This window comes from Bos taurus, chromosome 6, assembly GCF_002263795.3.
Source record: "Bos taurus isolate L1 Dominette 01449 registration number 42190680 breed Hereford chromosome 6, ARS-UCD2.0, whole genome shotgun sequence".
Taxonomy (NCBI): domain Eukaryota; kingdom Metazoa; phylum Chordata; class Mammalia; order Artiodactyla; family Bovidae; genus Bos; species Bos taurus.
In genome coordinates, this window is record NC_037333.1 from 14,888,890 (window position 1) to 15,033,068 (window position 144,179).

At 38.7% G+C, this 144,179-nt stretch overlaps 2 protein-coding genes, 1 long non-coding RNA gene and 1 other non-coding gene across 4 annotated transcripts; 3 read left to right on the forward strand and 1 right to left on the reverse strand.

Annotated features, from left to right (window-relative positions):
• Positions 1-23,801: 23,801 nt before the first annotated feature.
• ENPEP (glutamyl aminopeptidase) lies at positions 23,802-103,046 on the reverse strand. Its single transcript, NM_001038027.1, is given in 20 exon segments — positions 23,802-24,564; positions 25,594-25,672; positions 32,530-32,670; positions 35,465-35,635; positions 35,723-35,827; positions 35,934-36,007; positions 37,164-37,314; positions 45,939-45,994; positions 46,122-46,255; positions 55,732-55,811; positions 65,109-65,260; positions 65,404-65,469; positions 68,178-68,243; positions 70,563-70,697; positions 73,375-73,488; positions 73,668-73,822; positions 75,126-75,246; positions 86,906-87,037; positions 90,047-90,188; positions 102,144-103,046. Coding segments are annotated over 20 exon segments (2,871 nt in total). The 5' UTR covers positions 102,794-103,046; the 3' UTR covers positions 23,802-24,417.
• Positions 65,216-114,827, forward strand: LOC101902994 (uncharacterized). The gene is made up of 7 exons (XR_009494821.1): positions 65,216-68,261; positions 70,573-70,666; positions 77,961-78,082; positions 84,550-84,630; positions 84,960-86,968; positions 113,621-113,767; positions 114,081-114,827. It is a non-coding gene; the product is annotated as an uncharacterized lncRNA (long non-coding RNA).
• On the forward strand, positions 78,439-79,239 carry LOC104972669 (cytochrome c oxidase assembly factor 6 homolog). Its single transcript, XM_059887706.1, has one exon. It carries the CDS (start codon positions 78,539-78,541, stop codon positions 78,776-78,778), a length of 240 nt encoding a protein of 79 aa, XP_059743689.1. The 5' UTR covers positions 78,439-78,538; the 3' UTR covers positions 78,779-79,239.
• Positions 80,314-80,385, forward strand: TRNAS-GGA (transfer RNA serine (anticodon GGA)). Its single transcript has one exon. It is a non-coding gene; the product is annotated as a tRNA-Ser (tRNA).
• Positions 114,828-144,179: the final 29,352 nt, after the last annotated feature.

The following is a 144,179-nucleotide window of genomic DNA, read 5'->3' on the forward strand; positions in this document are numbered from 1 at the left end:
CCATCCAACCATCTCATCCTCTGCCTCCCCCTTCTCCTCCTTCCCTCAGCCTCTCCCAGCCTCAGGGTCTTTTCAGTGAGTCAGCTCTTCACATCAGGTGGCCAAAGTATGGGAGCTTCAGCTTTAGCATCAGTCCTTCCAATGAATATTCAGGGATTGATTTCCTTTAGGATTGACTGATTTGATCACCTTGCTGACAGTTTTAGCAAACTAGTATAGAAGGAGCGGTCGGTTATTTTGGTTGTTAATGGTTGTTTAGGTAAGATGAGAAATGAAAACATGCCTATTGACTTAACAAGAATTGTTTCAGATGCAAAAATTGTAATGTGGATTGAGGAGAGAATAGTAGGTGACCAAGTATAAACTAGTCATAGGTTTTTGCTTTTTGTTTATTTTTGGTTGCACTGAGTTTTCATTGCTGCACAGACTTTTTCTAGTTGAGATGTGCAGGCTTCTCACTGTGGTGACTTCTTTTGTTACAAAGCATTGGATCTAGATGTGCGGGCTTCAGTAGTTGCAGCTCTTAGACTTACTCCGAGGCATGTGGAATCTTCCTGGAGCAGGTATCAAACCCATGTTCCCTGCGTAGGCAGGTGGATTCTTACCCACTGTACCACCAGGGAAGTCCCAGTTTTTGCTTTAAATAAAGTCAGTGATGCAAGAAAAGAAGGCAGTTTGTTGAATCTCTCACCACTTCAAACTTCCCATTTAATTGTACTTGATTCTCTTGCTACTTCTAATCACCTTAAAAAAATCAAATTAGTATTTCTCTTTATTTTCACTATGTTGTTTCTCCATTAAATTTTTTTTAGTGATTCTGTCATGACTTTGTTAAATTCATATTTGTTAAGGAGAGTGCAGAGTGCTGGATAGTGAGTCATGGTAAAACAGACCAGTAGAGAAATTGGAAGAAAGGAGTATATCACTTATGGGTTCTGAAGGAAACACACAGCATGTCTTGTGGGGCTGCATGGGGAAGTCAAAGCAGAGTGCAGACGGACAAAGTGAAAGTGAAGTCGTTCAGTCACATCCAACTCTTTGCGACCCCATGGACTGTAGCCCACCAGGCTCCTCCATCCATGGGATTTTCCAGGCAAGAGTACTGGAGTGGGTTGCCATTCCCTTCTCCAGAGGATCTTCCTGACCTAGGGATCGAACCCGGGTCTCCCGCATTGTGGACAGATGCTTTACCGTCTGAGCCATCAGGGAAGCCCCGAAGACAGACAAAGCAATAGAATCTGGGGAACATGCTTTCATTAGGGTCCATAGTGAAGTGTTTTGGGGTTCCCTGGGCTAAGGCCGTTCCATGGTGGGGGTGGGGGCGCTTGTCTAAGGAACACACAAGGAGAAAGCCCTGGGAGAAAGGGAGACTATTGACTATAAGGGCTGTAGGGGGAGCCATATCGGGGACTTTGTGACTTTGTGGGTTGTTGTCTAGGGTGTGTGCTTGCATGAAGGGCTGTGTCAGTTTAAGGTCCCTCTAGGCCATTTGACCAAACAAAATGATGCTGAGGCAGCAGTACTGTGGAGTAGTTTACCCAAACTCGTGACAGTTTTCTTACTTCCCTCTGGAATAAAGGCCTCAGGTTAACTTTCAAGACTTCACATATTCTGAATCCTACTACATCAGTTTTTTTTAAGTTAATTTGTTTTTAACTGAAGGATAATTGCTTTACAGAATTTTGTTGTTTTCTGTCAAACCTCAACACAACTCAGCCATAGGTATACATATATCCCCTCCCTCTTGAACCTCCCTCCCATCTCCCTCCCCATCCCACCCCTCTAGGTTGATAAAGAGCCCCTGTTTGAATTTCCTGAGCCATACAGCAAATTCCTGTTGGCTATCTATTTTACATTTGGTAATATAAGTTTCCATGTTATTCTTTCCATTCATCTCACCCTCTCCTCCCCTCTCCCCAGGTCCATAAGTCTATTCTCTATGTCTGTTTCTCCATTGCTGCCCTGTAAGTAAATTCTTCAGTACCATTTTTCTAGATTCCATATAGATGCGTTAGAATACGACATTTATCTTTCTCTTTCTGACTTCACTTTGTGTAGTAGGCCAGTTCTTTAAATTACTGTTTAAGGTTAACTTCGATTATTAAAATATCAGTTGAAAGCTAACAACTTATTTCTACTTACTAATTACATTTAAAGATATATCTTCAGAGGCAAAATAGTAGATAATTGGAAATATTTCTGAATAATGCTAGTCAGAGAATCCTACTTGTATCTAAAACCCTCATATTATATCAGTTAGCTGATGTGGTCGAGCAGATATAGTTTTGTACAACCTTGGGAAGGATTCCATGTTGGTCTTGAGTTTTAGTAATCAACAATTTATATGCCCCCTTCCTCCTAGCTGAATTCTCAGCCAACTGAGAGAGAAATAGGGAGTTGCTATAGATAAAGGCTAGGTTGGAGGACATAGCTTGCTGCTGCTGCTGCTAAGTTGCTTCAGTCGTGTCTGACTCTGTGTGACCTCATAGATGGCAGCCCACCAGGCTTCCCGGTCCCCGGGATTCTCCAGGCAAGAACACTGGAGTGGGTTGCCGTTTCCTTCTCCAATGCATGAAAGTGAAAAGTGAAAGTGAAGTCGCTCAGTCGTGTCCGACTCTTAGCGACCTCATGGACTGCAGCCTACCAGGCTCCTCCGTCCATGGGATTTTCCAGGCAAGAGTACTGGAGTGGGGTGCCATTGCCTTCTCTGGGAGGACATAGCTTAATGGGCAGTAAAAATGACAAATACAGACGGTTAGGTAGACTCACTACTTTGCCACAACTACCTGGGCAACTTCATGTCCATTTTCCCTACTCCCCCTCCCCCTACAGGGAGCCTTTATTGCTGAGTTTGCTTTATTTCTGAAAACATGTCAGAACATACACTCTCTGGACAGGTAGATTCCTAGAAGAGGAAAGAAGTCTGAATTGACCCAAATATGCCCAGGACATGAGGGGGAGAAGTGAATCAAGGGACAAAGAAGGGTCCTGCTCTGAAATATGTGGGATGGAGTACAGGGGCAGAGGAGGAATCATTACTTTTGCTCCACTGAAGGTACTTCTACACTGAAGGACACATTAGGTGTGGAAATACATTCATTCCTAACGTTTTCTGCCGCTGCTTATTCACTTCAGTCATGTCTGACTCTGTGTGAGCCTATGGACTGCAGCCACCAGGCTCCTCTGTCCATGGGATTTTCCAGGCAAGAATACTGAAGTGGATTGCCATTTCCTTCTCCGACTTAACATCTGCGGAGAAAGAAAAGAGATTTTTTTCCCAGAGAAGTTTCCTAGGAACTCAGCACTTGCACCAACAGTCTGAAAAATTTCAAGAAAGAATATTTCTCTTCTACCATCTCTGAAGTAATCCAAAGATCACCCAAATTCCTGAGTTTGCTTTGTGGATAGCTACACCCTTGACTTATAAATTTCCTGTTGTCTATTGACAGTGTTCTTTACAACATCAGACTTTACTACCATCACCAGTCACATCCACAACTGGGTGTTATTTTTGCATTGGCCCCATCTCTTCATTCTTTCTGGAGTTATTTCTCCATTGTTCTCCAGTAGTATATTGGGCACCTACTGACTGGGGAAGTTCATCTTTCAGTGTCCTATTTTTTGCCTTTTCATACTGTTCATGGGTTTCTCGAGGCAAGAATGCCGAAGTGGTTTGCCATTCCCTTCTCCAGTGGACCACGTTTGTCAGAACTCTCCACCATGACCCCTCCATTTTGGGTGGCCCTACACAGCATGGCTCATCGAGTTAGACAAGGCTGTGGTCCATGTGACTGGTTTGATTAGTTTTCTGTGATTGTGGTTTTCATTCATTTTATCCTACTTTCTAATGGATAAGGATAATTGGCTTATGGAAGCTTCCTGATGGGAGAGCACCAAAGAATTGATGCTTTTGAACTGTGGTGTTGGATAAAACTCTTGAGAGTCCCTTGGGCTGCAAGGAGATCCAACCAGTTCATCCTAAAGGAAATCAGTCCTGAATAATCTTCGGAAGGACTGATGCTGAAGCTGAAACTCCAATACTTTGGCCACCTGATGTGACAAACCGACTCATTGAAAAGACCCTGATGCTGGGAAAGATTGAAGGGGATGACAGAGGATGAGATAGTTGGATAGCATCACCAACTTGATGGACATGAGTTTGAGTAAGCTCCAGGAGTTGGTGATGGACAGGGAAGCCTGGCATGCTACAGTCCATGGGGTTGCAAAGAGCTGGACACGACTAAAAGACTGAACTGAACTGATGGGAGAGACTGACTGAGGGGGAAACTGGGTCATGTTCTGATGGGTGGGGCCATTCTCAGTAAATCTTTAATCCCATTTTCTGTTGATGGGCGGGGCTATGTTCCCTTCTTGTTGTTTGACCTCAGGCTAAAACTGTGGTGGAGTTATGAAGATAATGGTGATAAAGATATCTTCACCATTATGAAGATAATGGTGACCTTCTACAAAAAGTCCCATGCACGCACTGGAATGTTAGGTCCATGAATCAAGGTAAATTCAGTTCAGTTCAGTTCAGTTCAGTTCAGTCGCTCAGTCGTGTCCGACTCTTTGCGACCCCATGAATTGCAGCATGCCAGGCCTCCCTGTCCATCACCAACTCCCGGAGTTCACTCAGACTCACGTCCATCGAGTCAGTGATGCCATCCAGCCATCTCATCCTCTGTCGTCTCCTTCTCCTCCTGCCCCCAATCCCTCCCAGCATCAGAGTCTTTTCCAATGAGTCAACTCTTCGCATGAGGTGGCCAAAGTACTGGAGTTTCAGCTTTAGCATCATTCCTTCCAAAGAAATCCCAGGGCTGATCTCCTTTAGAATGGACTGGTTGGATCTCCTTGCAGTCCAAGGGAGTCTCAAGAGTCTTCTCCAACACCACAGTTCAAAAGCATCAATTCTTTGGTGCTCAGCCTTCTTCACCGTCCAACTCTCACATCCATACATGACCACAGGAAAAACCATAGCTTTGACTAGACAAACCTGTCTTGGCAAAGTAATGTCTCTGCTTTTGAATATGCTATCTAGGTTGGTCATAACTTTCCTTCCAAGGAGTAAGCGTCTTTTAATTTCATGGCTGCAGTCACCATCTGCAGTGATTTTGGAGCCCCAAAACATAAAATCTGACACTGTTTCCACTGTTTCCCCATTTATTTCCCATGAAATGATGGGACTGGATGCCATGATCGTCGTTTTCTGAATGTTGAAAGCCAACTTTTTCACTATCCACTTTCACTTTCATCAAGAGGTTTTTTAGTTCCTCTTCACTTTCTGCCATAAGGGTGGTGTCATCTGCATATCTGAGGTTAATGATATTTCTCCCAGCAATCTTGATTCCAGCTTGTGCTTCTTCCAAGGTAAATTGGAAGTGGTCAAATAGGAGATGGCAAGAGTGAACATCAAACATTTTAGGAATCAGTGAACTAAAATGGACTGGAATGGGTGAATTTAACTCAGATGACCATTATATTTACAACTGTGGGCAAGAATCCCTTAGAAGAAATGGAGTAGCCATCATAGTCAGCAAAAGAGTGGGATGCATTCTCAAAAACGACAGAATGATCTCTGTTCGTTTTCAAGGCAAACCATTCAATATCATGGTAATCCAAGTCTATGCCCCGACCAGTAATGCTGAAGAAGCTGAAGTTAAATGGTTCTGTCAGGCGAGTGTATGCTCCTCGGTTCTGTCTCATCACAACAAAGATTTGGAATGATGGACATTAAAGCCCTCGACACATCAAAGCTCTCAGGTCTTGGACAAACCGTGTTATAGCTCTTAGACAAATCAGTGTTACAGCTCTATTTTATTTAGAAGATAGCAAGAGAATCCATCCTTGAAGTGTGAGGGCATGCCAACCCAAAGACGCAAAGAGGAGAGTGGAGGAGTGTGCCAGCATGCGGGAGAGAGAGAGCCCTTTGGCTCTTCTTTTTATGTTTTTCCCTCCTCCTGGGCCTGCCCTATGTAAATTGGGCTAGCCAGGAGTACTGTTTCTTCTACCTGAAGTCCTCACTCTGGTCCTCGGACCTTCCTTTGGCCTTCCTTTGTTCTATTTTTGTGGGCTTTTCCCTTGTCTTTTAGCCACCGCCATTTTGGACTCCTTTTTCCTATTCTACCTACCTAACAGTTCTAAGAAGACCTGCAAGACCTTCTAGAACTAACACCCCCAAAAGATGCCCTTTTCAATATAGGGGACTGAAATGCAAGAGTGGGAAGTCAAGAGATACCTGGAGTAATAGGCAAAATTGGGCTTGAAGTACAAAATGAAGCAGGGCACAGGCTAATGGAGTTTTGCCAAGAGAGTGCACTGATCATAGTAAACACCCTCTTTCAACAACACAAGAGATGACTCTACACATGGGCATCACTAGATGGTCAGTACTGAAATCAGATTGATTATATTTTTTGCAGCCAAAGATGGAGAAGCTCTATATAGTCAGCAAAAACAAGACTGGGAGCTGACTGTGGCTCAGATCATGAACTCCTTATTGCCAAATTCAGATTGAAATTGAAGAAAGTAGGGAAAACCACTAGACCATTCAGCTTTGATCTAAATCAAATCCCTTATGATTATACAGTGGAAGTGGCAAGCAGATTCAAGGGACTAGATCTGATAGAGTGCCTGAAGAACTATGGACCGAGGTTCACGACATTGTACAGGAGGCAGTGATCAACACCATCCCCAAGAAAAAGAAATGCAAAAAGGCAAAATGGTTGTCTGAGGAGTCCTTACAGATAGCTGAGAAAAGAAGAGAAGTGAAAGGCAAAGCAGAAAAGGAAAGATATACCCATTTTAATGCAGAGTTCCAAAGAAGAGCAAGGAGAGATAAGAAAGCCTTCCTCAATGACCAATGCAAAGAAATAGAGGAAAACCATAGAATGGGAAAGACTAGAGCTCTCTTCAAGAAAATTGGAGATACCAACGGAACATTTCATGCAAAGATGGGCACAATAAAGGACAGAAAAGGTATGGACCTAACAGAAGCAGAAGATATTAAGAAGAGGTGGCAAGAATACACAGAAGTAAAGTGAAGTGAAGTTGCTCAGTCATGTCTCTTTGCAACCCCATGCACTGTGGCCTACAAGGCTCCTCTGTCCATGGAATTTTCCAGGCAAGAGCACTGGAGTGGATTCCCATTTCCTTCTCCAGGGGATCTTCCTGGCCCAGGGATTGAACCTGGGTCTCCCACATTGCAGGCAGACGCTTTACTATGTGAGCCACCAGGGAAGCCAGAAGAACTATATAAAAAAGATCTTCATTGCCTGGATAACCATGATGGTGTTATCACTCACCTTGAGCCAGACATCCTGGAATGCAAAGTCAAGCGGGCCTTAGGAAGCATCACTAGGAACAAAGCTAGTGGAGGTGATGGGATTCCAGTTGAGCTAATTCAAATCCTAAAAGATGATGCTGTAAAAGTGCTACACTCAATATGCCAGCAAATTTGGAAAACAGCAGTGGCCACAGGACTGGAAAAGGTCAGTTTTCATTCCAATCCCAAAGAAGGGCAATGCCAAAGAATGTTCAAATTACTGCACAACTGCACTCATCTCACATGCTAGCAAAGTAATGCTCAAAGTTCTCCATGCCAGGCTTCAACAGTACGTGAACCAAGAACTTCCAGATGTTTAAGCTGGATTTTAAAAAGGCAGAGGAGCCACAGATCAAATTGCCAACCTCTGCTGGGCCATCAGAAAAGCAAGAGAATTTGAGAAAAACATGTATTTCTGCTTTACTGACTATGCCAAGCCTTTGACTTTGTGGATCACAACAAACTGTGGAGAATTCTTAAAGATATGGCAATACAAGACCACCTTATCTGGCTCCTGAGAAATCTGTATACAGGTCAAGAAGCAACAGTTAGAACTGGACATGGAACAACAGACTGGTTCCAAATTGGGAAAGGAATACGTCAAGGCTGTATATTGTCACCCTGCTCATTTAACTTGTATGCAGAGTACATCATGCCAAATGCTAGGCTGGATGAAGCACAAGCTGGAGTCAAGCTTGCCAGGAGAAATATAAATAACCTCAGATATGTAGATGACACCACCCTTTTGGCAGAAAGTGAAGAGGAACTAAAGAGCCTCTTGATGAAAGTGAAAGAGGAGAATTGAAAAGTTGGCTTAAAACTCTACATTCAAAAAACTAAGATCATGGCATCCAGTCCCATCACTTCATGGCAAATAGATAGGGAAACAATGGAAATAGTGAGAGACTTTAATTTTGGGGGCTCTAAAATCACTGCAGATGGTGACTGCAGCCATTAAATTAAAAGATGCCTGCTCCTTGGGAAAAAAGCTATGACCAACCTAGACAGCATATTAAAAAGCAGACACATTACTTTACCAACAAAGGTCCATCTATTCAAAGCTGTGGTTTTTCCAGTAGTCATGAATGGATGTGAGAGCTGGACTATAAAGAAAGCTGAGCACTGAAGAATTGATGCTTTTGAACTGTGGTGTTGGAGAAGACTCTCCAAAGTCCCTTGAACTGCAAGCAGATAAAACCAGTCCATCCTAAAGGAAATCAGTCCTGAATATTCATTGGGAGGACTGATGCTGAAGCTGAAGCTCCAATACTTTGGCCACCTGATGCAAAGAACTGACTGACTGGAAAAGACCCTGATGCTGGAAAGATTGAAAGTGGGAGGAGAAGGGGATGACAGAGGCTGAGATGGTTGGATGTCATCATCGACTCGATGGACATGAGTTTGAGTAAGCTCCGGGAGTTGGTGATGGACAGAGAAGCCTGGCATGCTGCAGTCCATGGGGTCACAGAATCTGATACAACTGAGCAGCTGAACTTAACTGATTGACAGTGAATGGATGAAAAAGACTGCAAGTTAACAAATAATGCACAGCTAAAACTATGGCCATATCTGTAAGTTGCATATGAAATCAAGTGCCCACCTTGGGTCTTGTATACTTAAACCTTATTCCTTTTGTTTCAAAATAAAGACTCTCCTTTCCCATTATCAACAAGATATGTGAAAATAAAAACATCCACATGAGAAAATCTAAGCCTGGCAGGTAGAACCAGAATTTAGGATAGATTCTGAGGCAGTGTTACATGAAAATGAATTTGGTGAATGAATTTAGATTACATTCCAGTGATCTCTAGGACACTGTATAGCTGTTGTTCAGTTGCTAAGTCATGTCTGACTCTTTGAGACCCCGTGACTGCAGCACGCCAGGCTTCCCTGTCCTTCACTATCTCTCAGAGTCTACTCAAACTCACATCCATTGAGTCGATGATGCCATCCAACCACCTCCTCCCCTGTCATCCCCTTCTCCTCCTGCCTTCAATCTTTCCCAGCATCAGGGTCTTTTCCAATGAGTTGGCTCTTCACATCATGTGGCCAAAGTATTGGAGTGTCAGTATCAGTCCTTCTAAGGAATATTCAAGGTTGATTTCCTTTTGGACTGATTGGTTTGATCTTCTTGCTCTCCAAGGGACTCTCAAGAGTCTTCTCCAGCACCACAGTTCAAAAGCATCAATTCTTCAGTGCTCACCCTCTTTACTGTCCAGCTTTCACATCCATACATGACCTCTGGAAAAACCATAGCTTTGACTATATGGATCTTTGTCAGCAAAGTGATGTCTCTACTTTTTAACATTATGTCTAGGTTTGTCATAGCTTTTCTTCCAAGGAGCAAGTGTCTTTTAATTTCATTGGTGCAGTCACCATCCACTGACTTCTCTGAAAGTTGTAGATCCTGTGTTACTCTGTGCTATTCTCAAGTTATGACTGCACATTTACTTTAAATGTTTAAGCTAAACTTTCATAATTCATGGACAGTCATTGACTAATCATTGCTGGATCCAGAGTATAGCTTATTGCTTTATATTTAAAATTTTAAAAAAAGCACAGCCTTTTCAGATCAGATCAGATCAATCGCTGAGTCATGTCAGACTCTTTGCAACCCCATGAATTGCAGCATGCCAGGCCTCCCTGTCCATCACCAACTCCCGGAGTTCACTCAGACTCACGTCCATCGAGTCAGCGATGCCATCCAGCCATCTCATCCTCTGTCGTCCCCTTCTCCTCCTGCCCCCAATCCCTCCCAGCATCAGTCTTTTCCAATGAGTCAACTCTTCGCATGAGGTGGCCAAAGTTACTTACCCCAAATTATGCATGTGTTAGTTTACCTGGAATTTTGTCTAAAATTTTTTATAGCTTCCTTCTTGATAAAATTCAAATTTAGACTTTTCTGAAAAATCAGATCATTGAATCTCCTTGTCATCATATTGTGGATAAATCTTTAGGAATAGTATACATTTCTTTGATCATTTATTGATTCTTATACCTAGACTTTTAATTTCTTGGATAGGAATCATTTACATCACTCAGGGATAAGCATTGTTGTAAATTTGACATCAGTTCAATTCAGTCACTCAGTTGTGTCCGACTCTTTGTGACCCCATGAATTGCAGCACGCTAGGCCACTCACATCCATCTAGTTGCTGATGCCATCCAACCATTTCATTCTCTGTCGTCCCCTTCTCCTCCTGCCCCCAATCCCTCCCAGCATCAGAGTCTTTTCCATTGAGTCAGCTCTTCACATGAGGTGGCCAAAGTACTGGAGTTTCAGCTTTAGCATCATTTCTTCCAAAGAACACCCAGGACTGATCTCCTTCAGAATGGACTCGTTGGATCTCCTTACAGTCCAAGGGACTCTCAAGAGTCTTCTCCAACACCACAGTTCAAAAGCATCAATTCTTCGGTGCTCAGCCTTCTTCACAGTCCAACTCTCACATCCACACATGACTACTGGAAAAACCATAGCCTTGACTAGACGAACCTTTGTTGGCAAAGTAATGTCTCTGCTTTTGAATATGCTATCTAGGTTGGTCATAACTTTCCTTCCAAGGAGTAAGCGTCTTTTAATTTCATGGCTGCAGTCACCATCTGCAGTGATTTTGGAGCCCCCCCAAAATAAAATCTGACACTGTTTCCACTGTTTCCCCATGTATTTCCCATGAAGTGATAGGACCAGATGACATGATCTTCGTTTTCTGAATATTGAGCTTTAAGCCAACTTTTTCACTCTCCACTTTCACTTTCATCAAGAGGCTTTTTAGTTCCTCTTCACTTTCTGCCGTAAGGGTGGTGTCATCTGCATATCTGAGGTTATTGATATTTCTCCCAGCAATCTTGATTCCAGCTTGTGCTTCTTCCAGCCCAGCATTTCTCATGATGTACTCTGCATATAAGTTAAATAAACAGGGTGACAATATACAGCCTTGACGTACTCCTTTTCCTATTTGGAACCAGTTTGTTGTTCCATGTCCAGTTCTAACTGTTGCTTCCTGACCTGCATATAGATTTATCAAGAGGCAGGTCAGGTGGTCTGGTATTCCCATCTCTTTCAGAATTTTCCACAGTTTGTTGTGATCCACACAGTCAAATGTTTTGGCATGGTCAATAAAGCAGAAATAGATGTTTTTTTGGAACTCTCTTGCTTTTTCCATGATCCAGCAGAGTTGTTGGCAATTTGATCTCTGGTTCCTCTGCCTTTTCTAAAACCAGCTTGAACATCGGGAAGTTCACGGTTCATGTACTGCTGAAGCCTGGCTTGAAGAATTTTGAGCATCACTTTACTAGCGTGTGAGATGAGTGCAATTGTGCAGTAGTTTGAGCATTCTTTGGCATTGCCTTTCTTTGGGATTGGAATGAAAACTGACTGTTTCCAGTCCTGTGGCCACTGCTGAGTTTTCCAAATTTGCTGGCATATTGAGTGCAACATTTTCATAGCATCACCTTTCAGGATTTGAAATAGCTCAACTGGAATTCCATCACCTCCACTAACTTTGTAGTGATGCTTTCTAAGGCCCACTTGACTTCACATTCCAGGATATCTGGCTCTAGGTGAGTGATCACACCATCGTGATTATCTTGGTCATGAAGATCTTTTTGGTACAGTTCTTCTGTGTATTCTTGCCACCTCTTCTTAATATCTTCTGCTTCTGTTAGGTCCATGCCATTTCTGTCCTTTATTGAGCCCATCTTTGCATGAAATGTTCCCTTGGTATCTCCAATTTGCTTGAAGAGATCTCTAGTCTTTCCCATTCTGTTGTTTTCCTCTATTTCTTTGCACTGATCGCTGAGGAAGGCTTTCTTATCTCTTCTTGCTATTTCTTTGAACTCTGCATACAGATGCTTATATCTTTCCTTTTTTCCTTTGCTTTTCGCTTCTCTTCTTTTCTCAGCTATTTGTAAGGCCTCCCCAGACAGCCATTTTGCTTTTTTGCATTTCTTTTCCACGGGGATGGTCTTGATCCCTGTCTCCTCTACAATGTCACGAACCTCCGTCCGTAGTTCATCAGGCACTCTATCAGATCTAGTCCCTTAAATCTATTTCTCACTTCCACTGTATAATCATAAGGGATTTGATTTAGGTCATAGCTGAATGGTCTAGTGGTTTTCCCTACTTTCTTCAATTTAAGTCTGAATTTGGCAATAAGGAGTTCATGATCTGAGCCACAGTCAGTCAGCTCCTGGTCTTGTTTTTGCTGACTGTATAGAGCTTCTCCATTTTTGGCTGCAAAGAATACAAACAGTCTGATTTCAATGTTGACCATCTGGTGATGTCCATGTGTAAAGTCTTCTCTTGTGTTGTTGGAAGAGGATGTTTGCTATGACCAGTGTGTTCTCTTGGGAAAACTCTATTAGCCTTTGCCCTGCTTCATTCCATATTCCAAGGCCAAATTTGCCTGTTACTCCAGGTGTTTCTTGACTTCCTACTTTTGCATTCCAGTCCCCTATAATGAAAAGGACATCTTTTTTGGGTGTTAGTTCTAAAAGGTCTTGTAGGTCTTCATATAACCGTTCAGCTTCTTCAGCATTACTGGTTGGGGCGTAGACTTGGATTGCTTCATATTCTTATGAAGTTGAGATGCAGCTGTCTGAATACACTTACACTTCAAATGTAGAACAAAGGTAAGATTTCCCCAAATCAGTAATTTTGCAACTAGTTAACATACTGGCTAACTATTAAGGTACCAAAATTACTGGATGTAGAACATGGCTCCAATTGTTTTAGCCTGTAAAAGATGTAACGAGAGAATTGCTAAGCCCCCTCCTCAGCCATCTTCCAATGGGGGCGGGGGGGGTGGGGGGTGGGGAACCTCTTGATACAGAATTATAAAATCTATAACTTTAATTAATATAGCTTTGCAATCAACACTTCAAGATAAATTGAAGATGTATTTCAATTTGAAGGAAATTTGACATTTCCCTCAGTTCATTTGACTGTTCAAGTAGCAAGAGAGGAAATCTGTACTCCAACTCACTACTATTTTGATAAAACATCAAAACTTTGATAAAACATCAAAACATTGAAAGTAGTATTTTTGAGAGGTTATCTGAAGAGTATATAGTCCATTTCATTTGTCTAGAAGTCTTAAAGTTTAACTTTGGATTAAGTCATATCAGTTAGCTGTATATTTGGACACTATTATCTTGGCTTTTTGTAGAATTGTTTTGAGAATTGATTTTTGAATTTAGCAAGTCCTGACCTCAGGAAGCAGTTTATGAGGAATAGTGGGGATGAAAGCCCAGTTAGAATGGGCTCAAGGAAGAAATTTTAGATGAGCCTAGACAACTCTGTTTTGTTTTGTTTTTGTCTTTTATTCTTATAAAATCTTGAACATAAATGAATACCTCTTAAGTATTTATCTAAAAGGTATCCCTAATAGTGGAATTGCTAGGTCTGATGGCATACACATTTAAAATCGGATAGTTTCTGCTAAATTCTTTAAACAAGCATGGATTACTCTTATGAGAAGTTTCAGTGAGTAGAAGGAGAGATCAGGAAAGAAAAATAGGGTTAAGAGACTGGGGGGTGGAATATTTTAATTTTGGGGGAAATAATAGCATGGTTCTCTGCTGATGCAAAGAATGTAGTAGATAAGGAAACACTGATAGTGTAAGAGAGAGAACACAGATTTATTTACTAGTACCATGCTTTGAGAAGTTGAACAAAGATGAGACCTAACACACTGGCCCTAACTAGGAGCTTAGCCATAATGGAAGAGAAGGTAGAGCATATGGGAATGAATGCTGGTATCCTATTCTAGTCTAAGGGAGCATCATAATTTGTTTAACAATCTTAGAAACTGCCATAGGTTCTTCACTTTCAGAGCTCTGCAGTGAAAATCCTTTCATCCTGTATATCATGCAAGTATTTTTTTTTTCATGCAAGTATTTTTATACAGCGTCTAAAGGATAAACCTCTAGAAATTGTATTGCTGGCTCAAAGGAAAAGCATATTTAAAATTATAAAATATGTTACCAAATTCCCATTTAAAACACTGTTCCAATCCACACTGCTACCACCATTGGTGAGAGGTCTATTTTCGAACCATCCCTTCATCAACAGTGAATTTTCAGTCTCTTTAGTTTTGGTTGATCTGGTAGGCAAAAAAAAAAGTTTTGATTTTGTATATTTGGAGATATTCCTTCTCTTTTTTTCAATTTCTAGGTGACTTTTAAAAACATCTTATTGAAACATACACATACCATTAAATTCACCCATTTAAAGTGTACAGTTATGATTTTCAAGGTTCATATGTGTTATGTATTAGAAGCATTCCTCTTCTGTAATATTTCCTTACAGGTATATACCATCTTTTAAAAATTCATTCATAATTTGATTTGTTTCATTTGATTATTATGAATAATGTTACTATAAACATTTGCATACAACTTTTTGTGTGGATATTTGTTTTCATTTTTCTTGGGTATATATCTTGAAGTAAAATTGCTGGGTTTATAGTAACTCTAATATTTTGAAGAACTACCAAACTGTTTTCCAAAGCAGCTGCAGCATTTTAAATTCCTACTAGCAATGTATGAAGGTTCCAATTTCTTCATATCCTTGTCAACAGTTGTTATTGTCTATCTTTTTTATTATTGCCATCCTAGTGGGTGTGAGGTGGTATCTCACTGTGGTTTTAATGTGCATTTCACTAGTGGTTTATAATGTTGAGCATGTTTTCATGTACTTATTGGATATATGTCTATCTTTAGAGAAGTAGTTATGCAAATCTTTTGCCCATTTTTAATTGGGTAATCTTTTTATTGTGGAGTTGTAAGAGTTCTTTATATATTCTGCATTTTTGGTTTATTCATTCGTTAAATTGTGTTTGCCTGTTTGAGGCCCCATGAACTGCAGCATGCCAGGCTTCCCTGTCCTTCACTATCTCCCAGAGTTTGCTCAAACTCATGTCCGTTGAGTTGGTGAGGCCATCAACCATCTTATCCTCTGTTGCCCGCTTCCTCTCCTGCCCTCAATCTTTCTCAGCATCAGGGTCTTTTCCAAAGAGTCAGCTCTTTGCATCAGGTGGCCAAATTATTGGAGCATCAGTATCAGCATCAGCCATTCCAGTGAATATTCAGGGTGATTTCCTTTAGGATTGACTGGTTTGAGCTCCTTGCTGTCTGAGGGACAGCAAGTCTTCTCCAGCACCACAATGCAAAAGCATCAATTCTTTGGTGCTCAGCCTTTTTTATGGTCCAACTCTCATATCCGTACATGACTACTGGAAAAACCATAGCTTTGAGTATATGGACCTTTGTTGGCAAAGTGATGCCTCTGCTTTTTAGTATGTTGTTTAGGTTTGTCAAAGGAGCAAGTGTCTTTTAGTTTCATTGCTGCAATCACCAGTGCACAGTGATTTTGGAGACCAAGAAAATAAAATCTGTCACTGTTTCCATTGTTTCCCCATCTATTTGCCCCATCCAGTGATGGGACTGGATGCCATGATCTTAGTTTTTTGAATGTTGAGTTTTAAACCAGCTTTTTTACTCTCCTCTTTCACCATCATGAGGCTGTTTAGCTACTCTGTGCCATTAGGGTAGTGTCATCTGCATATCTGAGGTCATTGATATTTCTCCTGGCAATTTTGATTCCAGCTTATGAGCCATCCAGCCTGGCATTTCTCATTATGTACTCTACATGGAAGTAGAATAAGCAATGTGACAATATACAGCTTTGGTGTACGCCTTTCCCAATTTTGAACCAACCCATTGTTCTATGTCTGGTTGTCACTGTTGCTTCTTGACCTGCATATGGATTTCTGGGGACAGGTAAGTGGATCTGAAATTCCCATCTCTAAAAATTTTCCAGAGTTTGTTGTGATCTACACAGTCAAAGGCTTTAGTGTAGTCAATAAAACAGTAGTGGTTTTTTTTTTTTTTTTTTTTTTATTCCCTTGTTTTTTCTGTGATCCAGCAGATATTGGCAATTTGATCTCTGGTTCCTCTGCCTTTTCTAAATTCAGCTTGAACATCTGGAAGTTCTCAGTTGATGCTGCAGCCTAGCTTGAAGGATTTGAGCATAATCTTGCTAGCATGTGAAATGAGTGCAATTGTACAGTATTTTGAACATTCTTTGGTGTTGCCTTTCTTTGGGATTGGAATGAAAACTGACCTTTTCCAGTCCTGTGGCCACTGCTCAGTTTTCCAAATTTGTTGGTATATTGAATGCAACCCTTTAAAGCATCATCTTTTTTTTTTTAATTTAAATCCATTTATTTCAATTGGAGACTAATTACTTTACAATATTGTATTGGTTTTGCCATACATCAACATGCAGTTCTAATGAGGTGGATGCAACTGAAGCCTATTATACAGCATCATCTTTTAAGATTTGAAATAGCTAGGCTGGAATTCCACCACCTCCACTCATAGTAACGCTTCCTAAGGCCTGCTTGACTTCACACTCCAGGATGTTTGGCTCTAAGTCAGTGACCACACCATCATGGTTATCCAGATCATTAAGACCTTTTATGTGTAATTCTTTTGTGCATTCTCGCCACGTCTTAACCTCTTCTGCTTGTGTTAGGTCCTTGCTGTTTTGTCCTTTATTGTGCCCATCTTTGCATGAAATGTTCCCTTGGTATCTCCAATTTTCTTGAAGAGATCTCTGCTGCTGCTGCTCAATTGCTTCCGTCGTGTCCAACTCTGTGCGACCCCATAGACAGCAGCCCACCAGGCTCCCCCATTCCTGGAATTCTCCAGGCAAGAACACGGAGTGGGTTGCCATTTCCTTCTCCAGTGCATGAAAGTGGAAAGTGAAAGTGAAGTCGCTCAGTCGTGTCCGACTCTTCGCGACCCCATGGACTGTAGCCCACCAGGCTCCTCCGTCCATGGGATTTTCCAGGCAAGAGTACTGGAGTGGGGTGCCATTGCCTTCTCCGAAGAGATCTCTAGTTTTTCCCATTCTATTGTATCCCTCTATTTCTTTGCATTGTTCACTTAAGAAGGCTTTCTTATCTCTCCTTGCTATTCTCTGGAACTCTGCATTCAGTTGGATATCTTTCCCTTACTCCTTTGCCTTCTGCTTCTCTTTTCTCAGCTATTTGTAAGGCTTCCTCAGATAACCACTTTGTCTTCTTGCATTTCTTTTTCTTGGGGATGGTTTTGGTCACCACCTCCTATATAATTTACAAACCTCTGTCCATAATTCTTCAGGCAGTCTGCCTACCAGCTCTAATCCCTTAAATCTAATCATCTCCACTGTATAATCATAATGGATTTGATTTAGGTCATACCTGAATGGTCTAGTGGTTTTCCCTAATTTCTTCAATTTAAACCTGAATTTTGCAATAAGGAGCTGATGGTCTGAGCCACAGTCAGCTCCCGGTCTTGTTTTTGCTGACTGTATAGAGGTTCTCTATTTTCAGCTGCAAAGAATATAATCAATCTAACTTCAGTATAAACCACCTGGTGATGTCCATGTGTAGAGTTATTTCTTGTGTTGTTATAAGAGGGACTTTGCTGTGACCAGTATGTTCTCTTGGCAAAACTTGTTAGCCTTTGCCCTTTTCCATTTTGTACTCCAAGGCCAAACTTGCCTTTTACTCCAGGTATCTCTTGTCTTCCTACTTTTGCATTCCAATCCCCTATGATGAAAAGGACATCATTTTTTGGTGTTAGTTCTAGAATGTGTTGTAGATTTTCATAGAACTGTTCAATTTCAGCTTCTTTGGCGTTAGTGGTTGGGACATAGACTTAGGTTACTGTGACTTCCCTTGGAAATTAACTGAGATCATTCTGTCATTTGTGAGATTGAACCTAAGTACTGCATTTCAGACTCTCTTGTTGATTATGAGGGCTGCTCCGTTTCTTCTAAGTGATTCTCACCCACGGTAGTAGATGTAATGGTCTTCTGAATTAAATTCACCCATTCGCATTCATTTTAATTCACTGATTCCTAAAATGTTGATGTTCACTCTTGCCATCTGCTTGACCATGTCCAATTTACTTTGATTCCAGGACCTAACATTCCAGGTTCTTATGCAGTATTGTTTTTCATACCAGTCCCTAATTAGGATTTTTGATTTACAAATATTTTCTTTGGTACTGTGGTTTGTCTTATAACTCTCTTGACTGTATCATTTGCAGCAATAAAGTCTTTGATTTTGATATAGACTAATTTATCTATTGTTTTCTTTTCTTGTTTATGTTTTTGGTATCATGACTAAGAAATCATTGCCTAATCCAAGATCACAAAGATTTACTTGCATGTTTTTTGTTTTGTTTTGTTCTTTTGTAGTTTTAGCTTTTAGGTTTATGATGTATTTTGAGTTAATTTTTGTGTTTGATGTAAGAAAGCGTTCCAACTTCATTTTATTTGCGTGTGGATATCCAGTTATCCTAGCACCATTTATTGAAAAGAGTCTTTATACATTATTATTGTCTTGTGAAGAATCAAGTGACCATATATGTAAGTATTTATTTCTGGACTCTCAATTCTATTCCATTGACCTATATGTCTCTCCTTATGGCAGTATCATATTCTATTGATTATTGTAGTTGAGTAGTAAGTTTTAAATTTGAGATATGTGAGTTCTACAACCTGTTCTTACTTTGAAGATTCTTCTGTTTATTCTGTGTTCATTTCAATATGAATTTTATGATCAGGTTTTCAGTTTCTGCAAAAAAGCAAGGTGACATTTTTAGGGATTATGTTGAATCTGTAGATTTGGGGAGTATTGCCATTTTCACAATATTATGTCTTCCAATCTATGAACCTGAGATGTCCTTCCATGTATTTAGATCTTTAATTTTTTTAAACAATATTTCCTAGTTTTAAGTCTACAAGTCTTGGACTTCTTTTGTTAAATTTGTTGCTTAGTATTTTATCCTTTTAGATGGTCTTGGAATGTAACTAATTTTATTTTCTTATTTTTCATTGCTAGTGTATTGAAATGCAATTAATTTGTGTCCTGCAACTTTGCTGAATTCATTTAGGTAATCGTCTATGTGTGTGTGCATATATTCTTTAGGCTATTCTATGTGCAAGATCATGTCCTCTGATAATAAAGATCATTTTCTTTTTTCTAATTTGGATATCTTTTAGAAAATAATTTTAAAATTTTATTTATTTTTGGCTGTGCTGGGTCTTCATTGCTGTGTGGACTTTTCTTTAGTTGCAGTGAGCAGGGGCTACTCTCTAGTTGTGGCGAGCAGGCTTCTCATTGCCGTGGCTTCTCTTGGTGAGGAGCATGGGCTCTAGTGTTCACAGGCTTCAGTAGTTGTAGCTGCCAAGTTCTAGAGCACAGGCTCAGTAGTTGTGGCCTTCTGGCTTCGTTGCTCCATGGCATGTGAGATCTTCCTGAATCAGGGAGGGAACTCGTGATTCCTGCAGTGAGCTACCAGGGAAGCCCTGGATGTCTTTTATTTCCTTTCCTTTCCTAATTTCCTTTGCAAGAGTTCCACTCCAGTGTTAAGTTGCAAGCAAGCACATCCTTGTCTTGTTACTGATGTAGGGGCAAAGCATTCAGTCTTTCACCTGTATGTGTGATGTTAGCTGTTGGTGTTTCATAGATGCTGTTTTCAGGTTGAAGAAGTTCCCTTCTATTCCTAGCTTGTTGAAGGTTTTATCATGAAAGGGTTCTGGATTTTTTCAAATGTTTCTTCTGCACCATGGGATTGATCATGTGGGTTTTGTCCTTATTCCATCAATATAGTACATCACATTGATTGATTTTCGTATGTCAAAACAATCTTACATTCTTGGATAAATTCCACTTGGCACTTGTCCATGGTCTTTAGTCGTTTTTCTTTGTTGCCAGATTTGGTTTGTTAGTAAAAGTATTTTGTTGAGAGTCTTTGTGCATATATTAAAAAAGGATATTGATCTGTAGTTTGGGGGATTTTTTTCTTGTGATGTCTTTGCCTGGTTTTGGTATCATTGTGTTAATGACCTCGTAGAATTGAGAAGTGTTCCCTCCTTGTCTATTTTTTGCAAGTTTGTGAAGGATTGGTGCTAATTTTTCTTTAAATATTTGGTAAAATTCATGAAGGAAGCCATCTGGTCCTGGGCTTTTCTTTGTGGCAAGTTTTTGTTTTTAAGATTGTCTGTTTCTTCTTGAGTCAGTTTGATAGTTTGTGTTTTTCTAGGAATTTGTTCATTTAATCTAAGTTATCTGATTTGTTGGTGTATGGCTATGCATAGAGTTCTCTTTAATTCTTCTTATCTCTGTAAATTTGATAGTGATGCCTCCTCTTTCATTCCTAATTTCAGTAATTTAAGTTTTCTCACTTTGTTCTTGATTATACTAGCTAAAGGTTTGTCTGGGTTTTTTTTGTTCTTTTCAAAGAACTGATTTTTGGTTTTATTGTTTTCCTCCTGAAATTCGGGCAAACAGAACAGCCTCTATCTGGAACATTGCTGGATCTAGTGGCAGAAGAAAAATGGAGAATGTGGCAAACCATGTGCTGACTCTGCACATTTCAGCCTGAGATTGACACACATCAATTTCATCAATATTTGACCAACCAAAGTAAGTCACATACCTATGCTGAACTATCTCACAATGGGGTAAGATAATGGAATCTCTTCAGGGATTTCTACTTTAATATGTGGGTATGTATGTTGATTCTGGTGATAAACTAGGTTCAAGTCATGGCTCATGCCAGACACTAACTTTTTGGCCTTGGGCAAGTTGTGTGACTTCTCTGTCTGTTTCTCCATCTGTAAAATGGGGATATTAACAGTACCGACCTCATGGGTTTTTGTAAAGTTCAAATATAGAAATTGATGTATGTGGAGTACTTGTGTTTAGAATAGGGCTTGGTATTGGAAAGGAACTTGTTATTATTGTTACTGTCACTATTATTTAGCAGTTTTGGAAGTTTCATTGGTTATTCTACTCTTCTTCCTCTGTTCCCTGCTTATTCTCCCTTTGAGAATTACCATTTGAGATTTCTCTTCCCACCTTGTATTTATCTATTTTTGGAATAACACTTTATCTACATGAAGGGTAAACTGTAGGAGTAACATTGCCTTCAACCTAGCTGTATATCTCTGCTCCCCAGAACTTCCCTGCTTGCTACTTATATGTCCTAGTTTATTATATAAGCTCCTAGTTTACACTTGTGTGGGTGCACAGCAGTGATCTGCAATATAGGAATAAACTGCCTAGAAGGAGGCAATAATTATTACTGGCCCTGCTTCTTGCTACATGACTTTGCTGATCATTTCTTCCTGTTAATTCTTTAAAGTTGATGGTTTATTGTGGTTTAATTTTGGATACAACATACTAAAATTTTTCCCTGTAAAAATCATGACAAAATCAAAAAAGCACAGTAGCAAACTCTTCTTGGCATAGATCTATCTATTGGTTATCAGCCTTTAAAAACCAGACATTGTTTGTGAAGGGCCTGATTAACTGGAGTTATAACGAAGTGTGCACAGTTCTTTTTCATATGGGGTAAATAGAACTAAACAATTCATTCTCAGTTTTAATGCTTAGAGTGGAATGAGGCAGAATGACTTATAGGCAAGTTGGGAATCTGTTTCATGTACCATCTCCTTCAAATTTTTTAAAGAATTTATTGCATAAAGCAGAAGGATAAAACATCCCACTTCCTTATTTATCCACTTGGAACAATACATAGACTTCAAGTGCTGGTTTTGATTGTGGTCAATTTGAAGTTAGGGTGTTAATCCCCATGAGGATAGTGGGATTTTTTTTGTTGTTGTTCCTGATGATTTATGATGTTAATGTGGTTTTCTTCTGAAGTAATTTAAAACAATAATTTAAAAGTTTTAGCCTGAAAATATCATCTTTTTTTGTCTTCCCCCTCCTCCCCCCAGTCTACATTTGACTTTGACAGTTTAGCTATGTGGATTGAGAAGTAAAAATTAAGAGACAGCAATAGGAAAGTTTACAAAGTTTGACAGTCCTTGATTAGGGAATATTTTTTATGTAAAGTCAAAGCTAGGGTTTTGATTGTTTCCGTATGTTTCAATTATCATCAAACCAATCTTAAATTATACTTCTGAAGGTTCCAAATAAATTTAGATTTTCTAGATATAGCAGATTGGAACATACTAATTTACTACCTTTTCTGTCTATTGGACTTGTGTTGTGGATCTACTAGGCATCAAGTGCCATGTTAAACATGTTCTTGCCACCAGCTCCTACAAAATTGATGTCTTTAGTCAAATCACGAATATAAATTTGATCAGTGCTATTCTGTATGCTCAACATTCAGAAAACGAAGATCATGGCATCCGGTCCCACCATTTCATGGGAAATACATGGGGAAACAGTGGAAACAGTGTCAGACTTTATTTTTCTGGGCTCCAAAATCACTGCAGATGGTGACTGCAGCCATGAAATTAAAAGACACTTACTCCTTGGAAGGAAAGTTATGACCAACCTAGATAGCATATTCAAAAGCAGAGACATTATTTTGCCAACAAAGGTTCGTCTAGTCAAGGCTATGGTTTTTCCTGTGGTCATGTGAGAGTTGGACTGTGAAGAAGGCTGAGCACCGAAGAATTGATGCTTTTGAACTGTGATGTTGGAGAAGACTCTTGAGAGTCCCTTGGACTGCAAGGAGATCCAACCAGTCCATTCTGAAGGAGATCAGCCCTGGGATTTCTTTGGAAGGAATGATGCTAAAGCTGAAACTCCAGTACTTTGGCCACCTCATGAGAAGAGTTGACTCATTGGAAAAGACTCTGATGCTGGGAGGGACTGGGGGCAAGAGGAGAAGGGAACAACAGAGGATGAGATGGCTGGATGGCATCACTGACTTGATGGACGTGGGTCTGAGTGAACTCTGGGAGTTGGTGATGGACAGGAAGGCCTGGCGTGCTGCGATTCATGGGGTCACAGAGTCAGACACGACTGAGCGACTGATCTAATCTGATCTGATCTGATTCTGTATGAATTGGTGATGGACAAGGAGGCCTGGAGTGTTCCTGTCCATGGTGTCGCAAAGAGTCGGACACGACTGAGCGACTGAAGTGAACTGAACTGATTCTGTATGGATTAGGATATAAGGGTTTACACATTAAATTTATATCTAAGAAGATATATCCTCAGATATGCAGAGTCATGTTGGAAACATCCATGGGTTTCCTTATATTCACACTTAAGGATTGCTAGGTAAGATCAAAGCTAAGTTCTAATTCCATTTAGTTTTATGGAATGATCACCCTTCTCTGTTTCCTAATAAGTTTCCAATTATTTAGCCCTTTTCCTCTAAAATCCATGTAGGATTTAAGCAGTATCTTCCCCTTAATTTCATAGCTTATTTGAAGGAACTTTGTAGGGAATGGAGCAGGATGACAAAAAACTAAGCATGAAAAAGACTTGGTTCTTGAATCTTATAGCCTCCTGCTAAAGTATTTGACATGCTGAGATTCATGAGGTTGCAAAGAGCCGGACACGACTGAGCGACAGAACTGAACTGAAAGTATTTGGGGAGTGCTACAGTCATTATTCAAGAGTAAAGGAACACTGGAAAACAATGCATTTTTTCAAGGTAATCATTCAGATTTATTTTAAAAAGGAGAGGAAAATTCTTTTGTTGATTTTATAACCTTTGTTATGCAATCCTTGAGTAAAATTTAACCCCAGGTTACTTTGATAGGATTTAAAAGAGTAAAACATATGTGAATACAATGATGTTAGATCTGTGTAATTCTGAATAATAAAATAAAGATTAAGATGGTAATATTGGTCCCTCAGTACTGGTATTTAAACTTTAAAAATCATTCAAGACAGAAGATTAAGTGGTGCTTCTTTGGTACTAAAAATATAAAGCTAAGACCAAATTGTTCTATTTTCACAGATTTAGGATACAAAGAATGATATTTAAAGACCTTAAAATGGCTATTAAATTATCTTCAGTTTGTAAAGAATCTCCTATGAAGTATGCTTAGAAGAAATCCCTGAGTACATTAACTACTCCATTAGTATCTTCCTTCATAAACAAAATGGGACAATTTAAAAGCTTTGCAAGACATATAAACACAGTACTTGGTGAAAGCAGTATCTATATATAAAACTCCCTCCATAGTGCTTGTAAATTAGGCCACCAAATATTTAACAGAGAAACAATAGAGTCACAAAATTAAAATATGATATTTGGACACATTAACCATTCAAATCAAGAAACCAGTTTCTTATGGTGTCCCTGTTTTGTTTTAGCCACTCGATATTGTTTTTCACTGTTTCCAGTACTTGCTCCCTAGGTTTCTGTCCCGCTCCAGCTTCAGGATATCTTTCGAAAAAGCTCTTGATCTATAAAAGAGAAAGCAATAATTAAGAAAGTAATTTTAAGCCCACGTATTCTTCAGGGATTTTATTTACATTCTGGGTTTGTTTCCTTCTTTGCTGGAAATTCAGTATCACTGAACAACATTAAGATACATCTTCTGATGCATCATTCAGATTGAGCCCATCTCTCAGATTGGTAGTCATTACCCATGGCTTTGGATGCCTGGCAGCATGTGCCGCAAAAGAGGCCCTGCTGTACTGGGGAAGGAGAGCAGCACAGTGGTGGCTGGCATGCTCTCTTTGCTTTTGCAAGTTTCTCAGTTTTCTGCACGTTCTCCCAAGGTGTTTCCTGGGAAGTCTGTACTGTGGAATGATGGCTTTATTAGCCTTTTGTTCCAAGAGTCTGGAGTGTTTTATATACTTTCAGTTCACTCACTGAGGGCTCATCAAAAAATCTCTATTAAATTTGGTTTGTTTTCCCTCTTCCCTCCAAAACCCTCTCCCAAACTTAACCATAGTAGTATCTGCTATTTACAAAAATAAGAATTATTTTGTTTTACAGAAGGATGTAACATTCCAATATCTTAAACAGATACTGAAAATTCGTACAATCTCTGTCTAACGTTAATGAACATGCCCTTACCCCTCCACCCCACAGGAATTGAGGTATCCGAAATCTGAAAGATTTGGGCTTAGTTTTGAAATTCCAAAACTATGAGTTCTGAAAGGAATCAAATCTTGACCAGCTTATCCCAGGATTACACTTACCTGGAAAGGGGAGATGGACTGCTCATGGCTTGCTGAACTGTATGGTCTCAAGGACTATGAGCCTAAGCCTCCCCAGGCTTCACCTTTCTCAACTTTTAAACTTTATCTCTTGGTTATTTGAAATTTTTTTAGTTTAGAAAAAAATAGATGTACATTTAATTATATATAAGAATTATTACTTTTTCCCAGTCTTCTGGGATCTGAATAGAGAAAATATCATTTCTACTTGAAAAAAAATTAATTCTGTCCCTTCTCTGACAAGTATAGAGGAATTTATCTTCCTACCTGCCAGAGTTGTAGTTCAGTGTTGAATGGCTCTGCTATAGTGACAATCCGGCCAAGGTTTCTGTTATTGAGTGTATACCTGAAGAGAAATTTAGGGGAGGAAAAGGCTACATAAGTTCTCAGAACTTTAAATCTTTCCTCTAGATGCAGACATGTCCTTTTTATTTTGAGAGTTTTTTTTAAAGTAATTTTCAAAGTACAGTAAGTATAAAACAGTAAGTAAACTTATTTAATTTAAAATAATTCTATTCAGGAGAAATTCGCAGCAACTTCTTCACTTTTTTTTTTTTGTAGACAGATCCACACCACTTTCCCAGAAATGGTAGGCTGGTTGTTATATTCCCCAAATCTGTTCTCCTTTTTCCTACACACATGAGAACCGTAGTCAGATTACTTGTCTCAGCCTTCTTCCTAGCTAGGTGCAAACAGGTGATCCAGTTCTCATCAATGGAACATAAACAGAAGTGGTAGGTGCAACTTCCATCTTCTTGTTAGGGAAGTAAAGGAAGATTGCTTGCCTTCGATCTTCTTTTTTTCCTTCCCCTTCTTCCAGATTTCAACTACACAGCATAAGGCCTTAGGCTTCATGGAGCACAACCACCTTAACACCTTGGAATGCTCACTTCAGGAGACCGATCCAAATGAGAAATAATTTCTTATGTCTTTTAAGCTGCTGTATTTCTGTGTTTCTGTTACAGCAGAATAGCTCTGTCACCTTTATCTTAACTAATAATCGATGTGTCTTCCTACAGATACAGAAATTTGAATATAGGCTATTTATTCTGCTTCCATAAAGCTTTATTGGCTACTTGCATATTTGGCATTATGATCTGTATCAGCCTGCTAAGCAAAGACATTTGAAGCTAAGTGCAAAGATAGCACTTTAGCGATTATATTCTATTCCTATACCTTTTGCATTTTTCTCTCTTAAAAAGTAAGAATCACAAGTATCCTTACAAACCAAAATGCAAATGACAGTGATACAGGTAAAATTTCATCCCAGTTAATCACAGTGTAAAAAAACAATCACAAGAATTATCTATAAACCTTGAATGTTTGGAATGTTGGGAAAGGATACAGGCAATATATCAACATATAAAGAATTAAACAGGAGGAGAAATTTTACATTTAAAAAGTATCACACAAAAAGCAGAAATCATGAAGATAAAAACTAATAGTTTGTCACATACACATTAAAAAATTTATGTGAAAGGAAGCCTGCCATAAAATTAAAAGTAAAAATTTATTATTTTGTTGTTAAAAGAGCAAATATTTTGACTATATTAAAGAGCCCTTTCAGATTGGTGAAAGTCACTCAGTCGTGTCTGACTCTTTGTGACCCCATGGACTATACAGTCCATGGAATTCTCCAGGCCAGAATACTGGAGTGGGTAGTCATTCCCTTCTCCAGGGGCTCTTCCCAACCCAGGGATCAAACCCAGGTCTCCCTCATTGCAGCTGGATTCTTTACCAACTGAGGCACGAGGGAAGCCCTTTCAGATTGGTAATAGGGAGAAATATGCCAACATGAAATTAGCAAAGGAATGAATCATCAGTTTGCAAAAGAAATGTAAAGAGAAAATGTACCCAATGGAAATAGATGAAATGTTCTAATGATTATCCACAATTTTGGTATCCTAGGTCCAGTGATCACTCTTATCACAGACACCACTGAATTTAAATCCATTATGTCTTTTGTCTTTATTTTCTTAGAAGTCTAAGGCAAACAATTTCCCTTTACTTATGCTTTTGAACTGTGGTGTTGGAGAAGACTCTTGAGAGTCCCTTGGACTGCAAGGAGATCCAACCAGTCCATTCTGAAGGAGATCAGCCCTGGGATTTCTTTGGAAGGAATGATGCTAAAAGCTGAAACTCCAGTACTTTGGCCACCTTATGCGAAGAGTTGACTCATTGGAAAAGACTCTGATGCTGGGAGGGATTGGGGGCAGGAGGAGAAGGGGACGACAGAGGATGAGAAGGCTGGATGGCATCACTGACTCGATGGACTTGAGTCTGAGTGAACTCCAGGAGTTAGTGATGGACAGGGAGGCCTGGTGTGCTATGATTCATGGCGTTGCAAATAGTCGAACACGACTGAGTAACTGAACTGAACTGAATATCATGAGTCATTATCCAAAATGTAAGACTCAGGCATGACACTGCACCTGTCATATATGTACCTCCTTGCCCCTGACTTGGCCTTCTAGCGTCACCCAACCTCTCAAACCCTTCACCTAGCCCTTTGGAACTACCCCTTTACAGGGAATACCACTACTCATTTGGAGAATGTTTCTTTTCCTGTATCCTCCATAGCACCAGGTCAGAAAAGGAATTGGTGTGATCATGCTCCCTGTTATGGATTACAAACCATTATTCCTTCACTCTTTAAGACCCTCTGCTTCTTCAGGTTATTCCCCTTCATCTCATTTATGATACACTTTGGCATCTGACTCCTAGTTGTCTTTTCTACTCCAGGTTATGACTTCAAGGTCCACTTAGATGAAGATAAAACAGCTTACCTCCTTAGTTTCTTGACCTCCTGATTTCCAATGCTATTTTCTCCACTCAACTCCAGCCACCAATTTCCATCATCATACTTTGTGATCATCCATAAGTACTCTACCTCTAAAATCATTAATTTATGTATGCTCCATGACATAATTTACCCCCATTCTTTGACTTTATCTGGATTTCTGTTCCATTGAGCATCTCTATCCCTACTTTCTTCAGGATCATCAGCTTTTCCTTTGCTTTCACTTTTTTCCTAAAATAGTTTAAATTCCATGATATACCATTTTCAATAACATTTTCACCTAAGCCCTAAGCTTCCTTATAGTTCAGTAATGTGTGTATATATGTGTATATATATACACATACACACACACACACACATACCTGAACTCACTGTTCTTCTGAAAACTTTATCTTTTCTAGAAATCTAGACATTTTATTTTTGTCACCTCACTTGCCTCCCATTATTAATCTCAGTCAGTTCAGTGGATCAGTTGTGTCCAACTCTTTGCGACCTCATGGACTGCAGCATGCCAGGCTTCCCTGTCCATCACCAACTCCCGGAGCTTGCTCAAACTCATGTCCATCAAGTTGGTGATGCCATCCAACCATCTCATCCTCGGTTATCCCCTTTTCCTCCTGCCTTCAATCTTTCCCAGCATCAGGGTCTTTTCCAATGAGTCAGTTCTTCACATCAGGTGGCCAAAGTATTGGAGTTTCAGCTTCAACATCAGTCCTTCCAATGAATATTCAGGACTGATTTCCTTTAGGATTGACTGGTTTGATTGCCTTGAAATCCAAGGGACTCTCAAGAGTCTTCACCAATGCCACAGTTCAGGAGCATCAATTCTTCAGCACTCAGATTTCTTTATGGTCCAACTCTCACATCCATACATGACCACTGGAAAAACCATAGCTTTGACTAGACAGACCTTTGTCGGCAAAACAATGTCTCTGCTTTTTATTATGCTGTCTAGGTTGGTCATAGCTTTTCTTCTAAGGAGCAAGCATCTTTTAATTTCATGGCTGCAGACACCATCTGCAGTGATTTTGGAACTCAAGAAAATAAGGTCTCTTACTGTTTCCATTGTTTCCCCATCTGTTTGCCATGAAGTGATGGGACCAGATGCCATGATCTTAGTTTTCTGAATGTTGAGCTTTAAGCCAGAATTTTCACTCTCCTCTTTCACTTTCATCAAGAGACTCTTTAGTTCCTCTTTGCTTTCTGCCATAAGGGTGGTGTCATCTGCATATCTGAGGTTATTAATATTTCTCCCGGCAATCTTGATTCCAGACTGTGCTTCATCCAGCCCAGCATTTTGCATGATGTATTCTGCATATAAGTTGAATAAACTTTCTAACTTCTAATCTACCTTTCTAACTTTCTAACTTCTAATTCTAAAGGTTGTTCTTATCTTTTCATCTTTATCATTATATCCACAGTATAATCTACCAACCATCTTTTATTAGGATTACTCCAGTAGGTCTATAATTGCTTTCCTCATGTTTCCCATTTAGGCTTTACCACTAGAGCGTTCTTTTGAAAACAAAATTGATAATTTTTACTTTTTTACTTAAAACTCAGTAGTGACTTATCATTGCTGTTAGAACAAAAGTCCAAATCTTAATGTGATCCCCAAAAGCTTAGCCCTTAGCTTTCTTCTTTTCAGCCAGGAACGCTCACCTCCTGTTCATCTAATTTACTCCTGCCCATCTTTCAGAATTCAGCTCAGTCATCACTCCCTTAGGGAAGCCCTTAACCTCCAACTTCTCCTGACTTGGTCAGTTTCCCCATTACACTCTTTCAGTGTACCCAGAAACTTTTCTATCTGTAGTTATTACAGTTTTAATTATACATGTATTTATTTGATTCTTTGCTTACTATTAGGGGCTTCCCTGGTGGCTCAGATGGTAAAGGATCAGCCTGCAGTGCAGGAGACCTGGGTTTGATCCCTGGGTCGAGAAGATCCTTTGGAGAAGGGAATGGCTACCTGCTTCAGTATTCTTGCCTGGAGAATTCCATGGACAGAGGAACCTGGTGGGCTACAGTCCATGGGGTCACAAAGAGTCGAACACGACTGAATGACTAACACTTTCACTTTACTTAATATTGCTCTTCATCATTAGACTCTAAACTCCATGAAAACAGAGAACCAGATCTTTTTCTCCTTGTACACTATTGTACCTTTAGTGCCAAGCACGGAGCCTAGCACATAGTATATGCTCCATAATATTTATTGAATGAAAGAATTATTTAAAATGAGATACCAGTTTTCATGTACTCAATTAATAAGAATATTTTTAAATGATAGCACTGAGTATTGGCAAGGGTTGGAAAATAGGCCAAGTTAATAGTAAAGTTTGTTCTAGAAGACAGTTTTGCAATATTCATCAGAAAATCGAAAAATGAATCCATCCTTTAACTCAGCAGTATTGTTTCTATTATTATTTGTATCCTAAGGAAATTGTCAAGGACGTTCAAAGACAACAAATAAGTTCAGTTTCAAAGATGTTCATTAGTACATTATTTATACAGTGGAAAATTTCAAACAATTTTATTATCCAACAGATGGAGATTAGCTAAATAAACTAAGATGTATTTACATGTTGAAATATGACTGAGAATTTATATGGGTAGTTGCAGTTTTTATTCAATCTATTCATTACTAGTTTCTAAATATATTCTTTAATTTTTAGTCACAAAGAATAAAACAGAAGAGAAATGTTGTAGAAATTATAGAAAATCACTGGAAAAACCGTTAGCTGTAATAACAGACTTTCTTCAAATCTGTAAAATATCATTACAGGAACTTAATGTGATTTCCTTTTTTAAAATTTCAATTTTCTTATCATAAAATGGGTGTATATTATTTTGCAAAAAATACAGAGAAGTAAAAATAAGGATACAGAAATCACCCATAATCACACCACCTAAAAATAATCCCTTTTGTCACATAGCTGTTTTCCCTTGAGTCATTTTTCCATGGATGTTTGTTTATTTACAGAAATGGAGTGATATTAAACATATGTTTTTATAATCTGCTGTTTTTTACATTATCCTATATTGTGGATATCTTTTTATGTCTTTAAGTAGGCTTCTTTGATGTTATTTTTAATTCTCAGTCATATTTCAACATTTAATATAACTATGTTTATTCCAAGAAACTAATACCATATAGAATGTACCATTTAAGGGGAAATATGCTGTATATTTATCATATTGATTATTTTAAAAACTAAAAAAAGGATTTAATTATATCTTAAATATTTTGAAAAATAATTATATAAAAATAATATCTGATTTAATATTTGTTTAGTGGAATAAATAAAAGCAAATAATAATTTCTGAAGTGTTTTTGGAACTTTGTGGTTAAGTCTCAAACTGGAAAGGACGTTAGTGGTTGGTCATCAGCTGTCATAAAAATCATAAAGCAAAAGCTTTATAAAAAAGCAGACTATTTTAAGATGACTATAAATTATTTAGAAATAGAGGCAGTAAAACCACTCATTTTGAAGTCTGGAAAATGTTTAAGAGTTTGAAAATATTTGACTGAAGCTTATCTCATTTCTGTTTAATTTGTCTTATCCAATTTTAATGGGGAAATTATACTTTTTCAAATTAACCATAATTAATACTGGGCTTTTTTGTTTGTGTCTGACATATGGTTATTATATGATTTTATGTTTTAGGCTACTTGAAATAATATCACATGAGAATTAGATTATCAGACTATGAAGAAATATTAAAAGCCTTGGGAGAGGGTTTAGAACTAGCATTGGAAATAGTCATTAACTTATTTGTCCTGAAAAAATTAAACTTCATGTCTAATAGATTTAAGGTCAACTGTTTTTGACTTTTATGATAATACAAACCTGTTTTTTTCTATTTCTTAATTTTTTAAGAGGTATAACAATGAACTAACTTTTAAAATGAAATATGCATTATTTGAAATAAATCACATGTGTGTGCTTAGTTGCTCAGTCATGTCCAACTCTTTGCGAGTCAATGGACTGTAGCCCGCCAGGCTCCTCTGTCCATGGGATTCTCCAGGCAAGAACACTGGAGTGGGTTGCCATTCCCTTCTCCAGAGGACCTTCCCGACCCAGGGATCAAACCTGGGTCTTTTGAGCTACAGGGAAATTCCTTTAGGGGCTTCCCTGATGACTCAGATGCAATTTAGGCATGTTTGAAGATTTCAGAAATCTATTGATCAGTTGGAAACACTACTTTCCAAGAAAGGAATTATAAACTATAATAAACTAGCATATTGCTTTCCTAGAGGGAAAATACCATGATCCTTTACTTCTGATAATACGGCATTTCAGATATTGTATAGATGTCAGAGAAAGCACAAAAAAGAGAAAAAAGAACTTGCAGATGGTATCAGACAAAGAGAACAACAAATCATTATCTAATCACCTCACCTGTTGACTAGATATTCCCAGTTGAGTTGTATCCAATTCCAGGCCATAGTCTTCCCATAGCTGTTGTATGAGATGTACTGAATGACTGTAAACACATCCTGCGTTTTAATAAGGTTTGAGTCCTTGAGTAAATCCAAATACCTAAAAGAAGTCAAATGGAAAAGCAATTCAAAATGAACCTTCAGTGTTCACCCTTAACTAAATTCCAATAGAACTTAGCTTTCATTCCAGTAATTTAATTCTTGAGTCATCTACTGAAACAATTAAATAAGAAAAATAATAAAACACAATTTAATATTTTCTAAGATACTTAACTGTTTTTAATTTTGAGGACTAGTGAAGTGTAAACTGTATGAAAATTTCAGTTATTTTGGAAGTACTACAACAGTTAAAACCCACAATTTTAACTATTAATTTAAAAAATTAATTGTATTTATTTAATAGAAGCACTCCATCCATTTGCCTATTATTCCATGAAACTAAAAAAGGAACTAATAAATTAAATTACTGATATTCTTTCTTTTTCATAATTTTATAAATTATAAAATTTTGGCTGTGCTGAGTCTTCGTTGCTACACAGGTTTTTCTCTAGTAGTAGGGGCTACTCTCTACTTGCGGTGCGTGGGCTTCTCATTGTGGTGGCTTCTCTCGTTGTGGGGCACGGGCTCTAGGGCATGTGGGCTTCGGTACTTGTGGGGTGTGGGGTCAGTAATTGTGCCTCCAGGACGCTAGAGGACAGGCTCAGTAGCTGTGGTACATGAGCTTAGCTGCTCTGCAGCTTGTGAGGTCTTCCTGGATCAGGGATCAAATCCACATCTCCCACATTGGCAGGCAGATTCTTCACCCCTGCACCACCAGGAGATCCTTATATTCTTCTTTTATATGGGACCACAGTTAAGTCTTAATTGATGCTTTTGAACTGTGGTGTTGGAGAAGACTCTTGAGAGTCCCTTGGACTGCAAGGAGATCCAATCAGTCCATCCTAAAGGAAATCAGTCCTGGATATTCATTGGAAGGACTGATGTTGAAACTGAAACTCCAATACTTTGGCCACCTGATGTGAAGAACTGACTCATTTGAAAAGACCCTGATGCTGGGAAAGACTGAGGTGAGAGGAGAAGGGGACGACAGAGCAGATGGCTGGATGGCATCTCATGGCTGATGGCACCGACTCAACGGACATGAGTTTAAGTAAACTCTGGGAGTTGGTGATGGACAGGGAGGCCTGGTGTGCTTCAGTCCATGGGGTCGCAAAGAGTCAGACATGACTGAGCAATTGAACTGAAGATTGTAAAAAACAACTTTCTAATATAATCTCTATGGTTAGATTAGTTGGCTATAATTAGAGTATAAAACAAGATAAATTAAGTGATCAAATAGATTTTTATTCACTTTATTCCATGGCTATACCCAGAGGGAATATCTGAGCATGCTCTTATAAACTTCTGCACTGGAGTGGGGCACTCCTGAATTTTGTACAATTTATCTTTTATCCTCTAGTTCGTAAGAATCTTAGTAAGGCATCTAAGTGGAGCTTCCCAGGTGGCACGGTGGTAAAGAATCTGCCTGCCAGTGCAGGAGATCCAAGAGACGTGGTTTGATCCTTGGGTCAGGAAAATCCCCTGGAGTCGGAAGTGGCAACCCACCCCAGTATTCTTGCCTGGAAAATTCTGTGGACAGAGGAGCCTGGTGTGCTACAGTCCATGGGGTTGAAAAGAATTGGGCATAACTGGACACGCACACAAGGCATCTAAGTACTTGCTAATTTTCTCATCATATACAACAATTAGCACAATGACAACCAAGTAATGAGTCAATATGATGTTTTGTGGAATGTCAAGATGATCAAGTTCTGGGTAGATAGACTATCTTAGGCCAGAGAGAAGGAGACTTCACATATAGCCCTGAGGTGAGATAGTGAAAATATATTGTTGGCCCTGCTAAGTAAAAGCAAACTGTTTCTGGTAGCTCTTACAAATTCATTATTGCACTATAATTTACTATTTATATTCTGCCTCTCCCATGAACCTGTAAGTTTCTCAAGGATAGATATTATTCTTTTTCATTTTTATTCCCACAATCTACATACCTATACATAGAAGGGATATCTTAAGTGTTGGTTAAATGAATGAAGCAAGTAACTCAGAATCTATATAAGCAAAATATGAATAAGGCAGAAACTAGTTGATTTGGGACATAGGTGTGAAGCGGGAGAACATTCATAGATGGGCTTCAAGTGGTCTTTGTATCTTTTGAGTATAATATAAATAACTATTTGTGTGTTCATGCATGTTGTGGTGGACAGTCCTCTGCTGACAGAGACCAGTTTCATTCTGGGTTTGGATCAAGGTATCCTTGATTCTAGGGAAGGCAAATTGCTACCCCATCCTCAGAGTACCATGGTTGGCCCAAGTCAAAGGAACTCAAGTTCATCACAGTCAGCAAGTGATCAAGTGGTAAATCCAGAGAATCACCCAGAATGATCAAGGGTGACCTAGTGCTAGATAATGAGAGAAGTGGAGATAACTGACCTCTTATCATAAAAGACAGAGTCTTGTGAGGAGGAGCTCTTTTGCCCCTGTCTTTCTTCCATTGAACATATTTATGTGAAGACAAAATATATGGAGCTCTGGAAGTCATAAAACATCCAACATGTTGAAGATGGCAGAAAAGAAAGAGAAAGAGCCTAGGTCTTGGATAAAATGTTGAATCACTGTACATGACTGGAATTCTACCTCTAGAATTTTTTATATGAGATAATGAGTCTTTATTTTTTAAGCCACTCTTACATGGATATTATGTTTCTTGCCAGGAAAATAATTTTTTAATAGACTTTCTTGGAAATGTATCTTCCATTAATTAGCATTTTAAAGAGACCGTGACATGTAAACTATCGAGTACCATTCATGTAATTTTTTAAAAAGTTCCAGCTTACCTTGACAAAAGAGTAACATTCTTCACTGATGCTAATCCATACAGTAGCTTTTCTTTTTCTTGAGCTAATGAAGTTTTCTGGTATTGCTCGAGAGTGTAATTCCATGAAGTCTCATTGCCAGAGTTCTGCATACCATACCGATATACCAGAAGCCTGAGATTTACAGGAAGACTAGAAGAAGAAACAGTGTTTCAGAGATTTTAATTCCTCATTTCTCAGTTTACAGTCTTCTATATATGAAAACCTGGGAACAGTCACCTTACAGTCCCAGTTAGCCACTCCTGAAATAACTGGGAAGCGTTGTTCAAGGCATCGCTGTCTCCCATCTTGCACGCCAGTCCTAATACAGACGCACGGAGTAATCTAAGAAATCAAACACACAGAGCTGGGGCTTTGAGCATTTTTCAACTTATCTTAACACACACAAATATTAAACAAATATTAATTTTTAAAAAGGTAAAAAAATAACTTTGTGAGGTGGTCTCCAACATCATTCCATCCCAGAGAATCTGCAATGGGCTTCACTTGATCTCGGAAGTATTTCTGAAATAAAAGCACCATGTGCAGTGAGTAATAATTTACTATTTAGCAACAGTCTCCCATTTATTATTATCTACAGTTCCCAGTGGTAATCTTTTACCCTACTAGTTGAGAGAACTTTGGGCCTGTACTTCAGTTCAGAAAGGTATATATTCCAGTTATTATCACATAGCAATTTTACTTCAGTCCTGAACATAAGAACATTCTGGATCACTCTCTAATGTTTTATAGAACTTTGGGTCATCCCCTTTTAACCTCCACTTCTTAGCTGACATTTTAATAAATAGAATAACACCTGATAGACTTACCATACTAAAGATTGCTCATGTATTAATGAAATAGTAACTAACATTTGTATATTGCCTTAAGATCTACAAAGTATATTTATATTATATGATTCTTACTATCCCATTACCATGGGAAGTCAAGTACTAACTTCCTATTGTACAAAGAAAATAAAGAAATATGAAATCATTTGTCCAATTTCTTTCATAAAGAAAATGGAAGAGCTAGAAATTGGAATCCAGAATTTGTTTAAAATTACAAGTGTTCTTGTAATCAGAAAGTGCTACAGAAATCACAAAGCCAAGAAAAGTAGTCTGAATGACTGTCATAATAAAATCTCAATGTGGAAATAACAGCAGTAATAATAAGGAAAATGATGTTATATTTTAATAAGAATGAATTCATTTTAACATAGATAAATCCATTAAAAATAGGATCTAGTTTGTATCTATGGTTTAAAATGTTGTTTTAAATAAAATATTAACTATTATATTTCTTCTAACACTAAAATACACCTTTAAGTGGTATACTGAACCAGAAATACTGATACACTTCAAGCTGAAAGAAAATAGCATCTTTTTGATTTGATTAGTCAAGTCATTATAATTTCCTTTGATTTTACTTGGTAGTCAAGATATGCTTTTGTGTTTCCCAGGAGCTCCTTCTCTCAGAAATCTTCCTGTTCTACCAATGGGACTGCTGCTGCTGCTGCTAAGTTGCGTCAGTCGTGTCTGACTCTTAGGACCCCATGGACTATAGCCTACCAGGCTCCTCCATCCATGGGATTCTAGAGGCAGGAGTACTGGGTTGCCATTGCCTTCTCTGACCAATGGGACTAAACATCTACTTTCATGAAATACAGCATTAGCATTACCTCAATCACAGGGTATAGCTCTTTATCATCTTCAAACATGCTAATAATATAGGTTACAGCTGAAATGACTCTGTGCCATGGTAAATATTCCTTTTCTTCCTTGAGATACTTGGTCAAGTTCAGAGCCTCCTTATAATTTAGAAGCTGAGCTCTAAGAAAGAAAAAAAATTCCACAGTAAATTAAAACCAATAGATTGGTTTCCTTTGACTGAAAGTACTAACATGGGCATCATAGACTTCAACGTTAATGAGAATCCTTCAATTAAACAATTAAGAAAATGCATTACTATAAAGGTCCAATCAAAGAGGTTTGTTCACAATGATGTATTAGTGTTTTCATATGTTCAACAATAAAGGGGAGACAAAACATTAAGGTATGCATTGAAAAATTTCTGTGGCAGAATTTTAGATAAAACAAAAGTCATTTAGTTGTATGGTTAATATTGACAAATAGAAACTTTTAAACATTAAGTTCACTAGCTCATTATAATATACAAATGCACCATCATAAATATACCTTATTGAATTTTTTATATTTGATATGAATAAGAAATATAACAGTACTTGTGAATCATTAATGCTTAAAACATTTCAATTGAACTTATATTCCCCATAAAACATCTCCTTTTTAATACATTTCCCAGTAATATTTATAAATAAAAATGGATTTTGTTCCTCAAAACAATGTGAAATTACTATTGACACTTTAGTTTAAAGAGTCTGACTTATTCCTCCTTAGAAAAGATTTTGGAACCTTTCGAAATAATATTCTCAGAAATCTGTTATGCCTCAAATTTTAGCCTAGGTTTTGTAAAGACTCTTAGGTGGGAATCCTGTCTTTCTAAACTACATTTTGAAAGTTTAGGTTAAATAATAAACTTCTTGAGATCATTTTTTGTGAATGAGAAATAATGTAATCATACCTTGATTTCTCCCCTGAATTGATAAGAAGATAAATGGTATTGGAGATCTAGATAAGAATAAACACTTTCGGCATCATATGATTTATACTAATGTGATATGATATAGAGTTTGTTTTCAGTTCAGAGAGCCGATTTCTCCTATTTTCTCAGATTTTGATCTTATTTGTTGTTGTTCAGTCACTCAGTTGTGTCCACCTCTTTGTGACCCCGTGGACTGCAGCACGCCAGGCTTCCCTGTCCTTTACCGTCTCCCAGAACTTGTTCAAACTCATGTCCATTGAGTCGGTGATGCCATCCAACCATCTAATCCTCTGTCATCCCCTTTTCCTCCTGCCTTAAATCCTTCCCAGAATGAGGGTCTTTTTCAGTGGGTTGCTCTTTGCATCAGGTGGCCAAAATACTGGAGCTTCGGTTTCATCAGTCCTTCCAATGAATATTCAGGGTTGGTTTCCTGTAGGATTGACTGGTTTGATTTCCTTGCTGTCCAAGGGACTCTCAAGAGTCTTCTCCAACACCACAGTTCAAAAGCATCAATTCTTCAGTGCTCAGCTTTCTTTATGGTGCTCAACCTTCTTTATGATCTTTTTAAAAGGATTTATATTTTGGAACATTCAACTTGTCTTAATAGAAGTATAACTAATATTGAGAAATGGAGTACTTTATTGAGAATGTTTGTTGAGTAGAAAGTGATTGTAGAATTTTATGTTGCAATTTGAAACTTGAGAATTTTCTAATTTTAGTAATTCTCTAGTTTTCTAGGTGGATAGAGCAACAGCTTTGTCCCGTAAGTATTTTCTTAGAATAACTATGAATAGTTGTTGCTCTGAGGATCAAATTGGTGAAGGCTAATGAAAGTTTATGAATAATAGGTAATTCAGAAACCTGAATTGTGGGCTGCACATTTATAACAGGTGAAGTTTAGAGGCCCATTTTATAAATATATATAAATACTCATATATAATGTATATTTTATAAATATATATAAATACTATATATTTATCTTCCCTGGTGGCTCAGACAGTAAAAGCGTCTGCCTGCAATGTGGAAGACCTGGGTTCAATCCCTGGGTCAGGAAGATACCCTGGAGAAGGAAATGGCACCCCAATCCAGTATTGTTGCATGGAGAATCCCATGGACAGAGGAGCCTGATGGGTTACAGTCCATGGGGTCGCAAAGAGTCGGACACGACTGAGCGACTTCACTTTCACTTTCACTGTATATTTTATGTTGAAAAATCGATATCCTATCCTAGTGCCTTGTTTTTTCAACATATTTGATAGCTGTGCAATCACTGCACTAGTATCACTTGTTTTTTTAAGGCTGAGTCACTTGGTCAGAATGCTGGGCTGACAGTAAATTTTTTTTGTCAGTTATTATAGGGATAATGCTTCCCTGATGGCTCAGATGGTAAAGTGTCTGCCTGCAGTGCGGGAGACCAGGTTCAATCCCTGGGTTGGGAAGATGCCCTGGAGAAGGAAATGGCAATCCACTCCAGTACTCTTGCCTGGAAAATTCCATGGACTGAGGAGCCTGGTGGGCTACAGTCCATGGGGTCGCAAAGAGTTGGACATGACTGAGCGACTTCACTCTACTCTCTACTCTATAGGGATAATATTTGGAGAATTAAGTTGATGCCCTTTTCATTTCCCACACATCATTGCTATTTTGTGGTATTCGATACTTCCATGGAAGAGCGGTATCATTTAGGATCATGATTCTCAAGTTTGAGCGTGTTTCAGTTAGTCAGTTCAGTCACTCAGTCGTGTCCAACTCTTTGCAATCCCATGAATTGCAGCACGCCAGGCCTCCCTGTCCATCACCAACTCCTGGAGTTCACTCAGACTCACGTCCATCGAGTCAGTGATGCCATCCAGCCATCTCATCCTCTGTCGTCTCCTTCTCCTCCTGCCCCCAATCCCTCCCAACATCAGAGTCTTTTCCAATGAGTCAACTCTTCACATGAGGTGGCCAAAGTACTGGAGTTTCAGCTTTAGCATCATTCCTTCCAAAGAACACCCAGGACTGATCTCCTTTAGAATGGACTGGTTGGATCTCCTTGCAGTCCAAGGGACTCTCAAGAGTCTTCTCTAACACCACAGTTCAAAAGCATCAATTCTTTGGTGCTCAGCTTTCTTCACAGTCCAACTCTCACATCCATACATGACCACTGGAAAAACCATAGCCTTGACTAGACGAACCTTTGTTGGCAAAGTAATGTCTCTGCTTTTGAATATGCTATCTAGTTGGTCATAACTTTCCTTCCAAGGAGTAAGCATATTTTAATTTCATGGCTGCAGTCACCGTCTGCAGTGATTTTGGAGCCCAGAAAAATAAAGTCTGACACTGTTTCCACTGTTTCCCCATCTATTTCCCATGAAGTGATGGGCCCAGATGCCATGATCTTCGTTTTCTGAATGTTGAGCTTTAAGCCAACTTTTTCACTCTCTTCTTTCACTTTGATCAAGAGGCTTTTTAGTTCCTCTTCACTTTTTGCCATAAGGGTGGTGTCATCTGCATATCTGAGGTTACATATTTCTCCCAGCAATCTTGATTCCAGCTTGTGCTTCTTCCAGCCTGTATCAGAGCATGTATCAGCAACACCTGGAAGGTTTTTTTTTTAACACTTGGGCCACATCTCTAGAATTTCTGACTCAGTAGGTCTGGTGTAGGGCCTAAGAATTCTCATTTCTCACAAGTTGCCAGCAATGCTGATACTACTGGGACCATGTGTGAAGAATCAGTTTTTAATAAAGACATCTACAGTGCCCTTCCCTCCAAGGTCCCCTTACAGTGCTGTTTTGGCTCGTAGCTGCAGTTTTTCTTCAGAGAATAGCCCTTGACCAAATACACCCATCTTGCTTAAAAGGTTATGCGACCCCTCCCCCTGGTCATTGATTGTCTGATCCAGGAATGCAACAGGCCAGCCTGCTTCCCTCAAGCTGGGTCACTGTGTAGTACAACTCATGGATGGCTTCCTACTGGAATCTGGCAAAGCTAAACTCCAGCTAAGCTTTTCCCCTGCCCCACCCTGCTTCTCACACTCCCTACCTCATGAGAATCCTCTCTCAGTAAACCACGTGTTCACAAACCTCCATTTCAGACTCTGCTTTGAGGGAACTCAATGTAAGACAGCATTTTTACTCACTTTGAGCCTCCAACCCTATTTATTAAATCTGTAGACCAACAGCAGTTCTGAAAGCCAGATTTGGTTGAGAATTTTCCTTATTCAAAAATCTTCCATTTATAGTAAGAGTCCAGCCTGAGGAACTTTGAGCCTAGAATTGACCTACAGTCTATATTGTGGGGAGGATGGAGGCTATAATGTAAAGTTCCCACAAAATGCGATGAAGAAGAAAACAAAAAAGGTCTTTTGAGGAAATTCTTGCTCTCCTATCTTAGGCTGAAGTACTCAGAAGTTTGGGGAATCTTGGAACAAAAGGTTTGGTTTTGCTTTCCTGGGTGTGACCTGGAAAGACTGCATAGTCCTCAAAGAAGGTCAAGTTCAGCACAATGTCTTATCAAAGAATGGCTTTTGAATGGGACAGGAGAAATGGTTGAGAGAGGTGGTTAGGTAGAGAGATCTGATGCTATGGAAACTTTTGAAAACTTCCCATGTTAACTTTCGAATTAAATTCAGATTTCTGGCTTAAAACAGTCTCCTTGCAATCAACTAGATCCCTTTTGGAGTCTCCCCAGCAACTCACTTCTCCCTTCTTTAAAAGGCAGTCCTCAGTAGGGTGGGAGAAGTTACATATCTAGTTCTGTGCTGTGGTCTGGTCAGCTCTGTAAGCACCTATAAAGAGGTAATCTGGTGCGCCTAGAGGTCTGTAACTTTGGCATGGCCCATGGCCACTTTGTGGTCTTTATTATTTGCTAACCTGGCCCTCACCTTGGACATGGTTGGAGCCTCAGTACCTGGAAGTCTGGCAGAAGTCTGTTTACAGCATTAGTTTAGGTGGCCCTGGAAACTGCCTCCTCTGCCATCCTTTCCTCAGCTAGAAACTCCTCCTCCCTTCCATGTGCTTGCCAGCACTCTCTGCTTTCACTGGTGCTATTCCTGGCCCCTGTCCTGGCTTTGGCACACAGTGGGCTGCAAAGTGCCAAATAAGCTACTGAAAAGATAAAACTCTACTGCAACAGGTAGACAAAAAAGGATTCTTTCTGTCTCAGTTTTGGCAAGGCCCCCAAACCAAGCCCCTTGGCCTATACTCTAAAGTAAGATGTGGGCCCACCCAATCGGGATTGACATGGTCAGGAGGGTCAGCTTTTTGTGACCCTCAGCTGATAGCCCACTACAGCCTGTGAAAGAGATTGGAATGCCTAACAGAGAGACAGAGGCATTTTAGAAGAGGGCTTTTGGAGAAGGAAATGCCTACCCACTCCAGCATTCTTGCCTGGAGAATTCCATGGACAGAGGAGCCTGGCAGGCTACAGTCCATGGGGTTGCAAAGAGTTGGACACGACTGAGTGACTGACACACGGTTTTGGAGGATTCCATCAGTGTACTGCACGCGCTGTCCCTCACGGAGGACAGAGTGAAGGGTGCTTTCCCCTCATACCAGCCTAGAAAAGAGGTTTTAATGCAACCACTTGAAGAGTTTTATCTGTGTATCCTGGAACTCATGTGGACACAGTGGCCTGGTATCTGATCCCCAAGAAATCTAGAGGATGAGAGACTGTAGTTGACTACTGCTTTAACATCAGAGTGAAGAGATAGGACTGCATGAGGTGGCCCGTCTCTCCAGACTTTGTCAGGGGAAAGGATATATGAAAACTTGCTATAGACTAGTTGTGGTTTGGAAGTTTTCACTTCCTCACCTCAGGGAACTACAGAAGAAAAGACTGTTGGCCATGGAATGGGCCATAAGATAGCACATATTCCATGAAAGCACCAGACAAGGGAAAGCATCAGTGTTAAACATGTCCAGAGTTCAGAGAGGACCAGAAGTAGACAGCATGTCAGGATCTTCCTTCATCTGCCCTCTCTGTGCTCCTTGCAGTAGAGAATCAGAGGCGACATGGTGAGAAGTAGGAGCTCCTTGTAGCAAAATGGAGAGGAGATCAGGCACCTTGTTTTCATTGCAGGTGGCTGACCTGAAACTAGCCTGTGTGGGGGCTGGCGGAAACTTTAAATGAACTTAAAAACTTTGAGGGTGTAACTAGGCAGGGCATATGGTTGAGCTGAGCCTGTCGTGGGGACTCAAAGTGACTGGGTGAATTCTTACTCCTTGTCTTCAGCAAATGTGCCCAGCTGGAGAGCAGTAAGACTCCTGGCTCCTCACATTTGGGGGCAGGGAAATCAAGAATATATTTATTTTTAGATCTGTCCTTTTACTGATGAAACATAGTAGTTCATTTCTTTTTGAATATCAAAGTAGAGCTGTGTAAATTCTAATCCTCCCTCATGTACTTACCTATCTATGCAGTTCTATTTTTCTCTGAGTGATTTGGGACAGACTCTAACTAATACAAGTGGGGGTCTGTTTCTCTCTGAGTCCGTTTTTCCTCATGTGTTGCAGACAGAAATTGAGTGATAACTCAATTGTTCAGGCAATGTTTCAGATGACAGCTCAGGTGTTTTCTGGATTGGTTGCTGTGTGATTCTACATGCTTTTTGACTTTCAAATTTGTTTCACTTTCTTCCTTTCTGAAGCTCTTCAAAATTTGATGGGGCTATAGTCAAGCAGCTGAACAAATGCAGGAAGATTGTTCAATTGTGTGAGTTATCCACTTTGTATACCATTCCTCAGAGAAAGCTGGTCAAGAGGCTTTCACTTCTTAAAGCAAAACTGTCTGCATTGTGTTATGATGGAAATTACATGGTAAAGATATTATAATATCTTTATAATCTTTACAGACAAGATTCTAAGCTTTGGAAAAGATCACAGTGCATTCACAGGAGAGTTTTCCTGAAAAAAAATAATCTAATAGTCCTATTATGTTTAAAAAAGATTTTTTTTTTTTTTTTGGCCACACCATGCAGCTTTCAATTTCTTAATTCCCGGACCAGGGATTGAACCCATGCCCTCAGCAGTGAAAGTGCAGAGTTCTAACCAATGCACTGCCAGGGAATTCCCTAAAAGGTGGATCATTTTCTTTCACCATATCACCACTTAATTTCCCCAATCTACATAGTGCCAGGAACAGAGTAGGTGCTCAATAAATATTCATAAATGAGGGATTGACATACCATAACATAAATAATCTGTTACATAGCCAGGAGATTAAACCTGGAGGTTCACCAAAGAGAATCAAGTTCTATTACCTGCAATAGAGTCTATATTACAAATTTAGAAGAGCTTGTCTAAATGCTTCTTTTGTTTAGTTGCTAAATCATGTCCAACTCTGTGCAAAACCAGGGAATGTAGTCTGCCAGGCTTCTCTGTCCATGAGGTTTCTGAGGCAAGAATACTGGAGTGGGCTGTCATTTCCTTCTCCAGGGGATCTTCCTGACCCAGGGATCAAACCCATGTTTCCTGCATTGACAGGTGGATTCTTCACCACTGAGCTACCAAATGCTTCTTTGCTGCTGCTGATCAATGGTGCGTGCCTTTTTTGGTCAAGCACTATGATCTATTGAGCACTTCCTAAAGACTGGACAACGGTTGGGATCCTTTGTGCACATTCTCTCACTTATTCCTCACAAGAGTCTTGTAAGTTCATATCCATTTTACTAATAAGGAAACTAACTGAAGCAGAGACAAGTTAAGAAACTCTCTCAAGGTTATACAGAGCCAGGATTTTAATGTGGTTTGATAACTTGTTTTTAATTCCCTATAAATTCCTCCCTTAAAAATGTCACAAAGGGTTTCTAACTTGCTCTATCTAGGGAGTCCATGTAAAATAGTTCTCCCATGCCTTTAGCGCTGTTATACTATCCTTCCAGCCATATATTCAGTTCCTATTTAATGAGCGTCTACTAGGGGCCAGGCACAGTTAGGAGCTGGGGATAAAATGAAGAGGAACACGATCCAGGTGCCTACCTTCATGAAACTTATAATTTGATGGGTGAGATGGATAATTAATAACCAATGACAATTAATATTATTGGAAACACAGGGGCCCTAAAAGGGACACTCAGCTCAGACAAGGGGAACTAGCATCTCATTGTCAGTACATTGCTTGTGTCTAAATGAGGCTACAGCAAAACAAGCTGGGTGTGCCCCTAGCTCCTACAGAAGTGCCAGAGATTCAGAAAATACTGGTCAAATTACTAGTGTTAGCCTATCTGAAAAAAGAGTCTCAAAGATGCTATCGTTACTACTCCTACATTACCCCAATCTATGTTGATTATTTTTTTTTTCAAGGAATAGGTTGTTTTTTTCTAAGTATAACTACCCTTAGGCCATGAGAAAAAAGTCAAATTTCTGAAATGACACTTTAATTCTATCAATCCTAGAGCACCATGTCTCATTCTTCTTACCCCAGTGACCTGAATGATATTTGGAAACTCTAGCCATAAAATCTTACAATGGGTTTGGGCTCACAGAGATGAGTTCATGAAACACATTGTTTGTCTTTTTATTAAATCAAATTATAACGGTGCACTTTTGAGCATTTGTAAGTGTCGCTTCTAATTAGCTCAAGAACTCAGATTAGTCAAACCTCACTTAAAGTCAATGGGGTAGGTGAGGTTTTTGCGTCTGTTAAGGGCTTGATATCAGTATTTTGGCTATAAGGCTCATATTAGTTTTAAAGAAGAAAGTTATGCAAAATAATAATGTTGTAAATAGTGGTTTTGGATACTTTAAACTATAAATTAATACTCAAACTTTGTTGTAATTGATTTTAAAAGAAATTTATGACAAGATCCGTAGTATTTTAAATAATTGAATCTCATTCTGAAACCTACCGTGCCAAGGCAAAAGCATCATCAATAAAACTTGCACGATCAGCAGAAGAAAAGTCCTGGGAAGAGAAAGAAAAAAAGGTAGGAAACATGAATCTTAAAGCAAAATATATTGAAAAATTAATATCATTAAGGCGCTGTTCTTAGAACAAAAGTAAAACAATTCACAACCATTTCTACTCTTACCGTGTGGTTGACGGAAAGATTCGTAGCTATCCATTCCCAAGTTGACACTTCATAATTTACACGATAAAAGCCAATATGATCAGGGTTTATTTTGAGAAAAGCATTCCCACTAAGAGTAGATTCCAAAGTGATTCCTGTGGTAGTAAATAAACACTAATGAGAAACATGTTTGCACATATTGTAAACACATAGAAATTAGACCCAGCGGGCAAAAAGAAAAGAAATATTAGTTTGAGGAGTCAAGTTTGATTTGGATCCAAAGCCCCAAAGTCTAATTCTTATTATTCTTATTGCCTAACTTTAACATGTCATTGTAGTGTGTGAGCTGAAAAAGAAATAATTACAGGGCACTTATTTATATTAAGTGCCCTGTAATTTGTGACTCATTATTATTTCTTACTTTCAGAAGCTTGTCATATGGGTGAAATAATTTTGTGCTTGTCAATCCCTCAATAAAAATATTAAAAAAAAAACAATACTTAAAGACAGAGAAGTCCATGCCCTTTGGGGGTAATCCATATATTCTTAATTATGATGGATTAATTACACAAAGAATATTCACTGGGATAGCCTAGGAAGGATATAAAAATATAAACATTCAAGAGAATACTATGTTTATTTAAAATCAATATTCTAATTGATGGATATGGTAATTGCTAAGCAGAATAATGATTTGAGAGTCAGTAACAATTTTCAAATGTCAAGAAGGCTTGCAATAGGACTAAAATCCAAATACAGCATTTTTGATCTTGTAGTCCATTTTATACTTGTTCTCCCAACTTTATTTATTTTTGTAAAGCCTTCTACTTCCATATTTCAACTGATTATATCAATGTTTTTTCATCAATGGATTTACCAAATTAACTTTATTTCTAAAGTAGTATTTAAAATTTACATAAGGCTCTAGGATATAGATTTTGGAAGCTCAACATTGAAGGAACAAAGACTTACGTTTCAAGTAAAAACTACTCAAAATAAGGCAGGAAGAGAAGGGATCGACAGAGGATAAGATGGTTGGAGGGTATCACTAACTCAGTGGACATGAGTTTGAGCAAGCTCCAGGAGTTGGTGAAGAACAGGGAAGCCTGGCATACTGCAGTCCATGGGGTCCCAAAGAGTTGGACACTGAGCAATTGAACTGAACTGAACTCCAAAAGGAGATCCAACCAGTCCATTCTGAAGGAGATCAGCCCTGGGATTTCTTTGGAAGGAATGATGCTAAAGCTGAAACTCCAGTACTTTGGCCACCTCATGCAAAGAGTTGACTCATTGGAGAAGACTCTGATGCTGGGAGGGATTGGGGGCAAGAGGAGAAGGGGATGACAGAGGACGAGATGGCTGGATGGCATCACTGACTCAATGGACGTGAGTCTGAGTGAACTCCGGGAGTTGGTGATGGACAGGGAGGCCTGGTGTGCTGCGATTCATGGGGTCGCAAAGAGTTGGACATGACTGAGCGACTGATCTGATCTGATCTGAACTCCAAATAGTATTTATGCTCTGATATGACCAGTGTTTGTTTAGCATAGCTCATATACTTTTTAACTCCTATACTCCTGTCTGTATGGACAATATGCAACTTAAATAATGATGTGGGAATACTTAGTATATTTAAATAACTTCAGATAGTTTAATGTAATAATAACAATGGATATGATATTAGAAAATTGGATATGAGGCTGGAAGTAAAAGTGGGGCTTCAATGTGAAGAGCCACAGGCTGTATTAAGTCCATCTTCTGAGAGATGGCAAGAAAAGAGAAGATTTTTAGGTAGGTAAATAATACACTCAGGTCTGTTTCTAGAAAGATAATTTTGATGGTAGGATGGGAAGGAGATATTGGAAGGAGATTCTAGAGTCTACTATGTTAATCTAGGGCAAGAGAAAATGAGGGCTTACCTTAATGTGGAGATGATGAAAATAGATGATGTGTTCAAGAGACACATCACCAGTAAAATCAACACTATCTTTTCTGACTTGATGTGGACAGTTAGAGGGGAAAATGGCGTGCATGACTGAATGAATAATGGTGTTGCCATTACAGAAGGAATAGAGGAAGATGAGTCAGTTTGGGAGGAAAGGTGATTTACATTTTGGAAGTGCTCACAAGGTTTGGAAGATGTCCAACGACACAGTAGTTTTTCATAATACATGAGTAAACACTTCAACAAGACAATAAGTTTCTTTAGGAACATTCATAGTAGGTTCTTGACAAATTGTAAACCTTTACCTCACTCATGTAGTATTTATCTTTCTTTGTCATTCTCCCACGGACAGGTTGTTGAAAGGAAGCTAATCTTTTGGCAGCCATACACTTCGAATGTTTGCATCAGGAGGAGAGCCTCTTGCTAAGTACAGAGCCATATGTTACAGGAGAAAGAGCGTGAACTTTCGAATCTGACAGATCTAGGATACAGTCATTGCTCTCTGACTTACTAGCTGTGTGATCTTGGCCAAATCACTTGACCTCTCTGTGTCCCAGTTCACCATGAGGGAAATGGATAAAAATCCCTGACAGGGCTATTGTGAAGATTAAATAAGATAACATAGGCAAAGTGTTGGCTACATAGTTATGTGTCCAACAGGTGGTAGCTATCCCCATTATTATGAAAGGGGATATGCCGCCAGTTCTATAAATAGCAAAGCAAATATAAATAACATTGAGAAGTTCCTAGCAATCCATCTCAATACAGCAGTATTTTAGTGTGCTTTATATATACCTAGTTAAGCCTGTCTAGAGTTACTGTGATTTTTCTCACTTTATGGATGAGGAAGCTGAGGTCCAGGAAGTCAGTAGTTACTGGACTTTCCAAGTTCATGCTACTTCTGGAACAGCTGTCAACAACAAAATACTGTTGGGTTGTTTAGTTGCATAATGAAGTAAGTAGGATAAAATACTGATGCCTGTTCCAGGCAGTACATAGAAGTAAAGGGTGCATGATTCATTCTGTTTCTCCAGTTACTAATACGATTTTTCTGATTATAACAGTAGTATGTGTTCTTTATGGTTTCAAATATGTATTTGGAAAATAAAAAAAGAGTATAATGAAGAATACAAAGATTATCCACCACTGGTTGACATTACATTTTTATCTTGTGTGTATATGTATATGTGTATTTATCTTCCAAATATATGCACATGTGAAGACACAATACATATAGAGAAATTTATTGTGTTTTTGATTGTTAATCCTTTTCACTTGAAATTATATTGTAAACACTTTGCAATTTCATTTTATATATATGAAGATGTAGATTTAATGGCCACATAGTAATCATAGAATTTATAAATTGTTTTGTACCACTTCTTGCTAGTTTTATGCATAAGAGTGGTAAATGGATTCTTTCTGGGTAGGAACTCTTTCTAAATTTTTTTTTCCTGTTGTCTGTTAATTCAAAATTTCATCCAGAGGCTAATTTCAACTTAGATAGATTTCAATAGCAAAGCATGCATACTAGTTTTTAATATACTGTTTTGTGTAAATAATTATAACAAAATTCAGTCAACTAGACAGCTTGTGATAGCCTAGAAATTTCTCTAGAAATTTCTACAGAAAGAAACATTTTTCTTTGGTGACATAAATACTGTGTTCCATCAATCCTTTAAGCAAATTATCTTTCTGTGTAAAATTACAGTTCGTATCTATTTTATTAAGTTTGTGTATCTCTTAGTAGTAAAACAGCTGAAAGGTATAAGAATACTATTTTTTACTAATGACATACAAATTATATGTGGAGATCTAAAAATTTCAAGTAGGATGCACTACTTGGAATTTGGGGTAAGGAAGAAAAGTTTAATCTCTGAAACCAACACTAACATGATCCATTCATTGTAAAATGGATTGGTTATCCATTTGTGACAATGTTTTCAACAAATTACTTATTCAAAGAAATAATCATATAATTATTGTAATAGTAATAATTACAGAGTCCCATCTAAATCTAAGCAAGAAGCCTAGAGAACCTCCCTGAAAAGAAAGATATAGGATTAATACATAATACATAATAAGCAGGAATTCTGGAAAAATGCATTGTGACTGTCATGATGAAGAGTTATCATGGGCAGTGGTTTTGGTGACTGGGAAGAAATAACTGCAAAATAGAGTTGGATAGTGAAGGTCTGTTGATGTGTGCCTAGGGAAGCAGGTACCCAACTAAGCTGGTACATGTGTTCCAGATCATTTGACAGATCTGCTCTTACAGAAAACAGTGTATGTGGAGAAATCTGTTGGTTGTTTACCACACTGTTCCCTTTTCTTCTAGGTACACAGCTAGACTATATTTATTAGCCTCCCTTGCAGTTAGGTGGCAACATATGATTGACACTGGGGCATAAAGTGTGGGCAGAAATAATAGATGGACTTCTAGGTCTGGTCCCTCCATTATCTTCTTCTGTCCTCTGATCAGATGCAAAATATCCAGCACAGAAGTCTAATATTAGTTTGGAGAGAGAGAGGAAGTGGAGCCATAAGAAGGAAAAAGACAGGAATTCTAAGTCATTATCTGGGAGTGAGCTACCTAGGAGAGATGGCAGTCAGGAACATCTCCATTGGACTGTTGCATGAATAAGAAATTTTTATTGCATTGAACTACTACTGATAGCCAATATATGCAATAATTAGGCTTCCCTGGTTAATGCAGTATACAAAGCTGTCACAGCTTGATTGACATCTTTAAAGTAATTGATGTAACTTAGCTCTCCCTTTACCCTAATTAAGTAAACTTTCTTCCTGGAAGAGATACCTAATTAGCTGAAGTGAATATTCTAGTTGACGTTAGCCAATATGTTTTTATTTGTGTAAATTAACAAATTAGCATTCTTATATGTATGGTTCATGTGAATAAGCCTTTCAAGATTTTGTTAACCAGTGCTGAATTAAACAAACTGAGCTTCTGAATCTGCAAATCTGAATCCATAATGAATGATTATGGATTTCTTTTCTTTTTGTTTTCTTTCTCTCTCTCTCATTAAATTAGAAAAATATATGTCCATCATTATTTTGATATGAAATATTTAAATATAACTACCATAAAATTTTAGGAATATTTATATGATAGAATTTGGTTATCTAATAATACATAATCTGAAAGAGTTGTGAAAACAGTCATCACAAAGTCTATTCTACATCCTATGCCCTAAAACTGTCTTTTAGACCTTATATGCTCATGAATGCCTATTTTTAAATGTGTTTTAGCAAGATTGGTTGTCTGATATCATATGCTAATCTACAAGTCTTCTAAATGTTGGAAAGCAGCAGATTAAAAACAAAAAGGTGGTATAATACTAAATGTAGATGCGTTGACAGTAGACAGTATAGCAGCTGATGCTAAAGATAGAGGCATTCACTATACATAGGCACCCTCTAGAAGCACAGTAGTCTTCAGACAAACAAGCCTTAATTAAGAAAGGACTTGCTGAATTCTTAGTACATCTTAAGATGTACACAGTGCCTTGAGGGAATAGGGTGAACAGGAGACAGGGAGTATGATATGCAGTGTGTATCTTCAAAGAGCTTATAATTTACATAAAAAGAAAAGGCAGAGAATATGAACCTTAATAATGATGTTGCTTAAAATCTAAGGACTAATACTAAGGACTGATGAAACTAATAGCATAAAATATGCTCTCAACAATAAGAGGAGCGATTATTCAGGGTAGGTTAGAATTGCCAGAGAAGGCCCTGAGATGGAGATCTTCTTCTTTTGTTAAAAAGTACATGATTAACTGTTTTCATGTTTAAAATACTGTGCACAACACAAACGTGAATAAAAGACCTTAGGGGAAGCCCCACTATTGCCTGGGAAATTTCTAGCTGATGAATCACCAAAGAAACCAAGAAGGAGGAGGTGGGGCTGGTAACCTGAGCTGGTTGCCCATTCAGTACCCTCAGGACGTGCTGTCATCTGCACTCTGAGCTGGGAGTTGAAGATGTCCCTAAACAGGAAACAGGAACTTATTGCATAGCCTAAAAATGGAGCAGGCACTTTGAAGTAGGAAGAGATGTCTAATTTGCTTCTGGCTAAATGACCAGTCATGATTCTGAAATTGCAGATAAAGATAGATTTGTCATCAAAGCTCTGTGGACATTAGAGCCACTTCATTCATTCCTTCAATTAACAATTACTAGGTATCTGCTGGAGATATGGAACAACCACACAACAAAAAATAAGCTTCATTCTCAAGGAATATTCTACAGGGAGGGGAGGGACAGATAAAAGTCGGTAGTTACAGCAAAAGAAATGTCTCAAATCTAATGACAGAGGGATTGAGGTTGCCCTGCAAGCCCTTTGCTCTCTCCCTTTCATACTAACATTTTCTGTCCATAGCACTGTTTGAGTCTATACGCAGTCCTATTATCCACATAAACTCTACCTGTAGTCCCCCTAACCCTCAGACAGATGTCCCTTTCTTTACTAACTTTTCTCAACTTCCAGATCTCCACTTGTATTTCTCCTGTGAGCCCCTTTGGCTCTTACCACACCAGGCCCTTATGACATGGTGTTATATTTGCCTGCTGACTCGTCCACACCCTCCCTAGACAGTAAGTGCTGCTGCTGCTGCTAAGTCGTTTCAGTCGTGTCCAACTCTGTGCGACCCCATGGATGGCAGCCCACCAGGCTCCCCCATCCCTGGGATTCTCCGGGCAAGAACACTGGAGTGGATTGCCATTTCCTTCTCCAGTGCATGAAAGTGAAAAGTGAAAGTGAAGTCGCTCAGTCGTGTCTGACTCAGCGACCCCATAGACTGCAGCCCATCAGGTTCCTCCATCCATGGGATTTTCCAGGCAAGAGTACTGGAGTGGGGTGCCATTGCCTTCTCCGAGACAGTAAGTGCTACAAAGTAAGAATTGTGGGGATTTTTCCCTTGGCATTGTCTCTATACCTACCCCTGTGTCTGGCCCATTAGTTAATGTTCAGTAAATACTTGTTTGAAAGTTATTTCAAATTAATATTTTAATTAATTAAGGACTAAGTTCATTATTAAAATATTGTGTCTAATAAGGACATAATACATATAAGAAAAATATTTATTATTAACTCCTGAAATCTATTTTCTGGACCACTGGAATTTCCTGGACCACTGGAATAAACTTCAGTTACCTGGAAGTTTTTCTTTTATGAAAACCTCAGTTTATGAAAATTCTGGAAAGATAGTGTTAGTGAAAATATATTATCCATGCTTTTAAATTTGTAAACATCAAATCAAGAAGATTCCCAGATGTTCCTCCAATCTTCAGTTAACCAGTGGTGACCAATGGGGAAAATATGTAGTAATATTTCAGCCAAATCCACTGAAAATTTCCCAAGGGTATCCTAGCCTCGTTATGTTGTTTATTGGTGCTATCGAACATTTTTTTTTTTACTGTATTTTTTTCTGTCTCCATTTTCCTTTGGCTTACGTAAGAAAAAGGTCAGAAAAGATCTTGGTATGCAAACAAAATTATCCTATATAAAATACTCATCTGGGTATTCTAGAAGAATTTCGGAGAAATTGCTGACTACATCAATTAAAGTTAGTATAAATGACCAAGAGAAAGTTTTTGTCGTAAAGGCAACAGTAAAGGGTCTTACCTTGACAATAGCAAAGCTGGTAGAGCTTTCAGTACAAACTAAAAATCACAAAATAGGGCTTCCCTGGTGGCTCAGTGGTAAAGCATCTGCCTGCCAATGCAGGAAACACAGGCTGGATCCGTGATCCGGGGAAAATCCCACGTGCCGTGGAGTAACGAAGCCTGTGGGTCACAACTAGTGAGCCTGTGCTCTAGAGCTGGAGAGCCAAAACTATCGAAGCCATGAGCTGCAACTACAGAAGCCCGCGAGCCCTAGATCCCCTGCTTTGCAATAGGAGAAGCCACCACAGTGAGAAGCCCACACGCTGCAACCAGAGAGCAGCCCTGCTCAACGCAGCTGGAGAAAAGCCTTGCAGCAATGAAGACCCAGCTCAGCCAAACATACACAAATAAATAACATTATTTTTAAAATCACAAATAATTTATAATAAAAATAAAAAAAGAAACAAAGCTGAAAGAACCTTATGGGAGCCACATAGAAACTTGTACACAAATGTTTATAGAAATATTATTCACAATAGCCAAAAGACAGAAACAATCCATATGCTCATCAACTGATGAACAGATAAACAAAAGGTGGTATATCAATATGATATGACTATAACTTGGCAATAAAAAGGAATGAAGTACTGATACATGGTATGACATAGATGAATTTGAAAGCAAGCTAGGTGAAAGAAGCCACTCACAAAATGCTATAGATACCATTCCATTTATATGAAATGTCCAAAATAGCCAAAGCTATGAAGATAAAAAAATAGATTAGTTGGTGCTTAGGGCTGGGCGTATAGGAGATTAGAGGAGTTGATAGCTAAAGGGTGTGGGATTTCTTTTTGAGGTGACTGAAATGCTGTAAAATTGACTGTGGTGATAGTTACACGTATCTGTGAATGTAAGAAAAACTGGATTGCACACTTTAAATGGGGGGATTTTATAGTACATGAATTGTATCTCAATAAAGGTTTTTTTTTTTAACTTTTAATCTGTTGGAAATAGGGTAAAAATTTACTTGCCAGAGGAAATGAATTACTATTTTAGAATATTTTGCAGGAGCAAACAGGCATATGTAAATAGAGGGTAGATGATCTGCTTTTATTCTTGAGAAGCAATGGGTGAAAGTCCATGCCAAATGCTATTTGGAAACCAAGTCCTCATGGGATGGGGTGAAGAGTCTCATTTTGATTTAGATAAGAAGCGACTTTGAAACACAAAACAAGCACAATAGCAGAAGTATAGAAAGCAGGATTCTTCTTGGATAGTTGCTAAAACTTGCCTTTTTTTTATTATTTTTTCAGCGATCTGTAGTAGAAAACATGTGGTAAGGTCTTGTTTTCATATAACTCTAAAATTTTTCAAGAAAAGAAAATACAAGTGAATGGAGATAGAATACAGAAATATATTTCTAGTTGACTTAAGTGGGTGGAACAGTCACAGCTGAACTTTAACACAGGCCAGGGCCAATGCATTCACTTAGGGATGCGGATGGGTGGATGGGTAGATGAATGGATATAGATATAGATAGTCCCTTGAGCTACTGGTGACAACTTACAGCTTAGAAAAAATAATTCAGTGTCATTAAAAATTCTAGTGTCATGCTGGTTTGAGGAAAACATTAGGTCTGATTGAATGGCAGTATTTAAAAAGTCAGGCTTGTCACATAACATTTTAAGAAATTCAGTGACATTTGATATTTAAAAAAAGAAAGGAAGAGAGAAGGAAAAAAGAAGGAAAAAGAGGGAAGAGAGGAAAGGAAAGAAGAGAACTGATATACTGATCTTCTAGTGGTTGGGTGTATGACGCTTCTCTTTGAATGTAGGTATTTATTATTGTGTCAGTTATGGTAAATCGTTACAAAGAATTTCTTAAGGCAAAAAATTCTCATTATTATAGATAAGGATTTGGGCTCATCAGTTAATTAAGAGATTTCTTTTAGCTGAAATGTACATCATAAGTTCCAGTTTTATTGTTGTTTCTTTACACATACTTATTTAATGTAGTACATTAATTCAAGGAAGAAATAAATCAATTGACGATATTTACCTCCTGTTTCTGACCTATTGTATAATGTAATCCTTTGTTCATCATCTTCAGTCCATTTAATTGGAATATTCCATGTGTAACTAGTTTTTAAAAAGAAAAATTTAACTTTGATTACTAAAACATAAAAACATTTCCCAAGTAAAAATAGACAAGCATAAAAGGCAATAGACAAGCATATTTTCCTCATAAGCAATTATCTAGTGTATAGTATACAATTAACACAGTTAATACATTATACTCTTTTATGGTAGGGATAGGCTATGTAATTGCTTTCAATTTATATACATCTTTAAAATTTGGAAATCTGTTTCAGAAAATTAGCTAAGGTGAAGAAGATTATTTCAATAAAATGCCTTGAGACTTTGGGATAGAGGTATTGCATAAATATAAGAATTATATATATTATGTAAGAAAACTGAACATTCACATATATATTCGTATTCACTCTAATATGCTATAGTTCCCATCAAGGAACATAATACATTGTTAGAATTCAGAAGACAATCTTAAAATGCTGTAAAGGAAATAAAACATTTTAGAAATTACATTGAAATGACACTACCACCATCATCCCTTAAAATGTCTCATGCTCTTTAAATATCTCCTATTTAGAATCATGTGAACCAGTGTGCTGCAAAGAAAATCACTGGGCAAGCATGTTTCAGGGATTTTTAGTGTTTTCTTTAGCTCCTTAGTATTTTCTCATGGCGCCAAGGGAGGAGATGAGCTTTGTATTTTGATACAATATGTATACCTAATATTTACTCTTGAAATCTCTTAAGAGAGATCATAAGTATCTTTTTGGTTGTTCTCATTATCATACCTTACCAGTCGAAAAATACAGGAAATCTAGAGAAAAGATGAATCTGAGTTTGGGTTTAGGTTTCACCTCATAGTTGACCAATGATCTGTGGTCATTCAAGTCCCTAACAGAGAATGGGGGAATGATATTTCTCCCTTTCAAGATATAATAAAATTTATATAATTCAGAGAGATGTGTTTGTCATCTGCATGAAAGAAGTAATCCTTTGTTTTATAATTAGTGAAATGTTTTATAGATTGAGCTTTTACTAGCTTTCTTGAAGGATTTTTTTTGCATTTGAATATTTTCGGCTGTAAGTTTCACAGAACCAATACATGAACTGTTTCTTGGATCTTAGACATTGTCAGTGGTCCATCCTTATCCCCTTGAATCCCTTTGTCGTGTTTGTACTTCCAGTTGTAGATTCCAACGTGCTTTCCCTGCCAACAGCCAGCACCGGCTCTGTCTGTCCGAGGACTGCCCTCTGGCTGCCTGATCAAGGAAAGCCAGAAGTTCCTGAAAATGTACATCCTTGGGTGCAGTCTTTAGCCAATGATGGCTGGGCGTGAGAGTGTTCTTTGCCCCATCTTGGCAGGACCACGCTGAAGCACGGTCTAGAAGTTCCTTACAGGGTAGTTGCCTTGGACAGCACCTACCTGTTGTATTTTGCTGTTTGATAGCCCACCGCCCAATCCCCCACCAGCCTTTCCTAGATTTCCTTATGAGTCACTCTCACTTGAATGATCAGAGTCTGATTTTAGTGAACCTAAGAATGATACCTTATAACTTCTTGACAGATAGACAAAGAAACGTTTTTTAAAAGTCATATCCTACCTACAGATTTCACTCTCACTGCTCTGCTGATTTGGTGTTGCTATGTAGACTAACATTGCATTCTCCTCAGCTTTCCCCCTTGCCAACCCAACTGAAACAACTGATTCTGCAGTGTCTGGATACCCTATGTATACAGTTAGGATTTCACACTTCCACTGTCCCCTCTAAGACATGGTGTTTGGGACTAGGCTGTGCCTGAGAGTAAGCATAAGACATATTACTAAGGTCATATAAAAAAATATTACTCTGAGGTCTGTAAGAGCATCATAAGACAAAAAAGTTTAGAGGGTTGAGGCTATATAATTTTATAGTTTTGGAACCACTTGCAGGATCTAATCTGAGTAAAACAATAGATTTGAGAGTACAAAATATCAAGAAATAGAAATTACATAAATGAAATGATAGAGTTTCTTATATGTTATCTAAACTTCAAAAGTATATTTTTAAAGGTATAATTCACTTTTTAAAAGACTGGCTGATATGCTTAGTTCCATTGGCAATAACGTTTTTTTGTTGTTGTTGTTTGTTTGGAGAGGGATCCATAATGCAGGAGTAGTTTTAAAAAATCCAATTCCACAGGTTTAAAAACACCATTGGCTGCCTTTGACTTAACAAATCAGTGGATGTGAATGAGAGAAGGGAACAACTACTGTGAAACTTTCCCAATGGCAGTTTGTTTCTCAAGAAAGAAGTGTATTTAAAAAATTTTATATGTGCAAAGACTATTAAATAGCAGTATTAAAGATAGCCAATCTGATCTGCTAGAACATAAACAGTAACTGTAAAAAAAACAATTTATGGTTAATAAAATGATCACATAAATTATGTAGGTTTATATAATTGAACTGTCACCTGATAACAGATCAGGTCTAAGTATCAAATCATTCACGTATTATGAAGAGGAAAGGATGAAAAACAAAGTCTTCTCCATCATAATCTGTCCTCTCCAAAATAAAGCATATACAGACACTCCCTGACTGACTTCATTGGGCCTAAAAACTCAAATTTTCCTATATTTTGGCGTGAACTATTAATTTTCAGAACCTGCATTCCAGCAAGATATCCAGTTTCTCTGAATTTCATTTATGGTGGGAGAGCTGAGTGTCTGAGGCTTTCAGGGGGTTGTGGGGGTGGGGAGGCTGGTAACAGGTTTCAACAAGGTGACCACCACTGGCTTCTCCAGTTTAAGTGCCAATCAGTTTATTGGAAGTAGCTTATTTAATAATTCTGAGTGTTCTTCATCCTCCATGCCTTAGACAGAAAGTTTTTGGCAATTTGAATTTTTGGAAACACCTGAGGTGCTACTTATGTGACTTAATTCCCAAAGTCCTGAATTGGAAGCCAGGAAACAGATTCTGTTCCCTACTACATGGAATATGTATCATAAAGTGGGTCTATAAAGCTTTTTCAGTTCTCTAGAAATATGGCTATGACCCCTATAAACAAGATGAAAACAATTCTAAAAGGAGATTGTTCTTTGCAAATTCATCTGAATCGATTCCCTGTACACTGTTTATTCTTTAACTGGAAATTTTAGCTCAAGTCAATCTTTGGAACATCTGCCACATGCCCCCAGCCCTAGCCCCTCTCCTGGTGCAGGCCCCAGCAACTCCATCACCTCTCACAGGGGTCACCCACTATAATATGATCCTAACAGGTCTCCCTGAATCCACACTGGCCCCACGTGATCTGTCCTCCATAGGACACTAGAGGGGAACTTTGAAAAATGTAAACGTGATCCTGCCTGTTCTTGCCTTAACTTCCTTGAATTTGCACACTCTTTTGTTCAGAATCTTTAACGTGCTCTGCACGCCTGGCCCCCACCTTCCTCTCCAGCTTTATCCCACCCCCCCCCCCCGCCCCCCGCCAACTCTTCCCAGGGCCTCTTTGTCACCCAGTTCTTGGAGCCAGACTGCCTGCATTCATATTGAGGGCCCATCACTTGCACTCTGTGCAACCTTGAATAAGCTGTTTAATCATGTTCTGCCTAAATTTCTCCATCTGTTATAATAAAATACTCTAAAGGACTTAAAATTGTGGCAGCTACTTAGTAAACGCCCGATCAGTATTGCATATCATATGTATAATGCTCCTTTTCAACGTTAGAGACTTCATACGTGTTTTCTACTTTGACAACCCTGACAGTCACCCTCAACATCAATTTTTACTCAGTTTAAGAATCACTTCCTCAAGACAGAAAGTCTTCTGTAGCCTTCTCTACTCCACCACACCTCTTGCCTCAGGCTCAGTGTATCAGTGGACACATATGGCAGGAGAGAATAATTACTGTGAAACTTCCAAATGCAAGCTTGTTTTGCGAGAGAGAAATGTTTCTAAAATTTTAATATCCAGAGGCTCTAGCAGTATTAAAATGGGCCAATCTATTGATAATTTGCTGGAACATACAACTAACTATAAAAGAACCAGCTTACGGTTATTAAATTAAACACTTCCTGAGACACTTTCTTTGCACCCTGTAATTCTCCTTCCTCATATTATCCTAATTGCTATTGAATAACTGATCTTGTGATGCTTTACATATGTGACTGTAAGATAAGGTCAGTGAGACTATTTAAAATGAGAGGAAGAAGGTGAAGGGTTTTTACAATAGAAATCAGGCAGTGGCGATTAGAAGCCACCTAGAGTGTGGTGGGTACAAAATTGTCTCCACCCAAAGCAAGTGTTAAGCTAAACGACAATTAAAATCAGCATGGATGAAATTTGAATGGTGTCTAGGGGATTTAGTGTATGGCTTTGGAGAAGGAAATGGCAACCCACTCCAGTACTCTTGCCTGGAAAATCCCATGGACAGAGAAACCTGGTAGGCTACAGTCTATGGGTTGCAAAGAGTCGGACACGACTGAGCGACTTCACTTTCACTTTATTTAGCCAGAATCCTGTCTAGGAGGCACTTCAGTTGGGTAGGGGGTCAGTGGCTGGGAGATCCTACGGTTGTGGTTTTGTTCTCTTCATTGGGAGCAGTTGGTACTCCATTAATGTCTACAAAAATAACTAATTATACAGCAATGGCTATAGTATTAACTCTTTTGTAAAAGTTGTTGTCATACAAGGGTGATAAGTTTGGAAACCACTGGCTATGTGGCTCATATTTTGTCAGCTTTTACAATAGTTGAGATGTTTAAGAAATCTGGCAAATTAGAGGGAATGACATATTGGATTTGTAATTTTAACTGAAATTCTTAGAATATCTTAACTCAGTAGTCATGTTTAAATGTCTAGAAAAATCTGATTTTGCTGGGGTTTTTTTTGTTATTGTAATTCTATTGGACTGTAATTGACTTACAATGTCAGTTTCAGGTATATAGCATAATGATTCAGTAATATATATGCATATATCATTCTTTTTCAGATTCTTTTCCCATATAGGTTATTGTAGAATATTGAGTAGAGTTCCCTGTGCTATACAGTAGGCCCCTGTTGGCCATCTGTTTTATAGAGTGTGTGTAAGTTAATCCCAAGCCCCTAATTTATACTCCATCACCGTGTTTCCCCTTTAGTAACCCTAAGTGTATTTTTGAAACATGTGAGTCTGTTCCAAATATCATTCCATATATGTGTGATATCATATGATATTTGTCTTTCTCTGAATTCACTTCACTTCGTATGATAATCTCTAGGTCTGTCCACGTTGCTTCAAATGGCACTATTTTGTTCCTTTTATGGCTGAGTAGTATTCCATTGTATACACATACCACATGTTCTTTATCCATTCTTCTGTTGATGGACATTTAGATTGCTTCCGTGTCTTGGCTATTATAAACAGTGCTGATGAACACTGGGGTACATGTGTCTTTTCAAATTACAGTTTTCTCCAGATATATGCCCAGTAGTAGGATTGTTGGATCATCTGGTAGTTCTATGTTTGGTTTAAGAAAACTTCATACTGTTCTCCATAGTATTTGTACCAATTTATGTTCCCACCAAGAGCATAAGAGCATTCCCATTTCTCCATACCCTCTCCAGCATTTATTGTTTGTAGGGTTTTTGCTGCTTGTCATTCTGACCAGTGTGAAGTGATACCTCACTGTAGTTTTGACTTGCATTTCTCTGATATTTAGTAATGTTGAGCATCTCTTTATGTGCTAGAAGAGTCTCATTATGTAAAGTTAAAGGTTTGAGGATTCCCTGGTGGCTCAGACGGTAAAGTGTCTGCCCGCAATGTGGGAGACCCAGGTTCTATCCCCGGGTCGGGATGATCCCCTGGAGAAGGAAATGGCAACCCACTCCAGTATTCTTGCCTAGAAAATTCCATGAATGGAGGAGTCTGGTGGGCTATAGTCCATAGGGTTGCAAAGAGTCGGACATGACTGAGCAACTTTTCACTCACTCACTCTTTTTGTTGTTATTGTTTTTAAAGCTTAATGTGTTGAAAATGTCCAAGAAATTTGATATGCCATATTTATGAATTTTAATTTGTTATGTCCATAAAATGTATAGAAAAGTATTTTTAATTAGATTTATAAATCTGTGTCTTTAGGTGTTTATATTTGAAATTGTAAATGGAATTTAATAACATTTTCAGTAGTATTGGGGGCTTCTCTGATAGCACAATTGGTAAAGAGTCTGCCTGCAATGCAGGAGACCTGGGTTGGGAAGGTCCCCTGGAGAAGGGAAAGGCTACCCACTCCAGAATTCTGGCCTGAAGAATTCCATGGACTGTATTCTCCATGGGGTCGCAAAGAGCAGGACACAACTGAGGGACTCTCACTTTCACTTCACTAAGTAGTGTTGTTTAGAAGTTTCTTATAAATGAAATATACAAAATAATTTGATTGATTGAGTTTGTAATTGTTAAAATGTTCAGGAGAATTTCATTTATACATTGTAAATAAAGACATCCTCAATCAAAAACTAGGGAAACTGCTATTGAAAAGTCTCCTCTACTCTACCCACAGGCCAGCACCTCTCTCAGAAGCACCCCCTTCTAAATACTTCTGGTTTTGGTTCTTCGGATGTCTAATCCCGTAACTGTAAATACCTCTATATTTTTTAGGTAGTATTTATTAACTCACCCACGAAAGAGGGTGATTTAATTCACTTTCACTGCTTTCTTTTTCATTCTCCCTTTAACAGTCAAATTTTAATAAAGCAAAATTGTTATTGTTATTAGACTGTGTATAAGTTACAGTTGTTCCTTTAGATAATATACTCATACTGCCGTTTCTTGTTTTATAAATTTTAGAATTGCTACTCTCTCCTAACTATAGAATAAGGTTCTCTTGTGCAGTGCTGGTAAATGCTCAATAACTGGTTCTCAGGGTGGAGTGGAAGGTGGGATGTATTATTTGCTGATTTCTATTAACTCACATCATGACCAATTTCAGGCTACTGGAATGACATCTCTGAGTTGGGATTAAAACCAGCTTCAGTCCACCACTGAATCAGTATCCCAACATTCTTCTACCCTTTCTTCCTTTTCCACCTCCTTTCTTCTGTCAACTATTTTTTTTTCTTGTTACAGTGTTAAAACTGTACAATCTAACCTGCCACCAGAACAGAATTTTAACATGTTATCCATTGGTTGATTATAAAAACTAAAAGACAATAAATAACATATATGGAGTTAAGCTGTATACCTATTGTTGGCCAAGAAGTGTGTTGAGTTATATTTCCTTTTCTATGGTTTGATTTCATGGCCCTTGAGTCACTTAAGTAAAAATTTCCCCTAAGAGTAAAATAGACTCCTTGTTGGGTTTCCCTGGTAGCTCAGTGGTAAAGAATCCACCTGTCAGTGCAGGAGACTCCTTTTCCTTATACTTTATCAGTGGCATAAAATCATTCTACCTACTTCTTTTTTTTTTTTTGGATCACAATTTTTACATACGGCCTTGATTTTTTTTTTTCTAATTTTTCTTCTTTATGGTTGACCACACTGATAAGCCTTCACCAACTCCTCAATTTTGCCATCCTCCCAATCATACTGTCTTTTTTCCTGCAGATCACCTAACTCAGCTCCAGTCCTCCTGCTCTTAGGGCACTGTGAGCCCACTGGATGGGTGCTGGTCTGCATTTCCTTTCATGGATCTCCTAGGACAGATACACTGTTTCCTGGTTCCTGTGTCTTCCTCTTTTTTTATATATTCGTATTTTTTCTCTCCCTGCTCCAGTTCACCTGGAGTGTAGCCTTAGTAACTTTCTAAGTGCTGTGTGGAAAGCATTTTCTGGGGCTGCATGTCAGAAAATGTCTTCACTATGCTGTTACATTTGGTTTAGGGACTGGGTAGAGAATCGGAGGTTGAAAATATTTTTTGCATCTACATTTCAAATGTCTGCTTTATTTTCTTCTTGTGTTCAGAGTTGTTGTGAAGAATTCTAATGTCACAGTAACTCATGTACCCTTATTCTCTGAAATTTCATGAGGCTGTAGCTAAGAATGTTTTGGTTTTTATCATTTTGTACTATGGACTCAATGGGGCTTTTTAATCAGAATCCTTGTGTCTTTTATTATTTCTTTGATATAATATGCCCATTAAGTTTCTCTGTTTTCCTTTTTTGAGAGACTTCTATTAGTTGGTGCTAGGGTTTTTTCATATTTATCTTCTCTTTCACATTTGCCAGTTCTGTGTATGCTTGTCCTGTACTTTTAGAGAATTCTCCAAATTTATTTCGAATTGGCCTATTAATTTCTTTGACAACTGAAATTTTAATCTTTCATAGCTCTTTTATATTTTTAGTTTGTCCTTTCAAAAACAATCTGCTCTTAGTTAATGTGTATAAGAGCTTTGATCTCAATATATTTCATAAATTTTTTATTTCAATTATGTCTCTTATTGAGATGGGTTTATTGTTTATCCATGTGAGATTTTAACTTTTATGTTTTTTAGATTTTTTTCATGCATCTTGTTATCTTTGATTGTTCATTCATGTTTAAGAAAGAAGGACTAAATTGATTATTCTTGGTGTCTTGTATGTAACCCCTCTACTGTTGAGAAGAGAGGTGTATTTTTGAGACAGACTTTTCCGCTGAACAGGAAGTCTGACTAGAGGCTCTGTGTATGTATGAGTGGAGCTGGCAGCTCCAGCCCATTCATCCTACAAATGCCACAAGGAGGAAAGCTTTACTCTGAGTGTACCCACCAAATGGAAATTCTTAGCTTTCCTCCACTGTTTTAGTCAATTTGTTCAGGGGAAAAAAAAAGCCCTCTGGGTTTTGCTGGGTCATTGCCAGACTTTTGAGAGCTCTGTGCAGAGGAAAGAAGGGCAGTCAGTGAAGGGAAAGTGGAGGGAGAGGGGTCTGGCTAATGCAATGGTCCCGAGTGCAGACTTCAAGTTAACTTCCCTTCTTTCAACCTCGCTTTCACTCCTGCCGTCCACTCAGTGCTGACACTGAGCCCAGGCCCATCTAGGGTAGGGGAAGTCAGCTTCCACCTCTGCTCAAGCCTCTTTTCATCTGGCTGCACCTTCTCAGTTTGTTTTCTGTCTATATTCCTCCCTCTACTTTTCTTCATCTAGGAACTTCAGAGTTCCTCTCTGTTTTCTTTACTTCTCTATTTCTTTTAGTACTTCTATTTCCTTTTTCAGTCATTTCCGGGAAGAATAAGACTTGCATGCACATGCTCAGTCCACCATTTTGAACCAGAGATGACTGAGCTATTTCTAAATGTCTATTTCCATAAAGACACTGTGCTTATGAATCAGGTACCAAAGAACAAGTTCTAAATGAATTGCTGGTATTTCCATCAAATTTCTGCTTCCCCTGAAGTGCATTATAGAGTCTTACCCAAAAGCTGAATGTGGCTCAGAAGCATTAGCTCTCGGGTCCAATAGAAAGCGTTTCTGTGTGATGTTCTTCATATTGTCCACGTTAAGTACAGGGTAACCCATCTGATTGGTCCAGGTGTCCATTACTTCTTTCACTGGGAGATTACTTGCCTAAGATTAAAAAAAAAAAAAAAAAATAGAGAACAATCAATCCACAAATAAGGGGAAATAAAAGGATAGAATAATCAGATAAAGAAATGATTGATAAATCATTTGTTAATCAAAGAAATTTTTGAGGATATACTTCTCATTACCTCTTCAAGTGCTGCCCAGAAATCTGAAGTTTTGGCATTCTCAAATTTGTGTTTTTTCAAGTAATTCTGCATGTGAAAGATAAATATTTCAGAAGTCAGTGTTTGCTTTTTCCATACCTTCACAACATGAGTGAACCTTTCAACAATCTCATTCTAATGTATAATATAGCAAGTATACCTGGAATGAAAATCGAATGATATTCTGTATGTAAAACATTTCATAACCTATAAAAACACTGTACAAATAATGATTTATTTGTAAAGCATAAGAAATACTTTTATTATTAATGAGATAATTTTTTTTTTTAGTCTAATGGAATTGTGAACAGGAGAGGGAAAGTTTAATTTGTTCAGGATATACAATGCAAGGTACTCAGCAGACAGTCAGCAGACTGTAACATTTTTGATCTGCTAGGGAAAAAAGACTCATGATTCTGTGATGTTCACTTATTAGTGTTAAACTGTCCACTACCAGCTGTATCCCTTACCTTTATTTACACCAGTAGTGTTTTCTCATCTCAGACACTAGACGGCCCCATCACTCATGAGTGGTTTAAGTGATATGCAAAGATAAAAACTGGTAAGCTTGGCTGTAAGCCAGGGCTCTCAGCAAACTTCTTCCATAAAAAGCTGTAAAGATTTTAAGTGTTGTGAGCCATATAAGTCTCTGTCACAACTACTCAACTCTGCCTCCATAGCCCCAAAGCAGCCAAGATAATATGTAAGTGAGTAATCGTGGCTGTCTTCCAGTGAAGCATTTATGCACTGATATTTGAATTCCATGCAGTGTTCACATGTCATGAAATATGCTTCTTTTGATTTTTGCCAGTCATTTAAAAATGTAGAAATGATTTTCATTTGCAGACCTTACAAAAATGGGTGGTGGATTGGATTTGGCCCAGAAGCTGTATTAGTGGTTTGCAGATTTTTGTTCTAAAGAAATGAATATACAGTCTTTGGAATAATAATCATCATGATGATAATGGATAAATTGGGGAAATTACTCACTGTAAAGTGTAAGCCTTCATTTTTCAAATACTTTTACAATACAGATACAAAATATTTTTAACTAGAAGGTCCCCCTTTTGTCAGTTCTGGTCCCCAAAGCTCTCTGCATATGAGTTTTCAGGGATACTGTGATATCCCTAAAGAAAATTCCTAGTCTTCTAATCTCATAATTGGGCACTACTTGTGGTTCTCCAGGAAACCTTCCAAAATTCCTGCTGTAATTACTTCTGTTATGCTCTAGAATTGTCCTGTTTAAAATATGGATGTCTTTGATGGAAACAGAACCTTCTTAAGTGGTCTTTGAATCTTCAAAGAAAACAAACCAGTGGTTGACTTTGCACATAATCATTTTCACTCTAAGTTGCTCTAACTTTCAAGACGTGCTATTCCTAAGTCATGTTATCTTCTAAATTCCTTTTTTAGCCATGGAGAGATAATACAATATTACCAGGACTGCTCCAAGACACCTGGGAGAGGGTTGAAAACAGTTTGAAACGCTGCCTTCCTGTTTGTTCTTTTGGTTGGTTGCCTGCTCAGCACTGCCGCTGGAGGGCAGGCAAAGGAAGGGAGAGGAAATGAAAGGCACATCAGTTCAGTTCAGTCAGTTAAGTCGCTCAGTCATGTCCGACTCTTTGCGACCCCATGAATCGCAGCACACCAGGCCTCCCTGTCCATCACCAACTCCCAGAGTTCACTCAAACTCACGTCCATCGAGTCGGTGATGCCATCCAGCCATCTCATTCTCTGTCGTCCCCTTTTCCTCCTGCCCCCAATCCCTCCCAGCATCAGTCTTTTCCAATGAGTCAACTCTTCGCATGAGGTGGCCAAAGTACTGGAGTTTCAGCTTTAGCATCATTCCTTCCAAAGAAAGGCGCATGTTCCTTATCAAATTCGTTCCAGAGTTTTGTATAGATCATTCTTTCTTAGTAAAATAATTGGATCCTTGAAATGGTAATGAATATAATCGTAGCTACCTGTTGATGATTTTTAGTGAATAGTATCTTCTCAAAATTAATTTAGAGGAACTTCTTTGTATAGTCACAGTGTCTTGTGCTGAGAAACGTGCAATCTTGGGACTGAAAGGAACCTTAAATACTATTTTATACAACTCTCACATTTTGGGGGTGAAGGAAACTGGTGTCTAGAGAGGAGAAGAGATTTGCCTGAGATTACAGTGAAGAGACTTCTGAGTCCTGGATCAGTTTGTGTGGTTTTCATCACTGTTGTTACTGTTTTTTAAATTAGTTCCTTGCTTCTTCTGAGTGAGAGGATTACAGCTTATAGTATACTAAAAGTAACTAATTTTACCTAGATTAGTGCTTTTGACTATTCTATACTGACATTTTCTTCTTCACTTTGAATAATCACAATATAGTCATTCTAGTCAAAAGTTCATGATGACCTCGATCTCTCGATAATAGTCCCTCAGTTGTTACTGGTAAGAACAAAATGAAACAAACAGTGTTTCTACTACTAATATCTTAGGAAGGGAAAGGACATTTTCCAAGCCCTAGCCCTGTAAAGGATATCAAAAATAACTAGGTAATCCGTTTAACTTCTCTGTGAAACTTTGGCTAAATGACAGTTACAGACCCAATGTATGTAACAGACTGTATGTGAAATCGCTTTTTTTGAGTTTGTAATATTATCTATTCCTGAACGAGGAAAGTAAAAGGGGAATTGTCCTTAATTAATCACATATCTTAACATTCATCAGCCACATACCAGTGTAGTTTTTTCATAGTATTAAAAGTAATAAATCATACCTGACATCCTATTTGAAATTTCTCTCGTGTTATCCAGTTTTCAAGCATTCTCAGAATGGAAGCTCCCTATGATGTAAAAGAATGGTAAGTAAAACTAATATAGAATATATAAAAGAAACAAGTATCAGTGATCTCTATTGGGACCAGTATCTCATGACCATATTTGTGGGATAATGTCTTCAAGATGACTCTGCTAAATGGTTATCAATCTGTGATTCTAGGGTGAAAATACCATCTGGCATACCTCCATATCTATGCTTCTGAAATAACTAAAAGGCAGGAAGAAAAGGATACAAGGGCCATCCTTTCACGAACCTGAGGTTCAAATAATTATTGCACTTCACCACATGAACCAGTAGATGGGGCTTTCCTAATGAAAGAGAAACTTGGGAAAAAAGTATTAAGTCATCTTTGAACAAGGAAAGCATAAAATTCTGGATAAAATTCAGGATAAAATTCTGGCTGCTTCTTACGTATATTGGAATATTTGGGGAAATTATATTTAACAGAGGGGAATAAACAGTTGAGGGATTAATCAGGTCATATAGTTTAATATAGATTAGACATATAATTTCTAATATAGATTAGACATATAATTTACTGAAGCCCAGGTTGGTGCAGTGGTAAAGAATCTGCCTGCCAATGCCGGAGACACAAGAGACGCAAGTTTAACCCCTGGGTTGGGAAGATTCCCCGGAGAAGGAAATGGCAACCCACTCCAGTATTCTTGCTGGAAACATCCATGGATAGCAGAGCCTGGAGAGTCTATGGAATCGCAAAGAGTCGGACACAACTGAGCACTATCCACACACAAAGACACATGATTTAGAAATCCTTCTCTTCCAAAATGGTTTCTCTCACTTGGTTTTATTTAGTCTGAAGTATCTGATGAATACCTCTGCTCTCTACTTGCTTTTCATATGTTATAAGATTAACTCTAAAACACTTTATTGGTAGATTTAAACGGCTTCCTGGTGGCTTAGTAGTAAAGAATCCACCTGCCACTGCAGGAGACCCGGGTTCGTTCCCTGTGTTGGGAAGATCCCCTGGAGAAGGAAATGACATCCCACATCAATATTCTTGCCTGGGAAATCCCAGGGACAGAGGAGGCTGGCGGGCTATAGTCCATGGGGTTGTAAAGAGTCGGACACAACTTAGTGACTAAACAACAACAATAGCCAAAATAGATTTAAAAATCAATTTTCAAGTAGCTGACCAGAGAAACGTTGCTTCCTTATTTAAATTAGCAATTTTTACTGTAATTTATTAAAATATAAGTTATTTTTGTACCTAGTGGAAGGCTAAAGGCTTAGAAACATGTATTTATTTCTGACCTAATACCTTAAACCCATGGAATATCTGGGACTTAGGAAGAAGGTCATTTAATAAATATAAATGTCTCTCCATGAACTATTAGAATATACTATAAATAGATTCAAAGTTTTCATTTTAACTGAAAGATAAAAAGAATCATTGACAATGTAAAAGAAAAATGAATAAAGGAAGCCTAAAAATGCCATGAAAATATATGAGAGGGAAAGCCAAAAAATATGGTGCTGTACGCCTCAAATACTAATATATGGTATTTTTCACTCAAGCCAATTTTATCTACTATTCATTTTAATAATTATCATAGTTTGTCTTAAGTAAAACTTTGGGTATCTCCTAGAACAATAAAATGTATTAGTTTACAGAGGTTTTTGGACAACTTAGTATAGTTGGTAAACCATGAGAAGCTGAGGTAGAAAATTGACTAAAATATGCTGCATACAGCTGTGGAATATGTTTAGAGGAGAAGCTACAGGAGAAAAAGTTGAAAGAGAAAATGGGTAGCATGAAACTGCATCACTGTGGATTTTCAACACCTTTCATGGAATATTAATGGATAAAAATGCCCCATCTATGACATGCTAACAAAAGTCATTCATCTTTACATCTTATATGAAACTGGATGAAAGTAATTCCTTAAATGGACTTGGATTTAAATACTTACTGGAAGCACTCTACTAGAAAAGCTGTCCATGTATATGGCATTTCTCATTGACTACAGAAAAAGATTTATTGTCATTCAAATAATCAAATCAAATAATTTTAAGTTGGACGTTTAAAGTATAAATGTTCAGTTATCAGAATGAGAGCCATTTTAAGCAAAAGTGAAAAGAGAAACTTTAAAAAAAATCTGATTCAGAATTCTGTGACTATGACCAGCATTGATCATTTCCACTGAAAATTGCAAACTGTGGAATATTCAGCACTGGCATAAGCTCTACACTATTTCCCCAAACACATTAACATAATCTAACCATTCTTACCATTTTTAGGCATTTGCTAAGGAAAAAGCCATTAAACAGGAAGACATTCAAAACAGTGTCATATTTTCCCCACCTTACTATAGGAAATTCCATCAAAAACAGATGTTATTTCATCAGGAGTTGCTACAGTGACTACTATTGGGTGTGAAGACATCAAAGAATCATCCTCTTGCACAGGTAATACATCATCAAGTATCATCTGATCACGCTGAAATGACAATGAACCAAAGAAATATAGCACTTTATACTGGTTTATATATAAAAATATGTATGTAACACAGATTGACTCATGTTATTTAAAGGAAGCATTAGGTGTTCAAGTAATCATATTTTGCATTGATTTTTTTACACTGATTCCATTCCCTTCCCCTACATATAATTCCTTTGACTTTGCCCCTATATGGCTGGCCAAGAAGACACAAGCATTTATAAATTCTGTTTCTGCTATTTCTTTATGACTTTCAGACATGTGCCAAACTTTTCAGGCTCTGTTTCCATATCTGTGCAACAGGAATGATGGTATCACCTCACAAATTTGTCTGAGAAGTAAGGAAGAATATTGATTTGCCAAAAATGGATGTTTTAGGGGTCTTTTCTGCCAACTAATCATTGGAATTTGGATGATTCATTGTTGAAGAAAATACTAACTTTTGCATTAGTTCTAATAGTTACCTTCTCATTCCAACCCTAGGTTTTCACAGCAAAATAGAGTGGTTGAGAAGTCTAGCCCTATAGTCAAGCTTTGTGGATTCAAAGCTCATTTTTCTCGACATGTAAGCTTAAGTAATTTCCCTCACTCATTAAATAGGAGTAATGATGGCAGCTACTTTTCAGAAATGTGCAGAGGATTTGATGAGACAATGCATGCAAGCATTTGACATGGTACCTGGCACAGAGTGAAATCTTAGCACATTAGCTGCTATTATCATTTTGATTCTTAGTTAGAATCTGAAATCTAGCTCTAATAAACCACGACTAATAAAAAATCAAAAGCTTTATTGGTCTTACTTAATCAAAAAATATTTCCAAAAGGGAGGATGCTATATTAGTGTACATTTTCCAAGGTTGTGAATTCCATTTATAATAGGCAGGATACTATCATCAAATGATGACTGTCAATCAAGGTAATTTGATTTAAATTTTGATTTTTGTGCCCCTAAAATGTTTTGGTAAGAAGAAAGAATCTTATTCTCAATGTCAGTAAATTTGACTCTAGTCTTGGTCGTGTTACCAATTGTCTATGTAATATTGCAAACTTATATTACTTCCTGGGCATCAGAGTTTTCACCTGTGAAATGAGGCTCCGCTGTTGTGGTACTTAGCAAGCTTTCTTACAATGCATCTTTGTTCATCTATCCCTTCCACCACCAGACCCTAAATTGGGAGTGTTTATAAGGGCAGGAAGTGTGTGTGTTTTATTTAGTTTTGGGTCCTCTATAGTGTTCATTGAATGAAGAATGAATGAATGGATGAAGAATGAATGAGTTGGATGATATGATTACATTTCATTTAAGAACTGAGTACTAAATTCTTCTAATATTTAATTGGTGTTTTTGAAACATTAAAAATTAAATGTTAAAATATTACATATTATGCATAATATAGCAATATTAAAATGTTATAATTTCTTATATCTTGATATACAGAGGGTTACTTTATAAAAAGTAAAGGAGAAAATAACTTTTAATTTATATAGTTTAATTTCAACAAATTACAAAATCAGCATTTTTCAACATAAATGAATGGTCTTCAGCTAGGGGAATTTTGTCCCCTAGCTGACATATGAAAATATGTGGGGAAATTTTGGTTTTACAACTGGGATGGAGAGTTACTTGAATCTAGTAGATACAGGCCAGGGATGCTGCTAAATAGCCTACAATACACAGAACACCCTCACTACAAAGAAATATCTGGCCCTATAGTTCCAGATGAAAAATCCTGATGTAGATTAAATTTTAAGGAAGCAATTGTTGCAAATTAACTTTTTTAGTTTTTAAACCAGGTTATGCAAACTTAGACTTCAAGCATAAAACGGTCTTCTCATTCTGTCCAGGAGAGGGCAGTAGTCTACACAGTAGACAGCCTTGTGTAACTTCTTTCACATATCTACATGTTTATACTTTTATATATACAAACTGATAAGCATACGCTTCCCTGGTGGCTCAGATGGTAAAGCGTCTGCCTGCAATGTGGGAGACCCAGGTTTGATTCCTGGGTCGGGAAGATCCCCTGGAGATGCTTACACCATCTAAATACACTTGAAAACAGATATAGCTTTTCAGGAAAGCAGTATCTGTAGAGTTCATACAAGGCTCTGTAGGCGCTTTTAAGCCTACAAAATAGAGAACAATGTTCTTCTTTAATGGAAGAGAGAACGGACTCAGAGAGCGTATGTAACTTGCTCCAGGTCACATTCCCTGTAACACACCTTAAAATGACGCATCCAGGATTTAAGCCTGAGTCTAACTACTACGTTTATGTGCTTATCTCTTCGCCACATCATTTCAGCAAACTGTGTAAGGGAAGTCATTTTTAAAATTAGGCTTAGACGTTTTTCAAAGGGTTAGACCTACAGATACTTTCTTGAATACACAGTTCACATCGTTTAAGCTAGATATTTTTTCCTGCCTTGGCGTATGTTCTTGAATGACTCTACCAATGACATCCTAGGCTTGTGGTGTTCAGTTGCTCTCTAGTGCTTGGGTGTAGGCTCTGAGCATGGTATAGTCACGGGAGCCAGCTGGCTCCACCCCATCCTCCCAGTACAATTCCCAGTTCAGTACCGCACATGGTCCCTAACTCAGGGCCACTGTCATAGTCCAAAGTCTCCAGTCTGCTTGGCACGAGCATAATAGAGATTTGAAGTTTATGTGTTTCAAGCTCACCATTTGCCAGTCTTTTTCTGCATAGGCTACTCCCAGGTACTCAAAGAAGGAAGCAAATCCTTCATTTAGCCACAAGTCGTCCCACCATTCCATGGTCACAATATTTCCAAACCACTGCAATTATAAGCAATAAAGAGATAGTTAAATTCCCATGCCTGTGGTACAGAGGCTGAGAAATTTTCAATATAATAATTTGTTCATGTAAGTTTTGTAATGACACAGAAGTAGCAGACATCATACTCAGCATTTATTTCCTGCTTTATTTCTCCCTAGTTGATGCTAAGATTCTATACCTGATGCACAAGCTCATGGGCTATCACAGCAGCCACCCTCTGTTTGTTTGATGAGGCAGATTCATCAGGGTCATAAAGCAGGTTTGTTTCTCTGTAAGTGATGAGTCCCCAGTTCTCCATAGCCCCAGTGCCGAAATCTGGAATAGCAATTTTATCTATGGAAAAAGAGTCCAGTGAGAAATACATTCTTTCCATTTTGTTCATAACATTTCTTACCAAATTAAGTTCTTTAGATGAATGTTTTTTAACAGGCTAAAAATAATTTTTCAGAGTGAAAAACAATCATCTATTTGTATAAACTTTTTAGTCTTTAATGTGCTCAAAATTTCCATGGAACTTTTCCTGTTGACTCCAGAAATCAGTGTCTTTTATTTTTTAAGAATATGATTGGCATTGCTCTTTTCAAGTCCTCTATAATTTTATGTCTTCTGTTTCTTTCTGTATTTCATTTTTATTTGCTTTTTTCCCAAGCGTCTGTTTTGGAGGATATGCTGTAAGAAATAAATTGGTGAGAATTCCACTTTCCAGGTTATCAAGAGTGGTACAAGAGAAATAAACAGAAAAAGACTTTTAAATTAATGTGCTCAATATTTTATTAGATATTAAGCTGATTTTTGTGAAGTATTTCTCTTTCTGTCTCCTTCTCTGATAGTTGTGAAGCAATCAAAAGAAAGTGGGGAGGAGCTTTCACAAAGTTTTTCACAACCATAGCCATTCCCATGTAGAGAATTTGGCATTCCAATTGCTTTGCATTGGTAATTTATTAAAGTAAAGGCAGAAACAGAAAAAGAGAAAGTCAGTTGTTGGTGGTTGGTTTTTTTGTTATTGTCTTCATTTCATCCCTACAGTCATCTGTATGGGTGTTACATTTACAGTCTTTGCTGATACCGCCCAAACTTACTAATAAAGAGTTTCTGATTATAGCACTGTTTTTATTTTCAAAAGAAAACATGTTCCCCTATCCTTCATATTAGAAAAAATATTTATAGTAGGAGCACCAGTTCATTTTAACTGTTGGAGAATCTAGAATTAGTCTTGTACAATAATGGAAAGACTGGAAGTCCATAAGACTGACTTATGTATTTATCCCTATTATTTATTAACTCACTGATGGTAGAGAGGCAATGTAAGCTATTGGGATGGGTACTAATTTTGAAATCAACAAATCTAGGTTGTTCTTTCTGGCTCCACCATTATCAGTGTCTGTAGTTTAATCTTTATTTGGAAATAAAACACTGTACATTTATCAGGTAAGAAGAGAGAATAGACATTACTCTTGGAGGAATCCAGAATGAATCTTTCAGCATCCAGTAAATATTAGACAAAGAGTGTAGGCATATGATAAAAAGACTAACGAATAACCATTAACTCAGGATGCTAAAAGTGGAGGAAGTGAGTTAACTTAGGTGAAAACAAAGGCAATATTAAAAATAAGAAAATTAAAAAATTGGTTCTCACCTAATTTAGGAAGAGAATAACTCATACCAAAGTAGTCTTCAAAATAGTCAAACACACTTTTAGTTATGTTTGCAGCATATTCAGCTGTGTGCTTTTGCTCTGGCTGGACATATATAGTGAGCTATTAAAAAACAGAAAAATTCAGTGAAAATTCTTCATTTGGTAAAACACAAAAACTATGATACATGACATAGTAGAAAGAAGGTGGGCTTCGGAGCCAGACAAGTCTAATTGAATCCACGTTCTGCATGGCCTTGGGCAAATCACTTCACATCTCTGAGACTCGGGTGTAAAGGAGAAGAATACTGCCTAACTCACTGAGTAATTTCATCAAGGACTGTAAATAACGTAAGACACAATGGTTGGCATAGTGTATGATATATTTGTAAAATATTATTACTTTTTTTCCACTTAGAGCATATATTGTCATCTTAATATTTATGTATCTATGTATCTCTGTGTAATTTGTCTTTGAGGAAATAAGGCATATGATTTTTCTTATCTAAAGAGGCCTTACATACATGTTTTCCATTTATGCTTTTCTTTGCCACCAAATTACCCTTTTGATATTTTAACTGCTCTTCTCCCAGAGTCCAAAATACAGTGATTCAAAATTTTCTTAAGAGGGAGGCATCTTGATAAGCTACATCTCTAAATACCCAGGATATTATTTTATGCCATGACATAATTTATAAATCAAACCAAAGATAGACTTTTTACTCCCCAGTTCTAAGCATGTATAACCCAGAGTAGCCAGCACAATATTGGAGGAGAAAAACAATATTGAAAAATTGAAACTATCTGACTTCAAGACTTACTGTAATGCTACAGTAATCAAGACAACGTGGTATTAACAAAACAATAGAAAAATAGATCAGTACAACACAATAGAGAGCCTAGAAATAGACCCACACAAAAATAGTCAGCTGTAGTTTGACAGAGGAGTAAAGGCAATACATCAGAGCACAGATAGTCTCCAAGAAATGATGCTGGAATAACTGAATATCCACATGGAAAAAAGTGAATCCGGACACAGCCCTTACGCCCTTCACAAATATTAACTTAAAATTGATTGCACACCTAAATATAAAACTTCTTAAAGATAACATACAAAGTCTATCAATAGATGATGTTGGATATGAAGGTGATTTCTTAGCTTCAACAGCAAAGGCATCATCTATGAAAGGAAAACTGATCAGCTAGGCTTCGTTAAAAGTTTTGCTCTGTGAAAGGCAGTGTCAAGAGAATGAGAAGACAAGGCATCGACCGGGAGGAAATATTTATGAAAGGTCCACCTGATAATTAATTATTATCCAAAATATACAAAGAACTCTTAAAGCTCAACAAGAAGAAAGCAAACAACCTGATTTTAAAAAATGGGTCAAAGGCCTTAATGGACACCTCGTCAGGGAAGACATACATATGGCAAGTAAGTATGTGAAAAGCTGATTCATATCATATTCATCAAGGAGATGCAAATTAAAATAACAATGAGATACCACTACAAACTTACTAAAAAGCCAAAATTCAAAACACCGACAGCACCAAATACTGATGCGGATGTGGAAGAATAGGAACTCCTGTACGTTGCTGGTGAGAATGCAAAATAGTACAGCCGCTTTGGAAGACAGTTTTGGCAGTTTCTTATAAAATTAAACATACTTTTACCATATGGCCCAACAATTGTGCTCCTTTGTGTTTACCCAAAGGAGTTAAAACATACCTTGCACAAAAATGTTTATATCAGCATTAGTCATAATTGCCAAAACTTGGAAGCACCCAAGATGTCTCTCACATACCACATAAACTGTGAACAATGGAATATTATACAGTGCTAAAAAGAAACTAACTATGAAACCGTCACAGAAAAACAGTGAGGAACCTTAAATGCATATTTCTAAATGAAAGAAACCAATCTGAAAGGGCTACATACTGTATGATTCCAACTATATGACATTTTGGAAGAGTCAAAGCTATGGAGACAGTAAAGAGATCAGTGGTGGGCAGGCTGAGGGGTGAAGGGTGGAGAGATGAATAGGTAGAGCACAAATTTTTAAAGCAGTGAAAATACTCTGCATGATACAGTAATGTTGGATATTTGTTATTATACATTTGTCCAAATACATAGAATATACAACACCAAGAATGACCCGTAAGGTAAACTATGGACTTTGGGTATTATGATGGTTCGATATAGCTTCATCCTTGGTAGCAAATGTAGTGTTTGGAGGAGGCGTATTAATAATGAGGAAGGGTATGCATGTGTGGGAGCTGGTGGCGGGGGAGGTTATATAAAATCTTTGTACCTTCCTCTTCATTTAGTTGTAAACCTAAAACTGCTCTAAGAAAGCAGTCTTTTTAACAAAGTTTGTGAGGAATTCAAATGAACTGTATTTGTTGAACTTGAGGCCTGATTCTAAAACCTCAAATAAAGCAAAAGATGCAGTCATCTGGTAAGTTTAAGCCTGTCTACCTAACTAGAACTGGGGCCTCATCACTCTTTAATAAGGAAAAATGAAAAATTATGCCTACTCTTTTCCTTTTTTATTATTTCAAATGCATTGTTAGTTTTGCTCTTCTTTTAGGCTCACCCCTTTAGCCGTCTTTTCTTAGAAGTGAACAATTAGAAAGATCCAATAATTTAAGGGGTGAGTTTCTAAAATCATCTTAAATTACCAGTGGTTAGTGTTCTCCCAGATACTGGGTGATTAACATGCTTGCTTTATTTGCATAAAGTTGTATTCATCTTCATCTCCAAAGCCTACAAAGTTCACTCATTTATCATCCTTTCTTTTAAATTTCATTTTTATTTATTTTTAAGTTTTTGTTTTCCAGAAGAGGTGGTACATTTCCTTACTGCCACTGCCCTCCTGTTCTCTTTGTGAACAACGGCACGCGTTTTCCAAAATGTTAAGTAAAACCGAGGATCCCGTTGGTGGTCACTGAACAAAGCGAAGGTAATTGCCCCCTATGAAATCAAAACCATCATGTTCATATAGCATGACCATGTCATAAACTGAGATTCTCAGAATCCTTCACCGGTGAACTGATTAGTACGTCAGGACTTCCTCAGACTTTCTGTTCTCTTCTGTTAAAAAATTTCAGAAATGGTAGTTTCTCTTGACTCACTCTGCTGTCATCTACACACTCTGGACATTTATGTTCCCATAATATTTGGAGAGTGAAAGAGGGTTGAAAAAGAGGAAGAGGAGATAATAGGCAGGTCTCCCCGTTAGGTGGAGCAGTAGGGAGGAGAAAGGCTCTGTGGTTTTTCTGCCAGTATGTTCCTACTGCCCATGCTGGTAAATTGACTGTCTTCAATCAGAAGGCTTCTGAGACCCTCCTGGAACAGAACGGTAGCCCGTAAGGGTCATTCCAAGGCCAGCGAATTCACTAGCTTGAGCCCGTTAGGAATGGCAGCCCCATCTATGAAAGAAAGGCAGGCTTGTTGTGGAGCCCGCGATGAGTACTGGAAGTGTTTAGATGAGAACACAGAGGATGCTTCTAAGTGCAAGAAGTTAAGAAGCTCATTTGAATCAAGTTGTCCCCAACAGTGGATAAAATATTTTGATAAAAGAAGAGACTACTTAAAATTCAAAGAAAAATTTGAAGCAGGAGATTTCCAGCCTTCAAAAATGACTGCAAAGTCCTAGGCTGTTCCTGAACACTTCAGAAAGGTTGAAATTACTTTTTCTGGACATTCAAAAATACTTTGACTCTGGGACAATAGTAGTTTGAAAGATGGCAGACACCAAAACCTGTTTCATATATATGGTTCTTAATTTAAATGATCAAATAACAAGATTCCATTATTCAAAGTATGAAGAATTGAAATAAAATGATATGAAATATGCTTAATTTAGTAAATATATATTTTAAGAAAAAATTAAACGTAATTATAAAAAAAAAAAGAAGCCTTCTGAGACAATGTAATCAGGTTTTCCTTCCTCTCCATATTTCTCTTGTCAGCAGCAACAGGAATGCAGTGTCCTTTAATAGAGTTGTGTTCATGTAAATCCAATAAAAATAAAAGTAACACCTTCTTTTGTTTCTGAGAAACTCAGTATCACAGAGAAGTATATTCTGTCTTTACAGTCTTGCCAGTCTGCAGATCACCCGTGATTGATGACCTTTATTTTGATGCGTCATCTTTTGTGACCACAGAGATATGGTCATATTTGATCAACTTTGATCAACTGAGATAAGCAATTTGATCAACTGAGATAAGCAATCACAGAATATAAAGACATTAACCTTGTAAGAGTATTAGCCAGAGCATATCTGTGTGTCCTATCTGCTGTATATCACAAACATATTTTTATTTTAAAGAGTCCTTTCTGCAGGCTTTGGTAGGAGTAGCTAACTCCCCTCCACCATCTGCTAAGCCTCAGCACTTCTGTCATGACAAAGTTCAGTCAGTTACTCCCGAATTGTCATTGCTTTGTAATAAACTATTGTTCTAAGTTTACATGCTTGCTTCACTGAGAGGATTTTTTTTAAGCATGTGACTAGCCATATTGAAATAGCATGGGTGAGGAAGGAGATATGCATGTATATTCTTTCTTCTTAACTTCTAAAAAGTCACAATGCCTTTATTATTTAAAGATTTTATTAAAGGCTAAATATAAAGGTTTTATATTAGCTTAGTAACTATAACTATCTATGAAGTTTGTAAGTCTTCAAGAACCTACCTAACTTGAATGCATATATTTAGTTTTTAGATACTAAATCCTCTAAGTGGACTAAATTACTGAGATATACCACCATTGGATACTATTGGTGTAGTAGTGTTAATCGCTCAGTCGTGTCCGATTCTTTGTAACCCCATGGACTGTAGCCCACCAGGCTCCTCTGTCCATGGGATTTCCCAGGCAAAAATACTGGAGTGGGTTGCCATTTCCTTCTCCAGGGATCTTCCCAACCCAGGGATCAAACCTGGATCTCCTGCATTGCAGGCAGATTCTTTACCATTTGATCTACAGGGAAGACCTGTTGGATACTATTAGGCATAACTCAAAGCGCTGAATCTATTGAGCTAGCATCAGATGTAAAATCTATGCTTCCTGAAGCCTGGATGCAGTTGATTATTCTTTTGGGAGGTGTGCTTCATCTGTTTTATCAGTGTTGTTCTTGTTGCTTTTCTCTTATCACATGGGAAGCCTACCCAAGAAGGCTTTTAGAGGGGGCTTCCCTGGTGGCTCAGAGGTTAAAGTGTCTGCCTGGAATGCAGGAGGCCTGGGTTCAATCCCTGGGTTGGGAAGATTCCCTGGAGAAGGAAATGGCAACCCACTCCAGTACTCTTGCCTGGAGAATCCCATGGAGGGAGGAGCCTGGTGGGCTACAGTCCATGGGGTTGCAAAGAGTCGGACACAACTGACCGACTTCACGACACGACAGGAATTTGAGAGATGGACTTTGAGTCCACAAGAATTTATTCTAATTGGTTGCCGTTACTTCTTTTTTTTTTTTAATTTTTTTTTACTTTTTTTTACTTCTTTTATGTGTAATCATTATGGTTAATTATTAGTCTTACTGAGTACTTAAAAATTTCCAGGTAATGTGACACTTACCATGCACATCAATCCTATTAATCTGGCACTATTAATAATAATAATAATAAGTATAGTATTTCGCATCAGTAATGATATCTTTACTCCAATGCTTTCATTAGCCCAGTTTGCATGATTACAGAATCCAACGAGTTTTGAAAATCCAAAGTTTTTTTTTTAATATGTTCTCAGCAAATTAATTTGGTGGTATCATCTGACCTGAACTGAGAGAAATTTTTTAAAAATAACTTATTTTACTACAAAAGTATTGCTGTAGAAATACTACTATTTGATTATAAGGAGCTGCCCCAAGATCCCACTGCAGTTACTCAATAATACTCAATATGTGTACATATTTCTGAAAATTTCACAAATCTGAAAATTTCTGAATTCCAACATACAACTAATCACAAAGATTTTAGATAAGGATTGTAAACGTCTATCTCAAATTTTAGAGTTTGAAGAGTTTTGAAAGTAAACTTCCAGTTGTATGTATGAGGAAAATGTATACACAAGAAAAATTATGACAAAACGGCCACTAAACTTCAGCACAAAGTTTGTTTTTTACTATATTGTACTGCTTCTTTTCTCTACTCCTAAGAATGACGCCTGACTTTCCCGAGTTACAAAATAGAGACAACAACAGTACGTAACTAATAGTTGATATGAGCGTTAAATAAGCTACTGCATAAGCAATACTTGACATGTAATAGTTTTTATGTGTTCCATCAAGAACATTAGTATCATCAGAGATAATACATTGAATGATTATCCCCTGTAATTTTCCTTGTCCGTACTTCCTTGTATGTGGGATATCCACACTGTGGTACCCACATTACCATTAGGAATACTACAAGAATGAAGAGGGAAAAAATAAAATGTTAAGTTTTTGAAGTCCAGAATAGGCTTTTCACACCCACACAAATAAATCTGAAAGCCAAAACCTTTTGATTTGCAAGAGCCTGGTTGGAAAAGGCTTTAGCAATAAAAACAGAAGGCAAGAAAAAAAGTAAACCACAGAGTTTATGCTTTAACAATAGATCGGAAGGAGAGTGGAGGCAAGTCCAGAGGGCTGTGTGTCAATAAATGAGCACCCCAGGAGAGGGGTAGTAAGGTTGAAGGGGCAAGACTCTGGAAGGGTGTCTTAGAGTCTGAGATAAAGGCACCGAACTTGGAAAGACCATGTGAACAAAGAGGAATCAAACTGAACAGATGCTACTAGCCACTGCCACCTAGTCAGAAGTCCAGCCAGTGCCTGCCGGGTCCCCACCGCCACGCGTGAGCCCTGCAGGCTGCTGGGCCTGGGACCGTGTTTTTGTTGTCCTTGTCTGCTGAGTGTCTTCTCTGGACAGAGGTGACCCAATATCCAAGTTTGCCCAGAAATGTCCCGGGATTCTAAGTCTGTTGTTTATCTATTTACACCTCTTACCCCAGCATAATTAATAACACCTCTATTATTTATATTCTATAAATAATAAAATATTTGGTCACTCTACCCATTGACAACAGCCTGCCTTTCCACTGCCAATCATCCGTCAGACTTAGCGCCTGTTCATCTCTTGAGGTTTTTCCATCTTATCTGAATTGTCCCAAATAGACACACTCCTTTATGTGGCCCATGACTCTTGCAGAGCCCCCTGTTTCTGTGTTTTCTGTTTTAGAAGGTGAGATCTTTGGCACCAAAGGGATGGTGTGATCAAAGACCTTAAAACGCAGTTGGGTGATGGTGGACAGTGGTGACCACCTATGTTTCACATGTCCATTGAGGCACAGATGTCTTAGCATAGTTCACTCCCTTTAGGACCTAGCATACTATTTGTGCACATAGTAGGTGCTCAATAAAGACTGACAAAATGTGGGGGAACCTCAGTTTTATTATCAATGCTGATGTAGCCAGGATAAGAAAGAGAAAAGAATTTGGTATTGTTTTTAATTCTGTAAATGCATGTTTAAGTTAGTATTACTGGATGCCATCAATGTGTTTAATTTTATAACTTTGCATGTGTGCTAATTTGCTTCAGTCATGTCCAGCTCTTTGTGACCCTGTGGACTGTAGCCTGCCAGGTTCCTCTGTCCATGGGATTTTCCAGGCAAGAATACTGGAGTGGGTTGGTTGCCATGCCATTCTCCAGGGGATCTTCCCAACCCAGGGATCTAAGCCATGTCTCTTAGTCACCTGCATTGGCAGGTGGGTTCTTTACCACTAGCACCACCCGGGAAGCATGTCCTTCTAAATATTCTTCCAGCAGTAGATAGAAATTTGGGGAGGAGGAATACTTAGTAGAAAGGAATTGTGATATTTTGGTTCTTTTCAAGTTTTGGTTGTGATCCTGTTTTATCACAGGAATGTGACAAATTCTTCCTAAATTTTAGATTGTCCCTTATCCATCGATAAATTATTATAAATATGGAAAACCTTGGCTTGAAGTCTGGGTGACTTAGGACTATATTTTTGCTATGGCTTTGCAGTTTCAACGTGTATTCAGATTGTTGAGTCCCAGAGCTCAGCAGTCATGAGGTACTGTTTGAGAAACAGCCCAGCATCATCACTTAGGTTACACGGAACACTTACTGGCAGCTCACTTCTCATTCAAGTCAAAATTTGAGTAGTTTGATGCGTGGTGATTATCATGACTGCAGTAGAGTTTTTTTCCAAACAAATAACGTTAAAAAATCTAACTTCACAGAATCTTATATACTTCTTTGTTCATATTATTTTTGTAAATTTAAGAATAAGAATCATTAGCAATCTTCTGTGGCTTCCTGAATTAAATGCATTCTTTCAGGGAAGATTGATAGCCCTTAATTTAGAATAGTCCTTCCAGGAAAGAAATAAAAAAAAAAAAAAAAAAAACATTGAAATAAAAATGTTGTAATAATCAAACTCATTCTGAAAATGTACCACAAATAGCAAATATTTTTGAGAACATGGAGAAAAGAGAAGCGTTGTTCACTGTTGGTGGGAATGTAAGTTGGAGCAGCCACTGTGAAAAACAGTGTGGAGGTTCCTCAAAAAACTAAAGATAGGGTCACCATATGGCCAGCCATTACACTGCTGGGCATGCAGTCAAAGAAGACAAAAGCATTGATTCAAAAATACATACGCACCACAGTTTTCATAGTAGCTTATTTACAATAGCCAAGATATGGAAGCAAACTAAGTGGCCAGCAACAGATGAATGGAGAATGTGTGGTGTATGTAAAAGTGAAGTCGCTCAGTTGTGTCCGACTCTTTGCGACCCCATGGACGGTAGCCTACCAGGCTCCTCCATCCATGGGATTTGCCAGGCAAGAGTACTGGAGTGGGGTGCCATCACCTTCTCCGATATCTGTATCTGTATCTATATCTATATACAATGAAATACTACTCAGCCGAAAAGGAAAGAAATTTTGACATTTGCAACAACATGGATGGATTGGAGGGTATTATGCTTAGTGAAATGAGTCAGACAGAGGGAGACAAATACTATCTGATATCACTTACATGTGGAATCTGAAAAATGAAACAAATGTGAATATAAGAGAAAAGAAACAGACTCACAGATATAGAAAACAAATTAGTGGTTACCAGTGGGGAGAGAGAAAGAGGGAGGGGCAAAATATAGGTAGGGGATTAAATGGTACAAACAACTATATATAAAATAAATATTGTACAAACCCCAGGAATATAGCCAATATTTTATAATAACCACAGAGTATAACCTTTAAAATTATGAGTTGCTATGTTGTACATCTGAACTTTATATGGTATTATAAACCAACTATACCTCAATAAAAGTGTAATGCAACTGACAGTGACAAAAGGAAATATGCAGAGTTAAGTCTTTTGAACTACATTCCAAACTTGGTTACCTTTTTCCCTAACAATTTTTTAGGATTGGATCGCTAATCTTCATGAGCAACAAGGACATTTTAAACATAGTGAGTGGCTCAGGTACTAATATCTGCCATTACAGGTAAGCAATTAAGAAGAACATAGGCTTCGATTTGGTTTTTATTGATGTAAAGTAGTTCTTGCCAGAATGGTGACTTCAGTCAGGGTATTATAGAGTCTTGGATTGCACAGTGTAACCTGACTGTGAAAACAGGTGATACATGTTACCAGAATAATACTGTCAGAAGTGGAGTGGATAAGAACGGTTTTCTGATTTATGAAATTTCTACTAAAAATGTTGTATTACACAAAAACCAACTTCATTTGTTAGGGGGACCAGTAATATGGAGACTTTGGTTCTAGAGCATACAGCATATTAATGCTTTAATATACCCCTCCTTCTCCTGACAGACTTCCCTGGTGGCCCAGCAGTAAAGAATCCACCTGCCAATGCTGGGGACGTGGGTTCAATCCCTGGGTCGGGAAAATCCCCTGGAAGAAGAAGTGGTAACCCACTCCAGTATTCTTGCCTGGAGAATCCCATGGACAGAGGAGCCTGGTGGGCTACAGTCCCTGGGGTCGGAAAGAGTCAGACGGGACTTAGCAACTAAACAGGAACAACACTGCTCCTACCAAACAGAAATGATAGTTGCAAAATAAAAGTGGAAAGCCCACAAGACATATCGGGGCTTAAAACAACATAAGCATCTCCGTGGAGTGGATAAAAATACAGAGCAGTTGGCAGGAACTAAACCTATCGGCCTATTGGGCTCTGGGGTTTGGAAGGAATTCACAATGAGCTCCTGGGGGTTAGAGCCATGTCATGCTTTGAAAGTTATGTTCTTAAACTCTGACTACTATTTCTGATTGTTTTCTCATAGTTTTCTGTTTTTATTTTATGGTGGTCATATCTTCTTGAATCTCTGAGGGTAATAATTAAAGGTTGGGTGTGTGAGAATGTTTAATCTTTATGGTTTTTTTGGTTTCTAACTATTACTATTTATTCACACTGTGCTTGGCTGTTTATTTGTCTTGGATTTTTCTCTTTTATGTTGCTTGTTTTCCTCATATGTTGTTTGTCTTAGGTTGTCTGTTTAGCTATAAGAATGTAGTACTGTGAGAATAGTGTGGGTTCCCACTGATGTTACTTTTAAGTAGATAAAAGTGGTGTGGTTTTCTTGTAATTCTCTGTAGTGGGAAATTGTACTGGAGCATTTGTGCTTGGGTGTTAAGTGCTAGATTTCAATCTAGAGTGAATGGGTAGGGAGCCAGTCAAATGCCAAAGAAGCAGAATTTACCTTGGATTGACATTCACACTAGATGCCTTTAAGTTCTCCTGCAAGGTTCTGTTCAATTTTGAAGAAAAGAGTCCCACAGGTTTTTGCAGGAGGGAAAACTCTGGCTACCTGTCTTCTATAGATAGGATGGAAGAAGTACCTCTTCCCTCCGGTGACTGGTGAAGAGGTAAAGGTATTTTTCAGGATATCGTATTTCAGAAGGTTTACAGCAGAGTACACTGTTTGAAAAGAATTTGGAATTTGAGTCTCCACACTTGCTGGTTGTGTGATTTTGAGCAAATTACTTAAACTCATTATTTCAGTTTTCTCAATTGTAAAGTGGGAGTGATGGTTTCTTCCTTATAAAATTATATTACACAGAATAAAATGTTTCATATGTATAATATATAGCACAGAGGCAGACTAACCATTAGATAGCAAGTTTAGGCCATGAGCAGAATGGGGGCCTCCCAAAAGAGAAAAATAATTAGGTAATAATTAGGTAAAAGTATTTAGTATTTAATTTTTCAAGAGAAAATTATTAAGTTCATCATATTGATTTTTTTTTAAAAAAAGCTTATTTGTATTTTCTTACATTTTTAAGAAGATGCTTTTTGAGACCTCGCTGCTGTCTTATGTTGAATTACATATTGGGATGGCACCACAAACGTCTCAGTGCTTAGCTACTTGAAGGATATTCATCTACCTCTGATCTCCTCCTTTCCCTCTGGCCTCCATCTTGGACGCCACCCAAACACAGAAACCCAATCATTTTACTGAACTGAGCATGCTCAAATATTTAATACCTTTGTGCTGATATCCTTAGAAACTAGCTTTGGATTTATAGTGAATTTTCTCCTGAAATAATTCAAGGTCATTCATTCCTGTGGCTATTTTGTTTATTTTTCACCTGGGTCCTCTCAGCTTACATTTTTCTATATTGTTCAGTGTTTCATCAGACTCACAGACCTTAGTGACTAATGGGCTTTTCTAGTGTGGGGTTAAAAAAGACTGTTAAAAAAAAAGTAAACAATCACAAATGCATAGGTGGTAAATTTTAAAAAATATAATGGTACTCACAGGTATCCCCCTGTTTGATATTCTCGTTACAGAGTCAAACTGATGCACTGCAAAGCACACCAGGTAAGTACTCATGGGAACAGACTTCTGGAAAGTTGTCCGACTCCATGTATCATCCACTGACTCTTCTTTCTATTGAAAGCAAAAGATAATCTTTTATTTATAAAACGATCAATCATGGACAAGACAAACAAATAGTTACTCTAAACCTGGCTTTCCAGTGAGGAAAAAAAAGCTTGTCAGAGCTTAATGGTAGAAAGAAATTTTACCCCTAAATGGTGATGTTGAAAAGACTGGAGGAAAATTCATTTTATTTTTAGTACTGTGAGAGTGTGATTGAGCTATATACTGTATGAGGTTTTCTTAGGGAGAGATTCAACTTTGTGATATAAACTAGACAGGAGTTTATCTTTCTGCATTAAACACAAAATCCTGACCATAATATTTGAGCATGCACTATGACCCCTTAATGGAGAATAGGCTAGTGCTCACTCCAGTGTTCTTGCCTGGAGAATCCCAGGGATGAGGGAGCCTGGTGGGCTGTCATCTATGGGGTCGCACAGAGTTGGACATGACTGAAGCGACTTAGCAGCAGCAGCAGCACACAGGTCTTGCACACAGGAAGAACTAAGCAGGTATTTGCTAATATGACTACATGCAAGAGGGCAATAGCTGTGCCAGGCATAGCAGGAGGTCAGGATGTCTTTTCCATCTCTGGTTGTCTCCATCAGAGACCTAAGGTATGGTCACTAAAGTCACTGCCTTGGTTACCATGGAGAGAGAAGATTGTTTTACTTGCTGCAGCTACCAACTCCATCAGTCTGTTTTTCTGTCCATGCCACTTTGCCTTCCTCACTGCCAATCACCAGTCCTAATACTTCATCCATGAATACTTGCCTAATTCCTGCTGCCCATTGTGTAAACACTTCCACATGCCCTGCAGACACCCAGTGAGTCACTCTACAGTGGGAAGCTTTAGACAAGGATTAAGAGAGGGAGGCTGCATTAGAGCTTGATGTGCTTGTAGAGTGGAGAAGGCAATGGCACCCCACTCCAGTACTCTTGCCTGGAAAATCCCATGGACGGAGGAGCCTGGTGGGCTGCAGTCCATGGGGTCGCTAAGAGTCGGACACGACTGAGCAACTTCACTTTCCCTTTTCACTTTCATGCATTGGAGAAGGAAATCGCAACCCAGTCCAGTGTTCTTGCCTGGAGAATCCCAGGGATAGGGGAGCCTGGTGGGCTGCCATCTATGGGATCTCACAGAGTTGGACACCACTGAAGCGACTTAGCAGCAGCAGCAGCAGTGCTTGTATAGAAGAGTTGAAGCCCCAGCAGTTACTCTATGATAAAAACCTAGTAGCAATTCTGATCCCCTAAGGCTATTCACCCTCCTCCAGGGCTAGTTTCTGGAACTAGGTGAAGGTGAAGAAGTGTGTACTCAGCAAGACAAAAAGGTAAAAGTTTGCTTTCTTCCTCGTCCCACCCTCACTTTATCTGTTCCATGCCAAGAATCCTGACTGCATTGTACTCTGACCCAGTCGTCTGGATCAGTGTGTCCTTTGAGTTCATCTTTTCCTCTTTCTTCTCCAGTCAAAACCCCCAGTTGCCTAAGAGTCTGACACTAGAAGAAAATTTGATAAGCTTACATTAACCTTTTTAAGCTTACATTTACTTTTTAACCTTAAAGCTTTTGTTTGCTTTTTTGAGGAATATTTGTAATTAAAGAGGATGATTTCAGTGATCATATTTCAGATAGTGGATCAGAAAGATCCACGTTCTTTTCTGGTATCGGGTAGGTATCTGCTTTTCTGGTATTGGGTGCTGCTGCTGCTGCTAAGTCGCTTTAGTCATATCTGACTCTGTGCGACCCCATAGACAGCAGCCCACCAGACTCCCCGGTCCCTGGGATTCTCCAGGCAAGAATACTGGAGTGGGTTGCCATTTCCTTCTCCAATTTTGGTATTGGGTAGGTGACAATTATATCTAAGGATGAGCTTCACCCTTTTACATGTCAAAGATATAAGGCATAATTAACCTTAACCTTGAGGTAATGATACTGTGTTACCCAGTATAGGGTTGAGGAGCAGGAACAGAGGGAAGAGTCATGTTAATAATTATACAAACAGAATTTATGGTAGCCTGTTTTTTTTTTTTTTTTTTTTTTTACATTTAATGAGTACTTCTTGTTCACTAGAATACCTATGGGCATGGTGATCCCTGGAGTTGGTAGCTGTACTGCAACATTTAAGTGATGATTTTTTTGTAGAAGCCTGGTGGGCTACAGTCCATGGGATCTCGAAGAGTCGGACAGGACTGAGCGACTTCACTTCACTCACTTTTTTTGTAGAAACCAAGATGACTAGGCCCCTGAGTATTTTAAAATCTTTATTTCCATTCATTTGCCTTTAATTTGTCATGATTAGGGGATTCTTATTGGAGAAGGAAATGGCAACCCACTCCAGTATTCTTGCCTGGAGAATCCCAGGGACAGAGGAGCCTAGTGGGCTGCAGTCTATGGGATCGCACAGAGTCAGACATGACTGAAGCGACTTAACAGCAGCAGCAGCAGGCAATTCTTTCATTTAAGCAGAGCCTAGCTGACATATGTCTACTGTATCCATTCTTGCTTAGAAAACCCAACATGGTATTTTGACTAGATTGTAAAATCTTGAATTAAAGACTTCTAGTACTCAAAGCGGAGAAGGCACTGGCACCCCACTCCAGTACTCTTGCCTGGAAGATCCCATGGATGGAGGAGCCTGGTAGGCTGCAGTCCACGGGGTCGCTAGGAGTCGGACACGACTGAGCGACTTCACTTTCACTTTTCACCTTCATGCATTGGAGAAGGAAATGGCAACCCACTCCAGTGTTATTGTCTGGAGAATCCCAGGGATGGGGGAGCCTGGTGGGCTACCATCTCTGGGGTCACACAGAGTCAGACACGACTGAAGTGACTTAGCAGCAGCAGCAGTACTCAAAGACAAGAGGTTGCCCAAATGTATTTTCAAGCCTCTAAATAAGCTATTAGAGCACATTTATTTTAGAATTCAGTAGGTTCTCTCATAACAAATTAGGAAATTTACCTGATATTATAAACAAACTATCTGCATTAATTTTAAAAGAATTTAAAATACTCACCTCCACTGGCATATTCGAAAGCGCCTTATATTCTTTGGAGTGGACAATGGATATTGTATACGTTGCCTTTTTGTTGGGCTCATCAAAACAAGGGAAGGATTTCCTGGCATCTGTTGGTTCATGATCAGTGGCTGCTATGCTCCTTGGAAACAAACACACAAACAAAATATATGTTGCCTCTTCTGACAGCCTCTATTCTTATAGAAAACAATCAACTATGTAATCAACTCTTGCATTTCTTAAAGCAAGTGTCCATCCAGAAATCTATCAAATAGTTGTCAAAGTCTTTACTGGAATTTTTAGGTTAACAAATGAAAATTCAGAAACTGCTTTGGGCATTTTATATGAATAGTTAAGTATTTTGGTCCCAGAACTAAAAATCTGTGATGAGCAAAAATCAATCCAATTTATGTGCTATCATTCTTTCCATCCTACAGCTATCAAGTGACAAGTAGATAAACACAAAGCCAAACTCAAAGGCGTGCTTGTAGCTGTCCTTGTAAGTGTGAACAGCTGTGTTCTGTCATGGAGTAGAGGAGTATATTCTGGAGTCTACAGATCCTGTCCCTAATAGCACATTCTTTCTTACTTATGTTACACCAGGGACAAAACCCTTAGTTTCATTTCCATGCAAAGCAGTCCCTGAACAACCTCCCAGTGAAGCAACCTTTGGCCAGATTTAAAACCCTTTTTGGAAAGAGACAGTGTTCTTTTATGGCTCTAACTAGGCATATGCGTTATTAAACTAAAATGTTACTTTATAATCTTTCCATCATTTCAAAGTGGGACTATTTTTTTGAGTAATTGCTCAAAAAAAATCAATGAATATATACTTTTTATATGTAGTTATAGTACAGTAAGATTGTACATTTGCTCACTTGAAGACTAAGCAGAGTACAAAGTGTAAAATAGAAATGTTGACATATTCATTAATAATTTGTATAAGAAAAATATTTTGTGCTTCAGAATTCTCCAGGACTAATTGGAGGTATTTCATAGAGAATAACAAATTATTACATCCTTCATTCATCCAATAAATATTTGTTGAACCCACTCTTTCATATTCAGACACACACACATTTACCAGGTATCATTCTACGTACTGAGGAAATAACAAAGAATAGATAGACAAGGAGAGTGATAAGAGCTGTGTAGGAAATAAAACAAGGGAAGTGACAGAGAATGACCCAGGGAAAGTGGTGGGCAATATTAGGTAGAATAGTCAGGGACAGTCTCTTGCAGTAAGTGATGAGAAAACCCCAGATAGGTGAAGATTAAGGAAAATATGTTTCTTTATGAACAACAAGTGTATAGTTGCTAAAGTGGAAAAGAATTTACTGTGCTTGAGGACCTGAAAGATGTCCAGAGTAGCTGAAGTACAGGGAACTGGAGGGACTAAATGATCAGCAGAGGCCATGGTAAAAGTCTGCACTTTATTTGGATTCAAGGATGCAATATATACATAATTTATCTAAAAACTAATATGTCATAGGTCAACATTCATCTACAAGACATTAAAATATTTTTGAAGTTCCTTTAAAAACCCTCTGGATATAAAAATTACGTTAAAAACTTAGCCAAGAAAACTAATCTGTGAAAAATAAAACTGGAAAAAGGCTGTCTTTTGGGATACTATTGACTGACGGGGACAACTTTCTGGGATGATTGAAAAAAATCTATATTATGGGGTGTGATTAACAAAGATGTGTCCATTCCTCAAAATTCATTAAATTAGTTCCCATTAGATTTGTGCATTTAATATATATAAAATCTATCTTAAAATAACTGTAGATCAATATTCAGTTCCAGTAAGTAGATTTGGATTGTTGCAGTGATATGAATTAATGAAAAAACAAACTTTTCTGTGTTCTGAGCTTGAGCAAATGAAAAAAAAAAAAAAATGAAGATAACAGAAGGCAGGTTTCTCACTGTTGGGGAAGAGAGTTATAAATTTGTTTTAAAAAAGAAAGGAGACTAGACCTTGATACTGAACTGTAACTGAAGGATCTGTGTAAATTCAATGATTTTTTGGTAAATATGTAAATGGATATAAAAATATACAAGACATGTATTCCCTATCTTTGTCTGCTGAACAGGACTAGAAGAAATAACACACGTGTAGCAGTGAGCACTGGACAAGGAAATGGCAACCCACTCCATTGTTCTTGCCTGGAGAATCCCAGGGACGGGGAAGCCTGGTGGGCTTCCGTCTATGGGGTCGCACAGAGTTGGACACGACTGAAGCGACTTAGCAGTCGCAGCAGCAGTGAGCACAACTAGTTCCCCTTCAGTTCAGTTCAGTCTCTCAGTCGTGTCCGACTCTTTGTGACCCCTTACCACTCTCCAATAAAAGGAACCAGAACACGTCACAAAAATTATATCAATGCTGTGGTTTATGTTAAAAAATGTTCTGTACTTAAAAAATATATACTGAATGTGAAGAGGTAAAGAGAGACAATGTTGCAAATAGTCTAAAGAGAGAGACAGAGATGTGGGGCTGTGGGGAAGAGAAAATAGGACAAAAAGTAAACCATTGGTTGTGTTCCTACAATTCCTTGTATTATTGTTGTAACTTTCCTGTTAAGTTTAAAATTATTGCAAAACAGAAAGTTATCTAAAAAGTCCCAGTATTACTGATTAGTTTTTGTGATGATAACAGTTTAACTAGTCAATTGAAGTTTCTAACACCTGAGACTGTTAAGTGTTAGTGGCTCAGTCGTGCCCGACTCTTTGCGACCCCATGGACTGCAGCCCACCAGGCTCCTCTGTCCATGAGATTTTCCAGGCAAGGATACTGGAGTGGGTTGCCATTTCCTTCTCCAGGGGATTTTCCCAATCCAGGGATCGAACCTGGGTCTCCTGCACTGCAGGCGGATTCTTTACTGTCTGAGCTACAAGGGAAGCGTGAACCTCAAATACATCAGAACATATGGAAACCTATACACTTTCCCAGAGTACTGAGGGTTTATAATAAGATGCATTAGCTCCAACTCCACGTTTAGTCAGCTGCTTTTTTCTTCTGAATTCTTCTGGATTCTGATTTCTTTCTCAGACAAAAGAAAAGGAAAAGTTACCCTCTGCAAGAATGTTTCAGTTTAGTCATATCTCAGAAATAAGCCAGCCCACTAGTTTGGGAATATGAGAGAGAGAGAGAGACCGTGTGTGTGTGCACATGTGAGCATGTGCGTGTGCATGCACCTTCATGTGTGTGGGAGGTGACGTGATGAAGGAGTAGAATAATACTGTTCTAAGCAACAGCCATTGGGTAGGTTTTCAAATACTTGGTTTCACTGTCTGTGCTACAGTGTGTACTCCTAAGCATCTAAGAGAAAGAAGAATTTTCCATCCTTTAAAAGAGATTGTGCTTGGTTGTAGGGGAAAGATGCCTTATTAGATTACAGTACATCAGAGCCTACCTTTGGAAATGGAATGGGACGGTATTGGTGAGATCTCTGTGTGGTATGCTTGATCCATGTTGGTGGTCCTGTCAGCAAATGTTAATTACAGCAAGTCCCACTCAATCATAGTGATCTGGACTTACACTGGTATACATATAGTGACATTCATCAACCAGAAGGGCTACGAAATGTGGATTTTTTTTGTTTGTTTTTTAAGTTCAGAGCCTATGTGATTTTATGGGGAAAACCCTCTTCTAAAAGTAAAAATTCCTAGATTCTACGGACAGTCATTCAGATAGGATCATGAGAAAACCATTAAGAAATCAGTGATCTTAAATGACACCTTGTACTAGTTGTGCTTAATATGTATCCATAGGCCATTACATCCAAAAACAGGAACACGTTCTCCTCAAGAGTACATGCAATGTTCTTCAGGATGTAGTTAGGCCACAAAACAAGTCTAAACAAATTTAAGAGGACAGAAATTATATCAAGCATTTTTTCTGACTACAGCGTTATGAAACTATAGGTATCATTTACAGGAATAAGAATGAGAAAAAAACACAAACAGGTGGAGACTAAAAAACATGCTACTAAAAAACCCCCAATATTTCAATCAGGAAATCAAAGAGGAAATCAGAAAATACCTTGAGACAGTGAAAATAAAAACTATCTAAAGTCTATGGGATATAGCAAAAACTGTTCTAAGAGAGAAGTTTATAGAAACACATGCCTGCCTCAAGAAACAAGAAAAGTCTCAAATAAACAACCTGAAAGAAAAAGAACAAACAGAGCCCAATGTCAGCGAAAGAAGGAAATAATAAAGATGGAAAGGAAATAAATAGAACCTAAAAATATAGAAAAGATCAAGAAAACCAAGAGCTGTTGCTTGGAAAGATAAACAAAATTTATAAATGTTTAGCCAGATTCACCAAGAAAAAGAGAGAGGACACAAATTAACAAAGTAAGAAATGAAAGAAGAGAAATTATAACCAATATAACAGAGATTAAAAAACATGAGAGAATATTATGAACAGCTATAAAGCATAAAGCAATAAATTGGACAACCTAGAAGAAATGGATAAATTTCTAGAGACATACAATCTTCCAGACTGAATCAGGAACAAATAGTCTGAACAGACTAAAAAAACTCCTGGCAAACAAAAATCCAGGACTAGACAGCTTCACAGGGGAATTCTACCAATATAGAATATATATATATATATATATATATGAATAGAATATTCTCAAAATATTCTAAAAAAATTAAAGAGGAGGGAACACTTCCAAATTCATTCCACAAAGCCAGCATTAATTTGATACTGAAAATAGGCAAAAACAGTACAAAAAAGAAAATTATAAGCCAATATCTCAGATGAATATAGATACAAAAGTCCGCAACAAAATATTAGCAAACTGAATTCAACAATAAATTAAAAAGATTAGACACCATCATAAAGTAGGATTTATTCTAGGGATGGAAGGATGGCTCAAGATCCATAAATCAATCAATGTGATACACCACATTGACAACAGGAATACAAAAAATACAAATAATAAATGTTGGTAAGGATGTGGAGAAAAGGGAACTCTGGTAAGACTTTGGAGGGAATGTAAATTGGTACAGTCACTATGGAAAGCAGTATGGAGGTTCCTCAAAACAATAAAAATAGAACTACCATATGTTCCAGTAACTTCAGTCCTGGGTATTTATCTGGAAAAAAAGTGAAAACACCAGTTCAAAAAGATAGATGCACTTCAATGTTCATAGCCAAGATATGGAAACAGCCTAAGAGTCATCAACAAATGAGTGGATAAAGATGATGTAGTGTGTGTGGATACAGTGAATGTTGTTCAACCGTTAAAAAGGATGAGAGCCTGCTATTTGCAACAACAAATACAACAGAACAGAAACAGACTCACAGATACAGAGAACAAACTAGTGGTTACCAGAGGGAAGAGGGAAGCAGGGAGAGGCAAGACAAGGGTAGGGGATTCAGAGGTGTAAACCACTATGAATAAAACAGGCTCTCAGGATATATTGTACAGCACAGGGAATATAGCCAATATTTTATAGTAACTTTACATGGAGTATAATCCATAAAAATATCGAACTATAAACCTGAAACTAATATTATAAATCAAGTATTCTTCAGTTTTTTAAAAAGACCCTATTTGTATATGCTAAATTCCACCAGAGTTACTAAAGTTTTCTAAATATATGCAAATTTGAAAACAATGTGTATGAGCTAGCCGTACAAAACCATTTCGGACAATGACTTCTTTGGAGAGGTTTTATTTAGCAATAAAAGCTTCTTTTTAAAATTAGATGAATTGTTTTGCAAATTTAATGGAAAAAGCCTGGCTAATCACAGTATGTTTAGGAGTAACTCTTGGGTATGTCCTGAATAATTATAATGCTAGGCAAATGTGCTGAGGTAAAGCGTTTTTCTACAGGGGCCTCTCCACGTCATGTTAATAAGTCACTTACTAGACCCAGCCCATTAAAAATATAATTCTGTCTTGCTTGTTAGTTTTACAAAAAGGAAGGCATTCCTCTGACTTCTCTGAGTGCGTGAGATTAAGGTAACCTCAGAGAAAGCTGAAGGGAGAGGAAGTGACGATGCAAGCACCAAGCCGTTCACTTGGAATCAACTTAAAACAACTGCTTGACTGCCTCATAAATCATCTGGCACACTGTTTCCAATGAAGACTCTCAGGCTACGTTCAGTTGTTTAATAACTTGAGCCAGCAAATGAACAGCAAGGTCTGGGTGAAAACTTAAACAAAGGACTTCTGATGCAGGTGAGGCCGCCACAACTAAGTATCATTGCAGACTTAGTACAGGGTTCCAGAGTTAAGTACGGGAGCTGATCGGTGCAAAACAACCCATTTAGATTATTATCCAGACTCCAACCTATTTTTATGGTGGTTTGAACCAGTTAATTATTTTAATTTATTTGCCAACAGCTCTTTTTCTAAGTGGAGGATACTCAAGTAAAATTTCTTTTTGTTTCCTTGCTTCCGACATAAAGGAAATTACTATGCATCCTGCAACAAGTAAACAAGGCCTCCCCCCACCCCGCCCCCACCAAATCTGTTCTTTATTGATAATGGGCATACCGATAACTTGATGTATCAATCTAAGAATATAATGACTAAACTGACATACAGTTAAAATTTCAAGATCAGAACTACAGTGAGGATACATATCCATGTGTGAGGATATCACACACATACACACGCACCCTTAATTATGACCATCCCACTGATTTCTTTTCTGCCATGTTTCCACTTAACTCTTACATCTTTATCCCAAGTCCTAACCTTGTGCTTCAGATTTATTTATGCAGATGCCTTCTAGACATCTCTTCCTAGATATGTAACATTCAGCACATCTGACACCAAACTCATGACCTCCCCTTCTAAACCTGGTTCTTCTATTTCTAATATCAGTGAAAGGTGGGCTATCAGATCAGACTTCTGGAGCATCCTTGATCTGTAACTTTAACTCATCTCTTCCCCATAGCCAGTTAGTCTGCCAATCCTGACTATGTTCCTCCAGACCGTTTCCTTCATTGTATTCTCTTCTGTCTGTCCTGAAGTCACTGTCCTACCTGATCCTTATCTCTTTCCTGGATACCTGCAGTTTCTCTCATATACTCATGTATAGATTTAGTTCTTTTCTCCCCATGTAAATAGTCATGGGTTAACCTTTTCTGCATAATGCTTTTCATTAATTAATTATCCTTACTTTTTTTCCCAATGGGTTTTCCAGACTTATCTCTAGATAGCATCTTCAAATAAACCTCTCCTACAAAGGTATTTCTTCTTCTTAATCTGCTTTTTTGACGTAGTGCCTTTCCTTTTTGCCTGCTTTTTACATTACTTGTTACTGCCTATTGAAATCCCACCATTACATCAAAATTCAGCTTCAATCCCAGAAATACTGTTGTTTTTCAGTTGTGTCCGACTCTCTGCAACCCCATGGACTGCAGCACGCCAGGCTCCCCTGTCCTTCACTGTCTCCCACAGTTTGCTCAAACTCATGTCCATTGAGCCAGTGATGCTGTCTGTCTCATCCTCTGCCAAAACCCCAGAAAACCCAAACTGAAAACTGTCCTTCTTTTAAGTTCTTGTTGTAATTCCTATCAATTCCAATGATTCTCAGTCCTTAAAGTATGAAGATGACATTCCTAAGTCAAAAAAAGAGATTTTACCAGCTCCTCTTGCCTTTGACATGAGATGGGGAGAAAAAGAACCAGAAGAAGTTTTCCATGCTTAGTGGGAAAGTGAAGGTGTCATTGGTGGAAACTGGATTCCTCTACAGGAAAGAAGCTGTGGCGATGGATCCCAATATTTGCCAGAGCATGCTAGTCATGTGACAGTCTACATGAAAATGCTTCTATATATTCATTCAATAATAGTTAAGTTCTCTCTGTGGGCTAGGTTGTGAACAAGAGACACACAGAGACCCTACTCTCAGGGACCACGGAAGATTCCACAGTCATGTGGTTGGGAAACGGCATACTGTGGCAGCTTCTAGAGGTTTGTCATGAACTTTATCATATAAAAGTCTCTGAAGAGTCCCACCATTAAAAAAAAAAATCATTTTGTATTCAGTATTATTTCCCAAACAACCCTGGCCACAGAATAACTCCTCTGCTTTTTTCTGGCAATATCTATGAATACCTTCATGCAACTAGAACTCTGTGGAACTGATAATTAGGAAATGCTGTATAAGAGCAATCCAGATGTAGAGAAGGAAATGCTGAACCTTCGAGAGAAGGGAATGTTGTTATGTACTTTGGAGATGTGAGTAGAGGGGAACTCTGAGAAGAGAATAACTGGGAATTCTACGTAACTGTTGAGAGTATTAAGACGGTTTAGTGGTGTGGGCAGGAAATCATTCCAAAGATTTCAATCCTTTGAAGTGGTTTTCCTCAGACCCAAAGGAACAGACCAGATGGTAGAAAAAGTGGCTGTCAAGTTTCTCAAACTTTCTCCGCCCAAGCCTCACTACAACTCTGTCCCCAGTGAGATGGTATGGTTATTATAGCTAGGGAACTCTGAACTGGTTCTACCTTCTTCTCCAAGTCTCCATTTGCCTCTGAATTTTGACAGAAAGAAGCTCAGATAGTTGTCTCCTTTCTGTGAAGTCCAAGTCTCAGTTGTATATACAGAAATCAAGTAATTTTGGTTACTATTGAGTGCACTTACGTTTAGTTTGCACTGTGGTTCCAACAGTAATATCCCATACCACACATACTCAATCCCAGAGTTAATTTTACGATAAGGCAGAAAAGCTAGAAAATATAATCTTGACAGTATACATAAAAATGTATTGCTCTGATGGCATTTGAAACTGTATGAGCATCAAATATTACAAAGTTCACTATATGATATGAAAAAGAATGCTGCTATTCCCCCTGAACTCACTGTTGTGGCTCTTCTCTGCATTTTGTAGATGAAATCCACTGGAGACCTGCATTGTCAAAACGTTATTCACAAGCTTGAAAGAAAACAATGCATTTTTCTCATATGCTTGAAATATTTCATAATAAGAAAAACAAAAAGTATTCCATTGAGCCTAAATGAGGTTACCGAGTATGTGCCAGAATCGTTCCAAAACTATGAATGCAGTACAGAACTGGCTGCATCCTGTGTAATGTGAGAGCCTCAACTGCTACCAATGAAAACAGACAAACTCGGGGACACCAGTCCTCCAAGGGAGCCTAACTGACCACTGGCCTTCCCCCACCTTGCTGTCACTTAGTATTTCAGAGTATTTTCTCAACTAAAACAGCTAAGTTTCAAAACATCAGCTCTCAAGTGTATATTTTATCATAAAATTAACTCATATGGTAAAATAATCCAAAGAGTTATACTTATGAAATACATAACAGAAACTTATGAATGGAACCGTGTTCCTTATTTTTTGCCTTCCTATAGTGTATAGAATTTTTATAAAGTATTTTGATGGCTTTACTCAGATGCAATTTTTGTTGTTTTCACAACCCAAGAAGCAGTTTTAAACTCTTAGCAATAATCATTTAAAAGTTTTGACTTGTTTTCACTTTACACTAACAGATTTTTAGAATCTCTTGAAGGTAGATATTCTTTAGAGGTAGATATATCTTTAGATATTCCTTTTCCTCTACCAAATTGCAAACACTTAAATCATTTTATTGTTAGAGAAATAGGTCCTTTATTGTTTGTGAAAATATAATTTGGAACATATTTGTGAAAGTCAGTTTGGAGATACATATACGTAAGTACATGCACATGTGTTATATATGTGTAGATGTGTGTATATACACACACGCATATGCTCATACATATTTGGAGCCAATTTCCTAAGAATTTTCCTGTAGAAATATGAGAAAATATTATTCCTAGTTTTTTAAAAGGCTGTTTACTACATTTTATAGGTGTTTATAGGTAAAAAAGTGGGAGCAATTTAAGCACCCAAATCTAATGGGAAAGTTGAATAAATTACATTATATTCATATCATGGACTATCATGTATCCGTTAAGTCATTTGCAGAAAAACACCAAATAACATGGTAAAGTGTTGATATATTGTAAAAACATGTTACACAACACTATATAAAGCATAATAATGCTATGTATGTGTCCAGAAAAAAATGACTAGAAAACTATCTGCCTAAATACTAACAATTACTATACTTGAGTGATGGGGTTATAGATGGATTTTTTTTCTTATAATTTTTTTGCTTCTCGAGTTTTCTGTAGTGAATGTCTCATTAATATATTTTATGAAATAACTAACCAAAATAAATGTTACAAGTTTCTTGACATATTTATACTTTGACCCAGCAATTTTATTTTTCAGACTACATCCTAATATAAGGAAATACACTGTAAGTACACTTACAGATGTACTTACAGCTTTGTTCTTTCTGACTTGTTTATAGTAATAAAATACTGGAATCTACTCAAATGTCTAGCATTGGTGAATTGGTTTTAAAAAATAACAATGCATTCATGCAATGGAATATTGCTCAGTCTTTAAAATCAGATTCTTGAAAATATTTAATAAATGGAAATGCTTACAATATATTCAGTTAAAAGGCATATGGATAGAGAGATAAGTAGAGATAATTTAATTACAATTTTGATTACCTAAAAAAATTAGAATATCCATTAGCATGTTAACAGGGCTTACCAATGGATGGTGAAATTATTTATACGTTCTTTTGATTTCCCTTTTTATAATTTCTATGCTTTCAACATTTGTAATTTTTATAAACAGAAAAATATGTAAACAATAAAGAAACTTTATTCTATAGTGTATAGAATTGTTTTATTGCTAGTAATATTAATATATGCTATCTATATAAACATGATCCCTCCAAATATTTTTTCAAACTATCATTTCTAGTCTACTCAGTTTAATACTATACCACACAATAAGAATGTTGAAATATTTTATTGTAATCCCTTGGTCTTTCTGATAAACAGCAGATAGCATTTTGACCTAAAGATTTGCTTTGCTCTATAAAATGCTTCAAACAACATAGGGATATTCAGAGGGCTGGCCTTAAACTTTCTCTAAACAGTGACATAAGGTTTCTTTTTTTTTTTTTTTTAGAATATAAATACTTTTTATTGTATATACCAAGTTTGATTGAGTGTCAAAGATTTGCTTGTACGTTTTTAGTTGCCAACTTTAGTTTGAGTTGCCAAATTTTAAGGTTTCTCCATTCTTCACTTGTTCAGAATCTAAGTAGGTAAAAGTCAAAACAGTTTCAAGTTCAGTGGTGCCTCAGGTGTAACCTTCCTCTTCTGATGCAAGAACCATACCCACAGGGTGAAGTTTTTTTAATTCATTGAGAGAGTTTATGTCTTTGACATAGCTCTAAGTAATGGCCTCTGACTAAATGAAAGACAAGTAACTATTTGTCTCAGGGAATGCAAATATATATATACAGGTGTACTTGGAGGGCTCTTTGTGTGGGGATATTTTTATGTCTTTAATTGCTTGATATATCTTTTTTGTCACAAAAGACTGAGCATAACTACTGCATACTGCATGATAGATAATAAGCCCAAAGATTTATCCATGTGCTGCTACTGATGCATGGACTCAATGAGTATTTATTGAGTAAAACATAGTTCTGGCCATTTGAGATAAAAAAGACACAGCTGTTCCTTTCTTAAGTGAAAACACAAAGACAGTTACATGAATTTTATATACTCTTTTTCAATGTTTAGTCTCCAATAAAACAAAAAATTATAATTGATATTTACTGATTTTCACTTAAATTTAGTATGATATCATTTTAAAAGTTCAGCTTAAAATCATTGCCATATAACCCACAAATATCACCAGTGAAAGTTACCAAAAACATATTTTTAAAGGTTCAGGTAGTTTATATAAATATTAAGGATAAAATGCAGTATATTATGATTTTTCCTGATGAAAAGAAGGACTTACACTGATTTTTTGGACTCCGTGCAGCTCATTCAATAGTTTCAAATTTTGTGATAGGCTTTGAAAATACAACAGGGCAAGAGTTTTTGCTTCCCAGAGGAACAGGCAGAAATGAAGTCAGGTTTAGATAAAGATCAGACCATGAAAATAATTGAAAGGTGAAAAGAGAAAAGGAAAGGAAGAGAAACGGAAAGCAAAGATAAAAGCTTTGGAAGAACAAAGCAAAAAAATTTTTGTTTACTTGGTTTGTCCTTTCTCCACGTATGTCGTTCTGTAAAATCCCACGAGCGAGCCGTTCAGCCAGCCGGCGAACTCCAGGATCAGGTGGTAGGGACCCTCGCCAGTGTTGGGCTCAAGCTCTTCTTCTGCTTCCACCACCACATACTCCTGCTTCTTGTATTCGAAGCACTGCCTGACTTGAACCTGCTCCCCAGACGGCCTCCTCAGCACCGGGAGCCTGGTGATCCTCGTCTCCCGGAGATGTAGCCACAGGTACCGGGTGGATGAGCTCACGTTGATGGAGATGTCCACGCTGCCCGTGTACGTGTCCTGCTCCATCAGGGGCTTCACCTCCAGGTCGTAGTGCACTGGTTTGATGAAGTCCGGCAGCCTGAAGTCTTTCCAGCCTCCGCTTTCATCCTCACTGGCAGGGCAGACCCCCTGGTCCTCTTGAGGGCTGGTAACGGGAGGCAGGTGGGAAGGAGCCTGGGTCGTGCCCTGGGTCGTGCCCTGGGTCATGCCCTCTGTAGAGTCACATGATCTGGTCAGACCCACAGAAAGTCCTACTATCAATCCGACAGCCACCACCACTGCGCAGATAATGGCCACATGTTTCGTCTTAATGCAGTATCTCTTAGAGCCTTCCCAAGATGATCTCTCCTCCAAGATCATTTTTGTTTCCAAAGTCAAATGTTACACGTGAAAGGATGTTAAATTTAACTAACTAACGTCAGCAGTCCTTTTCCAGTTGGAAGTAATTGCCTGGCTTGGCAGCCTGCTTTCGCCTTTCGCAAACCTCTCTGTGGCTTCTTGCGTCTTTTCCTCTCCCTTCACGTTCCCACTAGCCACTCCAGGATGAATGTGGAAACAAGGGGGTGGAGTAAGGACTCCAGAAGAGGGGCTGAGCGGGAGGAAGAAGACTGACGAAAATATTGTCACGGCTCCTCTTATAAACAACGCATCCCTCACCCCACCCCTCCTGCACCGGAGTGAGTTAAATATAAAACAGGGCTTAGCTTATCAGCCAAGGGGAGGATGATCTTTTGCCAAAGCTCTGTCAGCAGCTTTCAGGGAGAGAGCATTTGGGAAAGAGGTGTGCTTGAGATAGAAAAATTCAACCTTTGCCACTGAGTCTATTGTGTGCACAATCTCTCACTCCTAATCAAAAGGCTTCTTGAATTTCAGCTATTTTTCAGGTAACTTGCTAAAGAAGCTATGTTTTCTTTTCATTTATTTTTTTTCCCTCATGTAAGCATTCAGATTCTGCCTTTTGCCACTGGAATTCGGTGCTCAGTATGATACATAAATTCAGGGACCATGTAAGTACTCAGTAAATATTTGTTGAATTGGTGGATTAACAAAACATGGCCAGGTCACCATAAATCAGTTGATGCTGGATAAAAGAGAGAAGGAAACATAAGATTAATCAAAGCAATACTGGAGCTGAAATGCATAAAAAGAAAGAGAAAGGGAATCGGTTGAAAGGACAGAAGGAAAAGGAAGGTAAACTTGTTAGCTTAGATAACTAAACTATGTTAAACAGATAGTCTGGTCTCAGTGACATTGAATTCTTTAAATATGGTAGATGACTTCCCTAGTGGCTCAGACGGTAAAGCCTCTGCCTACAATGCGGGAGACCCGGGTTCGATCCCTCGGTCGGGAAGATCCCCTGGAGAGGGAAATGGCAACCCACTCCAGTACTCTTGCCTGAAAAATCACATGGATGGAGCCTGGTTGGCTACTGTCCATAGGGTCACAGAGAGTCCGACATGACTGAGCGACTTCACTATCTACTATCTATGGTACATGACATTTGGAGCAGATTCCAGATGCAAAACTTGGCCTTTTAGAAAGATCTATTATCTGCCCAAACCTATTGCTTATATACAAAAAGGTCAAGATGATGGAAATCACAATAATCGACTCCCATTGTTGTGAGTACCTAAGATGTATATACACCCAAGCCTTCTCTAATAGTAACAGTACAATCATAAATATAAAACTTTGAGAGCTTTCTACATGCCGGGCAGTGTATTAGGTACTTTAAAGAAGATCTGTCTTACCAACAATTCCATAAGATTGGTACTATTATGATGCCCATTTTAGAGACAGAAAGACTGACATTCGAAGAGGTTAAGTCATTTGCTCAAGGTCACAGAATTGGAGTTAGAACTCGGGCTGTATAAGTCTAAAATCCAAATAACTAATTATACTGCCTCTCTTTTCTGAAGAGGAAATAAGAGTGGTAAATAACTATGAAAAACTTGGTCAGTATTTCCCAACATGCAATCCATGGATAGTAGCAGATATACTTGCAAAGCAGGCAATGCTGGGGAAGATAAAGTTAAGAACATTCTTTCATTACCTTCCATTCTTACAGGGCCTCCAGTTTGCATTACCATCACAAGATGAGTCTCCCAGACAGCATACACTATTGAGTGATTTCCTTTAGTTAACGAGAAAGCTTTGTTTGGTGGGGTACCTTTGGGGCAGTCTTGAAGGTCTTGTGTTCCTTGAACACACTCTGAGGGTCTTATGTTCCACACTCTGAGAAATGCTACCTTAAACGATTCCAAATTATAAACACACGGAAAAAGAAGATTTTAAGAATGAAAGGGTCCATTTTGCTCTGTACATTTCTATTGTTTTCATAAAAATATTAGTAAAAGAAAGGGGAGAAGGTATATTTTTCTAAATTATAGGGACATCTTGTTATTTATTTCACATTCTGAAGCAATCCTAAACTTTTAAAATTATAGTCTGTTTAGCTTTGGTAAGTCAACTTCCTGAATTTTAGGCTTAAAAAAAAATCCCTTTTTTTAATCAGAAAGATCATCTGATGTTTCACTAAATGTTTCGGAAACATTTTGATGTGTTCTCCATAAATTAAAAGGAAGATGTAGAATAAATTTATCTCAGCATAATGACTGAAAATAAGGAAAAACAGTTGGAAGGATGTACATAAAATTATATTAAACTGGAAGCATTTAAAAAAAAAATCTCAGCTAAACTCTTAAACTCAGCTAAAACTCTTAATCTTGTCTAGAAAGATAGCAATCTTATCTCCATCTTATTTGGGCTCAGCTGAACAAAGAAGATAATAGACTTTTGAAATAAGGTACACTTCAGGGGAATTGAGAATGACCACCTGAAATCAAGTATCTCGGGGTTCCCTGGTGGCTCAGTGGTAAAGAATCTGCCAGCCAGTGCAGGAGCCACAGGAGATGTGGGTTTGATCCCTGGATCAGGAAGATCCCCTAAAGAAGGAAATGGCAACCCACTCCAGTATTCTTGCCTCATAAATCCCATGGACAGAGGAACCTGGTGGGCTACAAGTCCATGGGGTCACAGAGTAGGAAAAGACAGCACACAAACACCCAACATTTCTCCTCCTTTCCTGAAATTCCACCATAAGGAATTCATTATTTAAATGCATTTTTTTTTTTGTTAGAAGAAATAAAATAACTTAAACCCACATAGTGTGTCTGCATACATCCATAAACTTTTAGTCTAAGGCCCAGTTCTGGCCACAACATCTTACTAGTACCAGCCTAAAAGAGCTGCCTACACCCACTGAAGGGCTCCACATCTTACCCACATCAGCATATTAGGGGTGCCTGATGTGCCTGATGTGATCGAGATAAAGTGTCCAGCCAGGCAAATTGAAGTAGCAGAGCCAACAAGTGCACTAAACACATTTAGGGTCAACACACTAGGGTTTACCAAATATAAAGCCCCAGCTTTCATAGTTAGTAACGCTGCACTTTGCTGCAGCAGTGCCTGCTGACCTTCCTCTCCCTGACCCTGGGATGTGGAGTCTGTGGCAGGAGACTCTTGATCTTGAAAGCCCTTGTTCCAGATCCAATCCACAGTGAAGGTCAAGGTAGCCACTAGCAGGACAGAGAGAATCTACTCCTGCAATAAGATCAACAAACCATCATCGGCACTCACCTAGATTAAACAATTTATATTGACTAATGTTGTGTCAGAGAGTCTTCATTACATATAATTAATTTGAAAAGGCTACCTCTAGTCAGTTTCCATTTAGGTTCAAGCCAGTGGAGTGAATGAATGCACAGCTGTTCATTGTTGACCCTAGATCACACTATCCCTCCTCTACAGCTTTTGACAATGGGTGTTATCAGCTTGTATCCCAAGTACAAATCCAGTCTTCCAAATATGACCTCAATAAATGTTCATTGATTGCTTGTTGAATAAACAAATGAATGGATAAATAAAAAATGAGGGAAAAGACTCCAAGAATACAGAATGGGAAAGGTCAGTGGGTATAACATAGCAGAAATGTTGAGATAAACTCAGTTCAAATTCCAAGAATGACTGTAAGGGAATTCCTTGGAGGGGAGGGCTTGAAAAACATTCCTGACCTTGAGAAGATGAGCAACTTCTTGGCTAATTCCTTCCCATAGCAGGTAGATTGATGCAAGAGTCTCAATACTGAATCATGCTTAGTTGTTCAGTCATGTCCACCTCTTCATGACTCCATGGTCTATAGCCCACCAGGCTCCTCTGCCCATGGAATTCTCCAGGCAAGAATACTGGAGTGGGTAGCCATTCCCTTCTCCAGGGGATCTGCCCAACCCAGGGATCAAACCCAGGTCTCCTGCATTGCAGGCGGATTCTTTACCATCTTAGCCACCGGGGAAATCCATAATACTGAATACACAATGTGTACTCTCCCTTTTCACTTGGAGCTCCAGTTTAAAGCTCTTCTGTTAGATCTCAAAAAATACACATACCCCAGAGGCTACTGGGTTTTCTGTGTATCTTGAGTGCTAACAGCTCACCTAAGAACTAGGAGCATCTCCAGAAATACTGTCAGCAATTTACACTATGGTGTGGTTGTTTGACTGACTCTCCTGTTTGTCAATGAAAGCTGAATGGTTCAGGAAAACAATAAACAAAAATGTCAAGATAGAATCATACTGGGTGGAAGAAGCAAAATCTGTGAATTGGGCTATATTATATAGGGAGCAGGGAGAATCAGAACCAGTTTTTTTCCATCTTGCCACAGCATCTCTGTAATCAACCATGTCAATTCTATAAACCTCATGGTCAATCCAAGTATTTCTAAACTTTAAAGGTTTAGCTGGAATTTAAAAGGGGGAGTGCCATTCCATTTGACTTCACCAACCATGCATTCTAAATCCATATTGGTAACGTTTGTTGTGATCCTAGTCAATTATATTTTATTCTCCTCAGGAACACCATCTTTTGTTCAGCTTTAGGAACTGTTTTAAAAGGTTCAATTGGGTTTTTTTTTCCTTTCTCTCCATTTTTTTTTCTTACTCATATCCCTCACACTTGAACACCCCTCCACCCACCCTTCTCTCCATTCCACTCCTCAACTAGTTTTAAGACTAAGTGATCTCAGCTAACTTTTTCCATGAGCTGAAAATAACTGCGTATGTCAGGCAGAAAGTGTTCATGAGACCATCTAACTTTTGTTGGTTGGTAATGATGAATTTGTCCAATGACTAGCACAATAAGAAAAAATACACAGTAGGGAAGACAAGGAAGAGAGAAGAGAAAGTGGGTCAGGAGGTGAGGAAGAGTAGGAAGAAGAAAAATTTTCAGAGAAACTGAGGAGGAGAATAAATTTCCAAAACATATTCAAACATAATTCAATAAAAAATGAAAATCAATGAAACAATATGTTTATATCTTCTCTATTTTTGTTTCCAAACTGATTTGAGAATCCTTCTGTAGGATTTTCTGGACACTCAGACTTCTCGTGGTATTCTCCACCCACGTAGTCCATGGACACCAGGATTTCATAAGCTCTGAGCAAGAATCACATTCCTGTTTCTCATTTGGATTATCCTAGGGAAAATTGGTGCACTTTACCTGCCTCTGAAAAAGTATCTATGGGCCACTTTTTTCTTTCAGTCATTCAACAAATATATACTAACTCTATAAATATTTACTTTTCAGCAAATACCTACTGGATAAGGAATTCAAGGATAAACTTTAAAATGTGGACATGAACTGTGAATAAATACTCTTTAAGGCATGTGTTTGAGAAGGCAATGGCACCCCACTCCAGTACTCTTGCCTGGAAAATCCCATGGGTGGAGGAGCCTGGTGGGCTGCAGTCCATGGGGTCACTAGAGTCTGACACGACTGAGCGACTTCACTTTGACTTTTCACTTTCCTGCATTGGAGAAGGAAATGGCAACCCACTCCAGTGTTCTTGCCTGGAGAATTCCAGGGACTGGGGAGCCTGGTGGGCTGCCGTCTATGGGGTCGCACAGAGTTGGACATGACTGAAGTGACTTAGCAGCAGTAGCAGCAGCAAGGCATGTGTTTAAACCCCTGCTTTGTTCTTAGAATGTGAAAGTTTTGAAAATATTCATGAAAGCAAAGAAAATAAAATGAAATGATTTTTATTATTATAGTTTTATTTTTTCTGTATTTCTATTAATGCTTTTATTCTTATAATTTTAAACTGCTTTTATATTCGGTTCTCTAAGGTACAGTAATGCATTGGGAGACAGTGGCAGGACATAGAAACAGCAGGAGAAGAATAATAGTGATAATATAGTTTAGATTTCTGTTCTGATAACTTCAAAATTATCCTTATCTATTTTCTCAGTGTACTAAAAAATAGCTTTATATTCTGAGTTTTAAAACTTCCTGAAATGTTTAATTCACTCAACATTTCCTTTCAGCCTTTTGTGGGCTTCCCTGATAGCTCAGTTGGTAAAGGATCCACCTGCAATGTGGAAGATGTGGGTTTAGTCCCTGGGTTGGGAAGATCCCGTGGAGAAGGGAAAGGTGACCCACTCCAGTATTCTGGCCACAGCTCTATATTCTGAGTTTTAAAACTTCCTGAAATGTTTAATTCACTCAACATTTCCTTTCAGCCTTTTGTAGCATCAAAATTCTTGGCAATGTCTTATCTCTCTTCTCTCCTATCTGCAGAAATCTGCAAAAATAATGTTGATGTAGAGAAAATATCTTACATAATGTTCTTTTATTCCATAAGGAATCCAAGTGAATTATACTAGTAATGATGATTTTGGATCACGTTCCCCACAGAAATTTTCATAGATTAACTCTTCATCTTAGTATTAATCATTTCTTTCAGAGAAAGAGCATGTGATTTTCCAATTTTTATTTATTAGCACTGGCTGTTTGGTTTGAAATTTTCTTCATTACTACATTAATTTTAACAAAGTTGTCTTTAATTTTTGTTTCCTCAGAAGTAAAAAATTTTAACTGCATTAGGAGTGCTCATGTCTGATTCTTTGTGACCCCACGAGGCTCCTCTGTCCATGGGATTCTCCAGGCAAGAATACTGGAGGAGTTTCCATTTCTTCCTCCAGTGAATCTTCCCAACCCAGGGATCAAACCCGTGTCTTCTGCATCTCCTGCATTGCAGGTGGATTCTTTACCACTGAGCCACAAGGGAAGCCCCTTTAACTTCACTAAGATGATCCCAGTCATCCATGTGATAAACAAACATGTTATTTCTTTGTTAGACTCCCTTTTCTTGGTATATCTTCTGTTTTTCATTTATTACTTTATTAGTATGCTTTTGTATTAAGCTGAAAAATTGTCCCCCTAAAAGATATCCACATTCCTAATTCCTGGAACCTAGGAATGTTAGCTTGCACTTTTTTTTTTAAGTTTTTGTAGATATGATTAAATTAAGAATCTTGAGATGAGGGCATTATTTGGGGATTATTGATATTAGGATAGGTTTTAAATGTAATCTCACATATTCTTATAAAAGGGAGGCAGAGAGAGGTTTTTCCCACGGACATACAGGTGATGTGAAGATGGAGCAGAGGAAAATTTGAAGATCCTGGTCTTAAAGATTGTAATGATGTAGTCACAAACTGCAGAATCCTGGTAGCTACTAGAAGTTGTAAGAGGCAAGGACCAGATTCTCCTCTATAGCTTCTGAAGGAGGGGTAGCCTGCTGACACCTTGATTTTGGCCCAGTGATACTGATTTTGGACTTCTGGCTTTCAAAAATGTGAGAGAATGAATTTCTGTTATTTTAAGCTACTAAGCTTGTGGTGATTTGTTACAGCAGCCACAGGAAATTAATACAACAGTCTTTAGATATTCATTCAACAAATATATGTTGAGATCCACAACATGCCAGATATTTTCAACTGACGGAAAGCACTAAATAAGAACACAAAAGCAGTCTCAGAGCAGAAGAGTTTTTCTCAAGTAGGAATAAGGTTGGAATAAGAGAGAATATTGGCTTTTTCGACAATGACATACTTTCATCTACTTGTGATTTTCTAGAGATACACTTCAGAGGTCTGTTTTTATTCTTCAAGACATATGTAGATTTTACTCAAGGTTTTAAAGGATTTTTAAAATATTTACTTGACTGCTTCGGGTCTTTGTTGCAGCACGCAGGATCTTTCTTTGTAGACTCTCTAGCTGTGGCTCCATGACATGAGGGATGCTAGTTTCCCGACCAGGGATGAAATACACATCCCCTGCATTGCAAGGTGGATTCTTACCCACTGGACCACCAGGGAAGTCCCCCTTTAAAGGATGTTTATGCATTTATTTTCCAATTGCCTTCACCATGGAACATTTGTTAAGAGGATTGATAAATAGTTTCTTCAGTGAATAGAATATATGTGTTTCTGTATAAACATTATAACTCCCACTGAATTTATCTGAATCATTTATTAAATTACATCTTGGGAAAATTTATATTTGCTTTTGATTTGGAAGCTTTAATTCTAAATCCATTTTTTGGTCAGTGATGTTCCAAATCCGAGACAAAATAATACTATATCTTGTGGATGGAGTGATTCCCTTCTATCTTCTGAATGCTTTGCCTCATTTATTTCTGCTTTTGTCATTGATAGTAATCTGGTGAATTGTTTAGCTTCTGCATTTAGATACTTTCCTTTGATATCTTGATTTTCATTAGCTTTTAAAGGGGTTCTAGTGAGTTTTATTCTTGGTTTATCTGCTATCTTTTGCATTTGTGGCTAAGATATTTTATATGCATATGTTGTAAGGGTTGGACTTTGCACGTGAATCAGCAGAAAAGAACTTGCCTGCAGTGCAGGAGACATGGGTTCAATCACTGGTTGGGAAGATCTCCTGGAGGAAGGCATGGCAACTATTCCAGTATTCTTGCTGGGAAAATCCCATGAACAGAGAAGCCTGGCATGCTGCAGTCCATGGGCTCGCAAAGAGTCAGATACGACTTAGTAACTGAACCATGATGCTCTCTAGTAACAAGAAGTCTGGAGTTAGAGAGTAGCATCATGATTTGGAAGCTCAATAATGTCTTCAGGAAACTAATATGTGCTTATCTATTCATTCCATAACCTTTATTGTGTGGTCCCAAGCTGGTTGTCACAATTCTGGCTATGAAAATCATTTTCAAGGTTAAGAAGTGGACAGAGGAAGGAAGAGTAACTTTTTTTTCCCCTTAAGAGTATCTTTTTCTTTTATCAGTGAAGACAGTAATTTCCCAGAAGTCCTCAGCAGTCTGCATCTAAAATTTCATGCAGGAGTCCTGATTCACTTGGCCCTTCTGTAGCTTTACCTGCCGGAGAGGAATGTGGTAGAAATTACTGACCCGAATCAACACCAACTTATCTCTACAGCAGCACACATTGCTGGTGCAAACTCAGGATATTTGTTGGCAAATAAGAGGAGAAACGGCCATTGGCGAGGCACAAGCACAGCCTCAATAGATCTTATCTCTGGAGAAGAAGTGTAGTCGCTCAGTCGTGTCCGACTCTTTTCGACCCCACGGACTGTTGCCTACCGGGCTCTTCCGTCCGTGGGATTTTCCAGGCAAGAATACTGGAGTGAGTTGCCATTTCCTTCTCCAGGAGATCTTCCCGACCTAGGGATTAAACCCGGGTCTCCCTCATTGTAAGCAGACGCTTTACCATCTGAACCACCAGGGAAGTCCTCTGGAGAGGATCAGGACAAATCTGAGAAGGGCAAAGAGTTTGTACTTCTTACTATGTTCTATCTGCTGCCTTTATCCTCCCAACATCTTTATTGGTTTTCTGGTTTGTTTTTGTTGGGGTGTTTTTTCTGGGGGGAGTGCAGGGCGAGGTGGGGGGTGGGTAGGCCAAGGTGGAGCAGACTCTCCTATTTCCTATCTCCTCACAACTTTCTAAAGTCATCTCATGTTGCCATCGCACTATGCAAAAATCTTCAGTGTGTCCCATTCACTGACAGGATCAAGTTCATGGCATGGTATTCCAAGCCCCAGTTCACTTAACTCCAGAAGGTTCCTGACATCTTACAATCCTTTTTCAAATTTACCCCCAAGCCAGATTGGCCAATTGATTGTTTTGCGAACACACAGTATCCATGGCTGTCATGATGCATTTGCTGGTGCTGATGCTCCTGCCTCTTCTCCTTTGAGTCATTCTCGGGACCCAGCTTACCTCTCTTCTCAAGTAAACAAACATTCCCTGATCCAAATGGACCAAATTGGTCAATCCTTCTTTACCTCCTGTAAACGCACTTGATGTCATTCATTTGTCATTTATTTTTAGTACAATCCCCAAATGGCCACTTACGCTGTGTATTAGTAAACGCAGTCCAACTACCCAAACAAGCAGTACCCATCTATCTGCTGTGTTGTTTATTTCTCACTTAGGCTATATCCAAGGTGGATATTTTTGTTCGTGACTCCCCTGGATGGCACTCCATTAAGCACTAAGTCAGGAATTTAGGTTCCTTCCATCTTGTTTTGTTTCTGTCTTCAATATGTGACTCCAAGGTGGCCGTAGGAAGAGAAGAAAACATGAGAAACTCATATTGGACTTTTAGTTATCTTAACCTACCGCCTTCATTCACAACCATTGGCCAGAATTAGTCACATAACCGGAGAAGGCAATGGCACCCCACTCCAGTACTCTTGCCTGGAAAATCCCATGGACAGAGGAGCCTGGTGGGCTGCAGTCCATGGGGTTGCTAAGGGTCGGACACGACTGAGCAACTTCATTTTCACTTTTCACTTTCATGCATTGGAGAAGGAAATGGCAACCCACTCCAGTGTTCTTGCCTGGAGAATCCTAGGGACGGGGGAGCCTGGTGGGCTGCCACCTATGGGGTCGCACAGAGTCGGACACGAATGAAGCAACTTAGCAGCAGTCACATAACTCCCTGAAAAATTAAAGGGGCTGGGACAAGCAGAAACAACTCAAGCCTTCAGGAGAGGAGCTTTGGTGGTCAGCTAGCCATGACTGCCTTCTGCTGGCCTCCCCTCATCCTAGGTTGAATGTTGCTAGTATGGCACAGTGACTCAGAAGGAGAAGAAGGTCATATGTAGGAAAAAAAACAAAAACAAAAAAAACCCACAGTTGCTATTATTTTTATTAAGTCCTCAGGATATATCCAAGGCAAAAGTGCCTTCTTTCTTCATCCACATATAAAAATTATTCACCTACATGCTCATAGTTTATGCTTATTTCCATCACTGCTGCTCTAAATATTTACTTTAACTTGATTTCTCCTGAACAGACGCGTACTATGAACGGGACGCACACTCGAGTGATTTACTCTGGATCCTGCTCTGCTTCTAGGGATGGCTGAGGTACAGCAGCTCCTATTTTCCAAAGGTCATTTTATTGGCACTTCAGAAGACCATAGAAACAAGTGTAAGTAAAGGTAATTGCATTCAGGTGGAAGGAAAGAAGAAGGAAATGGAACGAAAAGGAACTAGCATTCATGGTACATACTTCGTGCCATATGTCTTTTATTTGCTGTCTTTTTAATGCATCCAGAAATGCTATGAATTAGTTATTATGGGTCCCAGCTGCTACTAACAACCCATGCTGTCTCCAAATCTAGTCGAAGGAATTTAGTACTATTTATGGGCTAGTCCAGACTTCTCCATGAATAATTTTGTCTTTTAGGTACATCGTGGACTATCTTTGCAGCTAGCCTAAGTGACAAATCTTATTTATAATATTGTTTTTAGGTGCGAATGTTCCACAGGAACCAACACATGAGACCTGCTTGCTTATCTGGTCCTCAGGCCTGTCAGGACACTGGGAGAGTCCCCTTCCCACCATGCGCATAGCATTACACAGCGCCAAGTTCATATAAGATATTACACAGGTAGAACGAGTGGCTAAGTGATAATTACATAAAATTTAAGTTGAAAGAGAAACTAATTTCCTCTTTTAGTCATAAATTTAAAATTAAGCTGTTTATAAAACAGCATTTTCCCAGATTTTCTCTCTAAAACATTAACCAATTTTGCTGGAATACAACATATAACTGTTTTAGTCAGAATCTAACATAGGTTTGTGACAGAAAAAAAAGAAAATGCACAAAATGTAATATATGTGTCCTTACATGAAATGATAAAAGCAAGATAACAAATGATATATACAATGTGAAATTCCTGTTGTAAAATATATATACACAGAAAAAGATTGGAAAGCATAAATCAAAGTGTTAAAAACAGTGATTTTCTTTGGTGATATATAAAATTATGGGAAATTTCTTTTGCAGTTTTGTGTTATCATTCTTGTTTTATGTAGAGTATTTTCCTGAAGATATGTTATTTAGTATTTAGGGGAAAAACACACATATACAGAGTGTTGTACTAGGTCAAGTCTTTCATGGAAAAATCTAGATGTTTATTTGTATCTGTTACTTCCCTGTACTATCCCTTGAAATCTTGATCCATTAAATTAAATAAACTGAGAAAAGATGTTTATACTGTCTCTAGAAAATACAACTCCATTTTCTCTCATCATTTCATATTTCCAGTTCATTAGGATAAGTTAAATTATTATGTGGGGTCCCCTTTTTGCACTTTTCCATAAATTGTAATTTTGATTGGTGAGATTTCCAGTCCGTGGATCATCCACTTCCTTCCAATCTTCTTTCCCACACCTCACCCATCCTGCCCATCTGGGAGCCCTCGTTCAGACATTATTAAACATCATTCTTTCCCTTGGAGGTTGGGTTTTACAACATGGATTACAGATCAGACAAATAACAAATAAGCCTTCTTAAGCCTTCATTAGGACAACTGACATTCAGACACACATAGAGGAAACAAATATTGCACATTTTAAAACTGGATTTTATTTTTCTCTTAAAGAAAAGCTTTATGAATTTTTATATAAATTTTACTTTTCTCTTTCTATTCCCAAACAATATGGTTTACACCACAGCCATAGTAACCTTTTAAAAAGATAAATCATGTTACTTCCCTGCTTATAACTTTTAATGTCTTCTCAGTGCAATTGAAACAACATTGAGATACTTTTTTATGGCCTTCAAGTCCTCCAAGATATCTTTTCATTTTATCCCATAGGCTCTGAAAAAACAAGAACTTTCTTTCTGTTCCTTAAACACTCGAGAGTCCCATTTTGGGCTTTTTTTCTTACTTCAAATAGGTCTCCCAAACACCTTTGCAAGACTGCCTCCTTCTCGCCATTCACGTCTCATCTCAAATGCCTCCTCCTCTGAGGGGGCCTCACCGACTGCCTTACTTCATTATTACTGCCCTTCCCCCTCTCCTGTGACACTGTCTATCCCGGTACACTACATCAGAGTTCTTACAGCCTTCTCTCACCCTGAGGTTATTTTACGTAGTTTTTCGTTAGTGAGTATTGTCTGTCTCGCCAACTAGAATGTAAGTTCCACAGAGTAGGAACTTTTTCTTGTATCCCCATTGCTAGAATTATGCTGGGCACATAGTAGGCACAAAATAAATATCTCTTGTTTAAACAAAAATTGGCTTTGAATAATGCACAATACCGGAGAAGGCAATGGCACCCCCCTCCAGTACTCTTGCCTGGAAAATCCACGGACGGAGGAGCCTGAAAGGCTCCAGTCCATGGGGTCACGAAGAGTCGGACAGGACTGAGCAACTTCACTTTCACTTTTCACTTTCATGCATTGGAGAAGGAAATGGCAACCTACTCCAGTGTTCTTGCCTGGAGAATCCCAGGGACAGAGGAGCCTGGTGGGCTGCCGTCTATGGGGTCGCACAGAGTCGGACACGACTGAAGCGACTTAGCAGCAGCAGCAGAATGCACAGTACCGTGTCTTCTTTGCTCCTAAAAACGGCTATAGGATCTGAAAGAACATACCTTTCATCTTTGAGCAGAGAATGTCCTTTCTCCCAGGTCCTCCAGTCTCTTTTTATCTCCATTCGTGAACCATCAGAGCCTATTCAGGCCACCACTAGAAGGGCAATTTTCTTGATTCTGCTTTCACCTTCTGGCTTTCACCAAATTCCTGAAAACTCCTGTGAGTTTCTGTAATGGAAAACCAACCTAAATCAGAGAGTCTCACTGTTGTTCTTTGGTCTATGAAAATAAAACCATGGTGCTATCCTCAGCACAGTGCATGCTTTCAGTTGGATTGTCACTTATCTGTCACACCCACGCCTTACCCCTGAATCAGAGCATTTTTCTGCAAGGCTGGTCAGTAGGACTTGGAATGATCTGTTTTTAGAACTTAGGTCAAAATGGGAATTACCGTAATCACAAGCATGGTTTCATTAGCATCACAGCCTAACCAATTTTTCTAATTCATCTTAAAATGTTATTCAACCATAACTTATTGAAAAATAAAGACAAATTTATCTTTTATAAAATCATGGGAATTTAGAGCTGCAATGCAATTTAGATACGATCTAGTTTAGATCATATCTAATTAGATGTGATCATGGTTTTTATGATCTAGTTTATTAAACTAGGCGTGACCTAGTTTATCAAACTAGATATGATCTAGTTTATAGTTTTAAATATTTAAATATAGATATTTTTAAAATATTTAAGAATATTAAAACCCAGGGTGAGGCTAAGTAACTTTTCAAAGGTCACTGAGCCAAGCGAAGGCAGATCCACATGTAGACACCCAGTCCAACACTCTACTACATATAATGAAGTTCAAAGTTTATTAGTTGTAGGATTAACTATTTTGGAATAGTTAATAATCTTTTAAATGTTTAATAATCTTTTATGAGTCTGAGTGAACTCCGGGAGTTGGTGATGAACAGGGAGGCCTGGCGTGCTGTGATTCATGGGGTCACAAAGAGTCGGACACGACTGAGCAACTGAACTGACCTGAATAAATTTTGTCTCTGTTACAGTGCCTGGAACATAGAAGGCAATCAATAATTACAAAGGATTTTACTTCAATTTGGAATAGCAATTATAATGCCTTGTTGCTTTTCATTTATCTGTCTTTTGAGATTGTGTTTTCCAACAGTCATGACTGTTATACACAATGAGTTAAGCAGTATTAATTTACATAGTTAACTGACTCTCGCATGCATCATTTCACACATTTCTACCTGATGAACACACCCTGTGTATTGCGTATGTATTTATAATGCATGTATATAATTCCATTTCTGATGTGAATAGTATAGAAATGTTACTTTATTTACTGATAATTATTTATAAAAGGAAAATAAATTAAGGTGGAATTCTTGGATTTAATTATCCGTACTTATTCATATAGAAATGACTTTAAACTATTTGGCATTGAAATAATAGCAAAGATTTGGCATTATAATTGAAAATGTCTGAATCCTCTGTTTATGAGCTCATAGTATTTGAAAATTTATTTTATAAAGTCATAGCAAGTTGAGAAAAAAATTCTATTTGACATTAAAAGTGAGAAGTAGAAAATGGAAAATGAAATAAGGAGGATTTCCTGAAATTTCAATCTGAAGAGTAATTATAATGGTGACTACAATTTTATGAAATAAAATGCCGAACATCATATAAGATATTTTGAAATTACACTTTATATTTTGAATAGAAATCGAGCCAAGTGTGGAAACAGTCCCATGATCCAAGAGAGTGTTTTGCTTTCACTTACAGGCCGTGAACCGGAGGGCTCATCTGTTCATGCTCTAAATGTAATGCCCACTTTCACTGCTTCACCTCCCTGTTTGCGTGTGCCTCTAACTTGCCCCAATGTACCTGTGTGCTGTACAAGAGTACACAGCACTATATTTTCCTTCTTCATGGGTTTAATTGTCTTCATTTGTCTCCTATGAGTCTCAACTTTGACTAGCTCTGTTTATCACTTCTGCTGATAGATGTAGAACACTATTACTTTTCTGTGACCTGACAGGAGGGAAGAATAAATAGTGTACTCCTCTGCTTCACTGACAAGCAGTTCTACACTCAGCAGTTTTCTAGCATCCAGTCTGGAAGATGCTTCCACAGACAGCAGAAACATGATGCTACCGTTCTTGCATGAAGATACAAAGCAGTACTGAAAACAACTGTCTCATTAGTTCACGGAATCGATAATGATCAAAATAATGGGTAATTCTTCGCACTATTATGTGGTACTCAATGACAGAGTACCTGCCTTATGAACAATGTCTTTCCCTCCCCACCTTGGTAAAGTAAGAGTTTAGAAGCTATTTTTGTGGGAGCACTACTGATGGAGAGCCCAGGAGAAGCAGGGATGTGGTTCTCTCTAGGATATAATGTTTCAGAGTTTCTACTGTGGGGAATGCTGAGTTTTATAATTATTTGCAATTATTTCCCTTTCTTGATGCATGTGTGGATGGTGCACGGTAGCTCAGACAGTAAAGCGTCTGCCTACAATGCAGGAGACCCAGGTTCAATCCCTGGATCAGGAAGATCCCCTGGAGAAGGAAATGGCAACCCACTCCAGAACTCTTGCCTGGAAAATCCTGGGGACCGAGGAGCCTGGTAGGCTACAGTCCATGGGGTCGCAAAGAGTCAGACACGACTGAGCAACTTCACTTCACTTCCCTTTCTTGAAACTTCCCTCTATCTTTGAAGGTGAGTCTGTGAAATGAAAGTTATAATAAAATGAGTCATAATGAATCTTGTAGAAGAAAGAATTCATAATCTGTTCACTGAAATCCTGTCAAGCACAACAAAGTCCCACTTCTTCCATGACACCTTTTTAAACCAACCCAGTTAGTGGTTACACAACCCTTTGAACTTGTAAATACGATTGTTTTCTCTACCATGTGTTTTATGCCCATGAAATTTATTCTGTTGGCACTTTATATTGTTATTTGCCTTTCTTTCCTTTGTGCTCAGTTCAGTTCAGTTCAGTTGCTCAGTAGTGTCAGACTCTCTGTGACCCCATGAATTGCAGCATGCCAGGCCTCCCTGTCCATCAACAATTCCCAGAATTCACTCAAACCTATGTCCATTGAGTCGATGATGCCATCCAGCCATCTCATTCTCTGTCATCCCCTTTTCCTCCTGCCCCCAATTCCTCCCAGCATCAGAGTCTTTTCCAATGAGTCAACTTTTTGCATGAGGTGGCCAAAGTATTGGAGTTTCAGCTTTAGCATCATTCCTTCTGAAGACCACCCAGGATTGATCTCCATTAGAATGGACTGGTTGGATCTCCTTGCAGTCCAAGGGACTCTCAAGAGTCTTCTCCAACACCACAGTTCAAAAGCATCAATTCTTCAGCGCTCAACCTTCTTCACAGTCCAACTCTCACATCCATACATGACCACCGGAAAAACCATATCCTTGACTAGACGGACCTTTGTTGGCAAAGTAACATCTCTGCTTTTGAATATGTTATCAAGGTTGCTCATAACTTTCCTTCCAAGGAGTAAGTGTCTTTTAATTTCATGGCTGCAATCACCATCTGCAGTGATTTTGGAGCCCCCCAAAATTGAGTCTGACACTGTTTCCACTGTTTCCCCATCTATTTCCCATGAAGTGATGCCATGATCTTCATTTTCTGAATTGAGCTTTAAGCCAACTTTTTCACTCTCCTCTTTCACTTTCATCAAGAGGCTTTTTAGTTCCTCTTCACTTTTTGCCATAAGGGTGGTGTCATCTGCATATCTGAGGTTATTGATATTTCTTCCAGCAATCTTGATTCCAGCTTGTGCTTCTTCCAGCCCAGCGTTTCTCATGATGTACTCTGCATATAAGTTAAATAAGCAGGGTGACAATAAACAGCCTTAACGTACTCCTTTTCCTATTTGGAACCAGTTTGTTGTTCCATGGCCAGTTCTAACTGTTGCTTCTTGACCTGCATACAGATTTCTCAAGAGGCAGGTCAGGTGGTCTGGTATTCCCATCTCTTGAAGAATTTTCCACAGTTTATTGTGATCCACACAGTCAAAGGCTTTGGCATAGTCAATAAAGCAGAAATAGATGTTTTTCTGGAACTCTCTTGCTTTTTCCATGATCCAGTGGATGTTGGCAATTTGATCTCTGGTTCCTCTGCCTTTTCTAAAACCAGCTTGAACATCTGGAAGTTCACGGTTCACATATTGCTGAAGCCTGGCTTGGAGAATTTTGAGCATTACTTTATTAGCGTGTGAGATGAGTGCAATTGTGCGGTAGTTTGAGCATTCTTTGGCATTGCCTTTCTTTGGGATTGGAATGAAAACTGACCTTTTCCAGTCCTGTAGCCACTGCTGAGTTTTCCAAATTTGCTGGCATATTGAGTACAGCACTTTCACAGCATCATCTTTCAGGATTTGAAATAGCTCCACTGGAATTCCATCACCTCCACTAGCTTTGTTTGTAGTGATGCTTTCTAAGGCCCACTTGACTTCACATTCCAGGATGTCTGGCTCTAGGTCAGTGATTACACCATCATGATTATCTGGGTCGTGAAGATCTTTTTTGTACAGTTCTTCTGTGTATTCTTGCCATCTCTTCTTAATATCTTCTGCTTCTGTTAGGTCCATACCATTTCTATCCTTTATCGAGCCCATCTTTGCATGAAATATTCCCTTGGTATCTCTAATTTTCTTGAAAAAATCTCTAGTCTTTCCCATTCTGTTGTCTTCCTGTATTTCTTTGCATTGATGGCTGAGGAAGGCTTTCTTATCTCTTCTTGCTATTCTTTGGAACTCTGCATACAGATGCTTATATCTTTCCTTTTCTCCTTTGCTTTTCACTTCTCTTCTTTTCACAGCTATTTGTAAGGCCTCCCCAGACAGCCATTTTGCTTTTTTGCATTTCTTTTCCACGGGGATGATCTTGATCCCTGTCTCCTGTATAATATCCATAGTGCGTGCCCATAGTACATGTCATGAACATCCGTCCATAATTTATCAGGCACTCTATCTATCAGATCTAGGCCCTTAAATCTATTTCTCACTTCCACTGTATAATCATAAGGGATTTGATTTAGGTCATACCTGAATGGTCTAGTGGTTTTCCCTACTTTCTTCAATTTAAGTCTGAATTTGGCAATAAGGAATTCATGGTCTGAGCCACAGTCAGCTCCCAGTCTTGTTTTTGCTGACTGTATAGAGCTTCTCCATCTTTGGCTGCAAAGAATATGATCAGTCTGATTTCAGTGTTGACCATCTGGTGGTGTCCATGTGTAGAGTCTTCTCTTGTGTTGTTGGAAGAGGGTGTTTGCTATGACCAGTGCATTCTCTTGGCAAAACTCTATTAGCCTTTGCCCTGCTTCATTCTGTATTCCAAGGCCACATTTTCGTGTAACCCCAGGTGTTTCTTGACTTCCTAATTTTGCATTCCAGTCCCCTATAATGAAAAGGACATCTTTTTTGGGTGTTAGTTCTAAAAGGTCTTGTAGGTCTTCATAGAACCGTCCAACTTCAGCTTCTTCAGCGTTACTGGTTGGGGCATAGACTTGGATTACTGTGATATTGAATGGTTTGCCTTGGAAAGGAACAGAGATCATTCTGTCATTTTTGAGATTGCACCCAAGTACTGCATTTCGGACTCTTTTGTTGACCATGTGGCTACTCTGTTTCTCCTAAGGGATTCCTGCCCGCAGTAGTAGATATAATGGTCATCTGAGTTAAATTCACCCATTCCAGTCCATTTTAGTTTGCTGATTCCTAAAATGTCGACGTTCACTCTTGCCATCTCCTGTTTGACCACTTCCAATTTGCCTTGATTCATGGACCTAACATTCCAGGTTCCTATGCAATATTGCTCTTTACAGCATCAGACCTTGCTTCTGTCACCAGTCACGTCCACAGTTGGGTATTGTTTTTGCTTTGGCTCCATCCCTTCATTCTTTCTGGAGTTATTTCTCCACTGATCTCTAGTAGCATATTGGGCACCTACTGACCTGGGGAGTTCCTCTTTCAGTATCCCATCATTTTGCCTTTTCATACTGTTCATGGGGTTCTCAAGGCAAGAATACTAAAGTGGTTTGCCATTCCCTTCTCCAGTGGATCACATTCTGTCAGACGTCTCCACCATGACCCACCCATCTTGGGTGGCCCCATGGGCATGGCTTAGTTTCATTGAGTTAGACAAGGCCGTGGTCCGTGTGATTAGATTGACTAGTTTTCTGTGATATGGTTTCAGTGTGTCTGCCCTCTGCTGCCCTCTCGCAACACCTACCGTCTTACTTGGGTTCCTTACTTGGGCTCCGTCTTCCTTTGTGCTACTCTTTAATAAATACATGACTTACTTCCCTACTAGAGCACAGGCACTTCCTTGTGAGATATTGTTGTTGTTGTTTAGTTGCTAAGTTGTGTCTGACTCTTTTGTGACCCCATGGACTATAGCCCGCCAACCTCCTCTGTCCTTGGGATTTCCTTGGCAAGAATACTGGAGTGGGTTGCCATTTCCTTCTCCAGGGGACCTTCCTGACTCAGGGATCAAACTCATGTCTCCTGCTTGTCAAGTGGATTCTTTACAACTGATCCACCTGGGAAACCCTTGTCAGATACTTATATATATATTCCTTGAAGCACATAAACTGTCATTTTGTGAAGTTATATTAAAAATTAAAAGATGGGTTTATTTCCAAGTAGGTAAGTGTAGGTTCTTGAAAACGTTGTCTGCTTTAGATAGTAACCTTTGTAAGAACTCAGGTGAGGAGAAAGGGTTTCCTAGATGATTGTGTCCTCATTCATTAAGGTGGGATATTCTATCTTTTCTGACTGTCTCTGCAACCCTGCCCTGGAGAGTCACCCAGGCTTCATGTAGGCATGTGCTTGCCTGCTTTGTATCCACTTGAAGTATGGTTAATGAAATAAATCTGACAAACATGACTACATATTTTCAGAATGGTGTCTTGCTAGCTTCATCCCATTCCTGAGTTAGCCTGCAGTGTGCTCCCTTTGGTATTCCATGCCAGATCCACAAGTAAGCAGGCAGACTGTGCAAAGTTCCAGAGCAGAAGGACCTGCTATGTTTTTATATTCTACAAGGCATTCTCCTTCCCATTATTGAACTGTTGAGAAGAGGTGGGTAGAATTTTAATTATGTGTGGGTAAACACTTTTCAGCTTTGGTGTTTGAACCTGATGTGGAGATTAAGGACAGGTTGGCATAAAAATCTCAAGAGCTATTTTGGTTAAAAAAAGAGACTGAGACCCCAACCCAAAGGCAAAACCAACCAGGCTCAGCCCCCTCCCCATAATCTCCCTCATTTTTGATAGAATGTGTATTATTTACATACTATGTAATATGCTATGCAAACACAGCTTTATGTAACTTCTTTCAATAAGATTGCCATCTATAAACATCTCTTGTTTAGACATTCTCATAGTACCACTTCTTCAGATCCTTTCCCTCAAGGTGGAAAATTATTGAAGTCTGTCTGATATTCAAAATTGGGGTGTACTTTCATTTATAGCTAGTATTAAATAACAAGAACCAAATTTATCCTTCCACCTGAAACTGCAAAGAAAAGGAAAATAAGGTATGGCGTATATGATTTCCAGGACCCAAACATCAGGCAACATAAGACAGTTACCTTGAGAGACAGGAAACAAATAGGTGACTTTTATTTTTGCCCAAGCTTACTGCTTTAAAAGAGTTTCCAGACTGTAATGCAAATAGGAGGAACCCAGGAGGAGTTAGCAGGCTCTTTGAGTTGAATAGAACCCAGGGAGACAAAGTCAGCTAGAGTTCGAAAGAGCAATAAAGAGGAAGGGAAATCCAGAAATATACGGTGTGTTCCCCTGACCATGCAGCATGTACTCATTAGTGTATGTCTGTGAGGAAAGTATCAGAGCAAGGAAATCTCCCAGAAGAATTAGAGGGAACAATATGAGCACTCACACAGGGCTGGGTATAGTGGCTGTTCTAGCCAGTCTATAAAACCTCAATGTGCCCAGGGTGAAAATAGATTGTTCAGGAGGGTTTAGCCTCAACAGTGGAAATTAGCCAACCAAGACCCAAAAGGATGAAAGTGTTTCCTACTATCTCAACTGTATCTTAGCATAAAGCTCAAGAATATTGATAGGAATACAAAAATATCCAGCATTCAACATGATAAAATTCACAATGTCTGACCTCCAATCAAAGATTACAAGGCATGCAAAGAAGCAGGAAATAAGAATCTCTAAATAGGTGGAAAATAAATCAGTTGAAACCAGAGCTGACACACATATTAGAATTAGCAGATAAAAACATGAAAACGATGACTACAATTGTATGTACAAAACGTTAAGCAGACATGGAGAAAAGTAAAAAGTGCCAAATTGAACCTCAAGATAAAAACTATAATGTCTGAGGTGAAAAATACACCAGATGGGATAAATAGTAGTTAGACACTGCAGAAGAAAATGCTTGGTGAATTTGAAGGAATGGTAAAAGAAACTATCCAAAACTGATGGATCCATGTATTCTGACTGGAAGAAGGACATGGAAGCTACTGGGGAAAAAGTTTCCAAGAGAGTGGTAGGAGATAGATGAGCTGAGTCATGCTCTGAGTGTGTAGTCAAGGCGGGGGAGGGGGCATTTACGGTTTTGAGTCTGTGGAGTGGCAGACACTAGAACCACTCCCGAATCAGCCATCCACCTTCGAGGGGTGAGAGATAGGGAGCCTTTGGACTTGGGGTGGGCTGAGTGAACAATCTGTCACACTGAGGCTGAGACCAATTTTAACGCTAACATTTTTGGCTGTGGGGATAACTATCCTATCTTGTCCCTGAAGAAACACTCTGGTGATTGCAGCAACCATCACCATGGAGGCAGCAATAACATGTCTAATGCAGGCTGTGATGAATGAATGGAGCATTTCCCTGAGCTCTACAGGTTTAAGCTGCATTCACAGGCAGGAGCCGTGTAGCGTATCCTGCGCACTTTGCTTCTCACAGCCTCTGTGGAGTTCATCGTTGTCAGAGAGAGTACAATCAGTTATGGTTCTGTCTGTAAGCCAAAGGCAAACATGGCTGGTCTTTCATAACAAGGAAGCATTCTGAGGGATTCTAGGATAGCTCAAGGGAGGGAGAGCCTAGTACAGAAGAGACTCTGGTGTCCTTTTAACATGGGCTTGAGTGCTATACTTTAAAGTGCTCCCGAGGAATTGTTATTATGGTCCAAATTGAAACTTGACCACTCCGGTCACATGGGAAAAGTTGAGGTGTATTTCTTAGCTTTTTATCTGCTAAAATGTTTCTAGAAAAAAGTACCCCAATAAAAAGGAACAAATAGTCCTATAATAGAGTTTTTGGAAATTCTGCCCAATTTAAACTTTGCCTTTAGATTCCACTAAACCTCGTGTTTAAAACTGTACAAAAAAGATCTTCATGACCCAGATAATCACGATGGTGTGATCACTCACCTAGATCCAGACATCCTGGAATGTGAAGTCAAGTGGGCCTTAGAAAGCATCACTATGAACAAAGCTAGTGGAGGTGATGGAATTCCAGTTGAGCTATTTCAAATCCTGAAAGATGATGCTGTGAAAGTGCTGCACTCAATATGCCAGCAAATTTGGAAAACTCAGCAGTGCACAGGACTGGAAAAGGTCAGTTTTCATTCCAATCCCAAAGAAAGGCAATGCCAAAGAATGCTCAAACTACCACACAATTGCACTCATCTCACATGCTAGTAAAGTAATGCTCAAAATTCTCCAAGCCAGGCTTCAGCAATATGTGAACTGTGAACTTCAGTTGTTCAAGCTGGTTTTAGAAAAGGCAGAGGAACCAGAGACCAAATTGCCAACATCCACTGGATCATGGAAAAAGCAAGAGAGTTCCAGAAAAACATCTATTTCTGCTTTATTGACTATGCCAAAGCCTTTGACTGTGTGGATCACAATAAACTGTGGGAAATTCTGAAAGAGATGGGAATACCAGACCATCTGACCTGCCTTTTGAGAAATTTGTATGCAGGTCAGGAAGCAACAGTTAGAACTGGCCATGGAACAACACACTGCTTCCAAATAGGAAAAGGAGTACGTCAAGGCTGTATATTGTCACCCTGCTTATTTAACTTATATGCAGAGTACATCATGAGACACGCTGGGCTGGAAGAAGCACAAGCTGGAATCAAGATTGCCGGGAGAAATATCAATAACCTCAGATATGCAGATGACACCACCCTTATGGCAGAAAGTAAAGAGGAACTAAAAAGCCTCTTGATGAAGGTGAAAGAAGAGACTGAAAAAATTGGCTTAAAGCTCAACATTCAGAAAACAAAGATCATGGCATCTGGTCCCATCACTTCATGGGAAATAGATGAGGAAACAGTGGAAAAAGTGTCAGACTTTATTTTTCTGGGCTCCAAAATCACTGCAGATGGTGACTGCAGCCATGAAATTAAAAGACGCTTACTCCTTGGAAGGAAAGTTATGACCAACCTGGATAGCATATTCAAAAGCAGAGACATTACTTTGCCTACAAAGGTCCGTCTAGTCAAGGCTATGGTTTTTCCTGTGGTCATGTATGGATGTGAGAGTTGGACTGTGAAGAAAGCTGAGCGCCGAAGAATTGATGCTTTTGAACTGTGGTGTTGGAGAAGACTCTTGCGAGTCCCTTGGACTGCAAGGAGATCCAACCAGTCCATTCTGAAGGAGATCAGCCCTGGGATTTCTTTGGAAGGAATGATGCTAAAGCTGAAACTCCAGTACTTTGGCCACCTCATGCGAAGAGTTGACTCATTGGAAAAGACTCTGATGCTGGGAGGGATTGTGGGCAGGAGGAGAAGGGGACAACAGAGGATGAGATGGCTGGATGGCATCACTGACTCGATGGACGTGAGTCTGAGTGAACTCTGGGAGTTGGTGATGGACAGGGAGGCCTGGCGTGCTGCGATTCATGGGGTCGCAAAGAGTCGGACACGACTGAGCGACTGAACTGAACTGACTGAAACCTCTTGTGTTATTTTGCTTTGTTGTTAGTGACAAGGAAGTTATTGAGATAAATTTCCCTTACCCAATTCCATAACCCATTTAAAAAATTTTTATTTTATTGTTATTTTTGATTGTGCTGGGTCTTTGTTGCTGCATGTGGGGTTTGTCTAGTTGCCACAAGCAAGGACTACTCTCCTATTGTGGTGGGTGGGCTTCTCATTGTGGGGGCTTCTCTTGTTGAAAAGCACGGGCTCTAGGTGCGTGGGCTCAGTAGTTGCGGTGCGTGGGCTTTGTTACCCTGTGGTATGTGGAATCTCCCCAGCCCGGGAATCAAACCCATATCCCCTGCATTGGCAGGCAAGTTCTTAACCACTGGACCACGAGGGAAGTTGCCATAGCCAGTTTTTATCTACGATCACTGTTCTGAATGGTTATGGCTAATACATGTGTAGGTTTATTGTATGCCAAGCACTGTTCCACACACTCATTAAATATAGTTCACTTAAGTCTCAAATCTAGCCTTCTCTATTCATTAAAAAAAAAAAAAACCACAGTTAGAATGTGAAACATTTCCTGTGGGAAAAAAATATGGGTTGTAGTACAAATAAATGCTGTCTGTACAAGACTTAACTCGATGTAGAATTAAAATTACTTACTTGCAGATTTCACGTGATGAAACTTTATTTGGATTAATTTTTGCAAAAAAGAAAGAAACCTTATTATTCAGACATGCTTACACTTGAATATGATGATTTAGGGCCTGTTACACAAAAATAGTTGTAACTGTATGTAAAGCCATGTAAAACATTAGACCTATGAAAATGCTTTCCCCTAAAGTGTTCATGAAAGAAATGAGACTGAGAAGGAGTGGAAGAGATCTTACTAATTTGAACAGAATTGCCCTTACATGCAAATCTCAAAACTTCCAAGTTTTATTTTCAAGTAAATCTATTAATGGATATACAGTCTCTTCTGTCTCATTGTAATGAAAATTGTTTCCAATCATTTTGTCAATAAAAAAGTTCTGTACTCCCCAATTGTGACTTACATAACTATATATAGATAGTCCAAAGCAAAAATGTCAACTATACCGTCCTTTTATCTATTTTTTAAAAGTACCAATCTCAATGTTTATTTTGTACTCAAAGGATAGCTTTCGATGCAAATAATTCCAAAAGCATGAGAACCAAAAGTACAATAAGTTTAAAAATACGCCAGTGTTTGGAAATTAATGGGCTTCGGTTCTTTGTAAATTGCAGTTTTAAAAGAAATGCCTCTTCACTGGGTGTTCTTAAGTTACTATGCTTTTGATACAAATGAATTTTATTATCATAAAACACTAAAATTAAAAGGAACTTTAAAAAATATTTTTATTAAAAAATAAAATTCTCAGGTAATATAATTTGCCTATTGCTAGTCTTTTCACATGTACAGATAATGTTTTAAAAATCAGGCAATATAGTATTTCAGATTTGAGGAGAAAACAAGTATTCAATTCTGTGTGCTCTTCTTGTAGTCCTCAATAGGGCCAGAACTCATTAGATAATGTATTTAATGGATACAAAGTAAGTTATGTATGAGTATATTCCTTCATTTAGTCCACTTGGATTCAATGCTAATGTACCGAGTGAAACTTTCTTTTCCTGAAAAGTGTATGTAACATTAGGGAAAATAAAAAGCTAACTTTGCCCTGAGAAATAGTTTATTCACTCATGGAAATATGACAAAAAAAACCAAACCCTAAAAGCCATAATTTTACTTGTCAATCATCTTTACTTTAAAATATTGATATAAACAGTTCTAAGATAGTATGCTTTAATCTCTAGGAAAAATAACATTGAAAATAGCACTGAAGCAGCAAATTGTATTGAATAGGTAGTTCCTCAAAGTTGATTATTCTAAGTTTCAGTACCAAAAGAATTTTTTTTAGAATATCAAGTCAGAAGTCAGTCTTACATTTTTCAGGAAAGATCTTCTTTCCCTGTATATGAAAATATCATTTATCAGAATGAAAAATACTAGATAAAAGCTTTTAAATTTGTTGCTCTTTTTAAAACATGAATAATAGCATTAGTTACATAGGAATCTGATGCTAGTGTATTGACCTGGTCTACACAGACATACTTATTGACCAACACCAAACACTGGGTTCTGAAGATGCCACTGTTGTGGAGAGCTCAGCTAAATTTACTCGAATGTAACAGAACTTCTTGAACTTATCTCAGTGAGTCGGGAGACTGAAGACTGGTGGTACGCACCTGCCAAGAGTCCACTTACATCTGAAATGAATTACCATCTTGAAGAAGAATTTATCCTAAAAGAGTGGGGCCCTTAAAGTGTGATCATGGTCAGTACTCAGCTGTAGGGGGAGGAGGACTTCTGAAGATAGCAGTGTCTGCCTCTTGGCTCAGCTTCCCCACCTCGCCTTTTGACCGAGGCCATGGGAGTGGGAGAGAGACAGAGGCCTGGCTCAGCCCAGGACGCCTGCTAGCATGTTGTGACCTTTGCCAGCAGCAGCAGATTTTCGCAGCACGGCCCCTGCTGCGTTGGTGACTGCATGCAAGCCAGCAGCTGCAGCAAGGCACAGAAGACCGTTGGCAGGGGAGGGCCAGCAGTGGAGTAGCAGCAGCATCAGTAACTAGTGCTTTCATGAGGGGGGTTGGCTGATTCAGAAGTGATAACGGGGTGGGGGGGGGGGGAACCAGATCAGAGCCAAAGACATTAGAGAAGACGGTGGATGTGACACAGCAGCTAAAATTATCATGTGCTCGTGACACACACCTGCAAGGTCCTGGGTATAACTGGATGATTTTGAAAGCGTCTGGAGGAATCCAAACAGTGGTTACTATGGAAAATACTGTTTGGGATGCGACACAGACCATAGGAACAGACGGTGTTTAAATCCTACCTGCTCTGCTTGTCAGCTATGTCAGCAATTTAATCTCTGTTTCCTTGTTAGTAGTATTTACTTACTCCGTCAAGTTTTATGGAGAAAGATGAAATACAGTCTTTCTTTCTGCATAGGAAACTTTAACAATTTTATCTCATTTTAGGATTGCACTGCAGCCAACTGTGCTACTGAATCAGAATATAAAATTTTAGTGATCAATATTTCTTCATAAACACACATCTTCCCTCTCAAGCTGTCTTACATGAACTACTTTAATCTGGGCATTGTAAAGACTGATTTTTTCTTCTTTTAATTATTGAAAATATAATTGCGTGAAACTATAATGATAAAAATATATTGTTGGGCAAATAGCACATAAAGATCTTATATGTATGACAATAATAGTACAAAGTGAGACGGGTGATGGAGATATATCCAAACAATGAGATCAAACAGTAACTAAAACCCATAGAGAAAAGGGGTCATCAAAAATGTGAATGAATATAAAAGACTATGTTTTCTTCTTTCTTCTCTTCTTTAAAAGACATAAAAATGTACAAAGAAATAATCATGACACATAAGAATAGCACAGAAGAGGGGAGAGGGAATCCAGTTACAATGGGAAAAAAATTAATTTTTCCTGTCCTCCTCTTAGAACACTGCCTCATGACCATGACACAGGGATGATAAGAAGCTACCTGGAGGGGCTTTTGGAAGACTTGTGTTGGGAAAATATCATCAGTTTGGAGTAAAAAAGGAAAGATAGACAATGCACAATGAAATGAGGCCTTTGGTCCATCAGTTTTCTGAGCGCAGAAAGCAGCAGCCCAATTGAGAAACCTGCACAGCTATGAACAGATGTGTTTGTTTACCATAAAGGAAGGATGTCACAGAAGCCAGAGCCAATAGTCTAGAGGGGAGAGCCACGGATAACTGAGAACAATGGATTAGGAAGCTACCAATAAATTAATCTAGCTGGTTGTAGGAAATAAGATCAACAAGCAAAAATTAATAGTTTTTCTATAAGCCAACCATACAAAGTAAAAAATAAAAATACCTTCTCTAGGCGAGGGTGGGATGATTAGAATAGCTCTGAAACATGTATATTACCATATGTGAAATAGATGACCAATCCAAGTTCAATGCATGAAACAGGGCACTCAAAGCCGGCGCACTGAAACAACCCAGAGGGAAAGAACGGGGGGGACACATGTACACCCGTGGAAAATTCATGTCAATGTATGACAAAAACCACCACAATATTGGAAAGTAATCAATTAAAATAAATTAATTAACTTTAAAAATACCTTCTCCAACTTCCAGATATATTATCAAAATATTTGCAAGATCTGTATACCAAAAGCTATAAAATTTTGTTGAGAGAAATTAATGAACTGCCAAAAAACTAGATAGATACTCCATGTTCATAGATGGGAAGATTCAATATTTTTGAGGCATCAGTTCTCTCATATTGATCTAGGATTCAACTCAATCCCAGTCAAAATCCTAATAGACTTTTTCAGATAGAAATTTATGTCAGTTCAAAATGTAGTTATGAAAGACCCCAAATCTGAAAGAGCCGTAACAATTTTGAAAGGGAATCAATAAGGTTTTCAAGAACTAAAGACTACCTGATTTCAAGATTTGTTATAAAGTTACAGCAACAAAAAATGTGAGGTATTTACATAAGAACAGGTATGTAGAACTTGCAACCCTATGGACCGTGCTCCACTGTCCATGGGATTCTCTAGGCAAGAATACTGGAGTGGGTTGGTTGCCATGCCCCCCTCCAGGGAATCTTCCCAACCCAGGGATTGAACTAAGGTCTGCTACATTGCAGCCAGATTCTTTACCCCCAGAGCCACCTTGGTGCCAGTGGTAAAGAACCTGCCTGTCAATGCAGGAAATATAAAAGATGAAGTTTCAGTCCTTGAGTCAGGAAGATACCCTGCAGAAGAGAATGGCAACCCACTCCAGTATTCTTGCCTGGAGAATCTCATGGACAGAGGAGCCTGGTGGGCTACAGTCCACAGAATCTCAAAGAATCAGACACTGCTGATGCAATTAAGCAAGCAGATATGTAGAACAATGTCAGTTCAGTTCGGTCACTCAGTCATGTCCAACTCCTTGCGACCCCATGGACTGCAGCACACCAGGCTTCCCTGTCCATCACCAACTCCTGGAGTTTGCTCAAACTCATGTCCATCGAGTCAGTGATGCCATCCAACCATCTCACCCTCTGTCATCCCCTTCTCCTCCCACCTTCAGTCTTTCCCAGCATCAGGGTCTTTTCCAATGAGTCAGCTCTTTGCATCAGGTGCCAAACTATTGGAGTTTCAGCTTCAGCATCAGACCTTCCAGTGAATATTCAGGACTGATTTCCTTTTGGATTGACTGGTTTGATCTCTTGCAGTCCAAGGGACTCTCAAGAGTCTTCTCCAACACCACAGTTCAAAAGCATCAATTCTTCGGCACTCAGCTTTCTTTATAGTCCAGCTCTTACATCCATACATGACTACTCGAAAAACTATAGCTTTGACTAGACAGACCTTTGTTGGCAAAGTAATGTCTCTGCTTTTTAATATGCTGTCCAGGTTGGTCATAGCTTTTCTTCCAAGGAGTAAGCATCTTTTAAATTTCATTGCTGCAGTCACCATCTGCCATGATTTTAGAGTCCAAGAAAATAAAGTCTATCTCTGTTTCCATTGTTTCCCCATCTATTTGCCATGAAGTGATGGAACCAGAACTGTGATGTTGGAGCAGACTCTTGAAAGTCCCTTGGACAGCAAGGAGATCCAACCAGTCCATCCTAAAGGAAATCAGTACTGAATATTCGTTGGAAGGACTGATGCTGAAGCTGAAACTCCAATATTTTGGCCACCTGATACAAACTGACTCATTGGAAAAGACCCTGATGCTGGGAAAGATTGAAGGCAGGAGGAGAAGGGGACGACAGAGGATGAGATGGTTGGATGGCATCGCTGACTCAAGGGACATGATTCTGAGTAAACCTTGGGAGTTGGTGATGGACAGGGAAGCCTGGTATGCTGCAATCCGTGGGATCGCAGGAGTTGGACACGACTGAGTGACTGAACTGAACTGAACTGATGAGCTCAGATGCCATGTTTTCTGAATGTTGAGTTTTAAGCCAACTTCTTCACTCTCCTCTTTCACTTTCATCAAGAGGCTTTTTAGTTCCTCTTCACTTTTGCCATAAGGGTGGTGTCATCTGCATATCTGAGGTTATTGATATTTCTCCCGGCAATCTTGATTCCAGCTTGTGCTTCTTCCAGTCCAGCGTTTCTCATGATGTACTCTGCATAGAAGTTAAAGAAGGAGGGTGACAATATACAGTGTTGACGTACTCCTTTTCCTATTTGGAACCAGTCTGTTGTTCCATGTCCAGTTCTAACTTGACCTGCATACAGATTTCTCAGGGGACGGGTAAGGTGGTCTGGTATTCCTGTCTCTTTAAGAATTTTCCACAGTTTGTTGTGATCCACACAGTCAAAGGCTTTGGTGTAGGCAATAAAGCAGAAGTTTGATGTTTTTCTGGGACTCTTTTGCTTTTTTGATGATCCAACACATGTTGGCAATTTGATCTCTGGTTCCTCTGGCTTTTCTAAATACAGCTTGAATATCTGGAAGTTCATAGTTCATGTACTCTTGAAGCCTGGCTTGGAGAATTTTGAGTATTACTTTGCTGGCATGTGAGCTGAGTGCAATTGTGCAGTAGTATGAACATTTTTTGGCATTGACTTTCTTTTGGATTGGAATGAAAACTGATGAAAGAGAATGAATAGAGTAGAGATAAGATCACGTACATATGGACAATTAATTTTTCACAAAGATACCAAGGTAACTGATGAGAAAATGATAGCTTTTCTTTTTTTTTAAGCAAGTAATACTGAAATAAGTAGATAGAAGACACTAGTTGTATTGAAGGAAGTGAATTTTGATCCATGATACATCACTATATTAAAAAACAGAATTGATTAGAGACCTAAATGAAAAATTAAAACCATAAAACTCCTAGAAGAAAATATTTAGGACAGGCAAGTTTTCTTAGGACACACAAATATTAAATATGAAAAGTTTATAAGTTAGACTTTACCAAAAACCTCTGCTCTTCAAAATACACTGAAAACTATATGATAAAGCAAGATATAGACCATAAGAAATAAAATTAGAGACAATTTGACTTTGTTTAGTAAATTTGAGTATTTGCCCTTCCTATAATCCAACAGTCCCACTCTAGGATTCTTGCATGTGAAATCCCATGAACAGAGGAGCCTGGTGGGTTACAGTTCACAGGGTCACAAAGAGTCAGATAGACTGAAGCACTTGGCATGCATGCAACCGTCTCATCTTAGCGATGAGGCAGCTGAAATCCAGAAATCCAAAATGATCCAACAATTCCTTTCCTAAAGACTATCCCCTAGTTCAGTTCAGTTCAGTCGCTCAGTCGTGTCCGACTCTTTGTAACACCATGGACTGCAGCACGCCAAGCCTCCCTGTCCATCACCAACACCCAGACTTTACCCAAACTCATCTGCATTGAGTCAGATGCCATACAACCATCTCATCCTCTCTTGTTCCCTTCTCCTCCTGCCCTCAATCTTTCCCAGCATCAGGGTCTTTTTAAATGAATCAGTTATTCGCATCAGGTGGCCAAAGTATTGGAGTTTCAGCTTCAACATCAGTCCTTCCAATGAACACCCAGGACTGATCTCCTTTAGGATGGACTAGTTGGATCGCCTTGAAGTCCAAAGGACTCTCAAGAGTCTTCTCCAACACCATAGTTCAAAAGCATCAATTCTTCGGCACTGAGCCTTCTTCACAGTCCAACTCACATCCATACATGACCACTGGAAAAACCATAGCCTTGACTAGACAGACCTTTGTTGGCAAAGTCTCTGCTTTTGAATATGCTGTCTAGGTTGGTCATAACTTTCCTTCCAAGGAGTAAGCATCTTTTAATTTCATGGCTGCAATCAACACCTGCAGTGATTGTGGAGCCCCAAAAAATAAAGTCAGCCATTGTTTCCACTGTTTCCCCATCTATTTGCCATGAAGTGATGGAACGAGATGCCATGATGTTAGTTTTCTAAATGTTGAGTTTTAAGCCAACTTTTTCACTCTCCTCTTTCACTTTCATCAAGAGGCTTTTTAGTTCCTCTTCACTTTCTGCCATAAGGGTGGTGTCATCTGCATATCTGAGATTATTGATATTTCTCCCATCAATCTTGATTCCAGCTTGTGCTTCTTCCAGTCCAGCGTTTCTCATGATGTACTCTGCATATAAGTTAAATAAGCAGGGTGACAATATACAGCCTTGATGTACTCCTTTTCCTAATTGGAACCAATCTGGTGTTCAGTGTCCAGTTCTGCTGCTTCCTGACCTGCATACAGATTTCTCAAGAGGTAGGACAGGTGGTCTGGTATTTCCATCTCTTTCAGAATTTTCCACAGTTTATTGTGATCCACACAGTCAAAGCCTTTGGCATAGTCAATAAAGCAGAAATAGATGTCTTTCTAGAACTCTCTTGCTTTTTCATTGATCCAGCAGATGTTGGCAATTTGGTCTCTGGTTCCTCTGCCTTTTCTAAAACCCGCTTGAACTAGAGAGACTCTTATATGCTCCAGACATATGTGTGTGTGTGTGTGTGTGTGTGTGTAAGTGGTGTGGGTTTATTTCCGTCTTAAAATCTCGTTCCATTCCTACCTTCCACTCCCAACCTTCTCCTGCCAAACGCGCGTGCACACACACACATATTCAACTTTGTTAGTAGAATCTTCTTATTTCTTTTTAGTCTTTATTTCAGAGTTAATGAATTTCTTTACCCTGCCTGCTACCATGCTCATGCCTTCTAATCTCCAGGGGTCTTGAAAGTGTGCCCTAGACAAAATCCTTTTGGTGTGTATGTGCTCTATTGGCAACAGGAATGGGGATGTATGACAAAGATAGAATAGTATTCACAATGTGCTCAATGTATCATTTGGTGAAATGTTCTTAAATTTGGCTTTACTGGGCTTTTCAGTTAATGTCTTGTAAATTTATTCCTAATGAACTGCCCAGAGTTGACAACAGGACAGACCATATCCCACAGCACAACTAACTAGGAGAAGTTTCATTCTCAGTAAGAAGGGGAGTTGCGTTAGTAATGATATTTCGATGGTCTGATGGAAGTGGCTTCATGTTCTTCTGCAACATATATATGTACATTCTACACACATACACATATATAAGTACATTCTATCTGTAACAGGAACATTATATATTCACATATGTAATTATTATATATGATATTAAAATAATGACTTTATCTGTTGAACAGTTTTAGGTTTACAGAAAAATAAGCAGAAAATACACAGAATTCCCATATACCCTATCATCCCCTCTTGCCCCCAGTTTTCCCTGTTATTAGCATCTTGCATCAGTGTGGTATTTGTAATAATCAATGAGCCAGTATTGTTCATTGTTAATAATTAAAGCCCATAGTTTACACTGAGGTTTATTCTTTATAAGTTCTATGGATTTTGACAAATATTTAATGAGGTGTATCCACCATTACAGTAGCATGCTGAATGATATCACTGCCCTAAAAATTCTTTATGCTCTCTATCCATCCCTCCTTCACCCTCCCTCTGAACCCCTGCCAACCACTGATGCTTTTGTTGTCTCCACAGTTTTTCTAGTGTCATAGAGCTAGAATTATACGGCATGTAGCTTTTTTAGATTGGAGAAGGCAATGGCACCCCACTCCAGTACTCTTACCTGGAAAATCCCATGGACGGAGGAGCCTGGTAGGCTGCAGTCCATAGGGTCATGAAGAGTCGGACTCGACTGAGCGGCTTCCCTTTCACTTTTCACTTTCATGCATTGGAGAAGGAAATGGCAACCCACTCCAGTGTTCTTGCCTGGAGAGTCCCAGGGGCGGGGGAGCCTGGTGGGCTGCCGTCTATGGGGTCGCACGGAGTCGGACACGACTGAAGTGACTTAGCTGCAGCCTTTTTAGATGGGCTTCATTCACTTGGCAATATGCATTTTACAGAGTTTTAAATAAAAGCATTTGACTACAAAGTTTGTTGAAAAAGAAAGTAAATATCACTAAGTCTAGTTTCATCACGAACTCCCCAAATTGGTGATTAAAGAAAACAGATCTATGGTGTTTAACTTGTTGCTGAGGTAGATAATTTTTTCAGTTTTTCTTAAGACAGTAGATTAATGTTTATTGTTACCACACCAAGTAAAGAGTGATGGAGCACAGAGCTTTGTGGACAAACTTGGAGTTTCACTGCAGTTTCATGTGAGGTCCTCTCTGCTAAGCTACACATTCTGGGTACATTTTCATGAACCAGTTATATTCCTGAGATAAAATCTCAAGGATTTTCACCATCATTGCTTGTCAAAATATTTTTTGCAAGGATTAAATGAGCATGTGTGTAGCATGATTAAAGCAAAACCTACTTTATGGAGTAAGTATGAGGATAAAATGTAATAATACATTTAAAATACTCAGAACACTTCCTGGTACACAGTGTTTGGTAAATATTACCTATTATTCTTTTTAACACAACTGCTGATTTCCTCTCCTCTGTAAAGGCTGTTGTGGAAGAAGGAGGGTGTACTTGAACACTGATGGGGAAGCAGCAAGTTAAAGAGGCAGTAGATCAATGATCAGGTATTAGTGGTGAAGAACCTGCCTACCAATGCAGGAGACGTGAGTTCTATCCCTGGGCCAGGAAAATTCCCTGGAGGAGGGTATGGCAACCCACTCCAGTATTCTTGCCCTGAGAATCCCATGGCCAGAGTAGCCTGGCAAGCTACAGTCCATAAGGTCACGAAGAGTCAGACAGAACTGAAGTGACTTAGCATACACACCGCACAGGTCAATGATTAAGAGTTCTGCCCATAGCGTAAGGTCATATGGGTTCAAAAGTCTAGTTTTGCTTGTTACTAGCTAACTTGAAGTTACTTAATCCCTCTGTAAGACTACCTCCGGTATAAATGAGGAGACTAAAAATTCCTATCTAAGTGGTTCTTTGCCAGGGCCTGACACTGGCTCTGCTCTACAGCAGTGATTCAGGTGCCATCACGAGTGGGTTACAGCTTATACTCTGGACTGTTTGGGTAAATCCTGGCCCCTTTGATTTTTGGGAATGTGATGGGGCAAGTTATTTAGTACTTCCTTGTTTCTGTTTCATATTTGCATAAGTGAAAGTGTTAATTGCTAAGTCATGTTTAGATTTTTTTGTGACCTACCTCATGGACTGTGGCCCATCAGTCTCCTCTGTCCATGAGATTTCTCCAGGCAAGAATACTGGAGTGGGTTGGCATGCCCTCCTTCAGGGGATCTTTCCAACCCAAGGATGGAACCCAAGTCTCCTGCATTGCAGGCAGATTCTTTACTGTCTGAGCCACCAGGGAAGTCCTGCATAATGCATAATGAGTTAATAAATAATAGCTTTAATAATTCTCCCCAATTGGAGAAGGAAATGGCAACCCACTCCAGTGTTCTTGCCTGGAGAATCCCAAGGACCGGGGAGCCTGGGGGGCTGCCGTCTATGGGGTCGCACAGAGTCGGACACGACTGAAGCAACTTAGCTGTAGCAGCTTTAATAATTAGAAAAATGAAAAAAAATCCAAGAAAAGGATGTTTGGAGAAAATGGGCAGGGCATTTTGTGATAGAAACAAGCGATTGAGATGTTTTTTCCCATTCCTAGAAATCGCTAAACCACTGGATGAGCATCATTGGAATTTATTCTTGAGTAGCGATTGTGGTGTAGTCTGCCATCACTGACTAGGAAAACAGCCTCCTGAAAACAGGTCAGTTCACCTCTCTGAGTTGCTCTCCATATAAAATAAATAAGGGACATGTGCCCTACTTACCTCTCAGGGGTTTTGTTAGATGATGTAGAGAGATTGTGTGTGACTTCAATGTTAATTCAGTATGCATTGGGCATCGTCCTAGATGTTATGGGTAAGAAGGCCAATAAGAAAAGCTTTCTATCCTCCCTGAGCTTATCCATGAGCAGGAAGTGACTGTGTGTTAGTCACTCAGTTGTGTCTGACTCTGCAACCCCATGCACGGTAGCCCACCAGGCTCCTCTGCCCATGGACTTCTCCCAGCAAGAATACTGAAGTGAGTAGCTGTTCTCCTCTCCGGGACATCTTCCTGACCCAAGGACTGAACCCGGGTCCCCTGCACTGCAGGCAGATTCTTTACTGAGCCACTAGGGAAGTCTGAAGGAAGTAAATACAACCAAAATTGTGTGTAATGAAGTGTCAGAGGTGCTCTGATGAAGGTTTGTACAGGGCACAGCTTGGGCACAAATGAGAGTGATTATCTCCATCTGAGGTTAATGAGGAATGGCTCCCTGGAGGCAGTGACACCCAGCGCAACCTGTGAACATGCTCAGCTTACCTCATGATGGGGTCCAGTTGAAAATGAGCTGAGGTCCTGAGATATCTCAGACACTTTTGGGTCATCAATCTACATCTGAACTTGAAAAACTTAGTTGAATTGCTTGGATCATTTTCAAGAGTACTAAGACCTGATGATGGAATTTATAACACTGTTTGGTTGATCAAATTTTATCATTTTATTCAGTGTTTGTTTAAAGCATACTTCCCCCCTAATAAATATAGAAACACTGATAGCTTAAGAAAAATCACTATTTTGTAACCTCCAATGTAAAAACTGATTCAGATCACCAAGAATAGATGTTTCACCTTAAACAGCAGGTGAAAGATTCTTGGAGAACTGGATAGTCTCTCAGTTTGGGAACTTGCCTGATGATTCAGATGGTAAAGAATTTGCCTGCAGTTCAGGAGACCTGGGTTCGATCCCTGGGTTGGAAAGATCCCCTAGAGAAGGAAATGACAACCCACTCCAGAATTCTTGCCTGGAGAATTCCATGAACAGAGAAGCCTGGCAGGCTAAAATCCATGGGGTCACAAAGAGCTGGACACTACTGATGACATTCCTAGATTTTGGAGCCCTGGGGTCCACTTTGTCTCCTCGCCTCATTTGATCCTATTAATTAAGTTAGAATTCCACACCCAACCCCCAGCCCTAAATGGGACCATGTAAAATTTTCACCAATGATCAAAAGAAAACTTGGAATTTAGCTCATTATGGTAGACTGAGCCCATGTTCTTGCCTCCCATTCGTCCCAGTGATGGACAATTTTTCTAACAGTGCTGGCAAATAAGATAGGATGCTTGCTATTTTCTGTGGACTAGAAAGTGAGAAATCCCTAAAAGATGGAAAGTAGATGGGGAGGACTTGCAACAGAGGACTGACGCCAAAGATGGGAGTGACTATAGAAGAAGAGAATATGAAGAGTAGGAGGGACCTCTGGGGAAATGGTTAGGGGAAGGATTGTGACACCAGATGAGGAGCAGCTGTGGGCTGTGCCAAGCAGTGACCACGAAAGGCGCCTGCCCTAGGAATAGAGCAGATGAATTGGTGGTCAGAGCCACACAAAGAGGAACCAAGGACCTTGATGGCCTGCCCCAGAGACAGTCTATCTGGAAGCTCAGTCTGCCCCTCTGCTACCTCAGGACATGTGGTAAAACTGGTGAAGAAAAATTACAGAGAACTTCTGACTTTCTTCATGAAATTTCTAGCAGGAAGATCCCTGGAGAAGGAAATGGTAACCCACTCCAGTATTCTTGCCTGGAGAATTCCATAGACAGAGAAGCCTGGTAGGCTACAGCCCACGGGGTCGCAAAGAGTCAGACACGACTGAGCAACTTCACTTTCACTTTCATTTTCTGACTTTCTTCATGAAATTTCTAGCACCATCTACTTTTTAAATCTATATGAAAGTATTATTTTGACAAAAATCAAATTAAAATCTTTTATAAGTGAGGCTAACCACTAGAAGAATAGATACCATGTGTCTGTATTTTAAATATACTATATATACTTAAAAAATAAAAATAAAAGATGCCTAACCTATCCAACAAAAGTACATAAAGAGAAAAAATAATAAAGAATAGCAGAGAAAAATATAGAGTGGTTATAAAAGTCCAAAAACTATCAATAACCAGTAATATTAAAATACACTCCCACATTAAAGAGTTCACAATGAAAAACTCTGAAAAGTAGAAAATAAAGGACTGGCAAAAATATATGTCAGGTTAATGTAATAGTAAAAAATAAGTATAGAAACATTTGTATCACACCAATTAGAATCAAAGTTAAAAGCATTAAAATTAAAAATATTTCATAATAATGAATCATTCCCAAAATATAATAATAGTTATGAGATTTTATGCCCCTAAAAGCAAAGTATTGAAATAAAGCAAAATTTTATGGACATACAAGGATAATTGAACAAATCGTAATCATACACACACACTTCTCTCAGAAACGATAGATTTAGTAGACTAAAAAAAATAAATGGTTAAAATTTTGAATGCTAGGCTTAACGATCTTGACTTAGCAGGCTGACACACAGTTTTTCAACTATACATAGAACATTTTAAGCCTTGATACTGTATTGGGTTGCAAAGGAAATGTCAACAAAATTCCAAAAGCAGAAATTATATAAATAACTTTCACTGGCATGATGAAATAATGTTAAAATTAATAACAGAAAGATATCTAAAACCCAAAACAATCTAACAAAACAATGTTTGAAAATTTTGAAAATACACTTTAAACATGAATTAGAGAAATTCACAAAATGTTTAGAAGTTAATAATGGGGGCTTGGACTGTAAAGAAGGCTGAGCACTGAAGAATTGATGCTTTTGAACTGTGGTGTTGGAGAAGACTCTTGAGAGTCCCTTGGACTGCAAGGAGATCCAACCAGTCTGTCACGCAAGTGTATGTTCCTCGGTTCTTTGTCTCGTCACAACAAAGATTTGGAGTGACGGACATTAAAGCCCTCGGCGCATCACAGCTCTTGGGTCTTGGACAAACCGTGCTACAGCTCTTAGGCAAATCAGTGTTACAGCTCTATTTTATTTAGAAGATAGCAGGAGAGTGTGAGAGAGAGAGAGAGAGAGAGAAAGAGAGAGAGAAAAGAGCGCACGCACGCGGGAGAGAGAGTCCCTGAGAAAGTGCTTTGGCTCCTCCTTTTATATGTTTTTTCCTCCACCTGGGCCTGCCCTATGCAAATTGGGCTTAGCCAGGAGTGCTGTTTTTTCTGTTTGTTCTGCCTGAAGTCTTCACTCTGGTCCTCGAACCTTCCTTGTCGTTTAGCCACCACCATTTTGGACTCCGTTTCCCTATTCTACCTACCTAACATTCCTCCCTCAAGAGATGGGAGGCCCAATTCTTTGGGAATAGGGGCGTCGAGGTCTTTCTGGCTACTTCCTGCTGAACTGGGGCGGCGAGGGGTATTGGGCCTCCCCCTCTTGCTAGTCTCAATCCTCAGAGTCCTTATAGCAGTGTCCAAGGGTGTGTGATATTTTCTGTGGTCAGCTGTAGTTTTATATCTTTGTTGAACTGGCACTGCATGTTGTAGCTGGTTGACCTGGGCAGAGACAAAACAGGTTAGACAATTGACAGTACATGGAATAATCATAGGCATCATCAATATAGCATAACGAGGACTAGTAGGGACATTGGTCAATTTTAAATTCACATCGCCAGGATAGCTCAAGTCCCTCCTTGTTCATGGATCAGAAGATCTATCTCCTGTCTGTTTTGGAGTACAGTCTCTGTCAAGCTGTGTTGGCTCCTTAGAGTTATCCTGGGAAATCTTATCCCCAGAAACCAGATTTTGGGGGTGTTCATTAGAATGACACTCATTGGTAGTTCTGAATAGGTATCTGAGATCTCCCAGGGGCTCACAGGTGTATTGAGTGTCCTCTTCTGTTTTCTTCCATGGCTTGACTCGTGAATAGTGAATCCAGGAGTCATGTCCTGGTACCTTGACTGCTGTGGCGGTAGAAAGTATTACAGGGTAGGGGCCCTTCCATGTGGGCTGGAGTTGAGCCTTTGGGGACCCATCTTTCCAGACTTTAATTAGGACTTGAGTTCCTGGAGCATATAGTGGTGACTCTTTAGAATCTTTTGGGTCCTGGTTCATACCCCACAAGCGTATATCCTGTTGGAATTGCCCAATGGCCATGGTATAAGACTGGAGGGTCTGAACCTCTGGATCTAGGAAGAGGTCATTGACATAAACAAAAGGTTTCCCATATAGCATCTCATAAGGACTAAGACCAACCTGTTCCTTAGGGGCAATGCGGGTGTGGAGGAGAGCTATTGGTAAAGCCTCCTTCCATCCCAGGGAGGTCTCCTGGGTTATCTTTTTTATTGCTGATTTTAAGAATTGATTGGCTCTTTCTACTTTTCCTGAAGATTGAGGCCTCCAGGCACAATGGAGATAATTAGTAATGCCCAATGCTTTCGAGACCCCTTGGGTGACCTTAGAAGTAAATGATGTCCCATTGTCACTTTGTAATGACCTGGGCAGACCAAATCTGGAATGATTTCACGGAGCAGTTTTTTTTTTAACCACCTCCTCAGACTTCTCAGTCCGAGTGGGAAAGCCTTCAATCCATCCTGTGAATGTATCTATCATGACTAATAGGTATTTATACCCTTGAGAAACTGGCATCTGGGTGAAGTCCATCTGCCAGTCCTCTCCTGGGTAGGCCCCACGTCATTGGACGGGCTGGGCCAGCTGGGGTCTTCGAGCTCCTTGAGGGTTGTTTAATTGGCAAATGGGATAAGAGGAGACCACCTGTCTTATCGTTGTTTGGAGGCCTGTTCCTCTGAAGGACCTTTCTAGTAATCTTTGGAGGGCCTTTTCTCCTAAATGAGTAGTGGCATGTAAGGAGTTAACCAACTTCCATTGGAGGTTTCCAGGCAGAAAAAGGAGTCCCTCCTTTTGGAACCACCCCATATGATCTTCTTGAAAGCCCTCACTCTTAGCTTTAAGAGTCTCACCTTCAGTATATGAAGGAGTTTCTGGCAAATTAGTCTGTGGAAGTAAGGTGGCAATCCCTATTAGGTCATGGTTCTGTAATGCTGCTCTCCTAGCTGCCTGATCAGCTGCTTGGTTCCCTCGTGCCACTTCCATGTTCCCTTTTTGGTGTCTTTTACAGTGGGAGACTGAAACCTCAGTGGGCAGATGGACTGCCTCCAAGAGTTGAAGAATCTGATCACCATATTTGATTGGGGACCCTCGG

Excerpts from the sequence above, each read along its gene's own strand:
- LOC104972669 (XM_059887706.1), top strand. The coding sequence starts at position 78,539 with ATGGCAGCCCCATCTATGAAAGAAAGGCAGGCTTGTTGTGGAGCCCGC.